This window comes from Bombina bombina, chromosome 1, assembly GCF_027579735.1.
Source record: "Bombina bombina isolate aBomBom1 chromosome 1, aBomBom1.pri, whole genome shotgun sequence".
Taxonomy (NCBI): Eukaryota; Metazoa; Chordata; class Amphibia; order Anura; family Bombinatoridae; genus Bombina; species Bombina bombina.
In genome coordinates, this window is record NC_069499.1 from 1,205,296,154 (window position 1) to 1,205,440,332 (window position 144,179).

The 144,179-nt window shown below is 37.8% G+C and overlaps 1 protein-coding gene across 1 annotated transcript; it reads left to right on the top strand.

The window, feature by feature from the left end:
- Positions 1–4,323: 4,323 nt before the first annotated feature.
- On the top strand, positions 4,324–77,377 carry CYSLTR1 (cysteinyl leukotriene receptor 1). Its single transcript, XM_053700195.1, has 2 exons — positions 4,324–4,462; positions 71,095–77,377. The coding sequence occupies exon 2, from the start codon at positions 71,126–71,128 to the stop codon at positions 72,167–72,169; it is 1,044 nt and encodes a 347-aa protein (XP_053556170.1). The 5' UTR covers positions 4,324–4,462; positions 71,095–71,125; the 3' UTR covers positions 72,170–77,377.
- Positions 77,378–144,179: the final 66,802 nt, after the last annotated feature.

A 144,179-nucleotide genomic window follows, 5' to 3' on the forward strand; every position in this document is an offset into this window, starting at 1 on the left:
TTGCTTTTTAATAGTATTTTTGTGCTGCACTTGGCTTGTTAAAGGGCAATTCCAGTTAAAATTTAAATACACATAGATGAATTACATATTATTTTGAAAAGAAAGATATTTAAAATAGACATGTGTTGGCAAAAATGCTTCTAGTAAAAGTTATCACTGTTTTAGTGTTAGCATTTTTCTCTGCACATGAAGCATAGCTAGATATTTTCAGTGCATCAGCATTTTAAATAATGCAGCTGCTCAGAGTGCCAGTGGGGCCTGTATCCTGTCAGCAATTAACAAATTGTGTCATTGCCAGATGGTACAAGCACCTTAGGCTCTCTAAGAAAAAGTGGTATTTAAAATGCTGGTGCACGGTGCATACTTAAATACACTTTTGAAATAGTTATAGCTTTAATTAGGAGCATTTTTGCTAATACATGTATATTAGAAAAATACTTCTATTCAAAACTGAAATACATCAATGTGGATTTAAATTTTGGCTTGAGTATTCTTTTAACTGCTTCACACCTCTGCACATGTACACATGAGTGAGTGTTCATGTGAGAAACAAACAAGCCCCTCATAAACAGACAGGGTGCAAACCCATTCTCCAGGATGTTTTTTTAAAGCATTATATGCACCCTCGTGCATATGCTGCTGAGTATAAAGTGAAAGGAAAACAGGTTAACATGTCTATATGTGGCTCATTTTGACAGAGTACATGTTTTTAAGACCTATGAGGTCTATACTATACTTTTATTTAAATGTAATACATAAACAATTAGAAGTATGGATATGTGCTTGTGCTCACATGATTCTTTAATAAAATTATAATATATATATATATATATATATACAGATAGATAGATAGATAGATAGATAGATAGATAGATAGATACAAAGGGAGGTTACAGGAGCAGGACAGGATTGATTCAAAGTCTAAATTTGAGGGATAGTAAATACTGTACACAGGACCGTCTTTAACACAGGGCAAAAGGGGCAGTTGCCCTGGGCCCAATCTTTGTTGAGGGGCCCAAGAATCCTAAAAAAAAAAAAAAAAAAAAAAAAAAAAAAAAATTTTTTTTTTTTTTTTTTAGTTCATGCCAGACTGCTGATGTCATGTGACATGGGACACACACATACAGTCAGTCCTAATATTGTCACAGTCAAAAGTTCTCTGCTTATATTTATTTGTGAGAAACTGTGCCAGACCGTGCCAATGTCATGTGACATTCCAAGCTAGTGCCATGTGCTGTTTTAGATGTGCACTGTGCAGCACTGGATGCTAAGCCCTAACTAGGCATCCAGTCAATCCAACTGCATCAGAAAAGGTTCTGCTGGGGTTACCACTGTTACCAGGTAACGGCTCTGGTGGTGGGGATTGTTTCTGGGTAGCGCTCACTATAGGCACATGCAACAGAAAGCTGGAGTGGCAGGCACGTGAGGATTTCAGCATTTGTGTAGCTGCACACACCGCTCTCTTCAGTCTTGAGGCTGTGTGACTCATCTCACACTGTATCCATGCAGCCTTGGGCAGACAGCATCCAGTCTGCTGGTCCCCTTAGCCCTGCTCTTTCTGCTGTGGCTCTAAGATCAACTAACTGAAGTTTGTTAGGAAAACAGTGCTTTGTAGAAAGGTGTCAGTGGGAAGAATAAGTGTGTACACATGCCCCTCCCCCATGCAGCATTGTCTAGTGCAGGATGAGAGGGAACTTGTTCCTAGCAAAGTAGTGACATGTGCTGCTGTGGCTGATGTATAGTGTCATGCTGATACTTCACACATTAAGGTAAGGTTTATTTTTATAGTTTTTATTTCTCTCTGTTTAAGATTTTACAGTTTCCCATAGTAGTTCTACTGTTCTAGTCAGTAAACTTATATTTGTCTGCACCTCTATGTTTCCGCCTCAGTCTTTACCTTGCTTTGCTCCTGTTGGCTGCCCTAAATCTCTTTAACCAGCTAACCTCACACCAGAATCACATTCAAAAGAATATTAAATGAATCCACAGTGGAGGAATTTGTATATTTATTTACTTATTAGTTCTGCTTAGGTCCAGTTTCACATATTGCAATTTTTTTTAATGATTAGCCCAGCAGTGGATGATCCACTGCTGGGCTTATAATTTAAAAAAATATATAAAATAAATTGATTTATCTGTTTTTTGGGATGTTGGGGTAGAGAGCGAAATTGCATGGGGGGGGGGGGCCCTAGAAAATGTTTGCCCAGGGTCCAGTCAGTATTAAAGACGGCCCTGACTGTACATATAAATATATATGCCAATATCAAACTTAGAATTTAATACGTCTGTGAACACATATGTGAACACTTAAAATGTAGTCAATACCAATAACCTATAATAGCATACAATGAAGTAAAGAGGGAATTTTAATTAAAAATCCCTTTAAGTATAGTTCATCAACAGTCCAAGTATAATAACAGTTCTCAAAGGGGAAAATGTAGATGGTGATAAAATCTTCCCTTCAATCACCAAAATAGGAGACAAAGAGACCAATCTAAAGATTCCCAGGTGAAGAAACTTTGTTCCAATATCCAGACCAGTTGGAGTGCCCAAAACCAGTGATAATAGGTAAATTTCCTACTTACAAAAAGAAACATCAATCAAATGAGGTAAGTGCCGCATAAATAGTTAAGTTGTGAGCTGAAGTGATGGCAAAAATGCTAAAAATGCTCTGGTCTTTTGGGGACGTTTTAGTCTCAAATGCCCGGTCCTTAAGGGGTTAATTCACTTTTAAGTTTGTATTTCCTCTATCTTTCCAGTTAATAATGGATGGGTATGGCCTTTATGTTTTCTTCTCTTTAAAAAAAAATCATTTGGAAGATAAAAATTAAAGATCTTACACGTGTGTTTGGCTCGGTTACAAATACCTACATAAAATATTTATCAAGAAGCCATCTCTAAGTGTTATATTTCCTACTGAATAGCTAGAAGTCAGTTTCATATCAGTATTAACAGTGCGCTTGAATATTCACATATTTATGCATATTCTCTTTTTATAATTTATAATGGCAAATCTAGTTTTTCTTCCTACAGCAGCTACTGTCAATTACTTTATACTCTCTCAGCACTTTCTTATGCAAACAATTTTTTGGATACTATATAGGATGATATTTGGTATTTTTTTGTTGAGTGTTTTTTTATTTTTTTTATTATGCTTAGTGAAGTTGTACAAATGTACGAGGCATCATTGCCCAAATGAGTTGTAAAATCTGTGAAATCAGACTTTTGAGTAGTTTTAAAATGCATCCTTTACTCTGAGATATTGTTTTCCTATTTATTTTTGCATCTGTTAGAATATGGTCTAACATATTTCATATGCATATTGCATATTTTTCTAACTGCTATATTAATACTTTATATCAAATAACATTGGTATTGAATCCTACATTTTAATGTTTTTTGGAAGGTGAACTGGTGAAAAATGTGGATCCATAATATGTATATTTGAAAAATGTAGGAAATAATAAATTATTATTCATTCACCATATTTGTATATTTCTGAAAACTAAAGATCTTATCTAAAATTGCTGAAAAATAAGGTTAAACATGTTTGGGTACCTGGCAGAAAATTCTCAGAAACTGAGAATTTGTCTTAAAGTGATGGTAGTTTAATTCATCAGTGGTAATGAAGATGCGCTGTAACTTACTTTTTAATATAGATATACAATTGAAATACCTGCACTCCGCAGCCCACTTCAAAAGTCAATTTTACTGTGAGCTAACGGTCTGAATTGTTCTCCAGTCAGCGCTATAGCTACAATAAAAGTGCCTTAAGGGGACAGTGCTGATTGGAAAACAATTCAATGATTTTATATTAAAAAGTAAGTTATAGCGCATCTTAATTACAACTGATAAATTAAATTCCATCTAGAGTTTCACTAACAATCTGGATCTGTTTTTATAAAAGGAAGAGTTTACCATCACTTTAAATGCGAAAAAAGACTAAAAACTGTTAAAGAGCCGGCCCACAAAACACCTCAGCAGCAAGGAGTTAATTACATTGTGTCAGAGGGGAAAAACGTGGACCATAGCTTCCATTCATGTCTGTAGTGCAGTACAACAGATTTCCAAAGTATCTATCACTTTATTTGAAACAAAAACAAAGTACTGACATCCATTTCCTTGTATTATAGAATACATTTATAACTTTATTTTATTAATGCAAGCAATAGTTACCATTTAGTTCAGCAATTAAATTATATCATTGTGTATGTAATGACAAAATGACTTGGCATGTTGAACTGGGGAGGAGTTGAATTGCTACACAGTTATAAGCTAGTTCTGAAAGTTGGGCGTTGCATTCTCTTGAATGGATGTCTTAGTTTCCACACAAAGAAAAAGTTTAGTTGCTGCTTTGCTTATCAGTCCAGAAGTAACTGCTCAGGAGATTATGCACTATCTGCATCATGGGTAAACTTCAGTGACATTAACCAAACAAAAGGAACGTCACCTGAATTTAAAAGTAAGTAAAAAAAAAAATAATAATATAAACCACATGCATGATGTATTTTTCTCTAGGGGCTTTAAGAGTGTTTTATTTTTCTCCATTCTGCATAACTGCAATTCTATTGAGATTATTTAGCAAAAACAAAAACCTTCACACATTAAAGCATTCAGCTGCACATACTTGGCAGGATCATATGAAGGATATGAGTATTATATGAGTATTGTTGAGATGTTAAAATCTCTAAATTTGGTAGTGAATTGCTTCTGTATTTTTTTTTAGTTTGGGCATATATATATTTCCAGGCAAGTCAGAAACATTCTCTTATGGTAAATATCATGTTTATGTGTTCAAAGATTAAATAGGAAAGGGAGATTAAATAGGAAACTTTTCTCTCATGCATATTAATGAGCAGCAAATGTTAAAATATATTTTTTATTTAAGAAAATTTTTACATTAGAATTTAAACTAGCAGCATCTGCATACTGCAGTATTCATTCTCATCAGCTGACAAGGACTTACTGTACATTTAGCTCAGCAACACTCACATTTTGAAATACTTGAAACTATGTTTATAACTACATTTTACATGTACTTCAGCACATTTATTTTTTGTTTGTAGCAAGTAGATATTGTATTGTGTCTAGAAGCAATATCTGACTTAAAGGAACACTGAACCCAAATTTTTTCTTTCGTGATTCAGATAGAGCATGAAATTTTAAGCAACATTCTAATTTACTCCTATTATCAAATGTTCTTAATTCTCTTAGTATCTTTATTTGAAATGTAAGAATGTAAGTTTAGATGCTGGTCCATTTTTGGTGAACAACCTGGGTTGTCCTTGCTGATTGGTGGATAAATTCATCCATCAATAAAAAAAAATGCTGTCTAGAGGTCTGAACCAAAAAAACTTAGATGCATTCTTTTTCAAATAAAGAGAACAACAGAACAAAGAAAAAATGATGATAGGAGTAAATTAGAAAGTTGCTTAAAATTGCATGCTCTATCTGAATCACAAAAGAAAAAATGTGGGTTCAGTGTCCCTTTAACTAACTGAGCACAAGAGCTAACATTTAGTTATGGGAATGTGGAACTCGTGCTACATGCTAAATATGAGTTTGAAAGTATAACCTTTTATAATGCAAAATAGAACTTTCTAAAGTGCATTATTAAATGTTTGAATACAAATGTCAATATAGAAAGCACTGTATTGGCAGAGTTTGCAAGAAAGGTGTGTTTTATTTGTTTTTAGCATCATCTTAGGTCTAAAGATTAAGGATTTGTCAAAATATAAACTGCACAATCTGTATAGATTAATTTATTTATGTATTTCTACTGGTGGTTATTGTAAACAGTTATATATGTTTAGGTCTCCCAGTTTCTCCCAGTATACAGGCAGAGAAATTAACTTTCATGATTCAGACAGAGGATGTCAGATTGTAAGGTCCCACGGGAACAGGACTCCCAATTCCCCCCTGTATTTGTTTGTTAAATTTTGTCTGGTGTCTCATATTGCACTGTCCTTTTATCTTTGTTACCCATGGACAGCGCTGCGGAATCTGTTGGCGCTTTATAAATAAAGAATAATAATAAAGAATAATAATAAAACGTTTTTAAATTCACTTTTATTCTCAAATTGGCTCTGTTCGCATTGTGTCCTTTGTTGAAAATCATATGTACATATCCTCAGCAGCAGCAATGCACACACTGAGAGCTGGCTGGTGATTGGTGGCTACACATTTTTGTCTTTGGTGATTGGCTCATGTGTCAAAAGTACATTTAGTTGAACAAATAGTCCTGTGGACATTTTCTTTGGACAAACGAATGCCGATAAGGACAAAAAAAAAAAAAAAACCTTAAAATTTGTTAAACTAATGTTATTTCCAATTTACGAATGTTACTTTTGTTTTAAAATGTTCATAATTAGATCAAATATCCACATTCGAAATTTTTAATGTAACATTCAATTTAACAAATACTGGGAGGGAATTTAGTAAACTGATACATAATAGATACTTATATATAATAAATTATATATTTTTCTAATTCAAATAGCGCATAATTTGAATATTACATTTAAAGAGAGCATTAGAAATATTATTGCATTATATGAATGTTAGAATGTTGCACAAACATTTGAAACAAACAAAAAAATGTGTTAAAAAAAAAAAAAAATTGTCAAATGTTGCGAAAAGATTTCCCATCCCTAATCATCAGATGTGTTCAGCCAGTAGTGTACTGTTGCTCTTGAGTTGACTTTAACAATGTGTTTAATCCCTTTGCCGGGGTTAAGCACATAGTTATATGCAAGCAACAGTACAATAATAAAATGCATTTTTATGATCTAGTCCCAGACGAGTGTGGGAGTGCAGAGCAGGGAAGATTGGCTAATGGTACATAGGGGATGACAACGCAACGGTGTAGGGGCCTGTCTGTTTGCTGGGTCTGCTGCGTGGGGAGTGCCGCCATATTGGGAGACTTATATATATCATCCCGCTCCTAAGAGATTCAGCTCTGCTTTTGATTCCCCCCTTAGCTGGCTTATGGAGAGACAAATTATTTTGGAATTGAGCAGCGTAATGCTCTCTCTGGACCATCATCGGCAGGCTCTTATTAAGGAGTTCAGAGCTGATCGAGACCCGCAACAGCATGCACCTCTATCAGGTGAAATTGAGGGGGTAACGGACTTTAATGTACTCGCCTCATCACATTTAGAAGGAGACGCTCCTGAGGCTGGTGTGGTGGGGCGCAAGGCAGAGATCTGGAGCTTCAAGCCTAAGATGGAGGTACAATCGGATATGTATAAACAGCTAAATACCTTGCAGCTTCACAACATCCATATGGGGCTTCCCCAGCATAGCGCAGGGCATGCAGAGGTGGCGCGGTTAAAGGTCACAAGCAAACCTAACGATATACAGTCTACAGCTTTTTTTAATATTGACCCTGCAGAAGCGGATATCACTGGATACCCCCCACTAAGTATGAAGACTACATCAGCGGTGCAGCTCTACCTGCCACTTAATTGCCGGACCAGCACGATTCTAGGAACCCCGGACACCATCCGCTCTGGCATAGGTTAATTCAAGAGGCTGTCTCTGGAAGCCATAGATGGGTCCAGTCGTTCTGAAAGGAACCCTCCTCTTCGTCTTATAATTATAGCAGGACTTTAAAAAAGCACTTTTTATACTCCCAGCATGAAACAGACTGCACCCTCTCATCATATTATGGGACACAATGTTACTGCAGTAATCAGCGCTCTAATGTTTTCAGATAGCGCTGATATGATCTCATTCACACTCCTCTTCTATATTATTCCTTCATGGACATGTTTAAGACATTTAAGCTAATATCGCTTACCCATAACCGCTATAAACGCTTGATGTTTGCATGTAACATTTACTAAGTATGTGCACTGTTATTGTTTTATGTTTTTTGGTTGCTTGATAATCCTAGTACATGGATGCCTATTGAATGTTTGCTTTAAAGTGCAATCCTACTATATGTAAAATAACGCCATTTGCTAATGTTTGCTTCTCTTAATCAAAAGGGCTTTATTACCTATATGTCCCGTATTTGTTGGACAGCAGCCAGGTTTGCACGCATACTCATTTGGACTAGGATTGTCTCCATTCATGTGTACTAAGTGTCTAATGAGGACTGTAAGGGCTGAACCTTTTGGTAAATGCTTAGGTGTGGGGTCTGTAATGTTTTCTCACAGTATATTAATTACCCTCACTCTCACCTTCCAGTAGCCTATTACTTTAGGATAATAGTAATAGATAAGGCTAAATTGATCTTTATAGCTAAATGAGTATCATTGTCAATATCCCTTTAACGTACACTGTTTTATGTCTAATTTCATATTATACACAGTTAATTCATTATCAGCAGTTAGACCAGCAGTTAGATTAGCTTTATAAACTGGTGTTTCGCAGTTAGCTGCTGAGCACCAACGTATACTATTTTATTTAGAGCTCTTTTGCCTATAATAAGCACTGTTACTTATGAAACTCAAGCAGCAGGTGCACCTTTGGCATATAGTATATATAAAGATGTTGTGCAATGAAGATATATAGTATAGTGTCCCATGCTCTTTCTGTTACAGGGGAGGGGAGTCCTGACTAATATTATATATTGGATCGAGCTTTATTTTCTCCTCTTCTGTTTTTGTTAAAGTATGGGCCCTCTCTTTCCCCTAGCCGGCAGGGGTGGGAGAGGTATTGTTGTTGACAGGGGTACTAGACGCTAGCCCTAACGGATTGCCAGTCAGATATGCGACCCTTATTGCTAAGGTGGTCAAGCTAGTTTTAGGCACCACTCCCCTACATGAGTGAGGCATCATACAGGTTTATTTATATTACTGACAGCTGAAAACCTAGAATGGGCCCTTCATAAATTTATTTTTAATTTCTCTTACTCGAGACCACATATATATGCTAATATTGAAGGCAATGGGGTTTAATAGGTTGATAGATATGTATAAAATATTTATACTACGAGGGGGCGTGTCCAAGTAGCGATCCTGGATGGTCGCATCTCCATGAGCTCTAATTGATTCACTAACTATCTGCCGATTTTTGGTGACAAATCTACAGCAAAGACAACTATATTGAACAGGATTAAACGCATCTCCTTTGTGAGAACTTTATTTCACTTGACCGAGCTGTATTAGTGACATTAGAACTTAGGATCGGACATTAAAGACCTGGAGCGGCGGCTCATAACAGGTAGCGCTTTCCCCCTCGGTTTACCGAGGTACTCAGCCTTAACTGGGCACGGCACAGCACAGGGCTGTACAGTCACCGCGTATATAACCTGAGAGCGGTGAGAGCAACAAGGGAAAATTACTATTTACAGCACAGCTAGCCTGCAAGAAAGTCCCGATCGCCATCTTGAAAAAATTGAGTCTGATGCGCTCTCTAATGGACAGGGCCCCATACGATAACTTGGTTCGATTACTTGGCATCTCACCCATAAACATAGCAGCGATCCCTTCAAGGATAACAAGCGATGCCACTCAAACATACACAGATGGGTTATTCACTTTACAGAAGAAACCTATGCATTCAAGCGTTGCACTCGACACCATGCTGCCTACGCAGATCAAGCAAGAAAACTATACCAGACGGTCTAACTTCAACACTGAAGAAAGGCTATTAACCCAAGATAGCTCGGTGATGGATAAGACTGGCCATGTGGACCCGGACAAGATGCAGAATTGACAACACCATATGTTTTCACAGAGCACATCACTCAAGTGGAAAGGTGACACGCAGGAGAATGAGTCTGATGAACCGGATCGGATTGATAGAGGCGATACGGCCGTGGCCAGGGACCTCTCCCATACAACCAGACAGAATGTGGCCCACCTGAACCTGGTCATCCCGATCGGAGCTGAGTGTCTGACCGGGAGCCAGATTGCAACAGAGAGATGGCTCACAGCTTTGACAGACCCAACCTGGAACCCAGAACTGAAATACCTACGCAGTCTCCCAGCCCCAGGGAACAACGGTCCTAAGTTACACTCTTGGATGATTGCTGAGGGATTGTTCTTCACAGACTGTGACATCTTTTCTGATACCGGGGGTAACAGCAGAGTGTGGTGGAACCGCCATGAAAACACTTCATATGTGTATTCTGATGTACCGGGTCCGGACAACACATAAGTTTCTGACTTGCACCACAATGGTACCGGACCTTTTCCCAAAAAAGTTTTATATGTTGTGGTTTGTATTTGTGGTTCACGGTAGTTTGGTTGACTCATGTACTGTGTGGAGTCATATGTATAATATACAGTAGATTAGATTCTACTATTCAAATATGTGAGATTATTTGCCATTTAATATATCCAAATATCTGTAATACATCACTGCCATACCTAGATACCTTAGTAGAAATTCTGAGCAGAGTAAATACTTATGTTGATTAGTGGTGGTAACACCGGGCTTGAGAGTTGGCGGGAGAGAAGAGCCTTGTAATAAGTACCGTGATATGTTTTTTAAAGAAGTTCTATCTTTTATTTCCACTTTCTCTTTGAGGCACTGGGGTCCAGAAACCCCCCCAGAATTTATCTACATTGAATGACAATTGAACATTTACATAAACTCGAATATACAGATATGCAGAAGATACTGTGATATAATGTGAACGCACAGGCATTACTACTACACTAGCTGGGACACTGCTGTCTGCGGCCGAGATGGCAGCTTAGTTTCAGCAAGCTGATAAATACTCTAGAAGATGGTGCTGGTGAGCCTCCCTTAATACAGGAACTTCCCTTATATATTAAACATATAAGAACTCATGTTGTTTAACATCCAGGCTGGGATGTCCCATAATTTACAAACATACATTGTAAACAAACAATCTATCTAACCCCATAGTTAAATATCTCGCATTATTATGATAGCGCCTATAACATCTTGCTTTGACAAGGTTCTCCGAATCTTTTTATGTTCAATTTAGGGGTATACCCCACATTTTATCCACACAGAAATTACATAAATCCACTCTGAAAGCACAACAAGTGGGACTTTAATATATGGGATTGCTGCACACCACATATACTCTGCTCTGTGTATATATATCCGCGCACTGCCTGGCTACCATACCTTTTACAGATCAATCTACTAACTGACCACCAGGTGGGTTTAGGTATATACTGCCAGGTTTAATTACAAGCGCCCAACAACAACAACCCCAGGCAACAAAGGAAACACTCTTATTTTTATTAACAACTCACTTTTTGCTGATACTGCTGTATGGTAGCAACCATATTGATTATACCATTTGTGCTTTACTATAATTTTTGTTAACAGCTGTTTATATTGCCAGACTGTCACCAAAATGTAGTAACATTTTGTTTGCTGTGCTCAGTTGAGGTCTTTGCTCTGTATGTTAGGGAGCAAATTTTGTTATGTTACTTGCATTCAATATTATATTTTACTATAGTAATATAGGTATATGCAAGGCCTATACCGGTAAGTAAAGAGTAAACAGACTGTATTTCATTTCATATATACTTGATGCAAATATTTGATGTAACACTTATGCTCTTATGTTTTCTGTAACATGTATTTGCCATCTCGTCCTCAATAAAAATTTAAATAAAAAAAATAAAAAAAAATATTTATACTCCGTGACACTTATGAGAAACGTTAGTAATTAATCTGCACAGTCTATATTTGTACTTCCTCCCCCCCCCCCCCAGGTCAATGTGAATTCCTGGGGGGTTATAACTTATTAGCTACTGTTCACCCTTATTATAGGTGGACAAACAGGCGTGTTTACCCGCTATTGATATTGTAATGGCATAAGTTGCTCTTATTGTTCTGCTTACACAGCAACTGAGGACGGTTTAAAGTATCCAGCTGCTGACTACTACTTTCCGACTTGCCCTTTAATCTTGGGCATTCCGTAGGAGCTACTTGTTATGACTCCCTATAATATGTAAATTCTCAGATAATAAATACATTTATTTTATAATCAGCTTATCACTCTATAAGATGTATAAGATTTTCGATGAGAAGTGCTGATAGTCCACTGGCAGTCGAAGATTAATTTTTCTCAACTTGCCCTCTAATTATGTGCATTTAGTAGGAGCAACTTGTTATGGTTCCCTATAATTTGTAAATTTTCAGATAATAAATACATCTACTTTATAATTAACAAATCACTCTATAAGAAGTATAAGTTTTTCTGGATGTTCAAATTTTATAACTTTGTTGTGTGTTTATATAGGAAACAAAAGGAAAAAAGAGTTATTGCTTGATTATATGTATTTGATTTTGTATTCGCATACAATGTCCTTTATTTTCATTATGTTTTATATATTTTTATGTTCTTTTATGAGAACACAAACCCACTTCTGATTAACAAGATGAAACTGACATTGAAGACGTTGGCTGACATTTAAAGGAATATGAAACCCAATTTTTTTTTCTTTCATGATTCATTTTAGGTTTGACTAGAATGTCCCTTTAAATGGGAAAACAGTGATAGTACAGCATTACATTATAATGTCAAGGAAATATTACATTTATTATCCAGCAAACCTCAGTTTTATTTAAATCAGCAGTTTCAGGGCTTTTAAATAGAAATCTCCAGCTCAGAGATTTCTTTTTATCCATGTTTTAGTTTGTACAGGATTCAGTTTATGTGATACGTTTCTACACTATTTACAAGTTAGCAGCACTTTTGACACCTTTCACTTGGTGGGCGTGCATTATTCATTGTAATCCCACTATTTATATTTCACTTTCATTTAATATCTTTGTACTGGGTAACAGTTTTATAAATAAATTACAGTTTGAAATGTTAAAAAAAAGAAAAACTGGACCAACCAGCAGTAAATACCTTGATATTCTTTATAGAAAATATTTAGTTATGTATAATAAAACAACTGTGCAACATACTTTCATTATTTATTTTGTCCACTTATAGAGGCTGATTTACAGTGTGTCATGTCCACCGCACATCAATGTGCTGTCGGCATTTATCATTGCACAAGTAGTTCTGGTGAATTGCTTGTGCAATGCCGCCCCCTGCAGATTCGTGGCCAATTGGCTGCTAGCAGGGGTATCAATCAGTCCGATCGTATAGGATCAGGCGGATTGAAGACTGCAGCCTCAGAGGCAGCAGACAAGTTATGGAGCAGCGGTCTTTAGACCGCTGTTTCATAACTACTGTTTCAGGCGAGCCTGAAGGCTCACGCGGAAACAGGGGCATCAAGCTTGATAATTCGGCCCCTTAATGTAATTTAGCTCTGAACTTGGAATGCACACTGCTGACTTCTCAAGGATAACCCTGCTACATGTCTTTCCTTAATTGGCTTCATCAGGTGACAATTGCAAAACATTGCATTTTATTCTAACAATATGACAGTGACTCGCCTTGTTCTCTGCAGACTAAAGCCCAGATTCTTTCATTCAAATAAAGCAAATAGTGGCTTTTGAAAAACAATTGCAGTAAAACGATGTTCATTTGTTAGCTGATATATCATTTTATAGCAACACAACAGAAATGTCTTAATGACAAGGAGTTTACATCCCCTTTACCTTAATATTTATGCATCCAAATGGTAAGATTACCATTTTTATCCTTGATAAAAAAGGTCCTTCTGTCCTACAATGGAACTTTATTAGTGTATATAGGACTAGGTACGTGAACAATTACCACAACCCACTCAGTCCTGGTCACTGGCGAGATTTTATGTTTGAAAAAAGTATTTGCATGGTAAAGATAAAACCCCATACATTGTATACTGGCATCTTTAGGGACATGGAATTTATGATAGAGTTCACCTGTGATTAGAAACCACGCCCATAGGTCATATGTGGCCTGGAGCCCTGGTCTGTAGGTATGCTTACATTGGATGCATAATAAGGTACTCAAATTTACTATTTGGTTAGGTGACAGTTGATAAACAGGAGAAAGGAGACTTGAAAGCCAGTGCAGGTGCTTTGTGGAATAATAGAGTTCATGCAATAAAAATGAGATATTTTTGGATGCTGCACATTGGATTAAATTTATACTTACTATACAGCACATGATATAGGTGACATTTACAAAATGCCATATACCTAGTAAAAGCAGACACAGGATGGCAAATCTAGCCACCTGCAGTATCAGGAATCCTGATTAAATTATACCCTGATGATACTAAACAGGCTGATCATTGCTGTAGCTGTAGTAAGATATATTACACTGTTATAATATGAACGTTTGTGAAAGCTCCACACTTTAATTCTATTATACATTTTCTGAAATGTTTATGTTTCATGAGCTGCTTCTTTTATTCAGTGTTCCAAAACACAGTTGCAGTGCCTGGAATCTGTAAAGCATTGATTTTCCTGGCACACTATAATAATTGACATTAGCATTCTACAAAATATACTTAGCAATCAGGGATGAAACTACAGGGGTTTCAAAGGTTTCAGTTTAGACCAGGCCTGCACCTCTAGGGGGGCATCTGACCCTGCAGTCAGTATTGGTCTCACTACAGGTTGGCGTGGTGGGGTCCGGGCTACACCTGCGTCATGTCTGGCTTCTCTGTGTCCCCAACCGGCAAAACAGGGCTCATAGTATAAGGAAAGAACACTTTTGAACTGCGGGCCCTGTCACAGCCTTTGCTACAAAAAAAAGCGGGCATATCCTTTCGGAATACCTTGGGTTCTCTTCTTTTGCAAATGGTATGCTATGATGGGGGTAATTTTTTTTCCTGGGCTGCCATACTGTCTCTAAGGCAAGATAGGCCTAGAAAATCAATGTACCAAATTTCCATGTAAATAGGCAGGCCCCATATTACGGCCTGTAACAACTCAAAACTTTAGAAAACAGGTACATGTGGGTAATGTTGTACTTGTGGGACATCGCTGAGCACAAATAAGTGTGTTTTATTGTAGTAAAACCTATAAGGATTATCATATTCACAATAAAATTGTTTGGAAAACATAAACTCACACTTGCTTAGATTTTATTCAAATTAAATTATAGTTTATCTATAGATATTTGATGTCAAAAGAAAGCCCTATTTATCCTCTAAAAACTATATATAATATGTGTGGGTACACTTAATGTGAAAGAGGTAAATTATGGCTGAACATACAGCTAGATTTCTAGGTTTTGTTTACATTCAAAACTTGGACAATTGCATCCACCCTGAAGGGGTTAAATGGTCGAAAAATCAGTACAGTGTCCATTTAAAGGGATATTAAACAGTTCTCCTTTTGTAAAAACAAATGTGTTAAATCAAAGTACAGATACAAAGAAACAGATTGTGTACAAAACAGCAAACAGCGTACTTGTTTTCTTGCAAAGTGAGTGTGATGAGAGCAGGATGTGATGTCACTAGTTGGGGGCGGGGCTTAGGTCCGGTAGTCTGTGTCTCAGTTAGTTAGTGAAATCAACCTGACCAGATGTATGTTTCTGTGCTCTGTAATAAAATAGAATTGTACCATCATTGCTGTGTCCTGCATATGTCCTGCATCTCATGACATGGTGTCAGAAGTTCTGGCCTGCGCTTCTGTTCCTGATCGATTGCAATGTCAAAGTTTACCCCACCTGAGCCTTTTGACTTCTCTCAGCCTGCAGCTTGGCCCACATGGCATCAGCGGTTTCAGCGCTTCAGGATTGCTTCCAAACTGAACAAGGAGAGTGGTGATGTACAAGTTAATTCTCTTTTATACTCTATGGGGAAAGATGTGGAGCCAGTGTTCAATGCTTTTACTTTCCAAGAAGGGGAAGAATTTAACTTTGATATAGTTATGGATAAACTCAGTGCCCAATTTGTGCCCAAAAGAAATGTGATTCATGAGAGAGCTTGTTTTCACAAACGTAATCAGCGTGTGGGAGAATCTGTGGAGTCATTTGTGCGCAGCCTGTATGAACTAGCTGAATTCTGTGAGTTTGGTGTTGCTAAAGAAGAGCAAATCAGAGACAGAATAGTTATTGGAATTGCAGATGCTGAAGTCTCACTGAAGCCGCAGTTAGAGCCTGATTTAACATTAGATGGGGCTATTAGGATGGCCCGCCAGAGTGAACTGGTGAAAAAGCAAAGTGCTGATCTGAGGTCTGAGAGTATTGTGGATGAAGTGCAACAGTCTAGGAAAACTGCTAGTGAAAGGCACAGTGTGAGCGGTAGATCTAAAGTACTGGAAAGGCCTAGAAGTGGATGGGCGCAACATGCCCGATGCACACGGTGCTACCAGGCCCATGATCAGAGTGTTATATGCCTGGCCAGAGATAAAAGATGCAGAAAATGTAACAGAATGGGCTATTTTGAAGTGGTGTGTAAAACTGAATACATTAAGGAGATGCAGGTGGACAGTGACCAGGAGGGTCAGGAAGTGTCTTTTGTGGGGTCTGTTGTGGAACGGACAAGCTCAGAGGAAGATTGGAAAGTTACTTTTACTGTAATGGGAGCCAAAGTTGATTTTAAGATTGACACAGGAGCAGATATCACTGTAATGTTTTTTGCTGAATTTATGAAACTGCCTCGACAGCCCCAGCTGGTGAAGGTTACTCCAAATGTCCATAGTCCTGGTGGCTGCATTGATTGTGTGGGGGAAATTTCTTGCCAGCTGTGAGTACAAGCAAAGGAAGTTCACCATGTGGGTGCATGTGATCCAAGGTCAGTGTGTTAAAAATTTATTGAGCAGAAAAGCAGCCTGTGACTTGGGCCTCGTGGCCAGAGTGAATGAGATTTCCAAAGATATGTTTGGCGAGTTGGGTCTACTGAATTGCAAACCAGTCCGTATAGCACTTAAAAGTGACGCAGTTCCATACAATATTTCTATTCCCTGTAGAATTCTGTTCCTGCTCATGCCTCAAGGGGAGAAAGAGCTTATGCGCATGAAGTCCATGGGGGTTATTGAAGAGGTTGTTGAAGCGACTGATTGGTGTGCCCCCATTGTTCCAGTTGCAAAGAAAAACAGAAAGGTGCGCATCTGTGTGGACCTGAAAAGGTTGAATGAGGCAGTGAAGAGAGAGAAATTTGTGCTGCCGACATTAGAAGATATAGCTCCAAAGTTGGCTGGGGCGAAGTTCATTTCCACATTAGACGCTTCTAGCGGCTTTTGGCAGATCCCCCTGGATCCAAAGTGCCGCAAACTGACTACCTTTATCACACCGGTAGGTCGGTTCTGCTTCTGCAGACTCCCCTTTGGGATATCCTCCGCTCCTGAAATCTTTCAATGGGAAATGAGTTCTCTCCTGAGTGACCACGTGGGCACGGCAGTCGTCATGGACGACATTTTAGTGTATGGGTCTACAGTGGAGGAGCATGATCAGCGTTTAAGTTGTGTGCTACAGGCTATCAAAGAGTCTGGGCTGAAGCTGAATAAAGAAAAATGTCATTTTAGGAAAACTGAATTATGTTACTTTGGGCATATCATCAATGGGGATGGCATCAAGCCAGACCCCGAGAAAATTTGTGCTATTGAACAGATGAAAAGTCCTTCTGATGTACATGAGCTGAGACAGATATTGGGCCTTGTAAATTACGTGGGCAAGTTTCTTCCAGATTTATCAACAGTTTTACACCCTATCACAGAGTTGCTTAAGAAAGACGTTGCCTGGGTCTGGGGACCTTCACAAGAAAAAGCTTTTCTGCAGGCCAAGTCCCTGCTGGGGTCTGCCCCAGTGCTTGGGTTCTACGACCCTTCAAAAAAGACTGTGGTTAGTGCCGATGCAAGCAGTTATGGGTTGGGGGCTGCACTCCTGCAGTTAAATGAAAACAAACTACAACCCATCGCCTACTGTTCCCGCACACTGACGGCTGCGGAGTCAAAATACGCTCAAATTGAGAGAGTGCCTGGCTGCAGTTTGGGCCTGTGAGCGCTTTCAACGTTATCTAGTGGGTTTGGAGAAATTTAGTCTGGAAACTGACCATAAACCGCTAGTCCCTCTAATCAACTCTTATGACATTGACAAAACACCCTTGAGATGCTAGAGACTTTTAATGAGACTGCTCAGGTTCAATGTTCAGGCAGTGCATGTACCGGGGAAACAACTGGTTGTGGCGGATACACTATCCAGGCTCCCGCTGGCTGCTGCTGAAGAATCCTCCACAAAATCTGATGTGAAAGTGTATGTTGATTCAGTTCTGGCCTCTAAGTCCATTTCTTCAAGGAAACTGGAGGAAATAAAGAGACAGACTTATTTGGACACAGATAGAGGTTATAAAGTACATAAAAGAAGGCTGGCCCGAGAGCCAGGCAGCCTGGATGTCTTTAAGTGCTTACCAGCCAGAGAGGTCGCAGATCATGGAGCTGGAGGGGTTGGTGCTGTTCCAAGACCGCATTGTAATTCCTATCAGCATGAGTGAGAGGGCTGCTACAGCTGTGTGGTGGCCTGGGATCAGCTCCGACATTGCAAATCACGTGTCTAAATGTGCCTTTTGCTGGGAACGCTGGCCTACTCAGAGAAGGGAGCCCTTGATTTCTACTCCGCTGCCTGCGGGGCCATGGCAGAAAGTAGCTGGTGATTTGTGTGAACTGCATGAAAAAAAGTTCCTTGTTGTGATCGACTACTATTCCAGGTACTTGGAAATTGCACCCCTGAGTGATATCACAAGTCAAGTCGTTATCATTCGCCTGAAGAGCTTGTTCGCCCGGTGGGGCATTCCAATGGAGCTGGTGAGTGATAATGGTATGCAGTTCGCTTCTACAGAGTTCAGTGCTTTCAGCAGGGAATATGACTTTGTACATTCCACGTCAAGTCCACATTATCCGCAGGCCAACGGAATGGCTGAAAGGGCAGTTCAAACAACAAAATTCATTCTAAAGCAATCTGAGCCATACCTGGCCCTCTTGTCATACAGGGCGACGCCCATTCAAGCTACCGAGTTTAGCCTGGCACAGCTGATGCTAGGACGCCAGATTCGCACCACTTTACCCTCAGTGGGTGTCTTCAAGCCGCCTGGCCCTGTTCCTCGGGACGAAGTCCTTAGGAGGGATGAAGAGGCCAAAAAGGGTTATCGTTTCTTCTACGACAGAGAGACATTCTGTCAGGCCCTTACAGGAACTGAATGCGGGGCAAACTGTCAGAATTAAACTGGATGATGAGAAGAAATGGAAGACGCCTGCTACGGTAGTTGGCCGCTCTCCGGAACCAAGGTCTTATACAGTCCTTACTGAGGGAGGGATGGTTGCACGCCGTAACCGAAGACATCTTCAGCCTGTACCTGAGAGTCTGGAACTGGATGCCTCAGTACCACCGCCGGTGGGATCCCCTGTTCTAAGAGAGGTGCCTTCCCCTCAGCAAGATCACAGCGGGGATATATCTTTGCCTCCAGTGGACTCTAATTCACCATCTTCTGTATCAGAGGACAGTTCATGCAAAGTTACATCAAGCGGAAGAGTGGTGAGACTACCGGCCCGATATAGGGACTGACTTTAGCTAGAACAGTGACCGGAAGTATTGGAAGAATAATCCCATGGTCACTGTGGACTAGGGTAGTCTACCCCGATGTCCAAGTCAGGATGTAATTTATGTGTTTATATTTGCTGAACCTATTTGTTTATATATTGTTCAAAAAAATCTTGTTGTATACTCTGTTCATATACCTTGTTATTTGTTATATTCAAATGTATGCTTCGCCTTTGAAAAAGGGGAAGATGTGATGAGAGCAGGATGTGATGTCACTAGTTGGGGGTGGGGCTTATATCCGGTAGTCTGTGTCGCAGTTAGTTAGTGAAATCAACCTGACCAGATGTATGTTTCTGTGCTCTGTAATAAAATAGAGTTGTACCATTATTGCTGTGTCCTTCATATGTCCTGCATCTCATGACAGTTCTCAGTTTAGCTATTGCCCAGGCTCAGTTTTAAGGTTACCTTATGCCTTCTCTGAGCATATGCATATCTGACTCTCTTTATCTAGTCTAACACTTAATAGAAAACCAGCTCATGTTGCTCTAGAAGTCTTATGACATCATGCTAGATAAACCTTCCTGCAGATATCCCATTCTCCTTGTAGGGCTGTAACAGGAAGTAATGGACACTGAACAAATGAAGTTTAAAAAAATAAATAAAACGTAAAATCCATATAAAATGAAGATTAATACATATTGGAATAATTTCTTTTAAGTATAAGCCATTGCGCAGTACTTTTTTATTACAATAATAAAACAGACTGTTTCATATCCCTTTAAAAAGTATTGATCTGCGGCCCCCATGTCTTAGGAAGTTGGCTTTATATTATTCATTATTGTCATACAGCCAGGAAGAGCTTTTCACAAAAGGAATGCTAAATATCAGCACAGCAAAACAGAAGAAAGATTACTATTAAATGAGTATTTACATTTGCACATTTTAAAACCTAATATAACCAACATTTATTACGCAAGGATTCACACTAGGGGCGCGATCCGATATACGGCGTAGTTTGCGGCGCAAGCGAGGGAATCCGTGTCGCCCGCAGTTTCAGCTCGCATCTCGAGCTATCCAATATACGGCGCCGTCAGATGCTAACGTGCCGTAAGTCGGATAAACCAGCGATGTCCAGAAATCTGTGCAAGTACAAATTTCTGGCGTCGCCAGTGACTTGCGCCACGTTAGAAACTGCCGGCGCCTACAAAACCTGACTAAAGTATGAAATCACCCGCACTGTCTAACACGCCTCCCTAACATAGCCCGACACGTCTAACCCTCTATCCACTATCCCCCCTCACTAGCCTAACAATAAAATATGTATTAACCCCTAAACCGCCACTCCCAAACCCCGCCGCAACATAATAAAGTTATTAACCCCTAAACCGCTGCCAGCTATATTAAATCTATAACCCTCTAAAGTGAGCCCCTAACACCGCCGCCATCTACCTTACCTACCCCCTAAAGTGAGCCCCTACCCCGCCGCTATCTATTTTAAAATTATTAACCCCTAATCTAATCCCACTACCCCGCCGCCATCTATATTAAATTATTTAACCCCTAAAATACTAAACTTTCCCTACCACTAAACCTAAGTCTAACCCTACAAATAGCCCTGAAAAGGGCTTTTTGCGTGGCATTGCCCCAAATAATTCAGCTCTTTTGCCAGCCCTTAAAAGGGCTTTTGGCGGGGCTTTGTCACAAAGTAAACTGCTCTTTTGCCTACAATCTACATCCCCCTACACCGCGGCCACCTATAATAAATGTATTAACCCCTAATCTAATCCCCCTACACCGCCGCCAGCTATATTAACTATATTAACCCTAATTATATTAGGGTTAATATAGTTAAGATAGTTATTATATTATATATATTAACTATATTAACCCTAATTATATTAGGGTTAATATAGTTAATATCGTTATTATATTATATATATATATATATATTAAGTATAATAACCCTATCTAACTCTAACATCCTAACTAAACTCTTATTAAAATAAATCTAATATTAATATTATTAATTAAAATATTCCTATTTAAATCTAAATACCTATAAAATAAACCCTAAGATAGCTACAATATAATTAATAATTACATTGTAGCTATGTTAGGGTTTATATTTATTTTACAGGTTAATTGTTAATTATTTTAACTAGGTATAATAGCTATTAAATAGTTATTAACTATTTAATAGCTACCTAGTTAAAATAATTACCCAATTACCTGTAAAATAAATCCTAACCTAAGTTACAAATACACCTACACTATCAATAAATTAAATAAACTACAAATATCTATCTAAAAATACAATTAAATAAACTAAACTAAATTACAAAAAAACAAACACTAAATTACAAAAAATAAAAAAAAGATTACAAGATTTTTAAGCTAATTACACCTATTCTAAGCCCCCTAATAAAATAATAAAGCCCCCCAAAATAAAAAAAATTCCCTACCCTATTCTAAATTAAAAAAGTTCAAAGCTCTTTTACCTTACCAGCCCTTAAAAGGGCCTTTTGTGGGGGCATGTCCCAAAGAAAACTGCTCTTTTGCCTGAAAAAAAAACACACAATACCACCCCCCAACATTACAACCCACCACCCACATACCCCTAATCTAACCCAACCCCCCCTTAAATAAACCTAACACTACCCCCCTGAAGATCTCCCTACCTTGTCTTCACCACACCGGGCCGAACTCCTCATCCGATCCGGGCGATGTCTTTATCCAAGCGGCAGCAAAGTCTTCTTCCATCCGGCAGCATCTTCCATCAAGCGGCATCTTCAATCTTCATTCTTCGCTCCACAGACGCGGAGCATCCATCCCGGCCGACGACTGAACGACGAATGAGGTACCTTTAAATGACGTCATCCAAGATGGCGTCCATCGAATTCCGATTGGCTGATAGGATTCTATCAGCCAATCGGAATTAAGGTAGAAAAATCTGATTGGCTGATTGAATCAGCCAATCAGATTCAAGTTCAATCCGATTGGCTGAACCAATCAGCCAATCAGATTGAGCTTGCATTTTATTGGCTGATCGGAACAGCCAATAGAACGCAAGCAATCAGATTTTTCTACCTTAATTCCGATTGGCTTATAGAATCCTATCAGCCAATCGGAATTCGACGGACGCCATCTTGGATGACATCATTTAAAGGTACCTCATTCGTCGGCCGGGATGGATGCTCCGCGTCGGTGGAGCGACGAAAGAAGATTGAAGATGCCGCTTGATGGAAGATGCTGCCGGATCGAAGAAGACTATGCTGCCGCTTGGATAAAGATATCGCCGGGATGAAGACCTCTTCTTTGCCGCTTGGATAGACATCGCCCGGATCGGATGAGGAGTTCGGCCCGGCGTGGTGAAGATAAGGTAGGGAGATCTTCAGGGGGGTAGTGTTAGGTTTATTTAAGGGGGGTTTGGGTTAGATTAGGGGTATGTGGGTGGTGGGTTGTAATGTTGGGGGGTGGTATTGTGTTTTTTTTTCAGGCAAAAGAGCAGTTTTCTTTGGGGCATGCCCCGCTAATGGCCCTTTTAAGGGCTGGTAAGGTAAAAGAGCTTTGAACTTTTTTTAATTTAGAATAGGGTAGGGAATTTCTTTATTTTGGGGGGCTTTATTATTTTATTAGGGGGCTTAGAATAGGTGTAATTAGCTTAAAAATCTTGTAATCTTTTTTTTATTTTTTGTAATTTAGTGTTTGTTTTTTTTTATAATTTAGTTTAGTTTATTTAATTGTATTTTTAGATAGATATTTGTAGTTTATTTAATTTATTGATAGTGTAGGTGTATTTGTAACTTAGGTTAGGATTTATTTTACAGGTAATTGGGTAATTATTTTAACTAGGTAGCTATTAAATAGTTAATAACTATTTAATAGCTATTATACCTAGTTAAAATAATTAACAATTTACCTGTAAAATAAGTATAAACCCTAACATAGCTACAATGTAATTATTAATTACATTGTAGCTATCTTAGAGTTTATTTTATAGGTAAGTATTTAGATTTAAATAGGAATATTTTAGTTTATAATATGAATTAGATTTATTTAATAAGAATTTAGTTAGGGATGTTAGGGTTAGATAGAGTTAATATAGTTTATATAAATACTATAGTAACTATATTAACTATATTAACCCTAATATAATTAGGGTTAATATAGTTAATATATATAATGTAATAACTATATTAACTATAATATACTTAGGGTTAATATAGATAATATAGCTGGCGGCGGGGTAGGTAGATTAAATTAGGGGTTAATAATTTTAATATAGATGGCAGCGGTGTAAGGGGCTTACATTAGGGGTTAATACTATTAATATAGGTGGCGGCGGTGTAGGGAGGGCAGGTTATGGGGCAAAAGAGCTGTTTACTTTGGGGCAAAGCCCCGCAAAAGGCCCTTTTAAGGGCTGGTAATAGAGATAATTATTTTAGGGGGATTAGATTAGGGGTTAATAATATTAATATAGCTGGCGGCGGTATAGGGGGATTAGATTGGGGGTTAATATTTTTTATATAGGTGGTGGCGGTGTAAGGGGTCAGATTAGGGGATAGATAAGGTAGATGGCGGCGGTGTAAGGGGTTCACATTAGGGGATAGATCAGTTAGATGGTGGCGGTTTTAGGGGCTCACAGTAGGGGGTTAGTTTATGTAGATGGCGGTGGGGTCCGTGAGCGGCGGTTTAGGGGTTAATACTTTATTAGGGATTGCGGCGGGGGATCGCGGTTGACAGGGAGATAGACATTGCGCATGCGTTAGGTGTTAGGTTTTATTTAGCAGCTAGTTTAGAGAGTTACGGGGCTCCAATACTCAGCGTAAGGCTTCTTACGGCTGATTTTTGTGGCGAGGTGAAAATGGAGTAAGATTTCTCCATTTTCGCCACGTACGTCCTTACGCTGTATATTGGATACCAAACTGCGCTGGTTTGGTATACCTGCCTATGGCCCAAAAAACTACGGGCGACGGCAGAAATATACGCGCGTAACTTCTAGGTTACGCCATATATGTGATACCAAACCCGCGCAAATATTGGCGTCGCCGACTTTTGCGGGCGACGATTTTTATCGGATCGACCCCTAGATTTTTGGGGGACTTGGTGGGCTAATTGAATAATTGAGTTAATCTATCTGTCCATCTTCATTGTTTTCAAAAATATAAAACAATTATATATACACACTCTGTATATACACATATTACACAAAAATCAGGACATTCAGCCTATTGATAAATTAACTGACCCCTCCTTAAATTATACAAGGCCCTGACTTTTGTATTTCTGACACACTGACTAACAGCCAATGATTGAGCTCCATGGCTGCCAAAACACACAGCAGTGATCAGTCCTTTGGCGACCATTAACACACATACCAGTGATTCGGCGTGGTAGCACACATATCAGTATTCATCCATCTGGCTGTTTTCCAGTATACACAAGTGCTAGGAAATAAGCAGTATAATGTTTTGCATACTCTTCCCAGTCTCTTGGGCATAGCAAACATGAGCAAATGCACATATGGTCAGTACAAACAATAAAGCAGCCTTTCTGGCTGTTCAAGTGCATAACTTCATAATGCAGTGCACTTGATATATATATATATACATCTGTAAATCCCATTGAATTGATCAGTATTGCTTCAGACTTGATAAAGGAGGGAACTCTTGCGAAAGCTTGTCATCTTATAAATGTATAGTTAGTCCAATAAAAAAAGTATCATTGCTCAATGCAATACTCTTGTTATTTTGATATCTAAATCTCTGGACTAACACGGCTACTCCAATCAACGTATGTGTATATATATATATTTATTTAATTAGGGACCTGACACTGGGTGTAAGTGGAGATAAAATGCTTAGTTGGTACCATCCTGAGTAACTTTTGCCTCTGAGCTTCAAAAGTGAATGTCTTTGTCTGCTACCTTAAGTCGATATAATGAAGACCCTACAATAAAATCAATAGATGCTTTATTTGAGGGAGCACGGAGTGGATCATAGGCTGCTTTTATGTGGTGACAACCGCATGTATGATGACCTCTAAATAATACTGCCACTAGACTTCTGGTCCACAAGAGCGAGCTTCTAGAGAGTAACATAGGGCAAATTTTGCCCTTGCTATTGGCTGCACCACCCACCCGTCAAAATAAGAAAAAAATTGTTTATCATGGAGACAGGCCAGGGGATTAATAATTAAAGCAACGTGTAACCAAAAAAAATTATTTTATGATTCAGATAAAGCATGCAATTTTATACAACTTTCTAATTTACTTCTGTTATAAAATATTATTGTTTCTTTGGTATCTTTTGTTTAAAATCAGGGACTTAAAGCGACACTGAATTTTTTTTCTTTAGTGATTCAGATAGAGCATGCAAGTTTAAGCAACTTTCTAATTTACCCCTATTATCAACTTTTCTTCATTCTCTTGGTATATTTATTTGAAAAGCAAGAATGCAAGTTTAGATGCTGGCCCATTTTTGGTGAACAACCTGGGTTGTTCTTGCCGATTTGTGGATAAATTCACCCACCAATAAACAAGTGCTGTCCAGAGTCTGAACCAAAAATTGTCTGGCTCCTTAGCTTAGATGCCTTCTTTTCAAATAAAGATAGAAAGAGAACAAAGACAAATTGATAATAGGAGTAAATTAGAAAGTTGCCTAAAATCTATCTGAACCACGGAAGAAAATAATTTGGGTTTAGTGTCCCTTTTTCACAAAACACAGCTATAAAATAAAATCTGCATGTCAAATATTTATAGAACAGAACATAAAAAAGTTGGAGAGAATACATCTGCAGTAACTTAATATTCACTATCTGTAATTCACTGGTTTTCTCTGTCTAAGGTCAGAGCAGGCAGCTATGGTTTATATACTGTACAACTAAACAGACAGAAGGTCAGGTCAGGCAGCTATGGTTATAAAGGGTTAAACAGGCAGAAGATCAGGGCAGGCAGCTATGGTTAATAAAGGGTTAAGCAGGCAGAAGGTCAAGGCAGGCAGCTATGGTTTATATACTGTATAATTAAACAGACAGAAGGTCAGGTCAGGCAGCTATGGTTATAAAGGGTTAAACAGGCAGAAGATCAGGGCAGGCAGCTATGGTTTATAAAGGGTTAAGCAGGCAGAAGGTCAAGGCAGGCAGCTATGGTTTATATACTGTATAATTAAACAGACAGAAGGTCAGGTCAGGCAGCTATGGTTATAAAGGGTTAAACAGGCAGAAGATCAGGGCAGGCAGCTATGGTTTATAAAGGGTTAAACAGGCAGAAGGTCAGGGCAGCTATGGTTTACATACAACTAAATGGGCAGAAGGTCAGGGCAGGCAGCTATGGTTTATATACTGTACAATTAAACAGACAGAAGGTCAGGTCAGGCAGCTATGGTTATAAAGGGTTAAACAGGCAGAAGATCAGGGCAGGCAGCTATGGTTTATAAAGGGTTAAACAGGCAGAAGGTCAAGGCAGGCAGCTATGGTTTATAAATGGTTAAACAGGCAGAAGGTCAGGGCAGCTATGGTTTACATACAACTAAATGGGCAGAAGGTCAGGGCAGGCAGCTATGGTTTATAAAGGGTTAAACAGGCAGAAGGTCAGGGCAGGCAGCTATGGTTTATAAAGGGTTAAACAGGCAGAAGGTCAGGGCAGGCAGCTATGGTTTATAAATGGTTAAACAGGCAGAAGGTCAGGGCAGCTATGGTTTACATACAACTAAATGGGCAGAAGGTCAGGGCAGGCAGCTATGGTTTATAAAGGGTTAAACAGGCAGAAGGTCAGGGCAGGCAGCTATGGTTTATAAAGGGTTAAACAGGCAGACAGTCAGAGCGGGCAGCTACAAATAAACAGGCAGAAGGTCAAGGTAGACAGGTAAGGAATACTAGAAATAAACACTATAATTGCTCTTTAGCACTGAGCTTTCTGAGCTGAGGTGCTCTATAGCAGTGTTTTTCAACCAGTCTGCCGTGGCACACTAGTGTGCCATGAGAGATCCTCAGGTGTGCCGCGGCAGACTGACAACAGTGTGACATATTTTTTAAATTTTGCTTGTTTTTTATTCTGGGCTGTTTTTTTATTATGAGTGAGATGATGACTGAGGGTAACAGCGCAGCGCATTATGATTGTTTGTGAATTAATGTCAATATGTCATGTATAGTTTGTAGGAGGCATGGCATGACAACACAGTACAGTGTGTGTGTGTGTGTGTGTATATATATATATATATATATATATATATATATATATATCCTGTATTAGGCTACAATGTGTGCTTTTCTAAAATTTTGGGATAGTGGTGTGCCGCAGGATTTTTTAATGTCAAAAAGTGTGCCACAGCAAAAAAAAAGGTTGAAAATCACTGCTCTATAGGCACCTGCGAAGATTGACAGCTATCATGACATGACTTTCTGTATATAAACACACACCTCCTCTGTAATAGCTTATCCGTGATTGTAAGCAAACCATCCTCCCCAGAAGTCTCCTGCAGAGGACCTGTAGGCAGCCCCTCATCAGGGGCTGCAGGGCATTACATCCATTCACTTGCTATTTCCTATGGGAAGAATCTTTAAGGCATAAGAGAAGCAGTTGAACAGCAGGATACACTAAAATATTTTTGTGTTGCTGCTGGCCTACATAAATAGCAGCTTGTGATATTTAGTCCAGTAGCAGTACGGAAAAAAAATGAGGTCGGGTCTGGCCAAGAACAAAAGTGACACATGCATACTTTTAGCTGAGATAGAAAACAATAATCTTATAAGTAGATTGCTGGATGAATAAAAGGGACCTTCAGTCATGAAGTTTAAAAAAAAAAGTATGAAAAACCTTTATTTTGCTGTGACCTCATTGCTAACTTTTTTGACGTGCTAGGATTTACCATCACTTTAAAGGATCCATAATTGTAGCATTTGCTTAAATAAAGTATGCACAAGTCTTAATTCTAAGTAAGGCTACACCCATGTCTGCATTCTCAAAGGGACATCAAACACAAATGTTTCAGATACAGCATACAATTTTAAACAACTTTCTATTATCATATTTCCTTAGTTTTCTTGTTATCGTTTGTTGAAAAGCAGGAGGGTAGTCTCATGAGTGTGAACGTGTCTTCAGCACTATAAGGCCACAGATTTGCAACAATGTAATACATTAGCAAGAGCACTAGATGGCAGCACTATTTCCTGACATGTAGTGTTCTAGACATGTGCACACTACCTATATAGATATCTCTTCAACAAAGAATAACACGAGAATAGAAGTACATTTATAAACTTTTTTTAAGTTGTATGCTCTGTCTAAATCATATAAGAAAAATGTGTGTGTTTATATATATATATATGTGTTTTTATGTGTGTACATATGTATTTACAGACATATTTACACAAATAAACACGTAAATACATATGTACACATATAGATATACTGTATATAAGTGCATTGGAGCACTTTGCAGCTAAGTAGATGAAAACGTAAAATCATATGTATGCAATATTAATTTTTAATAGTTTTATACTGTATATTTACTGTAAATATTTCACATTCCACTGTTCTGCACATTATATATATATGTTCTTAGTATTTTTAAATAGATATTCCTATATATATCTGTATATATCTATACCATAATATATATATATATATATATATATATACACTGTGTATATAATAAATAAATATAAATAAATATAAATATATATATATATATTATATTATTATTATTTTTTTTAACCAAAATACCTTCAGGTGTGTGTGTGTATAGAACATATTATTCTATGTGAAGGACATTGGAATGTGAAATATTCATATTTTCATGTTGTGTTAGCACATGTGAGAATATGCAATCGGGTTTGCGTGCTATAGCAGGGTATTAGGTATTTTTTCTACTTTTTTTTTTTTTTTTGCTCCGTTGACTTCTATGGGTAAATAAGTTATAGCACGCAATATTCTAAGTTTTTTATGCACGTTGGATTAGCTTGCAAGAAAAAACTGTTTACTTTCAACTCAAAATACAAGAGCAACCCGATGCACGCGAAAAGATTACTTCTAACGCAGTTAACCCTCAAGCGGAAGCATTTCATTGTTTATTGTTTAAAAAGATAGATAATCCCTTTATTACCCATTCTCCAGTTTTGCACAGTCAACCTGGTTATATTAAAGAGACATAAAACAGTATGAACTAACATATTTCTAAATATATAATGCAGCCACAGCTTACCTGCAAAAAACAGTTTCTGCTTTAACCCCCATTAACCCCTTTAATTCAGGCATAGTTTTGTTTGCAGCAAGCTCCCCCCCTGGGCATCTCCATATATGGAAGGTGCTCTACAGGCCATAGCTTCTGCAGAATACACTTGTGCACCTGCACGGTAGGGGCAGAGTCACATGTTGCCTGACTAAAGTGGTGCACAGTATAATGCTGAAGCTTTCACAAAGCATATGACATCATTCCCATGGAAATGAGCAAGTCTCTTGGTTGCATAAGTAATTATCCTCACTTGCACACTTTGGGCTAGATTACGAGTTTTGTGGTAAGAGCGGCTCGGTACTAACTTGCAAGTTATTTCTACCGCTCACCTCCCTATAGCGCTGCTATTACAGGTTTTCATAAACCCGGCGTTAGCAGGCAAAATGTGAGCTTTGAGCAAAATTGAGCTCCATACCGCACTCGAATACCAGCGCTGCTTTGAGCTGGTTTTACGTGCTCGTGCACAATTTCCCCATAGACATTAATGGGGAGAGCCGGCTAAAAAAAAGCCTAACACCTGCAATAAAGGAGCGTAAAGCTCTGTAACGCAGCCCCATTGGTTCCTATGGGAAAAGAAAAGTTATGTTTACACCTAACACCCTAACATAAACCCTGTGTCTAAACACCCCTAATCTGCCGCCCCCCACCTACAATACACTTATTAACCCCTAATCTGTCGCCCAACACCGCCGCCACCTACATTATACTTATTAACCCCTAATCTGCCGTCCCCAATGTCGCCGCCACCCACCTACACTTATTAACCCCTAATCTGCCGCCCGACATCGCCGCCACCTACAGTAAACTTATTAACCCCTAATCTGCCACCCCTAATATCGCCGCCACCTACCTACATTTATTAACCCCTAATATGCCACCTTCAATGTTGTCGCTACCTACGCTTATTAACCCCTAATCTTCCGCCCTCAACGTCGCCACTATACTAAAGTTATTAACCCCTAAACCTAAGTCTAACCCTAACACCCTTAACTTTAATATAATTAAAATAAATCTAATTAAACATTCCTATCATTAACTAAATAATTCCTATTTAAAACTAAATACTTACCTGTAAAATAAACCCTAAGCTAGCTACAATATAATATATGCATCAGCCAATAGGATTTTTTTCAACTTTAATTCCGATTGGCTGATAGAATTGGATGACGTCCCTTAAAGGAACCTTCATTCTTCGAAGGTTAGGGGTTAATAACAGTAATGTAGGTTGCGGCGATGTTAGGGACAGCAGATTAGGGGTTAATAATATTTAACTAGTGTTTGCGATGTGGGAGTACGGCAGTTTAGGGGTTAATATGTTTATTATAGTGGCAGCAATGTCCGGAGCGGCAGATTAGGGGTTAATAATTTTATTATTTGCGATGCCGGAGGGCCTCGGTTTAGGGGTTAATAGGTACTTTATGGGTGTTAGTGTACTTTTTAGCACTTTAGTTATGAGTTTTATGTTACGGCTTTGTAACATAAAAGCCATAACTACTGACTTTCAGTTTACGGTATGGTTCTTGACGGTATAGGCTGTACCCAACAGGCAAACTCGTAATACCGGCGCTATGGAAGTCCCATTGAAAAAAGACAATTTGAAAGCTGCGGTAGTTACGTTGCATTACGGCCAAAAAAGTGTGCGGTAAAGCTATACCTGCAAACCTTGTAATACCAGCGGTAGTGAAAAAGAGACATAACGCTGCTTTTTCACTCATACCGCAAAACTCGTAATCTAGCCATTTCTTACATGATACCAAAAGGGTTGGAGTAGGACAATGATAAGGAAGGGATGGATCAGGCTACACTTGGCAACACTAAAGTGTAAGTAATTTTTGCAGATTTTTTTAAATGTTATTAAAATACTTTTTTTTTTACACTTTTTTTTTCACACACTGTTTTTCCTCAGTTGACCCTTTTATAATATGCACATAACTCAAAATGTTTTATGGCACTTTAATTTACTTACCTCTGTGATTATCTTGCCTCTTCTAATAGCCCCCTTATCACATGGCTATTAATTTATTATCTATTGACTTGCATTTTAGCCAAATAGTGCTGTTGTGCACAACTCCAGGAGTGAGCACAAAGTTATCTATATCGCTCACATGAATTAGCAGTCACTTGTTGTAAAAAGCTAATAAAAAAGCAAGTGATAAGAGGCTGTCTGTAGTGGCTTAAAAATAAGTATATTAATATAACAATGTTGGTTGTGCAAAGCTGGGAAATGGGTAGTAAAGACGTTATCTATATTTTAAACAATAACAGATTTGGTGTAGACTTTCCCTTTTAAATAGCGCTCCACTTGTAATCTGGCCCATGAGTAGTATATAACCACACATAATGAAAACAATATTTTGCTTGATGGTGTGGATTATTTCTTCTCTTTACCCCACAGTATTAACCACTGTCCCCAATGTAAGGGTTCTTGTCAGATTTTTTTCACAGCGATAACCCACTAAATCTAACAGTTGAGCAAACTTCATTAAAGCTCTACAGATATATGGTGACAATGTTTTTATAAGACACTTTGAAAATTAAATTGACATAGGGTCTGTCAGCAAATTTGCTTTTCAGGTGTCCTATCTGCCAGACTCAAATGTATTTTTAAAGGATTAAAGTTTTAGTTTGTGTTAGGATAGGTCATGGGTGTGGTGATGGTTTGGCAATCTACACAGCATGGAGTAATTTTACTTTGTAGTTTCTGAAGCCACAATGTTCTTTCCTAATAAATACAAACCAATTCTATTTTTTTTCTTATAGTCTGTGGTTGTCGTTTGCATCGTTTTACAGATTAACACAATGACCATGCAATAAGTGACTGTCTCTCAGTTTCTCAATTCCTGTTTCTATCTCCGCTTATCAAAAAAGCTATCAGTAAGCATGTATTAGCTTTGCAGAAATCCTGCTGTGTATTGAAGTTACAGCATCCTGTATATGAGGTTTTTTTTTATCTACTCACAATCACATTGTGGGATTTGTATATAAATATACAGAGAATAACCCAACATGTTAGGAGCCAGGGGTAAAATTCTAGGAGCCAGTGGTTCCTGGCTCCTGGGTTTGTCGAGCCTTGCTGTATAAAAAAGAGCAGCAGTTAAACATGATTTTTGTTTGTTGGTTTTTGCATGATAAAGGTTATACAGAAGCTGTTTAAATTTTTTGTGAAATAAACAAGAAGTGCAGTATTGTGTTTAATTGCTCATTGGCTGAGAGAGACAACCCAACAGTTTTATTCAGGAAAGGAACATCAGATAAGTTAAAAGGAACATAAAACCCAATTCTTTTCTTCCATGAACCACATAGAGCATAGAATTTTTAACCACTTTTAAATTTACTTCTATTATTGTAAAATGTTCTTTGTTTTCTTGTTTTTCTTTGTTGAAAAGCAGGAATGTAAGCTCAAGAATGTGCAGATGTCTGCAGCACTATATAGCAGCAGTTTTGCAAGAATGTTATACACTAGAAAGAGCGTTAGAGGGCAGCACTATTTCCTGCCATGCAGTGCTCCAGACGTGTTCAAGCTGCCTATCTAGATATCTCTTTAACAAAGAATAACATGAGAATGAGGCAAAGTTGATCATAGAGTAAATTGGAAACGTTTTTTTTTTTTTAAATTGTATGCTCTGTCTAAATCATGAACGTAAAATTTGAGATTTATTTCCATTCAAAGCACATAATAATTACTAACCTGAGCTACGTTTGTATATAAATATAAATATATATATATATATATATATATATATATATATATATATATAAAAGTGCATTGGATATTACTCTAATATTTGGTGCTTGGTTACTTCTCAAGAGCATACAATTTTCCAGCTTCAAAAATAGTGTTTATATGGTTCAGTAGTTGTGCAGGTCATTTATACATTTAGAGCCATCACAATAATTGAGTGACACTTCCTCTAACGACCTAACCCAATATTTGTGTAGTGGGTGCTTCTGTTATGAAACTTAAAGTAAACAAACTTCTGCAAAAACACTTCATCTATTTTTAGTGGAAATGTTTGTTGAAATTTGTTTGCAGTATTTTATAAACACACTAAACTAAGTTAAAGAGACACATTATTTTATAAATGATAATATCCACAGGGTCATTCCATATGTAATCAAATGCCTGACCATTTTTGATTTTTCTGAAAATTGGGTAGTCTTTTCATCACATTTTCGAGCAAAGCCCCACATTTTTAGATGTTTTAAAAATGATCTCCTGATATATAGATAATTACTTGTTGCAGAGGTAGCATAAAATCGCCTTTTCAGGGCATTTTTTGGATTGCCGATAAAAAAAATGTTTCTGTAAGAACGATACAGCTCCATGTAGTATCTATGGAAAGCTCATTACCTGTTCTTTTTAACTATATATTTATTTCATAAGGTGGTGAGAGTCCATGAGCCCTTACTTGAAATTAGAGTTAAAGCAATGGCACCACTATAAAATTCTTTAAACCTTGGTATATGGGATTTATCTAATATAATATTAGGATTTAAGAGAGAGGTGCTTCACACAACATTTACTAATCCAAAAAAGGCATGAGAATAAAGAAAGAATTATGCGATTATAGCACTCACTGCCCTGGCTACTAGGCAGAAAAAAGCAACCAACTAAATTAAAACATAACTTTTAATAATATGTTATAAAATGGGTGTGGAATTTAAAACCATGGCTGGAGTAGTTAAATACTAGTTACCCTTATTATTAGTAATTCAATGGGCCTTTGAGGTAAAATAGCCTCTCATTCTATAAGGGTTAAATGAAAAGTAATGGTTGGTTTGTAAGCACTAGATTCAGTGCCTGTTGAATATATTACAGAAAATCCAAGAGTGTTGCAGCACAACACATTTTATTTGGAACACACAAGGAAAAACAGCAGAGCAACGTTTCGGGAGTGTTTCCCTTTGTCAAGCTCATTTTACACTGAACATAGTGAGAATTTATACACAGCCCCCACTAGAGGGCTCTAGTGAGTATACATAAAAATTAACTCTATAGTATCCAGGTAACAAACAATCACTGTGATGGACCAATGTACAAAATTTGCCAAAAACAGTATTTACTTATTTATATATACAAAGTTACCAAAAGCACAACAGAGTGTAATGATACATTTCCTACAAAAATTACAAAATAATAAATAATAATGATAATACAATTCCTACACATGTTAAAAACATTTTTTCAATGTAACTTTATCTCCTAGTAAGCAATATTTTCTCCTTAGAGAGGGTAATTTAAAGATTTTATAAAAACAGATTTTATAAAAAGGTTTTATAAATAGATGTTATAAAAAAAAAACATTCAATAATTTGAAACCTAAGATGGTTTATAGCATGACCCATCTTAAGAAAATGGTGGGCAACAGGGGCAGTGACTTTCTTTGTACGTATATCTGTTTTATCTATCCCTAGAGAGTCTTTGATACACCCAAAAATTGGGACACTGAAAGGGAATACTAAAGATAAAAAGAATGATGGTAGAATGGATTTTGTATCAGAATATAATGCTCAAAGTCATATCATCCAAAAAATAATTAGGAAACATTGGGACATGTTGGGTAAATGTAATCCTAAGATTGTAGAGTTTAAACATACCCCTTTTGTCGTCGTATAAGAGAAGCCCAAATTTACAACAATATTTGGTAGGAGCAGATATTGGTGGCAAAAAGGTTAAAAAATACTCAAAGCTATATTACCAACAAAAATAATGATTATTTTCCCTGTTTAAACTGCTCTTGTTGTGGCAATCTTATAAAAGGTTCAGTATTTTATCATCCTACCACTGGCAATAAGTATAATATTAAGGGATACCATACATGTCACTCGAGTTTTATAATTTATTTAATTAAATGCCCTTGTGGGCTGAGCTACGTGGGTGAGACCACCCATAGCATCCGTGACAGAGTTATTGAACACGAGCAATATACGTACAAAGAAAGTCACTGCCCCTGTTGCCCACCATTTTCCTAAGATGGGTCATGCTATAAACCAACTTAGGTTTCAAATTATTGAATGGGTTCAGAAGCCACGTCATGCTGGTGATAGAGAATGTTTATTGAAACAACGTGAAGCATTTTGGATCTACAAGCTTGGTAAATTAGAAACCTCTGGGCTCAAAAGAGAGTTAGATTTATCAGTGTTTTTTTATAACATCTATTTATAAATCCTTCTGTTTTTATAATTATTATCATTATTATTTTGTATTTTTTGTAGGAAATGTATCATTACACTCTGTTGTGCTTTTGGTAACTTTGTATATATAAATAAGTAAATACTGTTTTCAACAAATTTTGTACATTGGTCCATCACAGTGATTGTTTGTTACCTGGATACTATAAAGTTAATTTTTATGTATACTCACTAGAGCCCTCTAGTGGGGGCTGTGTATAAATTCTCACTATGTTCAGTGTAAAATGAGCTTGACAAAGGGAAACACTCCCGAAACGTTGCTCTGCTGTTTTTCCTTGTGTGTTCCAAATAAAATTTGTTGTGCTGCCACACTCTTGGATTTTTTGCATATTTGAAGGGGTTTCTGGTGCCCCTGTGGCCTGCATATGGTACCCTCAGTGCTGGACTTTTGTTGGATTCTGGAATATATTACAGATCCAGACCACTTTCCACCGTGACCACTACCAAGCCGGTCCTTCACTGAAAGCATTCATATATCAGTGTTAATAACATATACTTCTGTTTGATTTGTAATTTATTATATTCACAAAAGAAGAGTATGATGAATTAAATAATTAAACGTTACAACTAGTCCCATTAGTATTAATATTCAAGTATCAATATGGACACTTATAAAATTGGTCAAAATTTGGGCATAGTCACATCAGATTATATTGGGTTACTCAGATACACAATTACTCTAGTATATAAATTCCAATTATAAATCTTAAGTTAATGCAAAAATATATTCTATTCCACATCTGCAACTTTATATATAACGCTACAACATGGGATCAGCATGAATGTACTGGTAGCATGACCCTCTATTATGATATCTTCTATCTAACAGTTAGACAGAGAATTAATTTGGGCTTTTATAGTCCCTGCTCATGTGCTTAAATGCAGTTACAGCTCCAGTTACCAAGCGTATAGCTCTGTAATAGTAGGGAGATTCTTAACAGGCACTGAATCTAGTGCTTACATACCAACCTTTACTTTTCATTTAACCCTTATAGAATGAGAGGCTATTTACCTCAAAGGCCCATTGAATTACTAATAATAAGGATCACTATTATTTAACTACTTAATTCATTGTTTTAAATTCCACACCCATTTTATAACATATTATTAAAAGTTATGTTTTAATTTAGTTGGTTGCTATTTTCTGCCTAGTAGTCAGGGCAGTGAGTGCTATAATCACATTCTTTAGTGATCATCCATGAGCTCTTACCCCTGGGATTCAACTCCTGGCCACTAGTTAAAGGGAAAAGATTCCCAAAACTCCAAGAGTATATAATCCTCCCCACCTCCATGGTAGGCTAGTCTTGTCTTTGCCTCCCAGGATGAAGGTGAAGAATTGAGGTGCTCAAGATTCTTCATTGCAAGGTGTCCTCAGACTGATTTGAGACCTATCTACCACCTCAGAGAGCTATTACTTAGAGAAAGATGGTAGACTGGAGTATTCAGTAGTGACAGAATTACTACCAATGAAGGGGTTAGTCACAAGCCTGCCACAGGTGTCGTGGGGACCAGTACCTTAGTCTACGTCTGTTGGGTATTCAATATACTCCACAAATTTATCCTCTGCTGTAATGTGCTCACCAGTGGATAGGCTTTATACTGGAAGCAGTCATTTCTGAGGCTGGTAAGCTAAGCACAGTGGAGTGGGTGCATCTGAGGTAAGTGTGCACACAGGCTATTAAGAGGTCTAGAAAACCTGCCCATATTCACATAATTTCCATAAAAAACAATTCTGGTTACAGTTCTAGTTTGCATTTCATTTTCCATCCTCTTTTCCTTTCCTACTTTTCTACTTCTCCTTGCTTGGCTATATGTCAGACTAGTATACCATAGAGACAGTAATGATTAAGTACTCTTGGAGTTTTGGGAATCTTTGCCTCCTCCTAGTGGGCAGGAGTTAAATCCCAGGAGTAATGGCTCATGGACTCCCGCCAACATGAAAGAAATACATTTTTCAGGTAAGCATACATTTTGTATTTAGTTCTGTGATTTTATGATCCTTCTTCTTAACTCTTTAGCTGTCTAAATATTAATTAACAAACTACCATTTTCAAATATTTAGGATTTCAAAATTCAGTGAAGGACAGCTAGTAACAACTTGTTTTTTTCCTGGAGTATTCTCCCATGGGTAATATGTGTGAAAGAAAAATCACCTTGCTACTCATTACTTCAGTGCTAAAAAAAAATCCAGAAAATCATAAAATCTGCTTTTCCTGGTCCAAGTATGCCAATGTGAGACCAATTTTAAAAATCCAAAATTTATTGAATTGGGTATCTCTTTATATTCCCTTTTAAGGAAAAAAAACAAAGTCCCACATGTTTGAAAGATTAGGTGATTAATTTTTAAATAATGGGTCTTGGGGGGGGGTCTGAACAGTTACCCATCCAGCTCCCTTAAGCCCCCTGCAGTAACCTGGCACTTTCAATGCCAGGCCACTAGACCACCAGGGATGCTGGGGTATGTGTAGTAGGGGCCACAATGAGCTCTGAAAGCACCCTTCCCCCATGGATGACAACACGTGGTTATGACCACATGCTTTCATGCGCGGCAAAGGGGATAGTTTTATATCAGCAAGTACTACATACCAATGAAATGCATTAAAACCAATTTAAACTTCCACTTTATTAATAATTTAAAAAAAATACAGTAAAACTCTGAAAAGTATATTTAGCATTGGGTTGTGACCAATTAGGGTTAGCTTTAAATGAGACTCTTCACTGTGTGTTCTATATCTGGTTAGGCCATTTTGAATTTTACAGAGTTTGCTTTTTGGACCTTCTGTGGAGCAAGAGACAAGCACAGCTTTTACACAGAAGCAATGTATTGTGCAGCAAAATAAATAACACATTGTGAAAGTGCAACACACTAAGGTCTGGATTTGCACAGAAATTAGCTTATTGAACGTTCACAAGAGTAAAAACAGCTCCAGAAAGGGCTGAATGCCACAAGCGGCTGACTTTTTCCACATCCTAATGAAGCACCTGAGTACACATCCCTACAAATTATATTGGTAAGTTTTTACTAAGCATAATATAAATATTTTATTAAAATCTGAAAAAAAACCATATGGTAATGCAAAAATCAACTCTATAATTAATTGAAACATTTTATTGTTACTCAAATATTCCTTTGCATAGGCTAGACACCTAGTTAAAGGGACATGAAACACAAAACATTTCTTTCATGATTCAGAACATACAATTTACTTTGTTCTTTTGGTAGCCTTTGTTAAAAAGCATGCCTCTGTAGGCTTGGGAGCAGCAAAGCGCTACTGGGAGCTAGCTGCTGATTAGCGATTGCACATATATGCCTCTTGTTTTTGGCTCACCCGATGTGTTCAGCTGGCTGCCAGTAGTATATTGCTGCTTTTTTAGCAAACGATATCAGGAGAATGAAACAAATTTGATAATACAGGTAAATCTGTAAGTTGTTTAAAATTGTATGCACTTTCTGAATTATGAAAAAGAAAATGTGTGTTGCACGCCCCTTTAACAATGCAAAGCATTGCACTCATGAGTAGTATGCAGCTGGTCAGCCAATCAAGAGGAGCTATGCACGGCCGTACACACTTATCAAGGGTCATTTATGAAATAAAACATTTGAATGAATTTGATCATTTTATTTTTGCAGTGGTATATATCCTTTTAATATTCTGTTCCTAAAACACATACTCACAACACCTCTAAGCTGTGACTTATCCTATATAATAAAAGGCCAGGTATGTTTGTCAGATGCAGTCATGTGCAGTAGAGTCTGTGCGAAGACAAACATACCTGGCCTTGAGCAGCAGAGAAAGTGTTTTTCAGAAGCTGCCATGGAGGGGGCGTAGCCAGGCGTGTTGAGAGTTAAAATGTTTAACTTTCCAATTTACTTCTGTTATTGAATTTGCTTTGTTCACTTGGCATCCATTGTTAAAAAGCATACCTAGGTAGGCTTGAAATCAGCAATGCTCCACTGTGATATAGCTGCTAATTGGTCGCTGTGCACATATGCCTAATATCATTGGCTCACCAGATGTGTTCAGTAGTGCATAAAGCATATCAAGAGAATTAAACTAATTTGATTATAAAAGTAAATTGTAAGGTAGTTAAAAATTGTACATTCTATCTAAATCATAAAAGAAAAAAAATGTGTTTCCTGTCCCTTTAAGTGTATTTAATTATTAGCATTATAAAATGAGTGGCTTGAGAGGCTATGCAACTCTCGATACCAGAGTTGCTTACGGACGCGGCCGGCCTCAAAAACGTGCTCGTGCACGATTCCCCCATAGGAAACAATGGGGCTGTTTGAGCTGAAAAAAAACCTAACACCTGCAAAAAAGCCGCGTTCAGCTCCTAACGCAGCCCCATTGTTTGCTATGGGGAAACACTTCCTACGTCTGCACCTAACACTCTAACATGTACCCCGAGTCTAAACACCCCTAGCCTTACACTTATTAACCCCTAATCTGCTGCCCCCGCTATCGCTGACCCCTGCATATTATTATTAACCCCTAATCTGCCGCTCCGTAAACCGCCGCCACCTACGTTATCCCTATGTACCCCTAATCTGCTACCCCTAACACCGCCGACCCCTATATTATATTTATTAACCCCTAACCTGCCCCCCACAACGTCGCCGACACCTGCCTACACTTATTAACCCCTAATCTGCCGAGCGGACCTGAGCGCTACTATAATAAAGTTATTAACCCCTAATCCGCCTCACTAACCCTATCATAAATAGTATTAACCCCTAATCTGCCCTCCCTAACATCGCCGACACCTAACTTCAATTATTAACCCCTAATCTTCCGATCGGAGCTCACCGCTATTCTAATAAATGGATTAACCCCTAAAGCTAAGTCTAACCCTAACACTAACACCCCCCTAAGTTAAATATAATATTTATCTAACGAAATAATTTAACTCTTATTAAATAACTTATTCCTATTTAAAGCTAAATACTTACCTGTAAAATAAATCCTAATATAGCTACAATATAAATTATAATTATATTATAGCTATTTTAGGATTAATATTTATTTTACAGGCAACTTTGTAATTATTTTAACCAGGTACAATAGCTATTAAATAGTTAAGAACTATTTAATAGTTACCTAGTTAAAATAATAACAAATTTACCTGTAAAATAAATCCTAACCTAAGTTATAATTAAACCTAACACTACCCTATCAATAAAATAATTAAATAAACTACCTACAATTACCTACAATTAACCTAACACTACACTATCAATAAATTAATTAAACACAATTCCTACAAATAAATACAATTAAATAAACTAGCTAAAGTACAAAAAATAAAAAAGAACTAAGTTACAGAAAATAAAAAAATATTTACAAACATAAGAAAAATATTACAACAATTTTAAACTAATTACACCTACTCTAAGCCCCCTAATAAAATAACAAAGCCCCCCAAAATAAAAAATTCCCTACCCTATTCTAAATTAAAAAAGTTACAAGCTCTTTTACCTTACCAGCCCTGAACAGGGCCCTTTGCGGGGCATGCCCCAAGAATTTCAGCTCTTTTGCCTGTAAAAAAAAACATACAATACCCCCCCCCCCAACATTACAACCCACCACCCACATACCCCTAATCTAACCCAAACCCCCCTTAAATAAACCTAACACTAAGCCCCTGAAGATCTTCCTACCTTGTCTTCACCATCCAGGTATCACCGATCCATCCTGGCTCCAAGATCTTCATCCAACCCAAGCGGGGGTTGGCGATCCATAATCCGGTCCAGAAGAGGCTCCAAAGTCTTCCTCCTATCCGGCAAGAAGAGGACATCCGGACCGGCAAACATCTTCTCCAAGCGGCATCTTCGATCTTCTTCCATCCGGAGCGAAGCGGCAGGATCCTGAAGACCTCCAGCGCGGAACATCCATCCGGACCGACGACTGAACGACGAATGACTGTTCCTTTAAGGGACGTCATCCAAGATGGCGTCCCTCGAATTCCGATTGGCTGATAGGATTCTATCAGCCAATCGGAATTAAGGTAGGAATTTTCTGATTGGCTGATGGAATCAGCCAATCAGAATCAAGTTCAATCCGATTGGCTGATCCAATCAGCCAATCAGATTGAGCTCGCATTCTATTGGCTGTTCCGATCAGCCAAAAGACTTTGGAGCCTCTTCTGGACCGGATTATGGATCGCCAACCCCCGCTTGGGTTGGATGAAGATCTTGGAGCCAGGACGGATCGGTGATACCTGGATGGTGAAGACAAGGTAGGAAGATCTTCAGGGGCTTAGTGTTAGGTTTATTTAAGGGGGGTTTGGGTTAGATTAGGGGTATGTGGGTGGTGGGTTGTAATGTTGGGGGGGTATTGTATGTTTTTTTTTACAGGCAAAAGAGCTGAAATTCTTGGGGCATGCCCCGCAAAGGGCCCTGTTCAGGGCTGGTAAGGTAAAAGAGCTTGTAACTTTTTTAATTTAGAATAGGGTAGGGAATTTTTTATTTTGGGGGGCTTTGTTATTTTATTAGGGGGCTTAGAGTAGGTGTAATTAGTTTAAAATTGTTGTAATATTTTTCTTATGTTTGTAAATATTTTTTTATTTTCTGTAACTTAGTTCTTTTTTATTTTTTGTACTTTAGCTAGTTTATTTAATTGTATTTATTTGTAGGAATTGTGTTTAATTAATTTATTGATAGTGTAGTGTTAGGTTAATTGTAGGTAATTGTAGGTAGTTTATTTAATTATTTTATTGATAGGGTAATGTTAGGTTTAATTATAACTTAGGTTAGGATTTATTTTACAGGTAAATTTGTTATTATTTTAACTAGGTAACTATTAAATAGTTCTTAACTATTTAATAGCTATTTTACCTGGTTAAAATAATAACAAAGTTGCCTGTAAAATAAATATTAATCCTAAAATAGCTATAATATAATTATAATTTATATTGTAGCTATATTATGATTTATTTTACAGGTAAGTATTTAGCTTTAAATAGGAATAATTTATTTAATAAGAGTTAATTTATTTCGTTAGATAAAAATTATATTTAACTTAGGGGGGTGTTAGTGTTAGGGTTAGACTTAGCTTTAGGGGTTAATACATTTATTAGAATAGCGGTGAGCTCCGGTCGGCAGATTAGGGGTTAATAATTGAAGTTAGGTGTCGGCGATGTTAGGGAGGGCAGATTAGGGGTTAATACTATTTATGATAGGGTTAGTGAGGCGGATTAGGGGTTAATACATTTATTATAGTAGCGCTCAGGTCCGCTCGGCAGATTAGGGGTTAATAAGTGTAGGCAGGTGTCGGCGACGTTGAGGGGGGCAGATTAGGGGTTAATAAATATAATATAGGGGTCGGCGATGTTAGGGCAGCAGATTAGGGGTACATAGGGATAACGTAGGTGGCGGCGATTTGCGGTCGGAAGATTAGGGGTTAATTATTTTAAGTAGCTGGCGGCGACGTTGTGGGGGGCAAGTTAGGGGTTAATAAATGTAATACAGGGGTCGGCGGGGTTAGGGGCAGCAGATTAGGGGTACATAAGTATAACGTAGGTGGCGGTCGGCAGATTAGGGGTTAAAAATTTTAATCGAGTGGCGGCGGTGTGGGGGGACCTCGGTTTAGGGGTACATAGGTAGTTTATGGGTGTTAGTGTACTTTAGGGTACAGTAGTTAAGAGCTTTATAAACCGGCGTTAGCCAGAAAGCTCTTAACTCCTGCTATTTTCAGGCGGCTGGAATCTTGTCGTTAGAGCTCTAACGCTCACTTCAGAAACGACTCTAAATACCAGCGTTAGAAAGATCCCATTGAAAATATAGGCTACGCAAATGGCGTAGGGGGATCTGCGGTATGGAAAAGTCGCGGCTGAAAAGTGAGCGTTAGACCCTTTAATCACTGACTCCAAATACCAGCGGGCGGCCAAAACCAGCGTTAGGAGCCTCTAACGCTGGTTTTGACGGCTACCGCCGAACTCCAAATCTAGGCCTAGGTTTTTTTAAATTAAAAATATTTACAAAATGCTTTTAGTATAATGCAGTTTGGATGTGCATGGTATGTACTTTATAATTGGACATTATAGAACTTTAAGATTGTTTTAAGTAGAGGCACTTTTGCTAATACAAGTGTGATACAGAAATGTTTATATTCAAACTTCAAATGCATTAATGAACATTTCAGTTTTGATCGAATGTCCCTTTAAATATGGTCCAGTTTTGCAGAAATAATTACTGACAGATGTAAATAACTCATATGCTTATTTATTTACTAACAAAAAGTGCACAGACCTTTTGTAAGCATTTTAAAATGGGCCCTGTATAAGTGAATGCTAGTCCTGCAATGTGGAAATAGGGCTCAAAATCATTAGGCTGGTGGACACGGTTAACTGTCATGAAAATGATCCTCCCAGCCTCATGGTGAGTGGGCAGCAGTTCACTGCCCGCATTTAATGCCGCCCTCTGCTTGCACGCAGCCAATCTGGCTGTCAATAGGGTTTTCACATTTGTTTTGGTAGTAGTAATTATACAAGCGCACCTCAGAGATATTGCGGGTTTGGTTCCAGTCCACCGCAATAAAGCAAATATAGCAATAAAGTGAGTTACACTTTTTGTTTCCCAGTGCATAAAAGTTATATTTACACAATACTGTAGTTTATTAAGTGTGCAATAGCACAGTGTCTAAAAAAACAACAATTCATATACCCTAATAAAAATACTTTATTGCTAAAAAAAAACGCTTGCTCTTACGTACAGGAATCACTAGGGAGATTCCTACTAGGAAAGGCTTGCCCCAGCTTCATACACCCTTAGCGCTTCCTTTGTTGGAACAATGTCACCAATAGACTTGCTCGACACAGGGTTGACTGTCACAGTCGTGCCTGGATTTGAACCTGGGACTTCCTGCGCCACCAAAGGTATTTGTTTACGTTTGCAGCCTTTTGGAGACTTGTTGCCTGCTTTGGATTGCTCTCTGGCTCCACCTGCTTGTCAGCTGCATGTAGTTTGTAATCAGCTCTGCTATAAAGGGCTGCTTCCTTTGTTTGTACCTCTGTTCTGCTTCCTGAATTCCTGTCTTGTTGGTGGATTCCTGGCTTCTGAACCTGGCTTGCTGATTGACCATTGTTCTGGATTATCCTTTTGCTTTATGAAAGATTGAACTGCTTTCCTTATTACAGACCCTTGGCTTGTATTATGACAAATCTCCTGTATCCTGTGTCTTCAGCCTGTTACAGCAATTCCTCTTCTGTGAGTACATGTATGCTTCCTGGCTGCTGAGTCTAGCACCTCTGCTGTGAGAACGGTATGTTTATCTGGCTGCTGAGTCTAAGCAAGTCTATTGTGACTCTATTGCGTATCCTGAAGCCAAGCGTCTCTGCTGTGAGACTAAACACCTCTTCTGTGAGTACCTGTATACTTACTTGGCTACTGATACTAAACACCACTGCTGTAAGAACTTTATGTTTATCTGACTGCTGAGTCTAAGCAAATCTACTGTGACTTTTGCGTATCCTGAAACCAAGCATCTTTGCTGTGAGACTAAACACTTCTGTGAGTAACTGTATACTTACTGGCGTATGCTCAGCCTGTTCCTGAAAACAAGTTCCCTTGCTGTGATACTGGCGTATGCTCAACTTGTTCCTGAAACCATGTTCCCTTGCTTTGATACTGGTGTATGCTCAGCTTGTTCCTGAAACCATGTTCCCTTGATATGATACTGGTGTATGATCAGCTTGTTCCGGAAACCATGTTCCCTTGCTATGATACTGGTGTATGATCAGCTTGTTCCGTAAACCATGTTCCCTTGCTATGATACTGGGGTATGCTCAGCTTGTTCCTGAAACCATGTTCCCTTGCTGTGATAAAGGCGTATGCTCAGTTTATTCCTGAAACCACGTACCCTTGATGTGATACCTGAGTATGCTCAACTTGATTCTGGAAACCAATTCCCTTGCTATGATTCTAGTGTATGCTCTCCTTTGATTCCAAAGGACTTTCACCAACAGTGTCCTCAGGGGTAGTCTGTGTTTGTTGAAGGACTTCTGCTCAAAGTTTTTTTTTTTTCAAAAGACTTTTGTTTGTCTATCATCAGGTTGGATAATAACCTTGTATTGTTTTGGCTCTTGTTTCCTTGCATTATTTTCAGTAAAGTTTGTTCTAGAAAATACTTTCTTTACTCTGTGTTTCTATTCTGGTATACTGAATTCCACTCATCACCTTGATAATGCTCTATTCCCCTAAACCTGTTCAGCCGAGCGTGATAGTTGCTACTCACCTTCAATTTGTAAAAAGAGCAATATCTGCGAAGCATAATATAGACCTAGATTATGAGTGGAGCGCAAAATTGCGTTTACACGAGCACGATATTTGCCCTCCACTTAGTAATACCAGAATATTAGAGTAAGCCTGAAATGCAGGGGTTCCAAAGCTGCTATCACAACTTGATAAATAGAACCCATAATATGTATTATGTGCAGGTGGATAGCAGAAAAGTAACTGTGTAACTGTGCGTGTGTCATGAAAACCACAAGGTATAAAACTAGGCTAGAGAGATGGATAAGAATCTTGAATTTGCCTGTGGGCATAGTTCTCATCCGCCCTCTCTAGAGTTGCCATCCAATTCAAAGTTGAAAATAAAGAGTAAATATAGAAATAAAAACATTTTCATTTCCAAACTTCTTCTAATTGTATTGGAACCTAATTATAAATATTCATTTAAAATCAGTACTAGCTGTTTTAGTTCATTATTTATGCTGTATGCTAATGAGTGACAACCGAAGCCCTCTCAGAAAAGGCTTTAGCAATACTCTACTTACTATTTATGGCTTAATTCTCAGCAAATGAAAAAAATTGCAGCGAGAGTTTGCCGCTCATGGTTTCCATAGGTCTCAACTTGACTCCACCCCTGTCCATCTAGCTTGCTCCCCCCACACACAACAACTTGATCCCCCTACATTTGCTTTGTATTCCCTTTGCATTTTGCTGCTTGTGGTGAGTGTTTTAATAGGGGTGAATATGTGTTTTGTGCAAAGCAGAAGCTAGCAATAAAGTTTACCTAACTACTCGGCTTGGGAAATAGGAAGAACAGAAGTACAGGCTGCAACACGTGGTTAACAGAGCCAAAAGCTGACTGAGGAAGTGGAAAAAAGCTTTCTACTGAAGCAAGGTAGCTTAACTTTTGTTATAGGTTATTTAATTTGTGGTATTGCTCAGTCACTTTTATACTATGGATATTAATAGTCAGGTATTTATTTGTGTACTATGAATATGGCTATTTTATACATTTATTTATATAACTATCTTATTATAGTAATCTAAAATGCATCGGTCTAAAACACTGCTAAGGGCCTTATTCAGAATCAAGGAAACCTGCCATTTTGCATCAAAACTTGTCTCAAAATCAGGAGGCAGTATTAAAAATCCTGCAGTCCAGCTGATAAACACAACTCTACGGCCAATGTGTGAAATTTTGCAGAAAAAATATTAACAGAAACAGTATTTCATGCTTCAGGCAGCCATTATGACTTGGAATGCTATTGAAAAAGCTACAGAATACAGACACACTTGTATTCTCGCTGCGTATCCTCATAATCTACTTGCTGGTGAACAGCATTATAAGCAGTGGAGAAAATAGAGATGGATATCAGTGCAGTAAAAACTTAGTTGTATATGAATAAAACAATTTTATTTTGGTCCAATTAAAGATTTCACCTATTTTATGTCTCTAGGCGCAGGCGCATAAAGGACCCCTTTAAGGGACATGAAACCCAATTTTTGTTTTTTTATGATTCAGATTTTCTTTGCTCTCTTGGTATCTTTTGTGGAAAAGCAGGGTCATAAGCTCAGGAGCGTACAAGTCTGGAGCACTGGCAGCAGTTCTTCAAGAATGTTATCCATTTGCCTGAGCACTAGATGGTAGCACTATTCCCTTTCATGTAGTGCTCTAGACCAGCGGTCGCCAACCAGTGGTCCATGGACCACTGGTGGTCTACGAGAAGATGTTGGTGGTCCTTGACACCATCAAGCAGGAATTAATCTCCTCTGATGGTGTCACCCCCATCGCACTGCAACTCCCTACAGTGCCTGGCTGGACATCAGTGAAAACCGACGGAGGAGGAGTTAAATTACAATCTCAATTTTTAGCTCCTCCCATCTGGCATATTGCTCAGAGGAAGATGGTTCCTTTCTAAAGCCAGAAGAGGTTGGTATAGTCTTGGTTTGAAATAATGGAATTAAAGTATATAAAACAAAAAGAAAATCTTATATTTAATTTTTCTTCTGTTTACCTGTCTCTTTGTGGTAGTTTTCCTTCAGATGGACTTATATGACTGTTTGTCTTCCTCCCCTCCATCTTCTTTTTTTATTATTAAATATTAATTATTTTTCATTCTAATAATTTTCCCGAGCACAAAGCCACCTGAATTCCAGTAATTGCCATCCAGCAGATCATCCATATCCCACCAGTATTATAGTAATTGCCAGTAACATAAATCGTGATTAGCTCACATCCATATTGAGAGCTTTCTGATATAAACTTAATTTATGACTCTAATGTCTGTCCATGATCATAATTAGTTTTGAATAATTCCTAACTGGGAGGTAACTTGAAAGTCTTGTGGTCATTTTAAACATAATTCTTTTTTTCCCACTTTCTGCCTCTCTGTTTCCAGCTCAAAAGTTGGCACTCACCCTTCATCTGTCATTTGGAAGTATTCTCTCAGTTCTGTCATTCAGTTAGTTAATTCTAAATCATAATTCTTAAAAATGTGTAAATATATGCATAATGTAAACTTAGCTATGGTTAAACTAGTTATGTACATATATACATACAGACACACATTATAGAGGTTTGTACGTTTAAAAAAAAATCATGTTAGTGGTCCACGGGATTAAAAAATTTGAGTTTAGTGGTCCCTGAGGTCCGAAAGGTTGGCGACCCCTGCTCTAGATATCTATATCTGTTTAACAACTAATATCATGAAAATGAAGCAAATCTGATAATAGAAGTAAAACCAAAACATTTATTTCATGATAAGGCACACAAGGGATCACTTAAATGGTCATGAAACCCATTTGTTTTTTTTTTCATATACGATTCAGATAGAGCAAAGCATATTTTTTTGTATCCTTTGTTGAAAAGTAGGAAGGTAAGCCTAGGAGCATGCAAGTGTCTGCAGCACTATATGACAGCAGTTTTGTAAGAAAGTTATACATTAGCAAGAACACTATATGGCAGAAAATGTTGGGTTTCATGTCCCTTCAAAATTGTTTGCTCTGTCTGAACCACACAAGGAAATGTATGGGTTTCTTATCTCTTTTAAAGTGATGGTAAATCCGAGCGTAAAAAAAAAAAAGCAAGGATTTATCATTACTAAAAATAAAGTGGACTTTCAGTGAGAAGTTTCTAAAAAATAAAAATAAATAAAGTGCTAAACTCACCTTTTCATCGCTAGAGACAGTGGCTCCAACCACCCACGGCACAGCGCTCTTTACCAATGAGGTGAGGCTTCCACCTTTAAGCCAATACAGAACACTGTCAGATGACTAGCACGGCTATTGGTTTCCAGGTGGAACCGTCACCTCATTGAGAGAAGAGCGCTGTGCCGTGGTCGGCTGGAGCCTCTGGCTTTAGCGAGGAGCCATGGCATAGAAAGGGTTAGTTTAGCACCTTTTTTTAGAAACTCATCACTGAAACTCCTTTTTATTTTAAGCGATGGTATATCTTAGCTTTTTTTAAACATTTGGATTTAACATTACTTTAAGTTAAAGGGTAAAAACCTGTATATGAAAGCCTCCCACAAAATAAAAACACCCAATTTCACTTTGTTTTTTCAAACATTTTAAAACTTGCTGTTTTGTGTGAATATAGTCAGTGTATTTTATATTCATTTCTTTTTTGAATATATAATAAAATATGAAACTGATTGATAATATGTCTCCTGCATTTACACATATATTACAGTTTGCTCTATGAGGTACCCACACATGTGCTATATCAATTCATGTTCCTAAAAAAAAAAAATGTTTGCAGTATTTTATTTTATTTAATAAATAAGTACTAATTAAAAATAACAATAAAATATTTATTTTTGTCATCGTGCACCACCTTATGATTTATGCAAAAAAATAAGTGGGAATAATTAAAACAAAAATAAATAATACACAGAACTACAGAAAATTCTAATTTTGTTGAGGGATGACAATTTATTTAAGGTAGGCTCCTCCTCCCCCTATCCAAATCCAATTAGCTTAGTAAATAATACAGAAAACCCCCCAACAAGAATAACATACTTGTAACAAAAATCATACTATATCAAGTTTTATAAATTGTCATTCATTTCTACACTCATCCAATCTCCCATTTAGGACTAGATTATGAGTGGCACAATAATTGTTGCCCGCAAGAGAGAAAAGGGGGTTTAGTAGCTGAAAACATGAAAAATCATATTTATGCAATATTCATATTTAACAAAGTGTTATAGTGTGACTGTGTATGTACTGTAAATATTTCACATTCTAATGTTTTTTTTTTACATATGGGAATATGTTCTAAGTATTTTTAAACAGATATTCCTTATTTTTTTATATATATATATATATATATATATATATATCTGTCTAGCAGAGTTAGCACATGAATGGGAGCGATAAATAGCGCTTCACTCGTAATCTAGCCCTTATTTGGATTCCTTCAATTTTTTAATCAACACCAAGAAACAAGAGTTGAAAAGAAGTTATTGTTACCATGAAGAACACTTGATAGTTAAAGGGAGACAAAACCCCTTATTTGATGCACGACATTCCTCTTTTAAATGAAGGGTGTTGTGACGTATTTCCATGGTATCTAGCGTGAAACGTGTCAGAATGAAGGAGCCCTTCCATGTCCGTTTGATTTTAAATGTTGATAATAAAAGACTTTTATGTATTTGATCCTTGCGGAGCAAAAAACCTGCTTCTTTAAAAATGCCAGATCTCCTTAAATAGGACCAACACTGTGTGGTATTTATCATTATTACAGCAATTATTTGGCAGCTGGATAGATACAGGAGAATTTATTTTAGACAGAAGGGCTAATGTTTCAATTAAGAAATGTCAAGTCCCTATTGTAGCTAGAGATAGGCTAAATGTCTATCTATCTGTCTATCTATTTGTCTATCTGTCTGTCTATACTCATAATCATTATACAGAGCAGCATGTATATTATTACTATTGCTTGCTAATGAGTTACCTTTGGGGGGGGGGTGTAAATATAATTTTACACCTATGCCCTCTTTTGAGTGGGTCTGCTACTGATGGGGACTAAAGCTAAGGGGGCCTGTGAGCAGTGTCCCACCAGTCTTTTGTGGACAACAGGAGGGGAGGCCATGGGGTAAGTGCAGATCAAGGGCGGAGCATCTGGTTTTGCTCTGAAAGCTAAATAGAATATTTGCCCTTAGATCCTATTGGTGCAATCTTTAATAGCATTAATGTAATATACACACTACACCGTATACATCACATTTTAATTAGAACTCTTTCAATCTCTGTAAGATTTATAGACAACTTTGCTAAAATAGAGAAGTAATGATCTAGTAATGCACTGGACTAATTGATATCAAACCCCTCCTAAAAACACAACTCCCTCTTACCTTAAAGAGTAAATTCTGTACTTATAGCTTTTTCAAAGTCTATCTGTGCAAATTATGAAACCACCCAAAATAAAAAAACACCTAAATTGGAGTTTTTTCGATTATAAAACACATATCCCTGGCAATACCACCTTTAAAATGGGTAATCAAAAATGGACCAATGAAAGATATGCCTAGATCTATTAAACACTTCATACACCTGACTGACACTTATCTTGATAAATCCCATAATAGGGTGAAACGCATTGATGGTTAAGGCACTGTGAATGGTGAGGTGGACCCTATTAAAGGGACACTCAATCAAAATTTAACTTTCATTATTCAGATAGATCATGCAATTGTAAACAACTTTCTAATTTACTTCCATTAACAAAATGTGCACAGTCTTTTTATATTTAAACGTTTTGAGTTACCAACTCCTACTAAGCATGTGCAAGAATAAGTGTATATGCATTTGTGAATGGCTGATTGCTGTCACATGGTACGTGTATGCATTTGTTATTGGCTGATGGCTGTCACATGGTATAGGGGGAGTGGAAAAAGACAACTTTTAAAATTGTCAGAAAAAAAATCTACTACTCATTTGAAGTTCAGACTAAGTGCTATTGCATTGTCTTGTTATCTTGCATTTGTTGATTATGCAAATCTACTGTGCTGACTGGTCCTTTAAGATATCCACTATTATACCTCTGAATTATATTCATGAACTGTATTTAACTTTTTAACCCAGGTTATTGTTTTAACTCACTCAGTCTACTTAAAGTGAAGGTAAAGTATACCGAATTGCTATGAATTGCTATACAAGTTTTCTAAAAGTACTGTATTAAGATAATGCTCAAAAAACAGCAGTAATTAAAAAAACTTTCTTTTTTTCTGAGGTAGTATGCTACAAATACTGGTATTCCAGGAAGATATAGAGCTGCTCATTTGCACAGATATGAAGTGATTAAACTGATTTTACACAATATATAGGTGTTAAATACACTGAGTTTTATTATTTATTTTATATAAGCCAAGTATACTTGAGTCAAACTGTATTTTCAATTATTTAAGGGAGACGTCCCAGTTTTTATATTTTTCATACTATGGGGCCGATTTATCATTGGTCTGTCTGACATGATCCTCTCAGTGGATCATGCCCAACAGACATTGATGAATGCCGACAGCATACGCTGTTGGCATTTAACATTGCACAAGCAGTTCTTGTGAATGCCGCCCCCTGCAGATTTCCGGGCGCTAGCAGCGAGTGTCAATCAGACAGATCGTATGAGAATGGGTTCTAATATTGTTGTATATCTATAAATAAAGTATATATTAACTATTTTTTCTTTTTTGTTTATTAATCTGTGTTTCTTTGTAAGTGTGTATCTGAGTCTTTCTATGTGAGTGTCTGTTAGTATTTTTGTGTCTGAATGTGTGTGTGTGTGTGTGTGTCTGAGTGTGTGTGAGTATTTCTGATTGTCTGTTAGTGAGTACATATTTTTGTGTGTGTCTGTTATCTGAGTATTTCTGTGTGTGTGTGCTTTTGAATGCTTCTGTTTGTGTGTGTGTGTGTCTGAGTCTTTCTGCAGACTTTTAAGTATACAACAATTAAACCTCTATCCGGTTCATATGTGTGTTTATCTGGCTCTGATACTAGCCAACCAGTGCCTCACCAGCCACTGACCTCACCGTACGTCACTGCACACTGTAATAACATTTTTTTAATAGCATGCCTGCATTTTAATATGTTTCTACTAAAAAATTGTTTCCCTGAAACAGGGATAGTGAGCTTATTGAACAAGTGATGTGGAGGCACTCAAAACAAAGTTGCTGGTATTTCTCCTCTGGGCTACCACTATATTACTTGGTTTTGCTGGCAGCAGTTGAAGTACTTAATAAATTATAATACTGGAAGTCTAAGAAGAATTAACTGTAATGTTTCTTTAATGCCCCTTTATATTAAAAAAATATACCATGGACATTAGAGAGAATTTTTTAAAGAAATTTATTGTGTTATGTTAGAAATTACATTTTCAATAGCTGTCCTAAAGATGAAGTGTAATTGTCCTTTAGTTTTCTAATTAATGTTTCACACTTAGCTACGTAAAGGCCACATGGGTAAATGCTTAAATGGCGTAATCTAGAGCTTGACAACCACAGGAGGGAAAAGTGTCGGTTCTTAGCATTTTAATTATGGTTCTTAATTTTTAATGGAATATAAATCAGTCTATTTCATTGTTGTAATAAAAAGCACTAAACAGTTGGTTATTCTTAATATAAATAATCACAGTGTGTATTATTCATAAGTTTAGGATTTTACCTTTAATTTCTTTTTTTCTATCTTTATTTGTACCAATGGATATTTAATTTTTGACCTTTCTGTCCCTTTAAAGGGACATAAAACAGTTGCAGCAATCATTTTGGTCAAATATATTTAATTGCTCTGACATCAGCTACACCAGGGTTCTTCAAACCTTGGGTCGGGACCCATTACTGGGTCGCAACACCATGTTGTAGGAGCGTGTGTGTTATTGGCGTGTGTATTGTAGGAGAGTGTCTGTTTGTTATTACTTTTTACAACACTATAAGTATGACTACAATCATGTATAAAGTTTGCACACATTTTACTCACTTTGCAAAAAATTGCAGCTATCTTGTTGTATAGTACTTTAGAAATGATCAGACCAAGGGGTCAATTTATTAATGTGCGAGCGGACATGATACAATGTAGCCTATCATGTCCACTGCACATCGATAAATGCCAACAGCATACGCTGTCTGCATTTATCATTGCACCAGCAGTTCTTGTGAACTGCTGGTGCAATACTGCCCCCTACAGATTCATGGCGCTTGATAAATTGACCACCAAGCATAAAAATAGGGTCTCAAAGGTATGTGGTATATTTGCACTGGATCTTGGGAAAAAAAGTTTGAAGAACCCTGAGCTACACAACATGATAAAACACACATTACATCAAAATATGTGCAAATTATTTTTTTTTTCCTATTTATTCTTCTTTGGTTAAAGTTTTGACAACATTTGAAAAATAAAAAGGATTTTAACACCTTAATTTGTTTGTTTCAAAATTTTTAGTGTTTGTACAATATTCTAACATTTGTTTCATGTAATAGTATTTCTAATGGTATATTCAAATATAATATTCAATTCAAAGTTTTCTAATTTGAATATTGAATAGTTAAAGTCAAATTATGCAACATCCAAATAAAAAAAAACATGAATCAATATATTTGTAGTAGTATTTCTAATGATCTCTTTAAATGTAATATTTTGATTATGCACTATTCGAAAATTAAAAAATATGAATCAATATATTTTGTATCTTTTTTGTATCAATTTACTAAATTGCCTACAACATGAACTATTGAACCTCTGAATTGTATTTGTTCAATCAAATGTTACATTTGAAATTTCAAATGTTGATATTTAATCTAATTATTAACATTCAAATAGGAAAGTAATATTTGAAAACTGTAAATAACATTTGATTACAGAATTTTAAATAATTTTTTTTCTTATCAACTTTTGATTGTCCAAAACGAAAGCCTACGGGACTATTCTATCTACCAAGTGAATTGCCCTTTCACCACATTCGCCTATTCCTATGCCATAGCTTATGGTAATAGCCCCGCAAAGCCCCTGTATAGGAAGTGGGCTAAAAATGTTATCTAATTTAAAAAGTGCTTTAATTTAAAAAAAAGGAAGTATAAATTAAATAAATATTGTTTATCAGCTTGATACTACATTTACATTTTCTTATATGTACACACACACACACACACACACATATATATATGTATTTATGTGTGTATGTATAGATCTATATACCGTATAATAGTCATTGCTAGTTTATGTGACATTTAAGATATAAATCTTAAATAACACTCACCTCATTGTATCCTCTTTTATATGAAGTGACTGTGTGGTTAAAGATTTATATATCTGATGATGTGGATAAACGTCACATAAGAATAAAATGATTGGAAAAAGACACAGAGAGTGCTTCTAATTAAGGAATATTGTGTGTTGATAAGAAGGGATGAGCTGTGAACCTAAAGTGCTAAAAAGACTATATATATATATATATATATATATATATATATATATATATATATATATATATATACATACAGGGCTCAAAATGTTCACTCATGATGGAGATAAATGCTGTCTATACACTGGTGAAAAAAATTACCAGCAGATGTATATATTTGTAATAATTGGATTAAAAGGACCTTTTTTTTATATGGTTTAAGATAAAAAAATGTATGGAAAATTACTGCACAAAAAGGTATTTCACAATTGCTGATCAAATGCAAAGAGGGGGTCATTAGTGGGCAGTGGGCAGGTGATGGATAAGATTAGAAATGTTAAGTGATATTTTGGCCTGGCTAGTAACTTAGGACTTAAAATTTTGAGCCTTGCATATATGTCCAGAAGTTGGATTGGCTTGATGGCCACTTCTATCATACCATACGGTCCAGCTGCTCCCACAACAGCTCAATAGCATTAAGATCTGGTGACTGTGCTGGCCATTCCATTAAAGACAGAATACCAGCCGACTGCTTTTTCCCTAAATCATTCTTGCATAGCTGTCTTTTGTGTCATTGTCCTGTTGTAGGAGGAAATTGGCTCCAATCAAGCGCCATCCACAAGGTATGGCATGGCGCTGCAAAATGGAGTTATATCCTTCCTTCTTCAAGGTCCCCTTTACCCTGTATAAATTTCCCACTTTACCACCACCAAAGCACTTCCAGGCAATCACATAGCCTCTAGAAACAAAGAGGAATAGTAGGCGCTAAGGATCCCTAAATGCCAATCAGAAACCCCTAGTGGAACAAAGTAGATAGAAAAGGAAAAATACTGGGGCTGGGGAGCTAGGGTTAGTCTATAAAGAGGACATTTATCAGGAAAGAATTAGGTAACAATTACTGTATGAGATATGCAATAAGAATAAATAAGCAACTATGAGGTAGGAAGCACTAAGGACTAGCTTGTACAAAGCAGATTACAATAGTGTCTGGCTAAGTAATAGTACTTATCTGACCAATGCCAATAAATAACTACATATAAGGGAGACTGGTAAAACTATCTATGTAGTACACTATTACAAGATGCAGCATAGGTGTGATGAAATATAAGTGTTTATTTATAACAACAATAAAAAATATAATAGTCTGGACGTCCAGTATAGCCTCTACCATGCCTGACAGATGGTGTCAAGCACTCCTCTCCTCTTTTCATTTGGTCTGCAATTCACGAATGTTCTTCTTTGTGAACCGAACACCTTTAAATTTAGATTTGTCTGTCCATAATACTTTTTTCCAATCTTCCTCTGTCCAGTACCTGTTATTTTCCCATCTTAATATTTTCTTTTTATTGGCCAATCTGGGATATGGCTTTTTCTTTGCAACTCTGCCTTGAAGGCCAGCATTCCGAAATCGCCTCTTCACTGTTGACATGGACTAGTGTTTTGCGGGTAGTATTTAATAATAGCTGGATTTTCAAGTGGTTTAATGCACAAAAAAGCCAGCAAATTCACACAATTTGAGCAGTGTAATCCCACCCCCCTCACCCTACAATAAATATATATTGCAAGTACCCTGCAGGAAATCATTGTTTTAAACATGCTCAGTAGAGGACTTTTCTGAGAAGGTCACTTGACATGATGCACAAAGAAAACCTAGGCTCTAACACAGCATTTCCATTTCCATCCTGCAGCAAAGTGCTTGTTTACAGTGAAAACATGTAATTTTTTTCATATCCATATACTCTATTTAGTTTATTCTTTGTTCTCATATACATTTTTTTAAGGGATTTTCAAGCCAAATTTGAATAGAAGCATATTTCTAATATAAATGTATTATCAAAAATGGTTCTAATAAAAGCAATAGCTGTTTCAAGAGTGTATTTAGGTTTGCACCGTGCCCCAGCATTTTAAACACTTGCCCAGAGAGCCTAAGGTGCTTGTTCCATCTGGGAATGACTCGATTTGTTAATTGCTGACATGTCATAAGCCTCACTTGCGCTCTGAGCAGCTTCAATATTTAAAATGCTGGTGCACTGCACATGTAGAGTTAAAAATGTTAACACTAACAGAGTGATGACTTTTACTAGAAGTGTTTTTGCCAATACATGTATATTGCAAATGTGTTTCTAACCAAAGAAGTAATTCATCAATTTGCATTTAAATGTGTCCCTTTAATTCAAGCACTGTTTAATATCCCTTTAAGATTATTCCTCATATATTTGTATTTTTGCATACAACTGTGTTTAACCATTCTAAATGGCTTAACATATAGTTAAAGGGACACTGCACTGTCATTTTTATTTCTCCTTAATGTGTTTTAGTGACTTGCTATATCAGATACAAAGTATACAGTGTAAGGTCTATTTTTATATGTGAAATAGATGGCTGTGCTCATTGAAACTACTACCCATTGAAATGGGTTAACCTTGCAGAAAGATCAGATTTCGTTATCTTATCACTCTTTATACACACAAAGACCTTTTTATCTCTGTCTGTATCTACAAAATTCTATACTAGGCCAGATTATCTAAAGCCGTCTGGTCTGGCGAGATTATCTAAGAAGTCTCATCAGTAATTTAACAACCTGTTATCTAGCTATACAGAATTCTGAATGTGAAGGAGAGACACATAAATTATAATATAATGCTCAAAAAAGCCCAAAAAGATTTTTCTTGACTTCTCTCCATGCCGGTGAGCTTTTCATCATCAGGCTCTTAGAGAGAAGAATTGACAAATTAACATTGTAGTACTATCTCTCCCACTCCCACTGAGGGATTGTTTGCCTCTGCTGTTTTTTGTTTACATAGCCTTTCTATAACCAATACTGCAGTATTTAATTTTTCAGTATAGGTAGCAGTTTCAGCAGGTAATAACTATATGTAACAAAGATAGTTAAAATGGCTTTATGTAAGCAATTTAATATAGTCCAGCAGGTTAAAGGGATTATAGGGAACACATGAAAGGGGAGACAAATTTAGAGCTAGCTGAACATCTGGTGAACCAATGACAAGAGCCCTTAAAGGGTTATTAAACCGACATTTTTTCTTTCATGATTCATATAGAGCATGCAATTTTAAGGAACTTTCTAATTTATTCCTATTATCATTTTTTCTTTGTTCCCTTGGTTTCTTTTACTTGAAAAGCAGGAATGTAAGTTTAGGAGCTAGACCATTTTTCGTTCAGTACCCTGGGTTGTGCTTGCTGATTGGTAGCTACATTTCTGCTTCTAAACCTATAAGTCAACTCTTAGCTGGCGGTTTCTAATACCCAATAGAAAGACAGTATATAAATGTAATTTGTAAAATTATTCTGATATCTGTTTTGTTATGTTAAAGGGACAGTCTAGGCCAAAATAAACTTTCATGATTCAGATAGAGCATGTAATTTTAAACAATTTTCCAATTTACTTTTATCACCAATTTTGCTTTGTTCTCTTGGTATTCTTAGTTGAAAGCTTAACCTAGGAGGTTCATATGCTAATTTCTTAGCCCTTGAAGCCCACCTCTTTCAGATTGCATTTTAACAGTTTTTCACCACTAGAGGGTGTTAGTTCACGTATTTCATATAGATAACACTGTGCTCGTGCATGAGAAGTTATCTGGGAGCAGTTACTGATTGGCTAGACTGCAAGTCTGTCAAAAGAACTGAAAAAAGGGCAGTTTGCAGAGGCTTAGATACAAGATAATCACAGAGGTCAAAAGTATTTTATTATAACTGTGTTAGTTATGCAAAACTAAGAAATGGGTAATAAAGGGATTATCTATCTTTTAAAACAATAAAAATTCTGGTTTTGACTGTCCCTTTAATGTAGTCTTGCTGAAAAGAATGAAAGGTGTCTCCAGGGATTGGTCGTGGGTATTCTGGACACTGTAGTCAGGATGTTTCACCTATCTATTGGCCCTACATGCAGAATTAATAAAGACTATATTGCCCTGGTAAATCATCTCAACTTGAGGTTGTGTGTCACTATTTTAGAAAGCTTCGTGTGCAGAATGCATACCTGAGTATGCTACAGTAATTGTTTGAGATTAATGCAGGAGCTCATTTACATCTGGTATCTGTCTGTCCACTAATAACAAAAATAGAAACAGCACCACCTTTACTTAGTAATAGAAAAGAATGTTTTATTTCAGGACATGTAACATTTTGGACCTGTAACATCCTTTCTCATGCTCTTAAATGGAGAAGACCATACAATAAAACTATACTTCAACATTTCGCAAATGATCAGTTTAATTAAAAAAATATAATAGACAAATATATTTCCAGGGCGCCACATAGTGCAGATCAATGAGTATAAAAATTGAAGAAGAGATGTATACGTAGCAGGTATCTCACTCACTTGGTAGTAAGCACTGATGTGCAATACAAGCAGGACGAGTCCAAAGAGTCGCTCGGCAGACTCACCAGGCACCTGGAGAAGATGGTCTTTGTTGTCCCGGCAACAAGAGAATCAGGAGCAGTGCAGTTTCCAAAGGCCTTCTTTGCTGTTACACAGCTATTGTTAGGTGGATAGCAGTCTCTGCTAGTTTAGCAGCAGCAGCACTTAGGTCACAAGTGCATATGGACATCAAACACAGTGTAAAAAAAGCTTCAGAAATGATCAGGAGTACAGCAGCAATGAAACAGATTCAAAAGGGTTTAATACAGCATAAAAGCATATAAAAACAAGCAACACGTTTCTCCGTGTCCCAGCACGGTTTCATCAGGCTATAAACTTAGTTAACAATGCTGCCATACTTATAACAAATACTGACCAATCCAGCTCTAGTGAATTTACACACCCACATTATACACAGCTGTAGAGCATAATGATACAAAAAACCAATAAGATGGCTATTTAACTAGCAAGTTTCAGAGAGAATCATTTTAACATTCCCACAGGACAATAGAAACCAATTCAGCAGTGAAAGTGTAGTGTTATATATCGGTCGTGATATAAAATGTGAACATGATGTCTCCATAGCGACCAGTACACCTAACTAAAACGGGGCTAACAGCAAAAAAATGGGGGTGGAATTTGTTTGCTGATGGAAATCCTATGAGTGTCCAGCAAAAATCTGAGGGGTGTGGTGATGAGTCTAATCATATGGCAAGGTAAACAAAAGTCTCAGCAAACTGTCAAGCTGAGTGATGTGCAATCTCTATTTCATAGAGCAAAGATATGTTCCACATATGATCGAAACCAGCCCATTTATATATACTCTATCCCGTGTATGATCATACAGCAAACACTCTCATAACACACCATACATATGCCAATAAGAAAATAAGGGGAGTAGTACCAAAGCGATCTCTCTATAGCACTAAACAAGATTGATCCACAAAAACAGTACAGTTGAACCGCGTTCGTATATATTGCATCACAACATTCTTAGGGGGCAATCAAGTATCACAACAAACATACTAGAGGGAAATTGCACAGTCAATATCGGACCAATCAGGCAAAACAGGAGGGCGGGACCTGGTAAACAGTCTCAACACAACATACATACTCAAAGGAAATGTCACAGTCAGTATCCGACCACTCAAACAAGAACTCATGACATATCACCATACAAAACTAGTTCCAAGAGCGATCACATCAAACTACATTCATATGCATAACGATCCAACATTCATTATAAAGCAACCAGATGTATCACAGCACTCATATGAGAGGCAGATAAAGCTGCCAATATCGGACCAAACAAACATGAAGGGAGATACATATATCAACAATACAAAAACACATCCCAACCTACTTTGCCAATAAGAATATGGCTAATAAAAAGGACAATCTTATCTATAAAATATATTAGCGTAAAAATGAGTGTAAGACCCAATGACCCTATAATGAACAGGATAAGTAATGAACTTGAGAGTGACTGTCTATTTAAAGTCATCTCTTATATCAGAGTTATATGTGGTTCATGAAAACCTAACACAATATCGTCAGTGTGATAAAATACAATAAAAGTAATAGCATAGGCGGGCGTGCACTATGTGAAACAGACAGAGTCCCAGCCCATAGCTCCTAAATGTGAACCATTTAATATATATATAAAATATACAAAAATCTACATTAATATAACAATTAATTGTGAAGTGGTTCCTAAAGTGTATGTAATCTAATAGAAAAGACATAATCCATCGTTAGAAGGACAAAATGACTAACCCAGGGTGAAAATAATAATTCAACAGCAATACATTGTGATCCCTCTGTGCCAACAGCCCAGCATGAATATTAATAGAGCAATATCAATAAAGAAATTGAAGAAATTGTGTGTGCTCATTATATAAAAACTAAACTCCATGTTGATAATAGACATTATAATAATAACATAGTTGTATTGAAGCCCATCATCAAAACATGAGTTTAATGGTGGGATAAGAAATATACGGCTAGATTTAGAGTTTTGTCGGTAACGACCCGCGTAGCTAACGCTGGCTTTTTTCTGGCCGCACCTTTAAAATAACTCTGGTATTGAGAGTCCACAGAATGGCTGCGTTAGGCTCCAAAAAAGGAGCGTAGAGCATATTTAACGCAACTTCAACTCTCGATACCAGAGTTGCTTACGGACACGTCCAGCCCCAAAAATGTGCTCGTGCATGATTCCCCCATAGAAAACAATGGGGCTGTTTGAGCTGAAAAAAAAACCTAACACCTGCAAAAAAGCCGCGTTCAGCTCCTAACGCAGCCCCATTGTTTTCTATGGGGAAACACTTCCTACGTCTGCACCTAACACTCTAACATGTACCCCGAGTCTAAACACCCCTAACCTTACACTTATTAACCCCTAATCTGCCGCCCCCGCTATCGCTGACCCCTGCATATTATTTTTAACCCCTAATCTGCCGCTCCATACACCGCCGCAACCTACATTATAGCTATGAACCCCTAATCTGCTGTCCCTAACACCACCGACCCCTATATTAAATTTATTAACCCCTAATCTGCCCCCCACAACGTCGCCGCTACCTACCTACACTTATTAACCCCTAATCTGCCGAGCGGACCGCACCGCTATTATAATAAAGTTATTAACCCCTAATCCGCCTCACTAACCCTATAATAAATAGTATTAACCCCTAATCTGCCCTCCCTAACATCGCCGACACCTAACTTCAAGTATTAACCCCTAATCTGCCGATCGGAGCTCACCGCTACTCTAATAAATTTTTTAACCCCTAAAGCTAATTCTAACCCTAACACCCCCCTAAGTTAAATATAATTTTATTCTAACAAAATAAATTAACTCTTATTAAATAACTTATTCCTATTTAAAGCTAAATACTTACCTGTAAAATAAACCCTAATATAGCTACAATATAACGAATAATTACATTGTAGCTATTTTAGGATTAATATTTATTTTACAGGCAACTTTGTAATTATTTTAACCAGGTACAATAGCTATTAAATAGTTAAGAACTATTTAATAGTTACCTAGTTAAAATAATTACAAAATTACCTGTAAAATAAATCCTAACCTAAGTTACAATTAAACCTAACACTACACTATCAATAAATTAATTAAATAAAATACCTACAATTATCTACAATTAAACCTAACACTACACTATCAATACATTCATTAAATACAATATCTACAAATAAATATAATTAAATAAACTAACTAAAGTACAAAAAATAAAAAAGAACTAAGTTACAAAAAATAAAAAAATATTTACAAACATTAGAAAAAATTACAACAATTTTAAACTAATTACACCTACTCTAAGCCCCCTAATAAAATAACAAAGACCCCCAAAATAAAAAAATGCCCTACCCTATTCTAAATTACTAAAGTTCAAAGCTCTTTTACCTTACCAGCCCTGAACAGGGCCCTTTGCGGGGCATGCCCCAAGAAATTCAGCTCTTTTGCCTGTAAAAAAACACATACAATACCCCCTCCAACATTACAACCCACCACCCACATACCCCTAATCTAACCCAAACCCCCCTTAAATAAACCTAACACTAAGCCCCTGAAGATCTTCCTACCTTGTCTTCACCTCGCCGGGTTCACCGATCGGTCCAGAAGAGGGTCCGAAGTCTTGATCCAAGCCCAAGCGGGGGGCTGAAGAGTGACGTCCATCCTCGGGCTGAAGTCTGGATCCAAGCGGCGGCTGAAGAAATCCATCATCGGGCTGAAGTCGGAAGTCCATCATCGGGATGAAGTCTTCTATCAAGCCGCATCTTCAATCTTTTTTCTTCTGGAGCGGAGCGGAGCCATCTTCTTCCAAGCCGACGTGGAACATCCTCTACAACCGACGACTAGACGACGAATGACGGATCCTTTAAGGGACGTCATCCAAGATGGCGTCCCTCGAATTCCGATTGGCTGATAGGATTCTATCAGCCAATCGGAATTAAGGTAGGAATATTCTGATTGGCTGATGGAATCAGCCAATCAGAATCAAGTTCAATCCGATTGGCTGATCCGATCAGCCAATCAGATTGAGCTCGCATTCTATTGGCTGATGGGATCGGAATCAGAATTTTCCTACCTTAATTCCGATTGGCTGATAGGATTCTATCAGCCAATCGGAATTCGAGGGACGCCATCTTGGATGATGTCCCTTAAAGGGAAGTCGTCGTCCGAAGAAGATGGGTCCACGGTGGAGGTCTTCAAGATGGAGCCGGTCCTCATCGGATGAAGATAGAAGATGCCGCTTGGAAGAAGATGGTTGCCGGTCCGGATCTACTCTTCTTCCCAGATAGGATGAAGACTTTGGAGCCTCTTCTGGACTTCTTCAGCCGTCGGATGATGGATGTCTAGCCCCCGCTTGGGCTTGGATGAAGATTTTGGAGCCAGGACGGATCGGTGAACCTGGTATGGTGAAGAAAAGGTAGGATGATCTTCAGGGGCTTAGTGTTAGGTTTATTTAAGGGGGGTTTGGGTTAGATTAGGGGTATGTGGGTGGTGGGTTGTAATGTTGGGGGGGGGTATTGTATGTTTTTTTTTACAGGCAAAAGAGCTGAATTCTTTGGGGCATGCCCCGCAAAGGGCCCTGTTCAGGGCTGGTAAGGTAAAAGAGCTTTGAACTTTAGTAATTTAGAATAGGGTAGGGCATTTTTTATTTTGGGGGGCTTTGTTATTTTATTAGGGGGCTTAGAGTAGGTGTAATTAGTTTAAAATTGTTGTAATATTTTTCTTATGTTTGTAAATATTTTTTTATTTTTTGTAACTTAGTTCTTTTTTATTTTTTGTACTTTAGTTAGTTTATTTAATTGTAGTTATTTGTAGGTATTGTATTTAATTAATTTATTGATAGTGTAGTGTTAGGTTTAATTGTAGGTAATTGTAGGTATTGTATTTAATTAATTTATTGATAGTGTAGTGTTAGGTTTAATTGTAACTTAGGTTAGGATTTATTTTACAGGTAATTTTGTAATTATTTTAACTAGGTAACTATTAAATAGTTCTTAACTATTTAATAGCTATTGTACCTGGTTAAAATAATTACAAAGTTACCTGTAAAATAAATATTAATCCTAAAATAGCTATAATATAATTATAATTTATATTGTAGCTATATTAGGATTTATTTTACAGGTAAGTATTTAGCTTTAAATAGGAATAAGTTATTTAATAAGAGATAATTTATTTTGTTAGAATAAAATTATATTTAACTTAGGGGGGTGTTAGGGTTAGGGTTAGAATTAGCTTTATGGGTTAATAAATTTAATAGAGTAGCGGTGTGGTCCGCTCGGCAGATTAGGGGTTAATAAGTGTAGGCAGGTGGAGGCGACGTTGTGGGGGGCAGATTTGGGGTTAATAAATATAATATAGGGGTCGGCGGTGTTAGGGGCAGCAGATTAGGGGTACATAAGGATAACTTAAGTAGCGGCGCTTTGCGGTCGGCAGATTAGGGGTTAATTATTGTAGGTAGCTGGCGGCGACGTTGTGGGGGGCAGATTAGAGGTTAATAAATATAATATAGTGGTCGGCAGTGTTAGGGGCAGCAGATTAGGGGTACATAAGTATAACGTAGGTGGCGGTCGGCAGATTAGGGGTTAAAAAAATTTAATCGAGTGGCGGCGATGTGGGGGAGGCCTCGGTTTAGGGGTACATAGGTAGTTTATGGGTGTTAGTGTACTTTAGAGCACAGTAGTTAAGAGCTTTATGAACCGGCATTAGCCCAGAAAGCTCTTAACTACTGACTTTTTTCTGCGGCTGGAGTTTTGTCGTTAGATTTCACTCACTTCAGCCACGACTCTAAATACCGGAGTTAGAAAGATCCCATTGAAAAGATAGCATACGCAATTGACATAAGGGGATCTGCGGTATGGAAAAGTCGCGGCTGAAAAGTGAGCGTTAGACCCTTTTTTGACTGACTCCAAATACCGGCGGTAGCCTAAAACCAGCGTTAGGAGCCTCTAACGCTGGTTTTCACGGCTACCGCCAAACTCCAAATCTAGGCCTTAGTGCAAACCTTAAATGAAAACTAAAGGATACCTTAAAAGCATATGAATTGATATGTGTATAGTGAATAGTTAATGGTAAAGCCAGTCATAGTGTAGCTAGGGGCCAAACTAGTGAAAACTAGTTTAGTGCAGTAACCTTAAATAGAAACTAAGTGAACTTAAAATCATATAAAGTGATATGTGTATAGTAAATAGTTGATGATGAAGTCAATCAGAATATAGCTAGGGGCCAAACTAAAAATCACATTTCTATGTGTATATATATATATATATATATATATATATATATATATATATATATATATATATATATTCATGAGGAGGTCATATGGTTAACCATATGACCTCCTCATGTATATATATACACATAGACCCATGATTGGTTTCCAGAAATGTGATTTTTAAATGTGATAACTAGTTATCTAGTTTGGCCCCTAGCTATATTCTGATTGACTTCATCATCAACTATTTACTATACACATATCACTTTATAAGCTTTTAAGTTCACTTAGTTTCTATTTCTAATACATGTATTCCTAACTTTGTGTGGACTCTGCCTCTCATTTGCAATTTCCATTTATCTGTTATGTGTGGCTTATGCTCTGATTTAATTTGATTTTTGACTAATTATTGCGGGGACATTGCCACATATCCGTAACACTCATTTGTGTTTGCCTTACTTTGTGTGGACTCTGCCACCCATTTTACAATTGCCATCTATCTGTTATTTGTGGTTTATGCTCTGATTTAATTTGATTTTTTATTGTGGGGACACTGCCACATATCCGTAACACTCATTTTTTAATTTTTTATTTAATTTTTTTTTTTTTATTTCACTTGTTTTGAATTGATATTCACTTTAGAGATCTGAACCATTTTTCTCTTTATATTTTCACAGCATACTTTTATAGCACTTTTTTTTTTATTAACCTTTTTTTATTAACTAGTGTTGCTATATTTTTACATTACTATCACCATCACTAATTTAATTTATTTTTTAGAATTCTTGGCGCCTCTTGTAGGTTATCTGTCTACACTTCTGTTGCAGATAGTATATCCGTTTAATAATTAAAAAAATAGTACACATCTAATTTTGAGCATAATTTTGATATAAACAAACAGCTGCTAAATTATAAATTATTCAACAATAATGAATAAAATATTTTTGAATAATTACATGTATGTATATGGCCACTACATATTTGTTTTCTGTGGTTACTGTCAGTGAATTGAAGTTGATAAATATATTTTTCTTTATTGTTGTTTTTCGATTTCTTCTTTAACATTTTGTTCTGTTTTTTTTCATTTAGAATAGGATCAAGAGAGATATCTGTATAACTAATTTATTTACAAGAAAGCTTCAGTTCAGTCTAGTTTTATTAATTACTAGGCGATAAGCCTGTCCAGTGGCAGTCTACTTAAAAAAAAACCTGCAAACTCCAAAGCTAAAATTACACAAAATAAAAAATGTAAAATTACAGAAAAAAATAAACAAAGCTATCCAAAATAAAAAAATTAACCTAAACTAATAACCCCTATAAAAAATCCCCCAAAAAATAAAAACAGCCCTAATCTAATACTAAACTACCAATAGCCCTTAAAAGGGCTTTTGTAGGGCATTTCCCTAAGTTAAACAGCTCTTTCAGCTAAACAAATTACCAATTACCCCCTAACAGTAAAACCCCCCACCCACCAAACCCCCCAAAATAATAAAAAACTAACACTAAAAAAACTAAACTACTCATTGCCCCTAAAGGGGCATTTGTATGGCCATTGCCCTTAAAAGGGCAGTTAGCTCTTTTACTGCCCTTAAAAGGGCAATCAGCTCTTTTCAGCCCAAAAAACCCTAATCTAAAAAAAAAATCTACCCCAAAAAATTAAAAAATGACCAAGCCCCAAATAGGTACTCACCTTTCCTGAAGTCTGGCGGAGAAATTCTTCTTCCAGATGGCTCCATCATCTTCTATCTTCATCCGGAACAAAGGCGGCACAGAGCGGAGGTGCGGAGCTGTCTTCCTTGATAGTGGATCCTCAGTGGCATTCCTCGGCAGCGTCATTCCTCGTCGCCGTGGAGGCAGCGTCATTCCTCGTCGCTCCTCTTTATCTGATGTTCCTTGTACACTGAAGATTGGATGCAAGGTACCACATTCAATTTTGGGTACCTTGCATTCCTATTGGCTGAAATTTTGAAATTAGCCAATAGGATTAAAGCTACTGAAATCCTATTGGCTGTTAAAATAAATATGGGGTATCTTGCATTCAATCGTCAGTGTGCAACAGATGATTGCATGAAGAGAAGGCTCCACAACACTTAGGACCACTGCTGAAGACCGTCACTGAGGACCACCGCTGAGGACCGCCGTTGAGGATCCATGCATCGGGGAAGCCAGCTCCGCACCTCCGCTCCACTCCGGATGAAGATAGAAGATGATGGAGCCTCCTGGAAGAAAACCTTCTCCGCCGGACTTCAGGAACGGTGAGTATCTATTTGGGAGTCTTAGGAATTTTTTTTAGCAGCACTTGGGTATGCTGTCACCAAAATGATTGTACTTTTGTCTCAATAAAGAATATGGAATAACAAAAAAACATTTTCAGGCATCGACTCTGCTTCTACCATTATTGCTAGAATAAAATGTTGGTTTAAGGATCTCTGATCTTCCCCAAGTATGACAGGAATTTAGAAAATTATTGGCAGCAATCAGCGGCAAGATTGTTATCTAAGTTTATGTGTAGTCTGTGCAGTGATATACACATATAAAATGAAATGTCCCATTACAAATGATGCAAAGATTTCTGCTGAAGCAGGAAATTGGCAAGGTGATGGGAAAGGTAGGGAATTACTAATTTACTAAAAGGGTGGTTGATTAATGGAGATTAAAGGCTAAAAGTGTAAGCAAATCTTAATGGCAACGGCCAGCAAAGAGGGTCTGAAACTAGATACAAGATTTTTATGATCCGAATATTTTAATTGTCTAATTACCTTGTTTGTGGGGTTTTTTTTTTGCTTGCAATGAAAGTGTTTGGTGAAGTATATTATAGCTGCTAACCACAATGTGTAACACAGCTTTTTTCTTCTAAGACCTTTTCCTCTTCTACATTACTGATAATTTTGTGGTAAAGTGTTTCTTATATTCCTCACTTCCTTTTTTATTTATTGATTCATAAAGCACTAAACCTGTAATTAAAAATAAAAATAAAAGTTTTACAGAGAGAATATCATCTGTTCACATAATACATAATATTAAAGCCTATGTCACACAATGAGATATTCACAGCACTATTTCACTATGATTTCAATATAACATACAATCACAAGTTTAAGATTTTCCTACCCAGAATAATATTACAATAATATTGATTATAAGTATTTCATTATATGGCATGGTTGCAAAATTTTACTCTTTTGTAAATACTGATTACAGATTCTATTTGATTAAGTTTGATATTTTTTCTCTCTGTTACCGTTTGCTTGTATTCTATTAGATTCTATTAGCTATGGTAACTGTGTTAAATGGATAGAAAAGTCAAAATCGAAATGTGCATGGATACATTTCAATGTTAAATAGAAGCATTTTTGCAATATACTTTCATTAGCAAAAATACTTCTAGTAATAGTTATTACTGTTTTTAAGCAGCATATGCACATATGCTGTGATACTTGTGCACCAGCATTTAATTGCCACACCTCTTCAGAGAATCAGCAGTGGCTTGTATGACAAAAATTAAGGGGCCAATTTATCAATGTCTGGCGAACATGATTCGCTGTAGAGGATCATGTCCGCCAGACATCGCTGAATGGCTCTCTTCCCTCCCCCACCACACAATTGTCCCTGCCATCTTAAGTACTGGCAGAAAGTCTGCCAGTAATAAAATAAAAGTTTTTTTATTTTTTTATTTATTTTTTATTTTAAAAACATATTCTGCTGTGTAGGATCCCCCCCCCCCCAAAAAAACAGCTCTCTAACCCTCCCCCTCTAACTTTTTGTGCACCATCCTGGGTACTGGCATCTTGGGTACTTTATTGTACAACAATTGTGCCATAGTGTAGCGTTCCCACCCACTCCCGCCCCCATGCGTGCTCCCGGTGCCCCCGAACATGATCCCGCCCTGCTCTGTCACACAACCGATGGCCACCCACCCACCACCCTGCAACGGCTCCCACCCACCAACGACCGTGACCATCGATGGCCAATGCAGAGAGGGCCACAGAGTGACTCTCTCTGCATTGGATGGCTAACAAATGTTATTGCAGGATGTCTTAAAATCGAGCATCACTGTAATAACATGAAAGTGGCTGGAAGCGTACCCTGTACGTCGTTGGTCCTTAACGGGTTAAAAAAGGTGCACATGCCCTCACAGCATATGTGCATATGCTGCTGAAAACAATAATCACTTTTACTAGAAGTGGAAGTAAATTTCAAAATGTTCCTATTTAAAAATGAAATGGAGTTTTATTTAAACAGGACCATGAAACAAAAAGAGCCTCAGTAGACATGGTGAGTGATCATTCAGGGCAACTCTGCAATGGCGATAGAGGATTTCCTTTTTGGGGCTGTATGAGAAGTTGCAGTGGATGTGATGGGACAGTCTGTGAAGAATGTTTGTAATGTTAGATTTCTAAATAATTTAAAACTGTGAAAGATGGTAAAATGGAAGAAGAGGAGTGAGATTTAAGTTATTTTATGTTTTGTATTTGTACTGTTCTGGAGATCATATTTTTGGAAGGATAAAAAAAAGGGAATAAAATGGTTCATGGTCTAAAAAAATAAATAAAAGATAACCTTTACATTTACAGCCTAGATGTGAAAAGGGAGAGTGGTTACATGACATATATTTTAATGTATATTAAAATAATTTAAGAAGTATTTTTCACACAAAAAAAAACAGTAGCAGAGCAAGGTTATGATCTTATGTTGGTTCAGGAGTAATTTGCAGAAGCACTTCCATACAGAAAGGGTGGTTGATTCATGGAATAGACTTCCAAATAGAAATGCTATGGGCAAAGACTGTAAAGGAATTAAAGAAGGATTGTGGTATTTATAAGGCTATCCTGAGAGTTAAGCTCACACTTTAGAAATAAACATGACTCGATAGTGTTTCTGGTTCTCATCTGCCATCAAAATATATATGTATTTTGAGTACTAAATAGTAGGTAACTAACCAAGCAGGTCTTAGTAAGTAGATATGTTATGGTGCATTAATGGCATGTGAAGACAAGAGAGATAGAAAGTAATCATGATTCCTACTTTTGAATTTGTTTTTATACCAGTTACCAACAGTGGTTATTACTAGTTTAATGTATTATTTGTCTTTTTGTTTTGTGTTTAGATTTTGAATTTATACTCAGAAGATAGAAGCCATGTTAAATACTTCAGCCATGATGTATCAGGTGAATAGTGCAAACTGTTCCACCATTGATGAGTTCCGGAACAAAGTCTACTCTACAGCATATTCCATGTTTACCCTGTTTGGCCTTATCGGGAATGGTTTTGCTTTGTTTATTCTTCTAAAAGCCTACAATCAGAAAACAGCTTTCCACATCTACATGGTAAATCTGGCTATATCTGACTTACTCTTCATTTGCACTCTTCCTTTCCGGATTGCATATTATGTCAACAAAGGACAATGGTACTTTGGGGATATCATCTGTCGGATTAGTTCCTATGTCTTCTATGTAAATTTGTATTGTAGCATATTCATCCTTACAGCCATGAGCTTCAGTAGGTTTTTAGCTATTGTTTATCCCGTTAAGAACCTAAAACTGGTCTCGGTTAAAAAGGCTAAATGGGTTTGTATTTTAATATGGATTTTTGTCACCACAACAACTTCTCCATTTCTGCTAACAGGTTCTCAAAAGATCGATAACAAGACAAAATGCTTTGAACCTCCATCCTCTCAAAAGACAAAAACATTGTTTGCCCTCAACTATTTTTCGCTTATTGTTGGTTTTATTATCCCATTTACTATTATTTTGGTTTGTTACACAATGATCATTCGGACATTACTGAAAAACTCAATGCAGAAACAGCAGGCTTCCCGCAAGAAAGCAGTCAGAATGATCATCATTGTTATGGCTGTGTTTTTTCTCAGCTTTATGCCATATCATATCCAGCGCACTGTGCATCTTCATTTCCTCAAACAAAACAAAATGTGTGAGCAGCAGATTTCAATGCAGAAAACAGTTGTAATTACCCTTGCATTAGCAGCCTCCAATTGCTGCTTCGATCCAATGCTTTATTTCTTTTCAGGAGAGAATTTTAGAAGAAGACTCTCTACCTTCAGAAAGCAATCTCTTTCAAGTGTTGCTCCAGATGGCAAAAGGAAAAAGTCAGATAGTTTACAGGTAAAGGCAGAATTATTTAATGAAAAACAGGTCAGCAGTGAAAGTGAAATGGCTCATTGAAAAATTGTGGAGTAGTCACTAAGAAATGAGTTTATTGTAGCAATTACTTAACTTATTTTGTTTACTTGCACACTTTGGAATAATGAACCATGTTGCTGTTATTCTAAAGTAAGTTAAATTAACTGAGTGACTATATAACCAAGGAAAACCAGTTTGGCAAGTCACAAATTGCAAAAATATATGTAACCAATAAACAAACCTTCAAACCCTGCATGTGTGCCAACAGCAACAAAACCATGTGTATTCAATATGCAAATAACTAAACTCTGCATGTGTGCTAACGGGCAAAAAAATCAACAACAAAAAAAACATATGTATTCAATAGACAAATTACCAAACCCTGCATGTGTGCCAATGAGCAACAAAACTATGTGTATTCAATAGACAACCAAACTGCATGTGTCATCATGAGCAAAAAAACCTTATATATTCATTAGATACATAACCAAATCCTGCATGTGTGCCAGCAAGCAACATAACCAGATGTATTCAATAGAAAAATAACGAAATCCTATATGTGAACAAGCAACAAAATAATATGTATTCAACAGACAGATAACCAAACCCTGCAAGGAAACAAGCAAGGAAACCCCCAACAAGCAAGGAAACCCTGTATTCAATAAGCATGCCACCAACACCTGCATGTGTGCCAACAAGCAAGAAAACCCTGTGTTCAATAAGCATGCCACTAACACCTGCATGTGTGTCAACCAGCAAGGAAACTACTTGTTCAATAAGCATGCCACCAACACCTGCATGTGTGCCAACAAGCAAGGAAACTACTTGTTCAATAAGCATGCCACTAACACCTGCATGTGTGCCAATAAGCAAGGAAACCCTGTGTTCAATAAGCATGCCACCAACACCTGCATGTGTGTCATCAAGCAAGGAAACCCTGTGTTCAATAAGCATGCCACTAACACCTGCATGTATGCCAACAAGCAAGGGAACCCTGTGTTTAATAAGCATGCCACCAACACCTGCATGTGTGTCATTAAGCAAGGAAACCCTGTGTTCAATAAGCATGCCACTAACACCTGCATGTGTGCCAATAAGCAAGGAAACCCTGTGTTTAATAAGCATGCCACTAACACCTGCATGTGTGCCATCAAGCAAGGAAACCCTGTGTTCAATAAGCATGCCACCAACACCTGCATGTGTGCCAACAAGCAAGGGAATCCTGTATCCAGAAAGCATGCAATAACACCTGCATGTGTGCCAACAAGCAAGAGAACCCTGTGTTCAATAAGCATGCCACTAACACCTGCATGTGTGCCAACAAGCAAGGAAACTACTTGTTCAATAAGAATGCCACCAACACCTGCATGTGTGCCATCAAGCAAGGAAACCCTGTGTTCAATAAGCATGCCACTAACACCTGCATGTGTGCCAACAAGCAAGGGAATTCTGTGTTTAATAAGCATGCCACTAACACCTGCATGTGTGCCAACAAGCAAGAAAACTACTTATTCAATAAGCATGCCACCAACACCTGCATGTGTGCCAACAAGCAAGAGAACCCTGTGTTCAATAAGCATGCCACTAACACCTGCATGTGTGCCAACAAGCAAGGAAACTACTTGTTCAATAAGAATGCCACCAACACCTGAATGTGTGCCAACAAGCAAGGAAACCCTGTGTTTAATAAGCATGCCACCAACACCTGCATGTGTGCCATCAAGCAAGGAAACCCTGTGTTCAATAAGCATGCCACTAACACCTGCATGTGTGCCAACAAGCAAGGGAATTCTGTGTTTAATAAGCATGCCACTAACACCTGCATGTGTTCCAACAAGCAAGAAAACCCAGAGTTCAATAAGCATGCCACTAACATCTGCATGTGTGCCGACAAGCAAGGAAACTACTTATTCAATAAGCATGCCACTAACACCTGCATGTGTGCCATCAAGCAAGGAAACCCTGTGTTCAATAAGCATGCCATCAACACCTGCATGTGTGCCAACAAGCAAGGAAACCCTGTGTTGAATAAGCATGCCGCCTACATCGGCATGTGTGCCAACAAGCAAGGAAACCCTCTGTTCAATAATCATGCCAGCAAACCCTACATGTGTGCCAGTAGGCAAGAAACCCCTGTGTTCAATAAGCATGCCAGAAAACCCTGCATTTGTGCAAACAAGCAAGGAACACGTGTTCAATAAGCAAGCCACTTATCCCTGCATGTGTGCCAATAGGCAAGAAAACCCTGTGCTTTATAAGCATGCCACCAAACCCTGTATGTGTGCCAACAGGCAAAAAAAAATGTGTTTGACAAACAGCCAACAAATCCTTGAATTAATGCAAGAAATATATATGTTTGATCAACATTTTGTATGAAAGCTGTCACTGAATCTTATATATGTGATGCATAAAACTCAGTACTTAATACATACAGTATATATTAGTATTACCAAAATATAGTTCTTTTTTTTGCTTAACTGGCGCCTGACATGTAATCGTTTGCATGTTGTGATACCTTTAAGTGAAGTTAAACATTTGTAGACTTTGCATTAATCTTTTTATACAATCCGACATGATGATCTATATGTTACTAAAAAGAATCTTACCTTACTAATAATATTACATTATGTTTTATGTGTCTAAGGAGTTTGTAATTAGCCTGACACTAGTTTCTACAAATACAAATTGAAAAAGTGTGGTACTGAATACAAAGTATTGTATAAGAATGAATACTGTAAAAATAGGCTCACAATCGTAATAATCTGGTTACATAAAAATACAATTTGGTGCATATGATTTATGAACTTAAAGTCATGGAACTGTCATGGGATTCATATAGACTGTATGCAGGTGCAATATCAGAAGAATGATCGTTGAAGGATGCAATGGACATTTTACTAAATAATTTATGAAGGACGTCAATCACAAACACATTCTGCTTATTATAAGCGCTGCAGTTACACATCTTTTCAAGGATATGAAAAACTGATTACTGTCATAGAAATGATTATATTATAATATTGTAAATAGATTAAACAGAAGCAAATTGCACTGTTGAATACAAGATTGATAGAAAGTTAAAACAATGAGACATGTCAAATGTAGATGTTCTCTCATACATAGTTGCTAATGAATGAATGTATATATGTATATCAGATCAGGGATTTTCAACTCAAGTATCAATAATGAGTCAATACAGGGGAAATAATCCCAAGAGGAGAAATTCTTCAAATCTGATTTGTTCTGGTTCCTTGAGGACTGGGACTGAAAAAAACTGCAATTAAATAAAAAATCTTGGTTACCTGGTGAGCACTGAATAAGCTATTTTTATGGTAAAGCTTGCACTTGTCATCAAGGTATCTTGTAGTGTAATACCTTTTAGAGAAACAACTTAAAGGGACATAAAGCTGTAGTAAGAAAATGCAATAATACATTACACCATTTTTGTATTGTAGTTGCCTAAATCTGAGTCAAAAGAAATAAACACATAGATCAAGTCAGCCCTGGACTGCTATCTGCTAATGCATTACTCGTTGGGACATGGCTGATCAGGGTCATATGTGTCTGTAGCTACCAATTACTGAATTTCAGGATCAGCAGTTTATTGTCATTCCGGGGCTGACTTTATGATTTTAAACACAGGCAAAGCCAAGCAGTAGTGCAATAAGAAAATCATCTGCATCACTCATTAGAGCATTTTATTACAACTTTATGTCCATTTGAAAGTATTTGATAGTCGTATGAAATAAGCTCTGTACTTCCTGTATTTATATTTTTCTATCTGCCCCTAAAAATGTTTTATATTCTTTTCAAGTACCAATAGCTCACTTTGCACTATTCATTTTTTTATTTTATTTACTTGTTTTTTATTATTATCATTGTTTGTAGAAATTCTGCAGTCCTAGACAGGAGGTACAATACGTACAGACAAGACAAGGATAAGTAGACACAACAATGATATGGACTATTGCTCTGTACAGAGTTTACAATCTACAGCAGTTGCCAAAACATTGTGTGTGAGTAGATTGCAGTTAGTGCTAGTTGTGGGTCTGGTCTTTCAGTATTGGTCATGGATTTGCATTCAATTTGATGAGGTTTGGTAGTAGACTTCTTTGAACAGGTACATTGAGGGATGATTTTAAAGGGGAGTTCCTCAGTGAAAGGATTGGTACAGAAGAGCAGCAAAGAAAAGAAATAGCGGTAGCATTTAGAATCCATTGGGTTGGGAAACATTTTTTTAGAGATAGAAAAAATAGACAGATGTTGCAATAGTCTAGTATTTAAATTAATGGGTTAGAATATTTTATGTGTCTTGAATGTGAAATTGACATATTTTAATTATTTTTAGACTAATTTAAAGTGAGTGGTATGGGCTGTGGACTAAGTTCCTTAAAGGGACAGTCAAGTCCAAAAAAAAACTTTCATGTTTCAAATAGGGCATGTAATTTTAAACAACTTTCCAATTTACTTTTATCACCAATTTTGCTTTGTTCTCTTGGTATTCTTAGTTGAAAGCTAAACCTAGGAGGTTCATATGCTAATTTCTTAGACCTTGAAGGCCGCCTCTAATCTATATGCATTTTGATAGTTTTTCACCACTAGAGGGCATTAGTTCACATGTTTCATATAGATAACATTGAGCTCATGCACGTGAATTTACCATGGATACAGCTCTGATTGGCTAAAATGCAAGTCTGTCAAAAGAACTGAAATAAGGGGGCAGTCTGCTGAGGCTTAGATACAAGGTAATCACAGAGGTAAAATGTGTATAATTATAACTGTGTTGGTTATGCAAAACTGGGGAGTTGGTAATTAAGGGATTATCTAATCTAAATTCTGGTGTTGACTGTCCCTTTAAAAAAATGGCTCCCTTTGTGATATAAATATTGAAAAAAATATAAATATGATAAATTCTGTCATTTGTAAATAAAACTCACTGAATAGCACTGATTGTGTATTTTTAAGTTCTAGTGTTAATTTTGATATAAATATTTCTGGTAAACACCATGTTGTATTAAGAATGCTGTTATCTGTGTCCATATATTGGCTGCTGTTCTGTGACAAACATTTAATATGATAATCTGTATTTCCTCACCCAATGTGTAAAGTGCTCCTCTACTGTTTGTACTGAACAAGATCTAGATTGCAATGTATTTTTCTTTAGGTTCTTGCAATGCTAAAATGAGAGGATGATATATATCCTCCACCAGTAAAATTAAAGGCTTGGAAAAGAGTTTTTGTATATTGATATATGTAGTTGTCGCTGTGATTTCATTTACGTACTAGGTGAGTGTGTTTTTATACTTTTTTGTTTTTTTGCTGCATTTGTTTTTGTATAAGCTCCCTCACTATTTGCCTATATTGGATGTGTCAATCCAGACTAGACGCAGATAACAACTGACATTAATGCAAAGTTGTTTTACTACACATAATTAATATTTTATATTACAGCTTCAGTAATTAGTGTCCCTTAAAGCTACACAAAAGTGAAAATTAAACTTTTATGATGCCAACAGACACTTTTTGAGGTACCAGCTTCTCTCTCTTTAACCAGAGAGGTTAAACGCATAACAAAACATTTTCTTTCCCCCACAAAAATTAATGTTTCTTGACATTTCAAAAATGCATTTAGAATAACTTAAAAGGGACATGAAACACATTTTTTTCTTTCAAGATTTAGAAAGAGCATGCAATCATAAACTACTTTTCAATTTATTTCTGTTATCTAATTTGCTTAATTCTCTTGATATCCTTTATTGAAAAGCATTTTTAAATAGACTCAATAGCTGCTAATTGGTTGCTGCACATAGATGCCTTCTGCATTGATATTTCTTCAACAAAGGATATCTAAGAATGAAGCAAGTTAGATAATAGAAGTAAAGTGGAATGTTGTTTACAAGTGTGTGTATATGGCAATTTGTAAAGAAAGTGACACATCTGCTTGGACTTTACTGTCGCTCTTGCATCTATTCGCAGTATTTACAGTTAGAAGATGACCACATTATTGGTACATACACCGACTGGGTGAACACAACAGTCATTGGCATTGCAGAAAGAAAGAAAAAAGGCACTCTGAGATAATGTTTGACTCCTGTTTACAAGGCTATAAAATGATACCACTTCAATACCCCAACTGTAGAGGATGCAGTAAATTATCTTGACAACATATTCAGCATTTTGGATTAAAAGGATGGTTATTGTAAGGGCAAATTAGACAAGTAGTCACTGGAATTGTTCATGTTCCAACACCTATGGGACACATCAGATTTTGCTGATGCAGTTTGGGATCAAGTAAACCATTTTTAACTTTTACCTATGTTGTGCCCTATACTTTTCTAATTTTCTGAATATCTGCTGCCTTAGATCCCATCTGTCCTAGTGGAATGAGTTATTCTAATTTCCACTAGGACAGTTGGGATCTAAGGCTGCAAGGCAGCAGAAATTCAGAAAATTATAGGGCACAACATAGGTAAAAGTTAAAAAAACATATCACCACGTAAAGTAGTAAAAAGTCTAACATATTCGATCACACAATTTATTTATTATATATATAATAATATTAAATAATACCCAACAGAATATTATTCTAACCCTAGTTAATACACCCACTGACCCAAAGGTACCAGGAAACAAAGTGTCAGGAAACCAGCGAGGACCAACAAAAAAAAAAAAAACAGCTAACATATACAAGCACTTTGCTGAAAAATTAAATTAAGTACCTATTTCCATTTGATAAAAATTACTAGGGTTATTTAATGATATGGAGCCAAAATCTATTCCTAATAACTGTTACAATGAAATAAGCACAGTGATTGTACAAAAATGAAATGATTCACAAGTTTGCCTAAATAGAAAGTCTAAATGTCAAGGTGAATAATATGGGAGCTCAAATAAAATGTTCATAGTGGCCTTAAAATGTTTAGTTTAGGTTTATAAAATGAAAATGAGCATTGTACTTACTATACACTGTTTTATTGCTTGACAGTTACACCATCGTGAACTGGTGATTTAGCTCTGCCATACATAGGCAGTAATGACCATGTACTTGTAGATACAGCGCTATCAATACATTTGTACATAGTCATACCTGTACACTTCAGTCAGGATGTATCCATCAGTGAGCGCAGGCACACCACAATCATGCACACAATTGCACATAAATGGTGGACACACTGACCTGATTGAGACGACTCTTGAAGAAAGTAGACACCGACTTTACTGGCTCCTTGGCCACTATTCTCTGACAATCAGTCTCCGTCACGGTCACAGGAGTGGATGGCAGTTCTCACACTTGAGCCTCACATGAAGTTCGAAGTACTGACTGAGTCTGACTGAGTTGTGTGTTGTCCTCTTCACCCCAGCACATGACAGTGCGTCTCACTCCGCGCCTCGCATCGGCTCTCAATATCCCCCCTAGACCAGTCCCAGTCAGACTGTGTGCCGCTGATTGGCTGAGAGGGCAGAGCTCCCAAGGCTGCTAGAGAGCAGCCTCTATTGGGAGCAGTATGGGCCACGAAGAGAAGAGCATTAAGCTTATTCGCTACTGGGTGGCAGTCTCTAGCGGCCCATACAAAATTATGCATTCATATTGCGCAACAGAAGGGGAGCTGAATGGCTCACTGCCTGTTATGTTAGGTGCAAGTATTTGATATCCTAACTGCAGGACCACTCAGTCTCACACCAAACCTTTAGGTTCATTAGATGTAATCAAGAACCTAGTTTTTGCTCATAGATCTGAGGGTCACTGCTGCATGGATGCAGAGTGAAAGAAATGAGATTTAAGATATGTTATCCCGATTGCAATAGCAGTTTGCAATATGCAGATAATTATAGAGAGAGGAGAAAATGAGATTTAAAGGTATATTATCCCGATTGCAATAGCAGGTTGCAATATGCAGATAATTATAGAGATAGTAGATAAAAGATAGGTAAATATAGATTAGTGTTAGTATGTGAATGTCAGCCTCAAATAACACAGGTTGCAACCAGGAGGTGTTTCTATGTAAATTAAGCAGGAGAGCTCTATAACGGTTATATTGATTTTAGTTAGCAGGCAATCCTTAGTTAGTCTATAACGTTGTTAGTATTCATGTAAACAGCAGGCAGTCCTTCACAATCAACAGTATGGTATTTGATAATGCACATAGAATATTAAAGCACAGTTCGTCAAGCTGAAGCGATAGAATTACAAGCAATCAGATTGTTAAAGGTAGCTGAATTTGCATAAGCGTCACACTGTATAACATGCAGGAAAGTCCTTTAAAGTAGTAAGTGAATTAAGGTATATACGTTACCACCTTCAGAGAGTAAGAAATAGTAACGGTTACCGCAGCTTCAAGGTGAGTTACTATTAAGCACAGGAGTTGGTTGTTTGCAGCCAGAGTGAGAGAGAGCTCCTGAGACTTACGGTGACGTCAGACGCCGATACACGGCTTCAATGTATAAGCCGGGAGAAACAGATTTAACAAGTATAAGATACTTTGAGGATTCCGGTCAAAATAAGGAAACCTGAAATATGACGATCCAAAGTTGAAAAGCACACAGCAATTGAAGTTACTAATAGTAAATTCCTTGGTTAGGAATATCAGCAAGGTGTCTTCGTTGTTGCTCAGCTTATAGCTAAGTGAATACAAATTACCAAGCATAGGTAGACTGGAGGAGGGGCCTTATATAGGAATGTGAATACCTGAACATCCTGACTTAAAGGAACAGGAACATAACAGGACGCCCCCCTAAAAAGAGCCGCTCCGCGGATCAAGGCTTGGGTCGGTCGGGATGTCTTCGATGGAAAATTGAAAGAAGACGGGGTGCCGACAAATTAGAGTATGGTTCCCAGGAGTCCTCATCAGCCCCAAAACCTTTCCATCGTACCAGGTACTGGAGTTGATTGCGGTATAAACGAGAGTCCAAAATAGAATCCACTTCATACTCAACATCATCCACAACTGGAGGGTTAGTCAATGACGGATGAGGGGAATCCCTTGTCGGAGAGAAAGGTTTCAGGAGGGACACATGGAATGTAGGATGTATCCTGAGAGAGGGAGGTAGCTGAAGAGTCACAGCATTTGGATTAACAACCTTAACTATGTCATAGGGACCTATAAAGAGACTTCCAAGCTTTTTACTTGGAATACAGAGTTTCAAGTGTTTGGTACTTAACCAAACCTTATCCCCAGGTTTATAAGGAGGGGGTTTCGAGCGTCTCAAATCATAATGATGTTTCTGTGAAGCTTGAGCTTCTTGTAAGGTTGTTTTGAGAACAGAAAAACCCTCAGCAATAGTATTAACTGTCTGATCAACCGTAGGTAGCAAGGAATCGGTTCTGTGGAAAAGATGGTATGAAGGGTGAAAACCATAATTAATATAGAATGGCGAAGTTTTTGTGGATGCGTTGGTCATGTTATTATGTGCAAATTCTGCAGTAGGTAGCAGAGCGAACCAATTATCCTGTTGGTTGGTACAATAGCATCTCAGATACTGTTCAAGAGACTGGTTAGTCCTTTCGCACTGACCATTAGTCTGGGGATGATAAGCAGTACTTAATCTCCTAGTAATCTTGAGTATAGAACATAACTGAGTCCAGAACTTAGAGGTGAATTGAGATCCTCTATCAGACGTGATGGAGTCAGGTAGTCCATGTAACTTTACAACATGATTCAAGAACAGTATGGCTGTTTCGGATGCGGTTGGTAAACCCATATGTGGGATAAAGTGTGCCATTTTAGAAAACAAATCAACTATGACTAGAATTGTGTTATGGTTAGAGGATGGAGGTAACTCCACTATATAGTCCATTGCTATGTCCTTCCAGGGTCTTTCAGGAACTGGTAATGAAAGTAGAAGTCCATAAGGACGAGTTCTAGTATGTTTGCAAGTAGCGCAGACAGAACAGGATCGAATGTAGGAAGAGACAGAACTTTTCATATTGGGCCACCAATAGTCTCTTTGTAGTATGCGTAGTGTTTTATGAAGTCCAGGATGTCCTGAAAGGAGAGAATCATGTGCAGAATGCATCAATTCATTTCGTAGAGGTTCTGGAATGTATATCTGGTTTCCATGGTAATACAGATTACTACTGTGTTTTTGTAGATCTGCTAATGGGAGTTTTGGATCTGCTCTCTGATACTCTTTTATAGAGGTTTCAGTGATTGAAGTCAATCCAATGAACTTATTTTGTGGAATGATAGAATCTGGAGGTATATAATGTTGAGGTTTTGGATCCTTCCTTGAAAGCGCATCTGCTTTTGTATTTTTAGAACCTGGGCGGTAAGTGATGGTGAAATCAAATCTTGAAAAGAAGAGGCTCCATCTAACTTGTCTAGATGTTAATGTTTTGCTGGTTTTTAAATATTCAAGGTTTCTATGATCCGTAAATATAAGAATAGTATGTTTAGTACCCTCAAGGAGGTGTCTCCAAAACTCTAGTGCTGATTTTATAGCGAGAAGCTCTTTTTCACCAATAGCATAATTTAGCTCGGCTGAGCTCATTACCCTAGAGTAATATGATATTGGATGTAGTGCTTCCTTGGGTGAAACTCTTTGTGAGAGTACAGCTCCAAGAGCGTACTCAGAAGCATCAACCTCAAGCGTGTACTGTAAACTGGGATCTGGGAATTTGAGTATCGGTGCTGTTACAAACCTCTCCTTTAATACTTTAAATGCGTTCTCAGCATGTATATTCCAAGAGAAACCAGGTGTTTTCTGAGTTAATTTAGTCAAGGGTCTAGCAATCTCAGAAAAGCCCTTGATAAACTTCCTATAGAAGTTTGCAAACCCAAGAAATCTCTGAACATCTTTTTTTGTACGGGGGGTGCTCCAGTTAGTAATAGCTTCCACTTTGTTTGCTTCCATAGCGATACCAGAAGGGGAAACCTGGTATCCTAAGAAGGAGATAGTAGTGGTATTAAAAATGCATTTCTCTAGCTTGGCATAGAGATGGTGTGTACGAAGTCTGGACAAAACAAGCTTGACATGGGTGTGATGGTTTGTTATATTGTCAGAATAGATTAAAATGTCATCTAAATAAATGACCATACAGACATCAAGTAAGTCATGGAATACGTCATTTATAAAACACTGGAACGTTGCAGGAGCGTTGCACAGCCCAAAAGGCATTACTGTATATTCATACAGTCCATAACGTGTGCGGAAAGCTGTTAGCCACTCATCGCCTTTCCTCATTCTTATCAAATTATAAGCTCCTCTAAGATCTAATTTTGTGTAAATTTTAGCTCCTTGCAACCGTTCTATAAGTTCAGGGATAAGTGGGAGTGGGTACCTGTTTTTCTTGGTACACTTATTTAGTTGTCGGTAGTCAATAATAGGACGAAGTGATCCGTCCTTATTTTTAACAAAAAACATTGCAGCACCTGCTGGAGAGGTGGAAGGTCTTATAAAACCTTTCTTAAGGTTATCCTCTAAGTACTGTTTCAAATGAACCAATTCAGGTTCTGACATAGGGTATATATGACCAAAGGGAATGGAACTGCCCGGTAGTAAATCTATAGGACAGTCATATGACCTGTGGGGGGGTAAGTTCTGAGCTTCTACTTTGTCAAACACATCAGAATATTCTTTATAACATTCAGGTAAAACATGATCAGTCATACAACACACAGAAGCTTTGGGAAAACAGACTTCCTTACAGTAAGTGGAATTGAAATTCACAACACCTTGCTTCCAAGAAATATCAGGATCATGTTTTATCAACCAATTGATACCAAAAATTAATGGGTATAAACTAGAGGGCAAAATGTCAAATGTACATGTCTCAGTATGGCCCTTCTGTGTGATAACTTGTAAGGGTGTGGTATGATGGGTAATAGGCCCTGTATTCATAAGAAAACCATCAACCAATCTTATGGCTTGTGCACTATCTTTTTTTATTGTGGGTATTTTATGTTTTGTTACAAATGCTTGGTCAATGAAATTCCCAGATGCACCAGAGTCAATAACGGCCTGGGTTTTTGTCTTCTGTAGACGCCACTGCAAAAGAACAGAAATTGGTAAATGAGTGGTAAGCGCAGACAATTTATTAAGACAATTTTGGTGTTGAAGATTCTTACCCCTCTTCTGTCTGATAAGCACAGGACAGTCTCTAACAGCATGGTCCTTTGCTGCGCAATATAAACACAAGTTATGTAGCTTCCTTCTGGCTTTTTCCTCTGGTTTTAGAGGACCCCTCATGACAGCAACTTCCATAGGTTCATCGTTTGATTTAGATGGTGCAGTGACCACAGGATGGTATGCTGGGATTTTCTTGACAACAGGATCAGATAGTGCCCTTTCAGATCTACGTTCTCTTATCCTTCTATCAACAGTGATACATAAAGTCATGAGATTCTCTAAATCCACAGGAACTGCACCACGGGCTAATTCATCTTTTAATGTTTCAGAAAGACCTGTTCTGAACTGATTTCTCAGAGCAGGTTCATTCCATTGGGTGTCTGGTGCCCATCTTTTAAAGTCCGTGATATATTCTTCTACTGCTCTTTTACCTTGTCGTAGGTTCCTAAGAGCTGTCTCAGCAGTATTCTGCTTATGATGGTCTTCATATAATAGGGACATGGCAGAGAAAAAGGCATCTAAGGAGTCCAATATGGGGTCATTATTCTCATAGAAGGCGTTAGCCCATGATTTAGCCTCTCCTCTGAGATATGAGATGACCGTTAGAACTTTGACTCGATCAGATGCATAGGTTCGGGGTTTTAAAGAGAAATACAAAGTACAGGAGTTTTTAAATTCTCTAAACTGAGTCCTGTCACCAAAGAATTTTTCAGGTGGAGATACAATTGGTTCAGGTGTTAAATCAATAGGAGCAGGTTTATCAGATAAATGCACATTAATAAACTTCCTAATGTGATCATTTTCAATTTTAATTTCTCTGAGGCCTTGTAGCATATGGTCCATGCTTTGTGCAAGGGAACCAACACGGTTTGTAAGTTCACTGATATCCATGCTGTAGGATATATGTTAGGCTTGGTAATATGTTATGTTAGGTGCAAGTATTTGATATCCTAACTGCAGGACCACTCAGTCTCACACCAAACCTTTAGGTTCATTAGATGTAATCAAGAACCTAGTTTTTGCTCATAGATCTGAGGGTCACTGCTGCATGGATGCAGAGTGAAATAAATGAGATTTAAGATATGTTATCCCGATTGCAATAGCAGTTTGCAATATGCAGATAATTATAGAGAGAGGAGAAAATGAGATTTAAAGGTATATTATCCCGATTGCAATAGCAGGTTGCAATATGCAGATAATTATAGAGATAGTAGATAAAAGATAGGTAAATATAGATTAGTGTTAGTATGTGAATGTCAGCCTCAAATAACACAGGTTGCAACCAGGAGGTGTTTCTATGTAAATTAAGCAGGAGAGCTCTATAACGGTTATATTGATTTTAGTTAGCAGGCAATCCTTAGTTAGTCTATAACGTTGTTAGTATTCATGTAAACAGCAGGCAGTCCTTCACAATCAACAGTATGGTATTTGATAATGCACATAGAATATTAAAGCACAGTTCGTCAAGCTGAAGCGATAGAATTACAAGCAATCAGATTGTTAAAGGTAGCTGAATTTGCATGAGCGTCACACTGTATAACATGCAGGAAAGTCCTTTAAAGTAGTAAGTGAATTAAGGTATATACGTTACCACCTTCAGAGAGTAAGAAATAGTAACGGTTACCGCAGCTTCAAGGTGAGTTACTATTAAGCACAGGAGTTGGTTGTTTGCAGCCAGAGTGAGAGAGAGCTCCTGAGACTTACGGTGACGTCAGACGCCGATACACGGCTTCAATGTATAAGCCGGGAGAAACAGATTTAACAAGTATAAGATACTTTGAGGATTCCGGTCAAAATAAGGAAACATGAAATATGACGATCCAAAGTTGAAAAGCACACAGCAATTGAAGTTACTAATAGTAAATTCCTTGGTTAGGAATATCAGCAAGGTGTCTTCGTTGTTGCTCAGCTTATAGCTAAGTGAATACAAATTACCAAGCATAGGTAGACTGGAGGAGGGGCCTTATATAGGAATGTGAATACCTGAACATCCTGACTTAAAGGAACAGGAACATAACACTGCCTCTACTTCCTTGCGCAATATGTCAGGATGATGTCATGTATTTTGAGAATTTTGGGCACGGCAGCCTTCTTATTATTATATGGTAGCAGTAGCTGAGTTGGTGGTAGGGGTACCTTTGAGTACTAAATTAAAATGTGTAATTACACACATAGGACATGTGAGCAGCCTCTATTGGGAGCAGTATGGGCTGCGAAGATAAGAGCTTTAAGCTTATTCGCCACTGGGTAGCAGTCTCTAGCGGCCCATATGAAATTATGCATTCATATTGCGCAACGGAAGGGGAGCTGAATGTCTAACAGCCTCTACTTACTTGCGCAATATGTCAGGATGATGTCATGTATTTTGAGAATTTTGGGCACGGCAGCCTTCTTATTATATGGTAGCAGTAGCTGAGTCGGTGGCACCTTTGAGTATTAAAAAATTTGTTTTATAAAAACATTTTTTTTTATAAACATTATTAAAATATGTAATTACACACATAGGACAGGTGAGGCGCCGCCTCACCTGACTCCTATGACAGCACATCACTGGCATGTACAAATGTTCACAGTAAATACGTATATGAGTATGCGATTGGCTAATGACTGTTAAATTATGCAGGAGACAGGGAAATTAATGGAATCTTTGAAATTTATTAGAAAACAAAAATCTACTTCTCATTTGAAAGTGTTATTGCATTGTCTTTTTTATTGTGCATTTGTTGATTATGCAATTCTACCGTATTTAATGTGTTTTTTTAAACATGCTAATATCATTTGTCTGGCCCACTCATGGCAATTAATGCAGACAAAATCAGAAGTAATCTGCCCTGAGCTGTTAATGCATCAAGTAGTGATTTAGTAGTGAATTGAGCAAGGTAAAAGTAAAATGTGCCCAGAAAAAAAGAGAGTAATGGTGGTAGCCCAGTCTAACTGTTAACACATTAACCACTTAGTTGCCAGAGTGGCTTGTTTATATATGTTTAAAGGGGCATTACAGTTCTATCATGCATGTGAATAAATATTTAAGCACTTAAACTACTTTTGCATAGAAAAAAAGGTGAAAGGGACATGAAACTCGAGTGTTTTTTTTTTAATTATGCATATAAATGGCACCTGTTTTAATATGTTAAATTATCTTTTAAAAAAAGATTAACAAAAAACTATATTTAATCAGTAAAGAGACACCCATTTTTAAAAATAAATAAATAAATACCTGTAATAAACTTTAAAATGCCATATTTTACATGCAGCAACAACAACAAAAAACTTTAATGCCCCTTTAAAATATGTGATTGATTATGTAATCAATAAATATGCAATTAATGTATATTTGAATGTTTACAAATATTAGTAATTACATAATGGTAATTATGCATGTTACTGCCAAACAATGAAAGAACAATTATGTAAGCAAAATATTTTAAACATAACTCATTTGTTTTCAGCAGAGAAATTTCTAAAAATATTACATGGCTTTTTTTTTTTTTAAATGCCTTATTACTTTATGTAAATATTTCTGGTGTTTTATTTAAAATCTCAAACATTTATAAATGGCATTTGTTAAACTTCAGTTAAAATAAAGTTTTAAAAAAAAGAGTTGTCCTGTGGCTGTCTTATGAAATGTATTATACAATGTTTTATTGAGCCATTAAGTATTCTGTTTATTTAGTGGATTTAGATAACAGGTTTGAGGTGAAATTTAATGAAAAAATACTTAAAAAATATATATTTTAAAAGAACAAAGAGAACACAAGAAAAACAGGGCATTTACAATTTTATTGCAGAATACTCAAGTATAAAAAGTAAAAACTTATGAAACACACTGTTTAAACCATTTGAGTGCTAAGCAATTTCCCATCTGGGTGCTAAGCTGTTTTAAGTTTTATTTTTGAAATTATTTTTTTTCTAAATTTCTTCGCCCCAGATCCCTAATACTTACACTGTTGGAAAGGTTAGGTGATTACCTTTCCAACGGTGGGTCTTGGGGGTCTGTAGCTGCTTATTTGCCTGAGATACAGGCTTCTAAGCAGCATGCCCCCTGATCCTATACTTAACATTGTGAGATTTAAATAAAGTTGCGCGATGACGTCATCACGTCATTGTGTGTGACGTCACCACACATAATGTGAAGCCCCAGAGATGCCTTTCACTATGCAGACCCAATCGCCGCGGTAGGAGCGGGTGGGAGTCCCAAGATCTCCCTCAAGGTTGGAGAGTGCTAGCGACGCAGGAAACTCTGTGATGGCTCAGAGTCATCATTAGCATTCAAGGGGTTAAGTCCCTTAACTGCCAGAGAGGGTTGCACATCTGCTACAACACTCTCAAGCAGTGAGTGGGTTAAACAGTTTGTTTTATTAGACTAGACAAAGTGACTTTTAGCTCTCTTCTGTCAGTGTGTAGGCTGGCACAGATTGTAGTTTTCTTCTGTTAACCCCATGTGGAAGACTGCTAGAAAGCATGGTGTTTTCTGTTCTCCACTTGCCCTGGATCAAAGGGAAGTTAATGCTGTTTAGGGGACTATTTAAAAGCAGAGTCCTTAAAAAGTGGACATTTAAATGTTCGTTTTTTTCTCTACAATTTTAAAAGGGAAGCTGGCTGTAAAACTGGAGTGTCCAGTCAAATACTGGACACCCAGCAACCCTGTGTTTAAAATATATCAGAAAAAAAACTGAAAAAATCAGCACTAGTGTCAGAAATGTGCTTGCTGCAGGGTCCACACTCCAGACCCATAAAACATATAGAAAGTGCAGAAAGCAGCCGCACAATTCAATATTGTTTATTATTTAGTACAAAAGCATAATAAAAGTGCAAAGTTTCTGACCTCTCAGGTCCTTAATCATGCATATAAATGTGCCTACAAAGCTTACTCTTATATCCTTATTCACAACTCCAGCCCTATAAAAATATAGAGATCCCAAACTTTATTCATTCCTTGAGGCATCCTGGTCTCTAAATGATAGATTCAGAATGCCTCTCTCTGCTTCAGTTTTTTAACCCTGTCACCCCCTCGTCTGTCAATTGGTACATGTTCAATAATCTGGTGTCTAAGTTGACTCACTGTGTGTCCAGCCTCCTTAAAATGACATGCAACAAGAGATGTTTCATAAGCAGTTCTAATATTTGACGTATGTTCCGTGATCCTGTTACGGACTCGCCTGGTCGTTTTACCTACATAAAATCTGGCACATGGATATTTTAAAATATAAACTGAATAATCTGTGTTACATGTGTAAAATCCATTAATCATGAATTTCTTGCCTGTCCAAGGATGACAAAAGTTAGACCCTTGCATCCAAGACAGGGGAAGCAGCAATTTCTATTGGGGTCTATGTATGTTTGTCTGCTTCTTTTCTTTGAACCCAAATCTGATCTAATTAGTTGGTCTCTAATGTTCCTAGGCTTCTTAAATGCTGTCATAGGGGGAGTTACTATATTTTAAAATATTCCAATGCTTTTGAATAATATGTGTAATCTTTCAACTCTGTCTATTGTTTTGAGTTACAAAAACCACCGTGTCTTTATTAGCTTTTTTCTTCACATTAGTTAAGTTATCCCCTGACAATTGTAATATTAATTCCTTCTCTTTTTCAATCAAATCATTAGCGTATCCTCTCTTTCTAAATAAATAATTTAGACATCTCCTCCAATCTATTATTGACCAGCTCCTTGTCGGTCACAATTCTTTTAACTCTGAGTAGTTGGCTCCTGGACAGTGAGTTTTTTTTAGTGTACTTGGATGAGCACTATCATAATGCAGAAGGTTGTTATGGTCAATTGTTTTCCTGTACAAATCTGTTTGTAAATTTCCATTTTCCTTGTACACCGCAGTGTCTAAAAAATGTAATACTTTCCTCACTATATTCAATAGTAAACTTAATCTGTTTGGTAGCACTATTAAGGGAGGAAACAAAGTCTAATGGGGTCCCACATTGCCCAACCATATGCCAAAAACATCATCAATATAGCGCCCCCATGTGGCTCCATATTGAATAAATAATATATTTCCATAAACTTAGTATTCTTCGAAGATATTCATGAACATATTGGCATAGGTTAGAGCGACATTGGAACCCATAGCACTACCCTGTAACTGTAGAAAGTATTGATCTTGAAACAGAAAACAATTGCAATATAAAACAATCTCTAGGAATTCTAGAATAAAATCAATTTCTTGTTGGCAATATATCTCAGATTGAGCCGATGTATATTCTACAGCTCCTATCCCACCAGGGGGGGAGAGGGTTTGGGAAACTTTGCCCCCTCCTGGTAGGAATGTATAACTTATAAGTCACTAGCTCATGGACTCTTGCCACTTACATAAATTCTCTCCAAAATGTAAAAAACACACCTAGACTCTGTCTTTTTCAGAAACGCAGTACAGATGCTAGTGTGAAAGAAAGTGAGTGAAGTATGGTCAAGTGTAATAGCTGTGTGTCAGTGGAGAACCTAATAAATAGAATGCCCTGATACAAGAATTTCCCTCCCCCCATGCAACTTAGCAAGTGGGTAAAAAATATATGCTTCATAGAACAATGTTTAGTATATTATAGAAAATATTACAACACCAATCTAGTATTCTCTCTTTTGTTGGAAAAAAATGGCAACAACTGGGCATCTCACATATACTTCCAAATTAAAGGGATATGAAAGCCATATCATGATTTGGATACAGCATACAATTTTTAACAACTTTCCAATTTACTTCTATTATAAAAAAATAGCTTTGTTCTTTTAGTATCCTTTGTTGAAGGAGCAGCAATGCATGACTGGGGGGCTAACAGAACAAATGACAAGAGGCTTATATGTCTGAGCAACTTCAATTGAAAGCCATGTGGATTTACCATCAACTGCTTCTGCTTCCCCACTACAGACAGCCGCAAATAATTACCTAACTTTCTCCTGTCAGTGTCAGAATGACTTCATTGAACTGTCCCACCCCTTAATGGTGCATGCAGGGCAGAGCTAATTTGTGGATGGATGATTCCGCTCTTCTGATTGGAGGGGGGTAAAGTGCAGTGGCTGTGGTATCCATTCTTAGCTGCTTATTTCTCCATCATTTGTTATAAGTTACACAGAAACTTTCAAATCATAATCAGACATGTTTTTTCTTTATTTATAAATCATCAAGTGAAATTACAAAATGGATACAATACATAATACACTATTGATGTAAGTACATTGCAGCAGAAAAACAAAGTTACTGATGTCATTATCAAAACAAATAATTATGTAGTTCGTTCTTGAGATTTTTTTTATATTTAATAGCCAAAAACTACTTTAAAGGAAAGAAAAAAGTAACAACTAAGAAATCAGCTAAGGCCGCTCAACAACCATAACCTTTTCCAAGACATACTTACTAGTTAATTCCAATTAATCAGCATTTGGAGGAAGCACAAGGCCTGCACAAGAACATTAATCACCCAGTAATCATCAGAAAGTAGAGATGTGCAGGCCAGAGAATTTAGTTTCGGACAAAATGTTCATTTCGGATATTAGAGGAAATTCATGTCATGCACTGCTATATTCTACTATATTGTATTGTGCTTATCTCTTCTTCACATCTAGAAATGCAAGGAAACCACTTAGATACAGCAGAATTTGCCTAGAATCTTATGAGGCATATTCCACTACTGGATAATCTCAACTGTGCAGTTTGCTTTTGATAATCAGGCCTCCGGGCCTATCCAAATTCTACCCTCTTAATAGCAAAGGTAATGCCCTATATGCCTGATTCTGTGTTTTATTTTGACAATTAATGGTTTTCAAAGTGTTTGGAATAAGAAATTTAAAAATAATGATTAAAGGCCTGGTCTTTCTTCAACTGGCGGTACTGTGCTGTCAGGTAACCAGGAACCAGACAGAGATGTAAAATGCTAAATTAATCACAACCTTTATTAAAAAATAACAAAAAATTATAACGAATCCAGAAGCCAAATGAAAAGCCAGACAGGAATCAAAGCCAGAGAAGATAGTCAGACGAGCCGGGTCAGGAACCAAAGTGAGTAGTCAGACAAGCCAGAGGCAGGAATACGAAGATCAGCAAAGTCAGGAACTAGCCAGGGATCCGGAAACCAGAAGGGACGTCAAACAAACCAGATTATACAGAGTCAGGAACACAGAAACTCACAGAGAGATCAGAGGCAACGCAAAGGGCAATGGCAAACAGAACTGAGGCAGTTAAATAGGTAGTGATGACATCATCATTCTGGGTCTGCAACTTGTCTTGCTCTGATGATGTTCTCCAGTTTGGCCAGAAGAGAGAGCCTGAGAGTAGTGAGCAGCGTTTCACACTCTGCTACAGGCAAGGAGAAAAGACAGGTGAGTCAAAAATGTCAGCCAAGATAAAAAGCAGCAAATAACATTAAAGTTAGGGTTAACCCCTGACATGTGCACAATCTATGATGTCTGGCTGATTTCTATGTATTTCTCATCTCATGATTATATTGATTTATTGTGTACTTGGTTAAAAAATTGTTAATAAAAAAATAAATAAAAAAAAGACATCTAAAATTTCAAAAGATAAAGCCTAAAATACTGATGGATGTGACACCATAAAACACATTTGATAAAATGGCAAGATTGAATCTAGTCCATGGTATGAAAAGAGTGAGACCATGAGTAAATGTATATGCTCTTCAAAATATATTTAAGGAGTTAAAACAACAAAGAAATGTTTAATAAAAATAGATCTGGTAAGATTCTGCAAACAAAACATTACTTTGCTTTTATTTTCATAACTGTATAACTGTGCTGCTAGATTGTGGCCAAAGAATCAACAAAATGTAGAAATGGTCATTGAGAAACTAGATAACATATTTTGTTGACAAAAAAATACCAGCCAATTTGACTTTTCTCACTGCATTAATTAAAACTGTATGTTTTATTAGTGTGTAGGATGGACCTTTGAAATGATAGAAATACCTTTCATACTTGCCTGAGAACATACAACTAAAACAGTTTAAGGCTGAAAAACAGTTAATATGGTTGTGGATACACATTGGTATCTGGAAAATGGATATATGAGGATCCTTTAATCCTATATAGCTCTCTCTACCAAGGCTATGAGACTTTGAGGCAGCATGTCTGGAACCTGTTGTGGAGATGCCAGAAGATTTTTAAAACAAAATGAACACACTTGCATGTACATAAAAAAGTTTTAATACAAGAATAAAATTGGAATATGTTCTCTGTCATATTTATTATATATGCCGTAAATAGGAACATTTTATGTTAAATAACTGAAATCAGTTGGGTTTTGTGTGATTACAGGAACTCTTACTAAACTTAAATATGTTCTGCATAGATAATAAGCCCTTTATTTAAAATATTTAAAACTTCTTATTTAAAATGGCACCCAATACTATAGCAAAGACGCATTTAGATCCCTGCATCACTTTCTTGTCTCTTCATTTTACTACAAAATGTTCTTATATCTATTTGCTCCCAAAAGGCTCTGGAAGTGCCTCCCCTGCATGAGGACATGTGGACGTCATTGGAGTTAAATACATTAACAATTTGCTCCCAAAAATACTTTTGGCTTTCCAGACTAATTGGTCGTTGAGTTTCTCGAGTGATCACAATACTATATTGTTTCATTTGTTTAAAGCCCTTAGCCACATACAAGTTTTAAACAGAAATGCTTATCTGACACTGATTCAACAGCCTATTTTTTTTAATTAAAAAACTGTATATATGAGTGTAATATTTTATTTTTATGTGTTTTTTTATGTGTTTTGAGACATTTTTGCTTTATCCTTTACACTTTAATATTCTAGCACAGTTTCTGCTTGTACTCAAGTGCAACCTATAACTTGTAAAATAAGTGCTATTTGGCACAGTCAAGATATCCATTGAAAATATAGATTGCGCTAGAATGATGTTGGCTGCGCTAAACCTTCTCTGGTAAATAGTATTTACCATGAACTTGTAATATCAAGTTGGGGGTTAGTGTTAAAGTGGTTCAACGATACTGCACTTTCATTAGTATGCCACTTGTTATCTGGCTTATATTCTGTTAATAAAGGCCTGTGTTCTAGGCTTATTGATTAAATGGAGCTGTAAAATAAAACATTGTCAAGCATTAGCAACTTGACATAACTTTTTAGATACAATGTGTTATATGCGTGTGACTAAATAATAGCAGGTCTTTACATATGCCAAGTAAACCTATTCATAATCTATCAATCAATATTTGTGTAGTGCGTTTGCACCCCTCTAGTTCTCAGAATATTTGTGTAGTGCGTTTGCACCCCTCTAGTTCCCAGAATATTTGTACAGTGCGGTTGCACCCCTCTAGTTCTCATACTTATGCATAAGCACTCCAGCCAATAAATACAGTCTACCGAAGGTAGGCATTTTACTAGCATCCCCCAAATATTTGTGTAGTGCGGTTGCACCCCTCTAGCTCTCAGACTTATGCATAAGCACTCCAGCCAATAAATACAGTCTACCGAAGGTAGGCATTTTACTAGCATCCCCCAAATATTTGTGTAGTGCGGTTGCACCCCTCTAGCTCTCAGACTTATGCATAAGCACTCCAGCCAATAAATACAGTCTACCGAAGGTAGGCATTTTACTAGCATCCCCCAAATATTTGTGTAGTGCGTTTGCACCCCTCTAGTTCTCAGAATATTTGTGTAGTGCGTTTGCACCCCTCTAGTTCTCAGAATATTTGTACAGTGCGGTTGCACCCCTCTAGTTCTCATACTTATGCATAAGCACTCCAGCCAATAAATACAGTCTACCGAAGGTAGGCATTTTACTAGCATCCCCCAAATATTTGTGTAGTGCGGTTGCACCCCTCTAGTTCTCAGACTTATGCATAAGCACTCCAGCCAATAAATACAGTCTACCGAAGGTAGGCATTTTACTAGCATCCCCCAAATATTTGTGTAGTGCGGTTGCACCCCTCTAGTTCTCAGACTATTCATAATCTAGCCCCACTGCAGTTTACACAGCTCATGACCCCACAGTAATTAACTGCAACTACTTCTAATTACAATGAACTTTTGTGGGCCCAGAGACACAGGTTACAATAATAAAATCACAATAATAAAGTGTGACCAAACAGATTCAATAGTAGTGGTACTGCTTATTGGTATATACCTAAACCCAGAGCAGTTACATACTAAGGAAATTATGTGGTAATGCGAAATCTAAGTTTAAACAAAATGTTTACTAAGCAGTAATGTAATATATACTTTAAGGACTCAGACATTTACACCCCTGTGCTGAGCTGTTTTGCAGTTTTTAGATGCTGCTCATATTTAGGACCTACTGTAAGTCTTTTTTCATTGAGAAACCCACACATATAATATTTTTTTTCAGGAGACCCAGCATATTCAAACCATACCATTATTTAATGTATATATCATGATGTGTAAGAAACCTGCAACAAAAAGTGTGAAAAAATTGATTTACCAGGATTGTTCCGTATATAGGCTGCACCTGTTTATAGGGTACACTCTTAAAATTTGGTGCCATTTTAAAGAAATTTAATTCACAAGCCTGTGCACAGCATCACTTTCTTACAGTCTGTAACTAAGGAAGAAAAAAAAGAGTTGTTTCAAAATGTAGTTTTGGAACAATGAGCGTTAAAATGATGGTAAATTCTTACTATTTAACACACTGTTTTTGAAACAAGAATAGTATGCCAATGTAATTCACAATTACATTTTTACATTAAAATTATTTTTAGATGTGTGTCCATTATGTACCTTCTATACACCCCCTTAGATGTTCTCTTCTTCAATTCAGTGATGTGCATGACAGTCCAAACTGCTCTACATGTCACTGAAGACTAGAAAATCCAAGGAGGTGGAGAGGTTACATGACGAACGCAATCTAAGAATACAGTTTATTCGATGCCCATATTTTGTTCTATTGTTTTAATAATTTATATATCACCTGTACACTGTGTATTCACATTGTGGGGTACATTTATTAATGTGTGAGCAGACATGATACAATGTAGTGTATCATATCCGCCACACATCGATAAATGCAGACAGTAAGTAAAAAGAAGGGGTTATCCACATATAAAAATACATGTGAATAAAATAAGGATATACTTGTAAATAGTCTGGAAAAAAGTTATTCCAATCTTCAGTGTGATCAAAGTGACGTGTCAAAGAAGCAAATGTCCAACTCAGGATTCCTACCGTGATCCCGTTGAATCTTAAAAACAATCTGATATAGTATAATACCTTAAAGGGATGGTAAACTCTTCAATATAACTTTAAAAAATGTAAAGTTCATGCCATATTTTTTATAAAAACCTCTTCTTTTTTTTATTACTTCTTTTAAATACATTTTTTTTATTCATCTAATATCTTATAGATAATGCTCCCCTGCCAGCCTCCCTCCTCTGTTTTTTTTTTCTTCCCTTTTTTCTACCCAATCAAAAGCTTAGCCACCTGGACTATTGAACATATGGATTTCATTACAAGCATAGTAACCACAGTCTGTCAGTGCTTCTTACTTTTCTGCATGAGTGGCACAAAATAGAGGATTTATAATTTACCTCAACTTATTGATGTTCAACAAAATTTTTAATTTTTGTAAATGCTCTTTTTTTTTTGTTTTACTTAAAAAATTTTATTACTGATGATTCTAGAAATGTGTACAGCAGTCCCGCCTGCTATACACATCACTAGGATCAGAGCCGCTTTCAGTATTTTTAATTTTTCCTTTCCCTCTTGACATTTTTGTACCTCAAATAGTAAAGTGATGTGTACAGCAGTCCTGTCTGCTATACACATCACTATTATCATACCTGCACTTTCTTTACACAGGAACGCTCCCTCCATTCTTCTTTCTTGTTTACCTTGAGTAGATTGACGTGTACAGCAGTCCCGCCCGCTGTACACGTCAATGTTCTTGAAAAAGCAAAACGATTGGAGGGGAGGTGGACAAAAGTAACCAAAATTTGAAAAGCCCATTTACTGTGAAAGGTTTCTTCCTAGTGACTTGTACAGCGGACAGGACAGCTGTACACGTCAATCTGCTGATAGTAATAAAAATAATAGAAAGGAAGAAGCGTTCCTGTGTTCTGAACGTGCGGTTCTGATCCTAGTGACTTGTGCAGCGGGCAGGACTGCTGTTCACGTCAATCTACTCACAGTAACAAGGTAGAAGAACGGAGGAAGCGTTCTTGTGTAAAGAAAGCGCAGGTATGATGATAGTGATGTGTATAGCAGGCAGGACTGCTGTACACATCACTTTACTATTGAGGCACAAAAGTTTCAAGAGGAATAGAGGTAATACAATTATTGGAATAGCTCTACTAGTGATGTGCACAGCAGGTGGGACTGATGTACATGTTTATAAAGTGCTGAGAAGCTACATTGATGGGCGGAGCCAATGAAGTGATTGACAGGAATTCTAGAATAGAAAAATAATGAATATATAATAATGTAAAAAAAAAAAAAAAAAAAAAAAAAAAAGCAAATTGTTTATAAAACATGAAATTAAACATTTGGCAAATTTCATTAATAATAAAATTGACCATCCCTTTAAAAATGAATATGAGTGCAATATAGTAAAGACACGTATTCATACTTTAAAGAGCTTCTAAAAGCTTGTTTATAAGGCGGTCCTGATTCACAACGCTGTCCGGATCAGCGATCTCAGCAGCTGGAAGTCCAGTGTACTTCTAAACATATGAACTCAGAAAGAGAAAAGGAAATAGTGTGATACCGCAAAACACAACTGTTAATTTTGGAGCAAAGATACTCACATTTTAAGTAGCTAATACACAGCTCTAATTAAACCACAATCTCGGTATCATCCACCGAGTCAGCTATATACAGGAACACTTGGTAAAAATACAAGTATTTATTAAAAACACATAAAAATATATAAAATATGTATACCAGTGTAAAATCACTAAGGGGTAAAGTCTATACAAACGTATCCCAACAAAGTATCAAGTTCCTAGAGGCAGGATGGCTCCGGATAGAAACTTTCGGCAATCAGTATATTGAAATGGTGAGACTGATACAACGTTACTCCTCACTGTGACGTCACTGACAACAAAATCCGACATACGTTTCTCCACACCCACGTAGCTTTTTTAAGAGTGTGATCCAAATGTTCCTATACAGTCCTTTTTATACCATTTGATTTAGAATACAATATTTAACCCCTTAACGACCAAGGACGTACGCCACACGTCCTCCAAAAAAATACAGTTAATGACCGAGGACGTGTGGTGTACGTCCTTGGTTTGGAAAGCAGCTGGAAGCGATATCGAGGCATCCTGCAATAACCCCCCTTGGCCATCCGATGCAGAGAGAGCCACTCTGTGGCCCTCTCTGCACCGGACATCGGTGGCCGGTATCGTTGGTGGGAGCAAATCTGGGAGGCGGGTGGGCGGCCATCGATGTGCCGAGTGGAGGGGGCGGGATCGGGGGCGGGACAGACGGGAGCGCGCACGGGAGCGCGCGTGTGCACGAGGGGACACGGGCGCGTGCACGGGGCGGGAGCGGGAGGGAACCGCTACACTGCAGAAAAAAAGTTAATAAAAGTAAAAAACAACAACATATATTTAAAAAATTCAATGATCATCTAAGGGTTCTGGAAGGGGTGGGGGGTTGGTCTTGGGGGGGGGAAGCTACACTACAGAAAAGGGCAATAAAAAAACCAAAACATACTTTTTTTTACTAAACTGATGGCGCCCATTAAGGCAGAGGGGGAGGGTTAGTATGCTGTTTGGTGGGGGATCTGTGAGGTTGGGGGCTAATGGGGATCCTACACAGCAGCATATGTAAATATGCTAATAATTTTTTTTTAAAAAAAAGCCCAAATATAGCTTTTATTTTAGTACTGGCAGAGTTTCAGCCAGTACTTAAGATGGCGGGGACAATTGTGGGGTAGGGGAGGGAAGAGAGCTGTTTGGGAGGGATCAGGGGGTCTGATGTTTTAGGTGGGAGGCTGAGCTCTACACTAAAGCTAAAATTAACCCTGCAAGCTCCCTACAAGCTACATAATTAACCCCATCACTGCTAGCCATAATACACGCGTGATGCGCAGCGGCATTTGGAGGCCTTCTAATTACCAAAAAGCAATGCCAAAGCCATATATGTCTGCTATTTCTGAACAAAGGGGATCCCAGAGAAGCATTTACAACCATTTGTGCCATAATTGCACAAGCTGTTTGTAAATGATTCAGTGAGAAACCTAAAATTGTGAAAAATGTAAAGTTTTTTTTTAATTTGATCGCATTTGGCGGTGAAATGGTGGCATGAAATATACAAAAATTGGCCTAGCTCAATACTTGGGGTTGTCTACTACACTACACTAAAGCTAAAATTACCCATAAAAGCTCCCTACATGCTCCCTAATTAACCCCTTCACTGCTGTTCATAATACACGTGTAGTGCGCAGTGGCATTTAGCAGCCTTCTAATTACCAAAAAGCAATGCCAAAGTCATATATGTCTGCTATTTCTGAACAAAGGGGATCCAGGAGAAGAATTTACAATAATTTAAGCCATAATTGCACACGCTGTTTGTAAATAATTTCAGTGAGAAACCAAAAGTATTTAATCGCATTTGGCGGTGAAATGGTGGCATGAAATATACCAAAATGGGCCTAGATCAGTACTTTGGGATGTCTACTAAAAAAAAATATATACATGTCAATGGATATTCAGAGATTCCTGAAAGATATTAGTGTTCTAATGTAACTAGCGCTAATTTTGAAAAATAATGGTTTGGAAATAGCAAAGTGCTACTTGTATTTATGGCCCTATAACTTACAAAAAAAGCAAAGAACATGTAAACATTGAGTATTTCTAAACTCAGGACAAAATTTAGAAACTATTTAGCATGGGTGTTTTTTGGTGGTTGTAGATGTGTAACAGATTTTGGGGGTTAAAGTTAGAAAAAGTGTGGGTTTTTTCCATTTTTTCCTCATATTTTATAATTTTTTTTATAGTAAATTATAAGATATGATGAAAATAATGGTATTTTTAGAAAGTCCATTTAATGGCGAGAAAAACTGTATATAATGTATGGGTACAGTAAATGAGTAAGAGGAAAATTACAGCTAAACACAAACACCGCAGAAATGTAAAAATAGCCTTGGTCCCAAACGGACAGAAAATGGAAAAGTGCTGTGGTCATTAAGGGGTTAAGGTGGTATTCCGCCAACTGACAATAAAGTATTGCATATCTGATCAGGGCCGGACTGGGGCCAAAAATAGGCCCGGGCATTTTAAGGCAAAGCAGCCCACTACAACCTCCCCCACCACCACAACCGTTTCTTATATACCAAATATGACAAGTATAATGTATATTTTGTGAATTAATATAAAAAAAAGTAAAATATAAAAAACACAACAAAAACAATATATTTTGGATGAAGTCACATTTACACTAATAAGCCAAAAGGAACAGCCTTACGGTAATGGCTGGTTATTTAACATTATATTTTATGGAAGAACATTTATAAATGTTTAAAATAAATTCTAAATACTGTTATTACTAATTAACTAATACATAGCAATTCTTATTTTTATGCCAGGGATAATACAGCACAATTTGCAGTTTATTTTACTTAAAGGGACAGTCAACCCAAATTTTCAAATAGGTAATTCCTATAAAGTTGCTAACGTTTATTAGTTTGCACTGTAGCCTAATTTATTAGCCTAAATCGTTTATAAGCATTACTACTTACTAGTTTCTTACTTGCTGTTTAAAATGCCCACCTACCCCCTTCCATATTTCGTCATCATGATCCTCAGGTTGTTCAGTGTCCAGCTCTAAACTCGGCTATTTCTCGTTATTCCACGCTCCTGTGTTTTTGCGCATGCGCACTGCGCCGCTAACACTAGGGGGAAGGAACTCAAAATCCTTTCTCAAGTTCCTAGACGTCTGACGTCTGGGTTGACTGTCCCTTTAACTGGAAATTAATTTGCTTTTACTGTAAGAGTCCGAAGGAATGTCATTCCCTCTCATCTCATTTGCATATGGGCTGTTCCCAGCTACTGTGTGGCTGTGGGAGTCAATGGGAGTAGTGGGCTGCGGGGCAAGCAGGAGAAGTGCGGCACCAGGCGGGCGGGCTGCCTGCTGGTGCATCAGCTCTCTGTAGTGATCCTGGCTATCGTGCACTGTCCTTATGGGAAATCAGGGGCTGTGTCCTCATGTACCGCTGTGCTTCTAGGTTATATGACCCCACGCGTGTGCTCACTGATGTGTTTATATAGCTGCAGGCTCGGGTCAGACAGGGGACTCCTGTGTCTGCCTCTGGCTACCTTGTGCCGCGATCGGACACAATCATTGCCCACACGTGTAGCTCTAGCATCCAGCACTGTTGTAATAGGGCTGCTGACAGGGATATCTGTGTATCTTATTTTATACTGCCCCTGGGTACCCCCTGTACCACTGTGCTATGCTATGATATTAAGCTGTTTGATATGTGCCAGTGTCGGAATTTGCCACGTTGGTGGGCAAGATATGTGCCAGTGTCTGACTCTGAAATGTGGCATCTGATCTGCTGTCCCTAACGCACGCATCGCTCCTCAAACTGCTGCTTCAGCAGCTATAAATCTTGTCCCTGTCCCAGCGAGTAGAAACAGCCGGGTGATGGTGAAACAGCTCAATAGACATCCATAAGTCTGCATAAGTCCCATTGCAACCTGATGGAAACTAAACTCAGCTTCAACCGCTGCAGATACCCAAATATCATGAAAAAGCTTTTCTGTTGCACATCTGCCCTGTGAAGTAACTGCTCCCAGTGCCCTGCTGCACATAACTGTATATAAAGACACCAGCCTTTGTGTACCAGCTGAATCTCACTGCTAGGGAGTGTTGTGGTTACTGAGCTCTATCTGCAGACGTGTGTTATAGCCTGTCAGTAAGCTCTACACCTAGAAGTATGTTCTATCCTGTCAATAGCCTTTATCTCCAACACAGTATTTATACCCTTTAAGTAAGCTCTGTCCCCAGGATCATGTAGTATCCTTGTCAGAATGCTTCAACCGCTGCCTTCAAATAATTTCCCTGTTATAGTCTGACCTCTGTCTTTTCTTTCAGTCAACCATTCCCTCCCGTGTTTGGCTCTATTGCTGTAAGCAATGTGCTCCAAAGTGCTCTCTATCGCCTGGTGCCGCACTTCTCCTGCTTGCCCCGCAGCCCACTACTCCCATTGACTCCCACAGCCACACAGTAGCTGGGAACAGCCCATATGCAAATGAGATGAGAGGGAATGACATTCCTTCGGACTCTTACAGTAAAAGCAAATTAATTTCCAGTTAAAGGGACAGTCAACCCAGACGTCAGACGTCTAGGAACTTGAGAAAGGATTTTGCGTTCCTTCCCCCTAGTGTTAGCGGCGCAATGCGCATGCTCAAAAACACAGGAGCGTGGAATAACGAGAAATAGCTGAGTTTAGAGCTGGACACTGAACAACCTGAGGATCATGATGACGAAATATGGGAGGGGGCAGGCGGGCATTTTAAACAGCAAGTAAGAAACTAGTAAGTAGTAATGCTTATAAATGATTTAGGCTAATAAATTAGGCTACAGTGCAAACTAATAAACGTTAGCAACTTTATAGGAATTACCTATTTGAAAATTTGGGTTGACTGTCCCTTTAAGTACAACTTAAGACTAAACACTACCTCACCCCTATCTCCCAAGCAAACTCTAAAATGTGGAACTCATTCCCAGTTAATGATATATACTATATGTAATAGCAGAAAAATATGTACACAAACCCACACATCACATACACTCAGAGACCTTCAGATACATTCAATACACATTTGCAGGACAGATGCACCATATAAATATATAGAGACACATATTTTATAATATGGAGATGAAAACAAACATATAAAACATATACACATACATATGTTTGTCACATCATATGTTTTTACCCCCATGATAATCCCATATCATGTAAATTTTTATAAACACACCTTTAACATTACCATAAGAAAAATAAACAACATAAACAAACCATGTATTTATGTAAATTCATGCATCATTTCAGGAATTTACAAGAAACGTGCACTAACATTCAGGGGTAAAAAAGAATGCTACACAAGAAAATAAAAAGGGGGGGGGGGTAATAGAAATACCTTGATCAGTTCCTTGAAGATGGGCAGATTTATGGTCTACTCCTGCCTTTGACAGAGCAATTTTTTACAAAGTTAAATAAAACAGGAACAACAACAAAAAAGACTATATACACAGCACAAGCACATACAGCTACTCAGACACGTGTATAAATGTCTGTGTATGTTGCTGTTGTATTTAACTTTGCTGAAAATTGCTCTGTCAAAAGGCAGAAACATGCCATAAATTATATATATATATATTATACATACACAATTTGTTTTAAAAAATTCCCAGGAGGGAGCACATTAATCTGATTTTTTTAGCTTTTTTTATAAACTTTGTGCAGCAAGTTCCATTTAAAGTTACCACTACTATAGGTCCCTCTACTGAAGTCCCACTTCTCCCCTGACCCCTTTCCCCACTCTTTGATAACAATCAATGACTGTAATAGCAGGGAGAAGCTTGTTTGACACAGCATAACCTGTAACTGGTATGTGTTATCTAATCACCATGCAGTGAGCAGAGGGACTGAGAAGGGAAGGAACTTCTAGGCATTGTAGGCAATAAAACCAGCAGTAAAAAAAAAAGAGAATTTCTTAAAAGTAATAAATTTACTTCCCTTTTCAGCTGTCTTCAGTCTCCTCCGACCATGCTGAAAGCCCTTATTCAAATCCGAATGAATACATCCAAATGTATCGGAATTCGAATCAATCCAAAAAATAAATTCAATTTTTTTTTGATCAGTCCGAAACGAACCGAAACAAATTTTTCCGCCTTGCACAAGTCTATCAACAACCAATTGTGAACAGAACAAAAGCCTTTCTAAAAGACACAATTAGCGTAATAAATATGATAAATAATTTAAAATGGGAAGATGATTATTGGCTAGTTACTGGAGATGTGACATCATGATATACAATTATCAATAAGGATAGAGGTTTAGAAGCAGTTAATTCTTTGTTATCATCAAAGAGTTAGGATATTCTCACATCTAATTCATTTAAACAGGTATTGAATTGATTTTAGACACTAGTTTTTCTGGTTTGAAAATGATTTTTATTTACATACTGAAGGTACGGCGATGGGCATTCGTTTTGCCCCCAGGTATGCCAACCTTTTTATGGCAGCCAGGGAAGATCTATGAGTGTTTAGTGGGCATAGATGGGGGCAAAATTTGATTGCCTATTGTTGCTACATCGACAATATTATCCTGATTTGGAAGGGTTCAAAGATAGAATTGGACATATTTTTATGCCATCTCCAAAATAACAATTTGAATATTAAATTCTCCTGGGAGTGCAGCCAACAAAAAATAAACTTCTTAGATTTAGAAATTATATATTGAAGAGAGAGAGTATTATCAAGACTAAAAACTTCTTTTAAAAAGTTGATTGGACTAGATAGTTGCAGAATGAGAAGAAACTGTACAGATGTAAATGTTTTCAGGGAACAAGCCACTATATTAAATAAAAGATTCTTGGAGAAAGACTTTAAAAGAGAATAGTTAGATACGTTAGATACTACTATTGATGACACTGCACTTCTAGATAGAAATTATATGTTGCAGTATAAAAAGAGAGAAGCCCCCTAGTAAATAGAAACCTATACTTCATTTTTAATTATAATAACCAAAGCAAGGATCTAAGAGCAATAAACAGAGACAGTACTGTACAATCATTAATTGGAGATAAAACCAAATTAATCTTCAAGAGAGCCAACAAATCTGAAAGACCATCTCACCAAAAGCCATATTAGAGATAAAAAATCTGTTAACTGGTTAAGGGAAAATAGAGGTTTTAAATACTGTAGAAACTGCTATGGATGCAAATACCTTAGAAATACCACAAAAGGGATAAATTAATTATATTCCCAGAATTGGAAGAAAAACGCTATGAGATAGATCAACTGATAACTTGCAATAGTAACAATGTAATATATCTATTAAGATGTGACTGTAATTTGTTTTATATGGGAAAACGACCAGATGTTTTAAAAAAATAATTTAGGAGCACTTATATAATATTAAAAATGGTAATAAAAAACATCCAGTTTCGTTCCATTTTAAGAATTACCACAATCAAGACCCCAGTTGTTTAACGTTCATAGGAATTAGAAAAATTATACTGAATTGAAGAGGATCTAATATTGATGGTGAATTATCTAAGCTAGAAATTAAATGGTACCACCAGGTCTTAACTTAGATTTCAAGTTGGTACACTTTTTAAAAAATGATTATTACTGTACATTGTATAATATAAGTATGTATTTCCGTAGTTTTCTTATAATATTATTTTATGTATTCGTTCTTTTACTTGATATATATCCTTATCAGATAAGCAATACTTTATTGTCAATTTGGCGGAATACCATCTTAAATATTGTATTCTAAATCAAATAGTATAAAAAGGATTGTATAGGAACACTTGGCTCACACCCTTGAAAAAGACACATGGGTGTGGTGAAAAACGTACATCAGGTTTTATTGTCAGTGACGTCACAGTGAGGGGAAGTAACATTGTATCAGTCTGACCATTTCAATATACTCATTATATACTCAATATACTGCCTCTAGGAACTTGATACTTTGGATAAGTTTGTATAGACTTTACGCTGAGTGAGTTTACACTGGTATACATATTTTATATATTTTGATGTGTTTTTTATTAAATATTTGTATATTTACCAAGTGTTCCTGTATCCATTGTATAGCTGACTCTGTGGTTAATACCGAGATTGTGGTTCAATTAGAGCAGTATATACTCCCTAAAGTGTGAGTATACACCTTTGCTACAAAATCAATAGTTGTGTTTTTTGGTATCACACTATTTCCTTTTCTCTTTCTGAGTTCATATGTTTAGAAGTACACTGGACTTCCAGCCACTGAGGTCGCTGATCCTGACAGCATTGTGAATCAGGACCAGCTAATACACAAGCTTTTAAAAGCTCTTTAAAGTGTGAGTATGTGTCTTTCCTATATTGCACTCATATGACCTTTTAAGGTATTACACTATATCAAATTGTTTTTAAGATTTAACAGGATCACGTCAGCAATCCTGAGTTGGACATTTGCTTTTTTGACACGTCACTTTGATCACACTGAAGAGTGGAATAACCTTTTTTCCAGAATATTTACATACATATCCTTTATTTTATTCACATTTATTTTTATCACTTTTTTGTACGTGATTATCGTTGTGCTTTTATTTGTGTTATCCACATAAATAAGTGGTTTCTGTATAGTTATGTAACTTTGGTCTGCACGTAGAGGCTCCTATGTGCCTCTAAGCAAATAAATGCATATTTATTCATGCCACATGTTCACTTTAAACACAGTGATCACCTGAATATTACAACTTATATAGGGGCAGAGTCAGCCAATGGTGTCAGAGGACGTGTAGCATTGCACCATCAGTGTTTGAGGAGCTGATTTACTGTGTTCTGACTGCTCACTGTTCCTCTAGCACTGCAGTGGGTCACCGTTGGCTCCACAAAGGCTCCTGGAAGACACTGGAGACTGAAAGGACCACTGACGACAACAGCTTACAGCGGGGAGCTCTGGAAGATTGCTTAAGGCTGTAGGTGGGGTTATGGTTCAGGCTACAATTTTGGAAGGTGTGGTCGGGAGACAGAGGCCTTCCTCACAATCTGTGTAGAAAAGCCTGCATGCTGGATACAGTGTGCAAAACTGCAGTGGGCAACAAAGTCCTTCAAATCCATTGGACCAAACTGTGTACTGACCTACAGATTTTGGACATAGGGGAAAGTGTGAGAAACTACAATTTTTTCTCTTATGTTCCCTCCATGGTTAAGTTTGACTGTGGCTTTAAGCACAAAGAACTTTGTACACTTTATATTTTGCAGTTTATTTTTGTGCCATATATCTTTTAGGCTGCGACTCTCTAGAGAACTTTGGCTTGCACAACTATCAAACCAGCAGAAACACGGGTTGAGAGCTGCTGTGCCTCTTTAAATTTTTCAGCCCTATTAATCTGTGCTTGCAATATAATACCTGTGTCAGGTGGGAGAAGCTAAACCTATCACTTATTCTTCCACTGTAACATTTACTATACTGATGTCTTTTTAAAGTGAAGAGTCCCACACATATTTGTTGCTTTTACTGGACCTGGAATGATAGACTTTAAGCATTATTAGTTTTTTTTATTCATCTTATGTGAATCTGGATACCATGGTACAATCCCATTAGAAGAGATCTAGGGCAGCGGCACCCATTAAAAGTATTATTAGTTGATCATTTTAGCAATATGATCAACTAATCATACTTTTAATGGGTGCCACATCATGAGGGGACCTCATTTCCATCAAGTCTTGAGCCACCATTATTCTCAGCCAAATCTTTGAAAGATTTGCAAACTATGGATCACACAGCGGTATCCCCTACATTTATACTGAACTCTCTTAAGTTTTTATTGGATGCACATCATTCCTCCTTTTCTTAAAAACTTACCTTGTCAATTACTGAGCTGAGAAAAGACATTGCATCAACTAATGAGAGATTAGACACTGTTGATCAAGCTAACCTTTTGAATCACACTCATGCTATGGTGGACCAAATTTTGGCACTAGAAGACAAAATGGCATACTTAATAGATAGGTCTTGCTGCAATAATCTGCGCCTGAGGGGGGTACCATAAGCTGTCTCATCTATGGAGCTGAAATCATACATAATGGAGCTATTTAGCTTTTTAGCTCCCCCATAGATGGATACTGATCACCTCACCAATAGAGCTCACAGATCAGTTAGACCTACAGATCTTCCACCTGAGCAGCCATGAGCTGTTAGGTATACTTATAAAGTGCGACTGCGAAAAGCAATTCTTCTTAACCCTACCATGCCAAGAAAATATGCAGATATAAATATTTTTGCAGAATTATAGTCTGCAACGGCAACGTACCTTTGTGGAAATCACCAAAGCTTTGCTGAACTACAACATTTACTATAAGTGGAGTTTTTCCACCAAATTGCTGGAGACAAATGATAATCAAGTACACACTATCACAAATAGTCTGCAGGGATCCCATTTGTTGAAATTTTGGCATATTCTTTTGAAAACCCTGCATGCAGCTGAACTTGACCATTCATGTGGCATCTCTTTATGCAATGGCTCCAAACTAGGAACCTATGCCTCAGAGAAAGAGGCAAGGGTTTGAGCCTTAATGAATGAAGGACAGTTTCCGCTCAAGGGACAGGCACCATTTATTTTGTTTTATAGAGGTTTTTTTTTATATAGTTAAAGGGACACTCAATCAAAATGACATTTTTATTATTCAGATAGAGCATGCCATTTTAAACAACTTTACAATTTATTATTATTAACAAAATGTGCACAGTCTTTTTATATTTAAACTTTTTAAATCACCAGCTCCTACTGAGCATGTGCAAGAATAAGTGTGTATGCATTTGTTATTGGCTGATGGCTGTCACATGGTACAGGGGGAGTGGAAAAATACATAACTTTTAAAATTGTCAGATAAAAAAAATCTACTACTCATTTGAAGTTCAGACAGAGGCCTCTATTTATCAAGCTGTCAACCGCAAATACGCTGGAATTCCGCAGCGTATTTGTGGCGAGCCTGATTCGCCTTAGAGACCGGCAAAAGTAGAATTCAGTGACGTAACATACGATCCGCCGGACTCAGTCCGACACAGATCGATGGTTACGTCACTCCAGATGTTCCGAACGCAAGTTCGGCACAATCTGACTACTTTTGCTAGTTATCAAGATCGTACCAGGTACGCTCAACACTATGGGAGTCTGAAAGTTCATGTTCGCTGCTGCCCGATATCGCATTGATTCCGATGGGAACGTCTACACCTAACACCCTAACATGTACCCGAGTCTAAACACCCCTAATCTGCCCCCCCTACACCAACGCCACCTACATTATACTTATTAACCCTTAAACGGCCACTCACGAACCCCGCCGCAACTTAATAAAATGCTTAACCCCTAAACCGCCGCTCCCGGACCCCGCTGCAACTAAATAAAATGCTTAACCCCTAAACCGCAGCTCCCGGACCCCGCCGCATCTAAATAAAATGCTTAAACCCTAAACCACCGCTCCCGGACCCCGTCGCCACCTACATTATATTTATTAACCCCTAATCTGCCCCCCCCTACACCGCCGCCACCTACATTACATTTATTAACCCCTAAACCTAAGTCTGACCCTAACCCTAACACCCCCCCTAACTTAAATATTATTTAAATACATCTAAATACAATTACTATTATTAACTAAATTATTCCTATTTAAAACTAAATACTTACCTATAAAATAAATCCTAAGATAGCTACAATATAACTAATAATTACATTGTAGCTAGCTTAGGGTTTATTTTTATTTTACAGGCAAGTTTGTATTTATTTTATCTAGGTAGAATAGTTATTAAATAGTTATTAACTATTTAATAACTACCTAGCTAAAATACATACAAAAGTACCTGTAAAATAAACCCTAACCTAAGTTACACTAACACCTAACAGTACATTATCATTAAATTAATTCCCTAAGCTACCTACAATTACTTACAATTAAATTAATAAACTAAATTACAAAAACAACAAACACTAAATTACAGAAAATTAAAAAATACAAGAAGTTTAAACTAATTACACCTAATCTAAGCCCCCTAATAAAATAAAAAAGCCCCCCAAAATAATAAAAATCCCTACCCTACACTAAATTACAAATAGCCCTTAAAAGGGCCTTTTGCGGGGCATTGCCCCAAAGTAATCAGCTCTTTTACCTGTAAAAAAAAGTACAATACCCCCCCAACATTAAAACCCACCACCCACACACCCAACCCTACTCTAAAACCCACCCAATCCCCCCTTAATAAAACATAACACTAACCCCTTGAAGATCACCCTACCTTGAGAAGTCTTCACCCAACCGGGCCTCAACGAAGCCGGGCAAAGTGGTCCTCCAGATAAGCAGAAGTCTTCATCCAAGCCAAGAAGAAGAGGTCCTCCGGATGGGCAGAAGTCTTCATCCAGACAGCATTTTCTATCTTCATCCATCCGGCGTGGAGCGGGTCCATCTTCAAGACATCCGACGCGGAGCATCCTCTTCTTTTGACGTCTTCTTACTAAATGATGGTTCCTTTAAGTGACGTCATCCAAGATAGCGTCCCTTCAATTCCTATTGGCTGATAGAATTCTATCAGCCAATCGGAATTAAGGTAGAAAAAATCCTATTGGCTGATGCAATCAGCCAATAGGATTGAGCTTGCATTCTATTGGCTGATTGGAACAGCCAATAGAATGCCAGCTCAATCCTATTGGCTGATTGGATCAGCCAATAGGATTGAACTTCAATCCTATTGGATGATTGCATCAGCCAATAGGATTTTTTCTACCATAATTCCGATTGGCTGATAGAATTCTATCAGCCAATAGGAATTGAAGGGACGCTATCTTGGATGACGTCACTTAAAGGAACCGTCATTTAGTAGGAAGACGTTGAAAGTAGAGGATGCTCCACGTCGGATGTCTTGAAGATGGACCCGCTCCGTGCCGGATGGATGAAGATAGAAGATGCCGTCTGGATGAAGACTTCTGCCCATCTGGAGGACCTCTTCTTCCCGGCTTGGATGAAGACTACTGCCCGTCTGGAGGACCACTTCGCCCGGCTTCATTGAGGACTTCGGCCCGGTTGGGTGAAGACTTCTCATGGTAGGGTGATCTTCAAGGGGTTAGTGTTATGTTTTATTAAGGGGGGATTGGGTGGGTTTTAGAGTAGGGTTGGGTGTGTGGGTGGTGGGTTTTACTGTTGGGGGGTTGTTTGTTTGTTTTTTTACAGGTAAAAGAGCTGATTACTTTGGGGCAATGCCCTGCAAAATGCCCTTTTAAGGGCTATTTGTAATTTAGTATAGGGTAGGGCTTTTTATTATTTTGGGGGGCTTTTTTATTTTATTAGGGGGGTTAGATCATGTGTAATTAGTTTAAAAAACTTGTAATTATTTATTATTTTCTGTAATTTAGTGGGGGGGTTTTCATACTTTAGATAATTGTATTTAATTGTAGTTAATTTAGGGAATTAATTTAATTATAGTGTAGTGTTAGGTGTAATTGTAACTTAGGTTAGGTTTTATTTTACAGGTAAATTTTATTTTATTTTAACTAGGTAGCTATTAAATAGTTAATAGCTATTTAATAACTATTCTACCTAGTTAAAATAAATACAAAATTGCCTGTAAAATAAAAATAAATCCTAAGCTAGCTACAATGTAACTATTAGTTATATTGTAGCTAGCTTAGGGTTTATTTTATAGGTAAGTATTTAGTTTTAAATAGGAATAATGTAGTTAATTGTATTTATTTTATTTAGATTTATTTAAATTATATTTAAGTTAGGGGGTGTTAGGGTTAGACTTAGATTTAGGAATTAATACATTTAATATAGTTGCGGCGACGTTGGGGGCGGCAGATTAGGGGTTAATAAATGCAGGTAGGTGTCGGCGATGTTAGGGACGGCAGATTAGGGGTTAATAAAATGTAACTAGTGTTTGTGATGCAGGAGTGCGGCAGTTTAGGGGTTAATATATTTTTTATAGTGGCGGCGATGTTGGGTTCGGCAGATTAGGGGTTAAAAATTTTATTTTAGTGTTTGCAATGTGGGGGGTCTCGGTTTAGAGGTTAATAGGTAGTTTATGGGTGTTAGTGTACTTTTTAGCACTTTAGTTAATTGTTTTATACTACGGCATTAGCCCATAAAACTCTTAACTACTGACTTTAAAATGCGGTACCAGGCTTGACAGGAGAGGGTCTACCACTCACTTTTTGGAAGACTCGTAATACTGGCGTTAGGCAAATCCCATTGAAAAAATAGGATACGCAATTGACGTAAGTGGATTTGCGGTATTTTCGAGTCTTGCCAAAAAAAGGAGCAGTGAGCCTGTCATTTCAAGACTCGTAATACCAGCGGGCATTAAAAAGCAGCGTTGGGACCTCTCAACTCTGCTTTTTAAGGCTAACGCAAGACTCGTAATCTAGGCGTCTGTTAGGTAGGCTCTGGAGAAGCAATGCATTACTGGGATCGTGTGACCTTTTGGACCAACAATTAAAAGATAGAAGCTTCTCAAGCGAGTAAAAAAAAGATTGAAAATATGCAGTATTGAGAATGGAAAGAGATGATTTAATAAAGATAATATACAAACAGTAAGGCAATTAAGTGCAAAGAAACAACCAAATACTAACAAGTCTATTACTTTTGTTACACAATACTCCATGCAATATAGAAAAGTATGTAAAGTGATTTGAAAACATTTACCTATTCTGGCAACAAAAGAAAGTTTGCAAGAGGTAAAGGTGTAGAAATTGGCTGCTGTTTTTCATATTATAAGGGGAAAACTATTGGCAATATGATTTATCACACCTATGAATGTGGTTTTCCAGATTGCAAGGCATGTACATTTGTAAATACAGATAGTAAATTTGTATCGGCAGTGCATAGGAAACATTTACGATTAAAACGTATCAACTGTAGAACTACACAGGTTATTTACTTAATAGAATGCCAACAGTGCCCCCTACAGTATGTGGGTAAAATGTCACATGAGGTTAGGAGCAGGCTAAAAGAGCACTTATGTAATATAACATCTGATTTCACTGAGAATAGAAAAAGAGTAGAAAGAATATCTCCTCGGGATAGGCATTTTATTAAATGCCACAAGAGGAAGACAGATTTTTTTCTCTTGGAACATCATAGATAAAATCAGAATTAATCAAAGAGGGGTAGACATAGACAAGGGTCTGAGTAAAAGTGAAATATTCTGGATATTTTGTCTGCAGACTAGAATACCTAAAGGATTAAATTCTACATATGACTTCATAAATATTTGGCAATAAATATAAGAAACATGAGCACTTTATAAGAGAAAATATATATGTGAGACATATGTGAAAGAAAGGGAGAAACATAAAAGATTTCCTAATCACTGTCTATGAATTATGTAAAAAAGTATAGGAAATATGTGATATTTTTTATCAGTTTCATGTATATTTTGTGAAGGCTGCATGCCATATTGTAAATGAATTCAGAATCTCACATGAGAAAACATTGACATAGAAATGGTTAAAGGGACAGTCTACACCAGAATTTTTATTGTTTTAAAAGAGAGATAATCCCTTTATTACCCATTTCCCAGTTTTGCATAACTAACACATTTATAATAATATACTTTTAACCTCTGTGATTATCTTGTATCTAAGCCTCTGCAAACTGCCCTTTTTTTCAGTTCTTTTGACAGACTTGTAGTCTAGCCAATCAGTGCCTGCTCCCAGATAACTTCTCATAAACGAGCACAGTGTTATCTATATGAAATACGTGAACTAACACCCTCTAGTGGTGAAAAACTGTTGAAATGCAATCTGAAAGAGGTGGGCTTCAAGGTCTAAGAAATTAGCATATGAACCTCCTATGTTAAGCTTTCAACTAAGAATACCAAGAGAACAAAGCAAAATTGGTGATAAATGTAAATTGGAAAATTGTTTAAAATTACATGCTCTATCTAAATCATGAAAGTTTATTTTGGCCTAGACTGTCCCTTTAATTATAGGGTATGTTCGCTAGGCACACGCTCCATATTTAAAGGGAAAGAGCACCCAATAATCAATGAATTAAAAACAGCAAAACAACATGTTTAAAACATATACAAAATATATCTTAAATGTATTTGCTATGTATACAAGTAGAGAATGTACACAATAAGGAACATGAACATTATTTACAACATATTAGAATAAACTGGATATATTCATAATAGTGAGTATATAAAGTAAAGAACTGCAACTCCCAACAACTATAAATGTGTCTGTTTGTGCACAAAAAACTATTGGTATGTTGAATATTCTTAAAGGAGTAATTAATTACAATATCCTAGTTTGTTAACCCTTAAGGCTACATGACAAAAGAATGAGACAGTCTGTGTGATACATATACAGATAAATGAATAAGGAAATCGTTTGTTATTATTCAATAAAATAACTCATGTCCCATTCACCGTTCAAACCTTGGGGGGTTACAGTCCTCAATTTATATATCCAAAATAATTCCTATTTAAGCAGTAGCTTATTCCTGTCACCCCCTCTGGGTGGAAAAATTACTTGATCAATGACCTGAACTTTCATAGTAAAATTATTGTTTATGGTTTAGATAAAGAGGCATATTTATAAATGTGCGAGCGGACATGATACGAAGTAGCGTATCATGTCCGCCGCACATCGATAAATGCCGACAACATATGCTGTCGGCATTTATCATTGCACCAGCAGTTCTTGTGAACTGCTGGTGCAATGCCGCCCCCTGCAGATTTGCGGCTTATCGGCCGCTAGCAGGGGGTGTCAATCAACCTGATTGTATTAGATCAACATGATTTCTGTCCGCGGCCTCAGAGCAGGTGGAAAAGTTATGGAGCAGCGGTCTTTAGAGCTTGATATACGGAGCTTGATAAATTTGCCCCTAAGAGGTAACACATATGTTTTTAATTTATTGACTGAAATGGAAATATCAGAGGGGAGAGTGAGGCAGATACTATGTCTACAATTTATGTGTATGGCTGGGAGCAGCTGAAACGCGTCAGATGTCTTCTGCCGTTACCTCTATATTTGTTCTTATGGATTGCAGCTGTTTTTATTGTGAACAAATAAAGCTGTTTTTATTGGATCTTCGGCTGGGATTTTCTCTTTCTGTTTGGCATTCGCATACATGCCTTGTGTCACCTGATGTGTTAATCTAGCTTCCGGTAGTGCATTGCTGCTTCTTTAACAAAGGATACCAAGAGTAAGATGCAAATTGATTATAGAAAGTAAATTGGAAAATTGCTAAGAATTGCACACTCTGGGGCCGATTTATCATGTGTCGGGCAGACACGATCCACTGTAGCGGATCATTTCTGCCTGACATTGATAAATGCAGACAGCATACGCTTTTTGGGTTTTATGACCATTGGTTGGTAACCTTGGACCCTGAGTAAATTTTTTTAATAATGTTATTACTCTTATTTGACATGCTATCAATCAACAATGCCAAAGTGACCAATAACTACAATGTTGGCTTTTACATCCTTTACATACTATTGCATGTACAGCAGTCTGCATTCATACTATACTATAAATCATAGGTTTCTTCTGTCATGAACCATGACTGTGGAGAGCAGCAATACCATCAAAAAGGTTCACTCATACTTAAGGCTAGAAATCCACTTAAAACTGGATTGTGTGCACCACAATCCAGTTTTAAGTGGTGTGTGGGAGAGCTTGAAAATAAATAATGGAAGACAGACTACTGAGAGAGTACCCTCTTTAATAAAAAAAACTACTTTACTGCAGTGAGTGAGTGCCTTTTTGCCTCTTTTACATATACATATAGATAGATACATAGAAAGATAGATAGATAGATATTGTAAATAGATAGATAGATTTTGATTATGCTTTTACAATTCCTGTGTAAATTTAACAAATTCGGATCATACTTTGTATATTTATGTGTATCTTTTACAAATTATATTGCACTTTGTATTTCTTCTATTTAATATAAAACTTACAGCTTTGGTTTCCCAGAGAGCTTTATTACTTTCTATTGAAGGGTGCAATAAGCAAAGATTCCCTAGTTTGGAGAGAAATTATAGCACAGACTTCACAGAGGCTAAACTCACTAAATTCTATAAGAAAAAGGGTGGAACCTGGAAGTCCCAGAGAGATGAGAAATGCCTTTCCGTAGAAAGTAATGAAGCTCTCTGGGATACAGAATTTCACAGGGATAAAAGAATATAACTGGAGAACACTTGGGCTAATATAAAGATTCGGTTCTCAACAATTAAAATTTGAGCTGAAATGTTTTCTTGCTTTTGCCTATAGTTTAGCATATATTATCTTTCTGTCAGTTAAATAAGTGTATTGTGAATTTTGAGGAGAGTCACTTTTGTAGTTTGTCCTGTACTTTTATTGGATAGCTCAGGGAGAGCTTTTAGCATGCATATTACGCTCGTATTACAAGAAGTGATATATCACACTTAAGCGCAACTAGAATACGACTGTAAAATGTAGTGCTTTTAAAGAAGTGAAGTAAATCATTATTATTATTTTCATTATTTATAATAATAATATTATAGCCAAGAACTCTATGAAGAACTCCGGTTTAGAACTCAATTGATATTCATCATGAATTTTACTATGTGCCCCCATAGAAGTCTATCATGAATTAACTCTGTTCTTGCAATATGAGAGAAACACTAGAAGTTTAATTTTTTGAACTTAAGCAATGTTAATGCACAATGGGCCAGATTACGAGTGGAGCACTAACAATTACGCACAAGCAAAAACGGGTTAATTGCAGGTGTTTGCTTGCATCGGGTGTCGCTCGTATTAAAAGTTGAAAATAAACAAGATTGTGCGTCCTCAGAACTGTTGTTAACTGTTTTGCAAGACAAAAAAGTCTCACAAAACACATCAAAAACACATTTAAAAGTACAGTTACACTCATAACACAGTGTAATAAAAATTATTTAAAGATATTGCACAAAAAAGTTATGTCATCCAATCTGGGAACAGCACTATTCCATCATTCAACAGACTCTTGAAATATAAGGTGCACATGGAACGGGATACTGCTTCCCCTCAATAACATAGGCAAAACAAAAGATCCCACAGCAACACAGGTAATTTCAAAGACAGTTCCTTAATTTATTCTTTCATATAAGATATCATGCAAAGTTTCGGCCCCACCGGCCTTAATCATGCATATGTTACATACTTACTTCTGCCTCTAATTTATAGGCTAAACAATTAGGTTAAATTACATACAGATGGTCAAAGTAGCATGGATACCAACTTATATCACCATCTAGTGGCCATTTCTTACATTGTTCAATTTCACAATTAATGGATTACAAAGAATGTGGAAGTTCCATATCACTACTTACAAGAACCTTCCCAAACCTATATATACAGTATACATAGAATTCATAATTATACTTGTGCGCAATCGAAAAATTTGTTTCGCTTTGTTTCATTTCGGGCCGTAAAAAAAAATTCTATTTGAGACATTTGTAATAATTTGACATAATTCGGTATGTGTTGGTAATTCGGTTTCGGAATTCATTTGTGTCGTTCCGAATTTTGAAATTTGCATTCAAAACCGTTACCCAATTATTATTAATGTCAGACTGAATCTTTATTACGGACCGAATCGATATTTCTAGCTAATGTTCCGGCGATTGCCGAAACAAAATTATGTTAAACCGCCGCCGCCACCCATGCCGCCACTAAATAAAGTTATTAACCCCTAAATCGCTGTCCCCCGCATCACTGACACTACCTAAACCCATTAACCAATAAACCACACCCCCACACACATCGCCAACACTAACTAAACCTATTAACCTCTAAACCACTGTTCCAAAACATCGCCGGCACAAACTAAACCTATTAACCCCTAAACTGCACCCCCCACAATGCCAACACTAACTAAACCTATTAACCCCTAAACCCCCGTTCCGAAACATCGCCAACATGTACTAAACCTATTAACCCCTAAACCGCACCCCCCACATCTCCGACACAATCTAAACCTATTAACTCCTAAACCGCACCCCCCCCACATCGCCAACACAAACTAAACCTATTAACCCCTAAACCGTACCCCCCCACATCGCCAACACTAACTAAACCTAACACCCCCTAACCCAAACCCTAACCCTAAACCTAACACCCCCTAACTTTAACCTAAATAAAATATAACTAAATTAAAGTTAACCAATAATACCTATTTAAATCTAAATACAAAGTAACTTACCTATATTAACCCCTAAAGCTAACACCCCATAACTTTAAACCTAACCCTGCACCTAACACCCCCTAACTTTAACACAATTAAAATATAACTAAATTAAATTTACAATTATTAACTAAATAATAACTGTTTAAATCTAAATACATACTTACCTGTGAAATAAAACCTAACATTATCTAAACCGTATCCCCCGACATCGCCAACACTAACTAAACCTAACACCCCCTAACCCAAACCCTAACCCTAAACCTAACACACCCTAACTTTAACCTAATTAAAATATAACTAAATTTAAGTTACAATTATTAACCAATAATACCTATTTAAATCTAAATACAAAGTAACTTACCTATATTAACCCCTAAACCTAACACCCCCTAACTTTAAACCTAACCCTAAACCTAACACCCCCTAACTTTAACATAATTAAAATATAACTAAATTAAATTTACAATTATTAACTAAATAATAACTATTTAAATCTAAATACATACTTACCTGTGAAATAAAACCTAAGCTAGCTACAATATACAGTAACTAATAATTATATTGTAGCTAGCTTAGGTTTTATTTTTATTTCACAGGTAAGTTTGTATTTATTTTAACTAGCTAGACTAGTTAGTAAAAAAAAAAATTGTTATTAACTATTTACTAACTACCTAGTTAAAATAAATGCAAACCTACCTGTGAAATAAAACCTAAGCTACCCTACATTAAAACCTAACATTACAAAAATAAAAACCTAACATTACAAAAAATAAAAAACACTAAAATTACAAAAAATAAAAAAAAATACCATTACAAAAAATAGCAAATGAAATTATCCAAAACAATAAAAATTATTCCTATTCTTATACCCCAAAATAAAAAAGCACTAATCTATAATAAACTACCAAGGGCCCTTAAAATAGACTTTGGGGGGCCCTTAAAAGGGCCTTTTGTAGGGCAAAACAAACACCCCTAACAGTAGACAAATCCCCCACCCCACAAACCCACAAAAAGTAAAACCTAATCTACCCATTGCCCTGAAAAGGACATTTGTATGGGCATTTAGCTATTTTGCTGTCCAAGCCCTAATCTAAAAATAAAAACCTACCCCAAAATGAAAAAAATACATTACACAAAATAACAAACAAATTATCAAAAATAATAACAATTATTCCTATTCTAATACCCATTTAAAAAAATCAACCCCAAAATAAAAAACCTAATCTAGAATAAACTACCAATGACCCTTAAAAAGGACCTTTGGAAGAGCATTGCCCTAAAGATATCAGCTCTTTTTCTGAAAAAAAAAAAAAAAATACACAAACCCACTAACATTACAAACCCCCCCAACCCACAAAATAAAAAAAACTATCTAAAAAAACTAATCTACCCATTGCCCTGAAAAGGGCATTTGTATTGGCATTTCCCTTAAAAGGGCATTTAGCTCTTTTGCTGCCCAAACCCTAATCTAAAAAAAAAGCTCACCCAAAAAACCCTTAAAAAAACCTCTTTAACCCCGGACAATCCACTTACAGTTTTTGAGTCCCGCTTGAACGATCTTCATCCAGGCAGCGAGAAGTCTTCATCCAGACACGGCCTCTTCTATCTTCATCCAGGTGGCATCTTCTAGCTTCATCCCAGCGGTGCGGAGTGGGTCCATCCTGAAGACTAAATGAATCATCCAATAGAATGAGAGCTGCTTAAATCCTATTGGCTGATTTGAACAGCCAATAGGATTTTAGCAGCCCTAATTCCTATTGGCTGATTCCAATTTTTCAGCCAATAAGAATGCAATGGTACCCCTAGTATAAAAGGGGTACCTTGCATTTCAATTCTCAGTGTGCGGCAGACGATCGCATGAAGAGAACCTCCACGTTGGATCGATGGACCTCCGCCTGAACCTGCGCCTTGGACCTTCGCCTGGACCTCTGCCTTGGACCTTCACCTGGATATCCGTCTCTGCCCATCGCTGCTCCGCCTCCGCAGGGATGAAGAAGATGCCAGTCCTGTGATGGATGAAGATGGAGCCGCCAGGATGAAGAGCGTTCAAGTGGGACTTCAACAACTGTGAGTACCTAAAGAGGGGTTAGTGTTAGGTTTTTTTAAGGTTTTTTGAGGTGTTTTTTTTTTTTAGTTTAGGGTGGGCACTCTTAAAAGAGCTGAATGCCCTACAAAATCTTTAGGGCAATGCCCTACAAAAGGCCCTTTTAAGGACCATTGGTAGTTTATTCTAGATTATTTTTTTTATTTTGGGGTGTTTTTTTTAAAATGGGTATTAGAATAGGAATAATTTTTATTATTTTTGATAATTTGTTTGTAATTTTGTGTAATGTACTTTTTTCGTTTAGGGATGGGTTTTTATTTTTTAGATTAGGGCTTGGACAGCAAAAGAGCTAAATGCCCTTTTAAAGGCAATGCCCATACAAATGCCATTTTCAGGGCAATGGGTAGATTAGGTTTTACTTTATTTTTATTTTGTGGGTTTGGGGGGGGTGGGGGTTTGTATACTGTTAGAGGGTGTTTGCTTTGTTTTGTGGCAAAAGAGCTGTTAACTTTAGGGCAATGCCCTACAAAAGGCCCTTTTAAGGGCCCCCAAAAGGCCCTTGGTAGTTTATTATAGATTAGGTTTTTTTTTATTTTGGGGTGTTCTTTTTTTTTTTTTTTTTTTTAAAGGGTATTATAATAGGAATAATTTGTATTGTTTTGAATAATTTTGTTTCTTATTTTTTGGAATGGTAGGTTGTTGTTTTTTGTTGTAATTTTAGTGTTTTTTATTTTTTGTAATGTTAGGTTTTAGTGTAAGGCAGCTTAGGTTTTATTTTTATTTCACAGGTAAGTTTGTATTTATTTTAACTGTATTTAATAACTATTTACTAACTAGTCTACCTAGTTAAAATTCTGAATTCATCCGAAACAAAACGCACATGTCTATTCATAATATACAAACAATAATATCCCATAGAAAGTTATTTTTCTATTTATTTTTTATACAAAAAAGATGATATATGATATTTGTAAATTAATGTGTATTTATATTTCTAGAAATCATGATATGCCTATCTCATGTTTTTTTATTTTTTAAAAATGATTATTAATGCTAGAATTTGTACATATATCTTTGCACATACTTTTATATATATCTATATATGTTGTGTCAGAAATCTTTTGCAAACATATTTACATGTCCCTGAATTCTTTTTTTTTTGTTCTAAACAATGTTGTCTTTCTTATCTCTGTGTTTATTTATACCACTATATGTATATGCAAACATACGGCTAGATTTGGAGTTTGGCGGTAAAAGGGCTGTTAACGCTCCGCGGGTTTTTTTCTGGCCGCACCATAAATTTAACTCTGGTATCGAGAGTTCAAACAAATGCTGCGTTAGGCTCCAAAAAAGGAGCGTAGAGCATTTTTACCGCAAATACAACTCTCGATACCAGAGTTGCTTACGGACGCGGCCGGCCTCAAAAACGTGCTCGTGCACGATTCTCCCATAGGAAACAATGGGGCTGTTTGAGCTGAAAAAAAACCTAACACCTGCAAAAAAGCAGCGTTCAGCTCCTAACGCAGCCCCATTGTTTCCTATGGGGAAACACTTCCTACGTCTGCACCTAACACTCTAACATGTACCCCGAGTCTAAACACCCCTAGCCTTACACTTATTAACCCCTAATCTGCCGCCCCCGCTATCGCTGACCCCTGCATTACACTTTTAACCCCTAATCTGCCGCTCCGTAAACCGCCGCCACCTACGTTATCCCTATGTACCCCTAATCTGCTGCCCTAACATCGCCGACCCCTATGTTATATTTATTAACCCCTAATCTGCCCCCCACAACGTCGCCGACACCTACCTACACTTATTAACCCCTAATCTGCCGAGCGGACCTGAGCGCTACTATAATAAAGTTATTAACCCCTAATCCGCCTCACTAACCCTATCATAAATAGTATTAACCCCTAATCTGCCCTCCCTAACATCGCCGACACCTACCTTCAATTATTAACCCCTAATCTGCAGACCGGAGCTCACCGCTATTCTAATAAATGTATTAACCCCTAAAGCTAAGTCTAACCCTAACACTAACACCCCCCTAAGTTAAATATAATTTTTATCTAACGAAATAAATGAACTCTTATTAAATAAATGATTCCTATTTAAAGCTAAATACTTACCTGTAAAATAAATCCTAATATAGCTACAATATAAATTACATTTATATTATAGCTATTTTAGGATTAATATTTATTTTACAGGTAACTTTGTATTTATTTTAACCAGGTACAATAGCTATTAAATAGTTAAGAACTATTTAATAGTTACCTAGTTAAAATAATTACAAATTTACCTGTAAAATAAATCCTAACCTAAGATATAATTAAACCTAACACTACCCTATCAATAAAATAATTAAATAAACTACCTACAATTACCTACAATTAACCTAACACTACACTATCAATAAATTAATTAAACACAATTGCTACAAATAAATACAATTAAATAAACTATCTAAAGTACAAAAAATAAAAAAGAACTAAGTTACAGAAAATAAAAAAATATTTACAAACATAAGAAAAATATTACAACAATTTTAAACTAATTACACCTACTCTAAGCCCCCTAATAAAATAACAAAGACCCCCAAAATAAAAAATTCCCTACCCTATTCTAAAATACAAAAATTACAAGCTCTTTTACCTTACCAGCCCTGAACAGGGCCCTTTGCGGGGCATGCCCCAAGAATTTCAGCTCTTTTGCCTGTAAAAAAAAACATACAATACCCCCCCCCCAACATTACAACCCACCACCCACATACCCCTAATCTAACCCAAACCCCCTTAAATAAACCTAACACTAATCCCCTAAAGATCTTCCTACCTTGTCTTCACCATCCAGGTATCACCGATCCGTCCTGGCTCCAAGATCTTCATCCAACCCAAGCGGGGGTTGGCGATCCATAATCCGGTGCTCCAAAGTCTTCCTCCTATCCGGCAAGAAGAGGACATCCGGACCGGCAAACATCTTCTCCAAGCGGCATCTTCTATGTTCTTCCATCCGATGACGACCGGCTCCATCTTGAAGACCTCCAGCGCGGATCCATCCTCTTCTTCCGACGACTAGACGACGAATGACGGTTCCTTTAAGGGACGTCATCCAAGATGGCGTCCCTCGAATTCCGATTGGCTGATAGGATTCTATCAGCCAATCGGAATTAAGGTAGGAATATTCTGATTGGCTGATGGAATCAGCCAATCAGAATCAAGTTCAATCCGATTGGCTGATCCAATCAGCCAATCAGATTGAGCTCGCATTCTATTGGCTGATCGGAACAGCCAATAGAATGCGAGCTCAATCTGATTGGCTGATTGGATCAGCCAATCGGATTGAACTTGATTCTGATTGGCTGATTCCATCAGCCAATCAGAAAATTCCTACCTTAATTCCGATTGGCTGATAGAATCCTATCAGCCAATCGGAATTCGAGGGACGCCATCTTGGATGACGTCCCTTAAAGGAACCGTCATTCGTCGTCTAGTCGTCGGAAGAAGAGGATGGATCCGCGCTGGAGGTCTTCAAGATGGAGCCGGTCGTCATCGGATGGAAGAACATAGAAGATGCCGCTTGGAGAAGATGTTTGCCGGTCCGGATGTCCTCTTCTTGCCGGATAGGAGGAAGACTTTGGAGCACCGGATTATGGATCGCCAACCCCCGCTTGGGTTGGATGAAGATCTTGGAGCCAGGACGGATCGGTGATACCTGGATGGTGAAGACAAGGTAGGAAGATCTTTAGGGGATTAGTGTTAGGTTTATTTAAGGGGGTTTGGGTTAGATTAGGGGTATGTGGGTGGTGGGTTGTAATGTTGGGGGGGGGTATTGTATGTTTTTTTTTACAGGCAAAAGAGCTGAAATTCTTGGGGCATGCCCCGCAAAGGGCCCTGTTCAGGGCTGGTAAGGTAAAAGAGCTTGTAATTTTTGTATTTTAGAATAGGGTAGGGAATTTTTTATTTTGGGGGTCTTTGTTATTTTATTAGGGGGCTTAGAGTAGGTGTAATTAGTTTAAAATTGTTGTAATATTTTTCTTATGTTTGTAAATATTTTTTTATTTTCTGTAACTTAGTTCTTTTTTATTTTTTGTACTTTAGCTAGTTTATTTAATTGTATTTATTTGTAGCAATTGTGTTTAATTAATTTATTGATAGTGTAGTGTTAGGTTAATTGTAGGTAATTGTAGGTAGTTTATTTAATTATTTTATTGATAGGGTAGTGTTAGGTTTAATTATATCTTAGGTTAGGATTTATTTTACAGGTAAATTTGTAATTATTTTAACTAGGTAACTATTAAATAGTTCTTAACTATTTAATAGCTATTGTACCTGGTTAAAATAAATACAAAGTTACCTGTAAAATAAATATTAATCCTAAAATAGCTATAATATAAATGTAATTTATATTGTAGCTATATTAGGATTTATTTTACAGGTAAGTATTTAGCTTTAAATAGGAATCATTTATTTAATAATTCCCAAAAATGTTGCAGCGCAAAAATTAAACTGATATAGGGTACACTCTACCTATTAGATACCAAAATAAAATCTAACTATCCCCTGAATATTAATAAATCATACAAATGGTAAAGTGCTAGTGCTATTACTACTACTATTTTTCCTTAAAAAATATATTTCTTATCTACCTTGGTGTTGTAATGGACTCAGAAATTAGTTGTGCATATAAACCACATATAAAAATCAATTACATATAAAACTCAACTACATATAAAACACTGTTTCATAAAATATAAATATAAATACCGCAGTTCAAACTCTGGAATAGGAACAAGTACTGAAAGGGGTTAAACAATCCAAATGAATATGGCTAGAATGTTCTTTTAGCAATTGGTTTCCAGCTGATATCTGTGATCTTTCCGTTGCTGCTTGTCTCAGGAACCTGTTTGTGTCCAGATCCTCCTTTCACACGAACTACAACAACAAAAACACAAGCGCATCCGAGATTCACTGTATCTTTCTTTATTATTGTTACAATAAAGCCATAAAAATATACACTTACAAGATAAGTGCAAGTTATATGCACATAAGATTTAAAGTTGCTTAGCGATCACAATCCAATCCAAGCCTCGGTATCCGGTCTTAGTGGTGGGGGCTGTATGTCCGTTCTCCTCTTTTTGTTCCTCCGGTTTGGAAATACAGCACGTCCGGTATTATTTCACCGGTAAGGCACAGTTGTCCTGTCAATGAATGAAGTTTGTTCAACTCTTTCTTCCGAACGCGTTTCATTCACTCTCGGGTGAACTTTCTCAACGGGCTTTGCATGTTGAACAGCTGTTGTTGTGAGCTTTAAATTTGCCGGGTTTTGCTCTCATTGGTTGGTGTCATATTACTCACAAATACAATGTATCCGTATTAGCTGCGGTGGGTCTGACATTGATTCAGTATAAGTGCTCTGCATATGGGAAACTAAAGCCTATCCTAAAACATATATTACTAGGATGAGACATTGATAAGAAATTAAAAGACTGTTCATGAGACTCAATCTGTGATATATAACATAAGATCTATACCATATTAACACTCTTAATTCCTACAAATAACTTACTCTAATGAATACTTAAAATCCCTTTACAAAATAATACAATTATAAATCAATTCATAGATATAATAATTTAACAAACACATATTCAAAAACGCAATTTGGTTAATATTAATCAAACTACATTAAAATTCTCTAAAATGACAAACCATTCTAAAAGTTAAAATACGATTGTGATAAATTCATTCCTATTTCCTATTATTTAAAATTTCTTTAAAATGTTAAAAAATATATTAAAGGACTAGTAATTGCTATAAAATCAGCACTATACTGCTCTTTACCTATTTTGTGGGACAGACATATACTATATTATACCATAAAAGCTTGAAGATCAATTTCTATATTTAATCCTCTAGGGCTTAAACTTCCTAATTGGTGAATCCACTTGGTTTCAGCTTTTCTAAGTTTTAATAGGCGATTACCCTGATGCTCACTAGTAATATGTTCTAACACTTTAAATGTAATACCTACACTACTACACTGATGTTTTAATTTGCAATGATGGGAAACACTATGGCCTTCCAAACCATTTTTTATATTGTTCAAATGTTCATATACTCTCCTTTTTATTTTGCGTTTAGTACGCCCTATATAAATTAATCCACAAATGCATGTAATTTGATATACTACATATGTTGAATGACATGTAGTTCTATCTTTAATTTTAAATTCATTAGTTCTATCCCAATTCCAAGTACTCTCTGATGTTTCATCTATAATAGGGCATAAACAGCAGTCTATTTTCCTACATCTATATGTTCCTGGTTTGAGTGCTAGCCAATTAGACAGGGTTCCCTCATTTTTAGGTCTGGTAGCTTTCAGTTTAGATGGAGCAATTAGACTCTTAATGTCCCTATTCTTCCTGTACACTACATTGGGTTTCTCTTCTAATTCTCCTGCTAATATTGGATCCGCTAATAAGATTTTCCAATGTTTATTTAAAATAGATCTAACACCTTGCACTCCTTCACTGTATGTTGTTATAAAAGTAGTATTGTTTTTCCTCTTTCCTACACTTAATATTTTATTTCCTTTATCTTCTAGCAGTATACTTCTATCATATTCTAACCCTCTTTGTTTGGCTTCTTCTATTCTTGATTTTTCATAACCTTTTTGTATGAATTTATTGCTCATTATCTCAGCCTCCTGTATGTAATTATTGATGTCTGTACAATTCCGCCGTATGCGCCTAAATTGCCCACTTGGGATATTTTCCTTCCAACGGGGTAAGTGCCCACTATTGGCGTGAAGGAAACCATTTTTATCGGTGGCTTTCCTAAAATTCCTCACTGATATTTTATTAGAATCATCAATATACAAAACCAGATCTAAAAATTCTATTTCAATAGATGAAATTTTACTAGTAAACTCAAGGTTATATTGGTTGTTGTTAATATATTTAATGAAATCATCTGCTTCATCCCTTGACCCTTTCCAAATCATAATAATATCATCTATAAATCTGTAGTATTTGTATATATTAGAATTGAACCTATGTTTCCCCCAGATCATAGTATTTTCAAAATGCCCCATATATATATTAGCGTACGATGGGGCCATATTGGTCCCCATCGCTGTCCCTTGGATTTGATTGTAATATTTTCCTTCGAATAAAAAGTAATTGTGGGTTAAAATATAAGAAATACTATCACCTATGAATTGCACATGTATATCTGGGATATTCCACATTGTACTAGTTTCTTTAAAAGCTTCTATGCCTAATTTGTGGGGGATTTTTGTGTATAACGAGGATACATCACACGATATCCACAAAAAGTCTTCTTGCCAACCTATACCTTCAAAAATATTTATAGTATGAGTTGTGTCTTTAAGGTACGATCTAACCTTTTTAGCCATTGGTTGAAGATACCAATCTACATAGATACTTAAATTACTACTCAGTGAATCGACACCCGACACAATAGGTCTTCCTGGGGGGTTGGTACTATTTTTGTGGACTTTTGGGATATGATAAAATATAGGTATATTTGGACTTGCTTTATATATAAATTTAAATTCCTCATCATCAATAATATTATTATCCTTCGCTTTCGTCAATAACAAATATAATTCACTTTTATATTGTTCAGTGGGATTTCTATCTAAAATGGCATATACTTGTCTATCCCCTAATAGTACTTGTGCTTCTTTCGGGTAGTCACATTTATTTTGTATGACAGTTCCTCCTCCTTTATCTGATTGGCGAATTACTATTGAACTGTCATTAGTTAAGTTCTTAAGTGCTTGTCTTTCACTCATATTGAGGTTGTCATTATACTTATTAACAAATTTCCCTTTGTTTTTCTCAAAATATAGTTTTAAATCTTCAGTAACTAATTTGTTATAGGTATATATATATTCTCCCTGTGTTTGGTGTGGATAAAAGGTAGAACGAGATTTCAGGCCACTATGTCTCACTTCTTGCTTATCTTCATATACACTACAATTGAGTATTTCATCAAGATTTATATCTACATGACTGCTAGATGTGTCCAAAGATGCTTGCATACAGCTATCTTGTTCTAAATTTTTAAGGCAATTCACTGTTTTTATATCCTCTAAAGTGAAGTTTGCTACACTACTATGCTGTACAGTATTATTATACTCTTTAATATAATATCTTTTGAGGGTTAGTTTTCTAATGAATTTTTGCAGGTCAATGTATGTGTCAAATTTATTAGGGGCTTTCTTGGGGGCAAATTTTAAGCCCTTACTCAATAGACTAATTTCTTCATCTTTCAGGACTCTATCTGAGAGGTTAAAAATCTCTTTCTTAGCATCCTCTAATTCCATCTTCTTTGTTTGTTTCTGCTGTAATCTAACACCTCCTCTACATCCCCTCTTTGTTCCCACCCTCTTTTGGCTACTCTCTGGTTCTGATTTTGTTGCCCCCATTGTCTCTGTTCTAGTGGTCTCCAATATGTGTTTTGTTGATATGGGGGTGGCCTTTGTTGATTGTTTCTTTCGTATAAAAAATGATTCTCATTATGTTGTGTATTATACGAACCTCTATGATTCCCATTATACTCAGGGTTATGCATTGGTCTAAAATTCTCTCTAGGACGGTGCTGAATCATCTCTTTAGGTTTATTCGAAGGAAAATATTACAATCAAATCCAAGGGACAGCGATGGGGACCAATATGGCCCCATCGTACGCTAATATATATATGGGGCATTTTGAAAATACTATGATCTGGGGGAAACATAGGTTCAATTCTAATATATACAAATACTACAGATTTATAGATGATATTATTATGATTTGGAAAGGGTCAAGGGATGAAGCAGATGATTTCATTAAATATATTAACAACAACCAATATAACCTTGAGTTTACTAGTAAAATTTCATCTATTGAAATAGAATTTTTAGATCTGGTTTTGTATATTGATGATTCTAATAAAATATCAGTGAGGAATTTTAGGAAAGCCACCGATAAAAATGGTTTCCTTCACGCCAATAGTGGGCACTTACCCCGTTGGAAGGAAAATATCCCAAGTGGGCAATTTAGGCGCATACGGCGGAATTGTACAGACATCAATAATTACATACAGGAGGCTGAGATAATGAGCAATAAATTCATACAAAAAGGTTATGAAAAATCAAGAATAGAAGAAGCCAAACAAAGAGGGTTAGAATATGATAGAAGTATACTGCTAGAAGATAAAGGAAATAAAATATTAAGTGTAGGAAAGAGGAAAAACAATACTACTTTTATAACAACATACAGTGAAGGAGTGCAAGGTGTTAGATCTATTTTAAATAAACATTGGAAAATCTTATTAGCGGATCCAATATTAGCAGGAGAATTAGAAGAGAAACCCAATGTAGTGTACAGGAAGAATAGGGACATTAAGAGTCTAATTGCTCCATCTAAACTGAAAGCTACCAGACCTAAAAATGAGGGAACCCTGTCTAATTGGCTAGCACTCAAACCAGGAACATATAGATGTAGGAAAATAGACTGCTGTTTATGCCCTATTATAGATGAAACATCAGAGAGTACTTGGAATTGGGATAGAACTAATGAATTTAAAATTAAAGATAGAACTACATGTCATTCAACATATGTAGTATATCAAATGACATGCATTTGTGGATTAATTTATATAGGGCGTACTAAACGCAAAATAAAAAGGAGAGTATATGAACATTTGAACAATATAAAAAATGGTTTGGAAGGCCATAGTGTTTCCCATCATTGCAAATTAAAACATCAGTGTAGTAGTGTAGGTATTACATTTAAAGTGTTAGAACATATTACTAGTGAGCATCAGGGTAATCGCCTATTAAAACTTAGAAAAGCTGAAACCAAGTGGATTCACCAATTAGGAAGTTTAAGCCCTAGAGGATTAAATATAGAAATTGATCTTCAAGCTTTTATGGTATAATATAGTATATGTCTGTCCCACAAAATAGGTAAAGAGCAGTATAGTGCTGATTTTATAGCAATTACTAGTCCTTTAATATATTTTTTAACATTTTAAAGAAATTTTAAATAATAGGAAATAGGAATGAATTTATCACAATCGTATTTTAACTTTTAGAATGGTTTGTCATTTTAGAGAATTTTAATGTAGTTTGATTAATATTAACCAAATTGCGTTTTTGAATATGTGTTTGTTAAATTATTATATCTATGAATTGATTTATAATTGTATTATTTTGTAAAGGGATTTTAAGTATTCATTAGAGTAAGTTATTTGTAGGAATTAAGAGTGTTAATATGGTATAGATCTTATGTTATATATCACAGATTGAGTCTCATGAACAGTCTTTTAATTTCTTATCAATGTCTCATCCTAGTAATATATGTTTTAGGATAGGCTTTAGTTTCCCATATGCAGAGCACTTATACTGAATCAATGTCAGACCCACCGCAGCTAATACGGATACATTGTATTTGTGAGTAATATGACACCAACCAATGAGAGCAAAACCCGGCAAATTTAAAGCTCACAACAACAGCTGTTCAACATGCAAAGCCCGTTGAGAAAGTTCACCCGAGAGTGAATGAAACGCGTTCGGAAGAAAGAGTTGAACAAACTTCATTCATTGACAGGACAACTGTGCCTTACCGGTGAAATAATACCGGACGTGCTGTATTTCCAAACCGGAGGAACAAAAAGAGGAGAACGGACATACAGCCCCCACCACTAAGACCGGATACCGAGGCTTGGATTGGATTGTGATCGCTAAGCAACTTTAAATCTTATGTGCATATAACTTGCACTTATCTTGTAAGTGTATATTTTTATGGCTTTATTGTAACAATAATAAAGAAAGATACAGTGAATCTCGGATGCGCTTGTGTTTTTGTTGTTGTAGTTCATTTATTTAATAAGAGTTAATTTATTTCGTTAGATAAAAATTATATTTAACTTAGGGGGGTGTTAGTGTTAGGGTTAGACTTAGCTTTAGGGGTTAATACATTTATTAGAATAGCGGTGAGCTCCGGTCGGCAGATTAGGGGTTAATAATTGAAGGTAGGTGTCGGCGATGTTAGGGAGGGCAGATTAGGGGTTAATACTATTTATGATAGGGTTAGTGAGGCGGATTAGGGGTTAATAACTTTATTATAGTAGCGCTCAGGTCCGCTCGGCAGATTAGGGGTTAATAAGTGTAGGTAGGTGTCGGCGACGTTGTGGGGGGCAGATTAGGGGTTAATAAATATAACATAGGGGTCGGCGATGTTAGGGGCAGAAGATTAGGGGTACATAGGGATAACGTAGGTGGCGGCGATTTGCGGTCGGAAGATTAGGGGTTAATTATTTTAAGTAGCTTGCGGCGACGTTGTGGGGGGCAAGTTAGGGGTTAATAAATATAATATAGGGGTCGGCGGGGTTAGGGGCAGCAGATTAGGGGTACATAAGTATAACGTAGGTGGCGGTCGGCAGATTAGGGGTTAAAAATTTTAATCGAGTGGCGGCGATGTGGGGGGACCTCGGTTTAGGGGTACATAGGTAGTTTATGGGTGTTAGTGTACTTTAGGGCACAGTAGTTAAGAGCTTTATAAACCGGCGTTAGCCAGAAAGCTCTTAACTCCTGCTATTTTCAGGCGGCTGGAATCTTGTCGTTAGAGCTCTAACGCTCACTGCAGAAACGACTCTAAATACCAGCGTTAGAAAGATCCCATTGAAAAGATAGGCTACGCAAATGGCGTAGGGGGATCTGCGGTATGGAAAAGTCGCGGCTGTAAAGTGAGCGTTAGACCCTTTAATCACTGACTCCAAATACCAGCGGGCGGCCAAAACCAGCGTTAGGAGCCTCTAACGCTGGTTTTGACGGCTACCGCCGAACTCTAAATCTAGGCCATATTGTTTTAAATGCTCTTAAGAAAGACCGTTGAAACACATTGAGCAAAATAAAATTGCTTTTTAAACACAAAAAGCTAGAGGATATTCTTCTTATTTCACCTGGAGCTGTTTATTCCTATTATACTCTGTGAGTATCTACACTTAATCATTATGGTGTTTGGATGCACTACGCCAATGTGATTTTTATCAACAATAGGAACCACTATACCCCCTAAGATCGAGAATTCTTGCAGAGATCGAGGAATACAGCAGCAAAATCTTTGATACCCCCTGTGAACCAGCGCCTCTTCCTGCGAATAGGAATTCATATGCTAATTTATTGGCCCTTGAAGGCCGCCTCTTATCTGTAGTCATTTTTAAAAAAATACAACTAGAGGGCGTTAGTTCATGTGTGCCATATAGATAACAGTGTGCCCACGCCTAGTTACCTAGGAGTCTGATTGGCTAAAAAGCTAGCCTGTTAAATTACAAAGTAATCACAGAGGTAAAAAGTATATTAATATAACTGTTTTGGTTATGCAAAACTGGGGAATGGGTAATAAAGGGATTATCTTTTTAAACAATAAAATTCTGGTGTAGATTGTCCCTTTAATGTTGTTATTATTGACAGTTGTGTGTTATTTAATCTGCAGTAAGGAGCATTCTAAGGCCTAGATTTGGAGTTCGGCGGTAGCCGTCAAAACCAGCGTTAGAGGCTCCTAACGCTGGTTTTGGCCGCCCGCTGGTATTTGGAGTCAGTGATTAAAGGGTCTAACGCTCACTTTTCAGCCGCGACTTTTCCATACCGCAGATCCCCCTACGCCATTTGCGTATCCTATCTTTTCAATGGGATCTTTCTAACGCTGGTATTTAGAGTCGTTTCTGAAGTGAGCGTTAGAGCTCTAACGACAAAATTCCAGCCGCCTGAAAATAGCAGGAGTTAAGAGCTTTCTGGCTAACGCCAGTTCATAAAGCTCTTAACTACTGTACCCTAAAGTACACTAACACCCATAAACTACCTATGTACCCCTAAACCGAGCTCCCCCCACATCGCCGCCACTCCATTAAAATTTTTAACCCCTAATCTGCCGACCGCCACCTACGTTATACTTATGTACCCCTAATCTGCTGCCCCTAACCCCGCCGACCCCTGTATTACATTTATTAACCCCTAACCTGCCCCCCACAACGTCGCCGCCAGCTACTTAAAATAATTAACCCCTAATCTTCCGACCGCAAAGCGCCGCCACCTACGTTATCCCTATGTACCCCTAATCTGCTACCCTTAACACCGCCGACCCCTATATTATATTTATTAACCCCTAATCTGCCCCCCTCAACGTCGCCGACACCTGCCTACACTTATTAACCCCTAATCTGCCGAGCGGACCTGAGCGCTACTATAATAAAGTTATTAACCCCTAACCCGCCTCACTAACCCTATCATAAATAGTATTAACCCCTAATCTGCCCTCCCTAACATCGCCGACACCTACCTTCAATTATTAACCCCTAATCTGACGACCGGAGCTCACCGCTATTCTAATAAATGGATTAACCCCTAAAGCTAAGTATAACCCTAACCCTAACACCCCCCTAACTTAAATATAATTTACATCTAACGAAATTAATTAACTCTTATTAAATAAATGATTCCTATTTAAAGCTAAATACTTACCTGTAAAATAAATCCTAATATAGCTACAATATAAATTATAATTATATTATAGCTATTTTAGGATTAATATTTATTTTACAGGCAACTTTTTAATTATTTTAACCAGGTACAATAGCTATTAAATAGTTAAGAACTATTTAATAGTTACCTAGTTAAAATAATAACAAATTTACCTGTAAAATAAATCCTAACCTAAGATATAATTAAACCTAACACTACCCTATCAATAAATTAATTAAATAAACTACCTACAATTACCTACAATTAACCTAACACTACACTATCAATAAATTAATTAAACACAATTCCTACAAATAAATACAATTAAATAAACTAGCTAAAGTACAAAAAATAAAAAAGAACTAAGTTACAAAAAATAATAAAATATTTACAAACATAAGAAAAATATTACAACAATTTTAAACTAATTACACCTACTCTAAGCCCCCTAATAAAATAACAAAGCCCCCCAAAATAAAAAATTCCCTACCCTATTCTAAATTAAAAAAGTTACAAGCTCTTTTACCTTACCAGCCCTGAACAGGGCCCTTTGCGGGGCATGCCCCAAGGATTTCAGCTCTTTTGCCTGTAAAAAAAAACATACCATACCCCCCCCCCAACATTACAACCCACCACCCACATACCCCTAATCTAACCCAAACCCCCCTTAAAGAAACCTAACACTAAGCCCCTGAAGATCTTCCTACCTTGTCTTCACCATACCAGGTTCACCGATCCGTCCTGGCTCCAACATCTTCATCCAACCCAAGCGGGGGTTGGCGATCCATCATCCGGTGCTGAAGAGGTCCAGAAGAGGCTCCAAAGTCTTCCTCCTATCCGGCAAGAAGAGGACATCCGGACCGGCAAACATCTTCTCCAAGCGGCATCTTCAATCTTCTTCCATCCGGTGCGGAGCGGGTCCATCTTGAAGCAGGCGACGCGGATCCATCCTCTTCTTCCGTTGTCTCCCGACGAATGACGGTTCCTTTAAGGGACGTCATCCAAGATGGCGTCCCTCGAATTCCGATTGGCTGATAGGATTCTATCAGCCAATCGGAATTAAGGTAGGAATTTTCTGATTGGCTGATGGAATCAGCCAATCAGAATCAAGTTCAATCCGATTGGCTGATCCAATCAGCCAATCAGATTGAGCTCGCATTCTATTGGCTGTTCCGATCAGCCAATAGAATGCGAGCTCAATCTGATTGGCTGATTGGATCAGCCAATCGGATTGAACTTGATTCTGATTGGCTGATTCCATCAGCCAATCAGAAAATTCCTACCTTAATTCCGATTGGCTGATAGAATCCTATCAGCCAATCGGAATTCGAGGGACGCCATCTTGGATGACGTCCCTTAAAGGAACCGTCATTCGTCGGGAGACAACGGAAGAAGAGGATGGATCCGCGTCGCCTGCTTCAAGATGGACCCGCTCCGCACCGGATGGAAGAAGATTGAAGATGCCGCTTGGAGAAGATGTTTGCCGGTCCGGATGTCCTCTTCTTGCCGGATAGGAGGAAGACTTTGGAGCCTCTTCTGGACCTCTTCAGCACCGGATGATGGATCGCCAACCCCCGCTTGGGTTGGATGAAGATGTTGGAGCCAGGACGGATCGGTGAACCTGGTATGGTGAAGACAAGGTAGGAAGATCTTCAGGGGCTTAGTGTTAGGTTTCTTTAAGGGGGGTTTGGGTTAGATTAGGGGTATGTGGGTGGTGGGTTGTAATGTTGGGGGGGGGTATGGTATGTTTTTTTTTACAGGCAAAAGAGCTGAAATCCTTGGGGCATGCCCCGCAAAGGGCCCTGTTCAGGGCTGGTAAGGTAAAAGAGCTTGTAACTTTTTTAATTTAGAATAGGGTAGGGAATTTTTTATTTTGGGGGGCTTTGTTATTTTATTAGGGGGCTTAGAGTAGGTGTAATTAGTTTAAAATTGTTGTAATATTTTTCTTATGTTTGTAAATATTTTATTATTTTTTGTAACTTAGTTCTTTTTTATTTTTTGTACTTTAGCTAGTTTATTTAATTGTATTTATTTGTAGGAATTGTGTTTAATTAATTTATTGATAGTGTAGTGTTAGGTTAATTGTAGGTAATTGTAGGTAGTTTATTTAATTAATTTATTGATAGGGTAGTGTTAGGTTTAATTATATCTTAGGTTAGGATTTATTTTACAGGTAAATTTGTTATTATTTTAACTAGGTAACTATTAAATAGTTCTTAACTATTTAATAGCTATTGTACCTGGTTAAAATAATTAAAAAGTTGCCTGTAAAATAAATATTAATCCTAAAATAGCTATAATATAATTATAATTTATATTGTAGCTATATTAGGATTTATTTTACAGGTAAGTATTTAGCTTTAAATAGGAAACATTTATTTAATAAGAGTTAATTAATTTCGTTAGATGTAAATTATATTTAACTTAGGGGGGTGTTAGTATTAGGGTTAGACTTAGCTTTAGGGGTTAATACATTTATTATAGTAGCGGTGAGGTCCGCTCGGCAGATTAGGGGTTAATAATTGAAGGTAGGTGTCGGCGATGTTAGGGAGGGCAGATTAGGGGTTAATACTATTTATGATAGGGTTAGTGAGGCGGATTAGGGGTTAATAACTTTATTATAGTAGCGCTCAGGTCCGCTCGGCAGATTAGGGGTTAATTATTGTAGGTAGGTGGAGGCGACGTTGGGGGCGGCAGATTAGGGGTTAATAAATATAATATAGGGGTCGGCGGTGTTAGGGGCAGCAGATTAGGGGTACATAGGGATAACGTAGGTTGCGGCGGTGTACGGAGCGGCAGATTAGGGGTTAATAATAATATGCAGGGGTCAGCGATAGCGGGGGCGGCAGATTAGGGGTTGATAAGTGTAAGGTTAGGGGTGTTTAGACTCGGGGTACATGTTAGAGTGTTAGGTGCAGACGTAGGAAGTGTTTCCCCATAGGAAACAATGGGGCTGCGTTAGGAGCTGAACGCTGCTTTTTTGCAGGTGTTAGGTTTTTTTTCAGCTCAAACAGCCCCATTGTTTCCTATGGGAGAATCGTGCACGAGCACGTTTTTGAGGCCGGCCGCGTCCGTAAGCAACTCTGGTATCGAGAGTTGCATTTGCGGTAAAAATGCTCTACGCTCCTTTTTTGGAGCCTAACGCAGCATTTGATTAAACTCTCGATACCAGAGTTAAATTTATGGTGCGGCCAGAAAAAAGCCCGCGGAGCGTTAACAGCCCTTTTACCGCCAAACTCCAAATCTAGGCCTAACTGAGCTTGTTCCTCCGCTGCTCATTGCTTGGATTTACTTGTCGGCCTTACCTGTCTTTTTATTAATGAGAAAACACCGTAAGTAGCATACATGGTAGTCAAGGAAACCGGTTGGTCTTTTACTAACAGACGACTTTTCTTCACTAGGTTACTAATGTCCTGTGTACCTAGCTGGCAGAGAGATGTGTAAACTTACTGTATAATTATTGTCTTTTGTTTACATTCATTTCTGTCAGAACATTACGTTACCTCATGTTCTATTGTGTCAGGCTGCACTGTCGCTAATGGTAAGCTGAGTTGCGCTCCCTTCCCTTGCACTCATTAAATGTTTAAAACTACAGCCATTTGGAAATTAACACCCATATTATATTATAGATTATATACATTAAAGAGGAATAAAACATTTTTTTTTTACATTTGAAAATGACTTGCCTTATACATTCATGCAGGATATCAAGTACTGATGGCTGCAGTATTAACACCCATAATTTACCTATGAAAACCCCTTTTGCATGGCTCCTCTGGCTGTTCCTACAGCTTTGTTTTTTGTTTTTTTAGTGGATGTTTCAGCCAATTGTATGGCTACCAAACACTCTACTATCTTCTTTCATGGTGTCTCATCATATATTCCCTCTCTCTTCCTCCTATCACTCTGCACATACCTTCTAACTCCTCTCTTCTCTTCCTTTTAATTATTTTCTTCTTCCCACACACCCTGTGTGTCCCCTTCTCCATGTTCTCTGCCCCTACTCCTCACTCTTCCCACATTCTTCTCACTCTTTCTTTTCTCACTTCTTTATCCCTTCCTGCTCTCTAGCCCTAATATCCTCCCATCCCTCTGCCAACATTTCTTCTCTATCTTCCTTAGACCACATCCTCACTTTTCTCCCTCCATTTTCTCTCAACCTCCTTCCTTTATCTTTGTCCAGCCGTTCATTCATTCTCTCCCCCTTCTGTTTTATCCCTCTTTTGTCATCTAGTCCATTCCTTCATCCTATTTACCCTACTTCTTATTTTCTTGCTCCCTTTTCTTCCACACTTGTCTCTCACTCCCCTATTACTCTCCTTTATAGCTTCAAATATCCCTTAAGGGATTAAATGCTTACCGGATCCTTCTTCACAGAGGAGAGGATTTAACATAACTTAATTAAATAACTATGTACATGAGAATGTAGTGCGAAATAACGACAGACAAACTTTTTATGGGAAAATTTTGTGACCGTCACAGGCCATAAAATTTTATTAACCTAACAAACTAGATAGAACTGATAGAACTGAAAATATATGGCGGCATAGAGATCAGCTAACCCAGAACAGCAAGGAGATCACTGGCCCAACGGGAACAGCAGCAGAGGGGTCTCTGCCCTAAGGAGATGACGCTGAGGGGTTGCAGAGATCACATGACCATCCCTCAAAAGGGAGGAAGGAGGGTTACCGTCACGTGCACGTGAGGGCCTACCCTCCTCCCCGGAAGTCTGGTCATCACTCACCCCTAGCGACCTTCCCCTGCGCAACCGGACCGAGGATCTCCCGCCACAAGGAAGCATTTTAATGGTACCCTTGCCGCCAACCCACAACCCGATTTACAGGAGGGGTAACAGAGCTCTCTGAATGTCCCCTATGAATAAATCCAGCCCCACATCTGAAAGGTGAACTTTATCCCTTCTATACAGCTCGGTTCTATCAGCCGAAATGGCTTCGTGCCGTACCACAAAGCCACCTGACCCAGTGACGGTTTTCGCTAAAGACGCATTGATCTTCTTCCTAACCCGGTATGCCGCCGTATGGGCCGACATATGCCTCCAGTGGAGATGGGGTATTATATGGGACCACCCTATCATGACCCCCGGGATGCGTACTCTTAGCCACCCAATGTCTGCCTGCATAACCTTGATCAACTGTAAAACTGGTATGGCCCCCACATCGTTACCCCCTAGGTGAAGAATAAGAATGTGAGGCTTCCCCCAGCGCACCAGGGCCTCAGATATGGTTCCTGCTAATTGGGGCCAGCACATCCCCCTATCACCCAACCACCTAACGGATGCCTTGTTGGGAGGGAAGCCTAGGGATTGGCCAATTGGGAGGGACGCACAGCGTAGGGAGGCCCAGTGGACAAAGGAGTGGCCCACAATCCAGATTCGCTTCACTCCGGGGGTAGTGCCTGTGGAGACAAACATTTTAGTATCCTGAATTAACATCTAAACATTAAACAATTGGACGGACATAGGTTCTGAAACAATTGGACCGCCAACGCCCAATACGTTGTATGTCCTCACTCGAGGAGCCCGCTTGCGCTGCGTTAGTCGCGGCCCCTATGCGAAAAGAGTGCGGGGCCAGTCTGCTAGCGTCCAGCCCCGCCTGGACTGCCGCCAATTTTAGGACCCTACCGAACTGAAATTTGGAAAGGGATCTGCCGTCCGCGTGGACCAGAAATTGTCCCGGGCCAGGCGGCCTTTGAGCCAGGTAAAGGTTAACGCAGTTAACCGGGCAGCATGCGCTGTTCACCTGAGGGTGAACGGGGATCCAGGTTCCCTTTCCCTCCTGATCTGTCTGTGATCGCGGAAGGAAAAGAAGTAAGGAATCAGGGGCAGCTCTAATATGCTGCAGTTGTATACCTGCCCCTGACGCCTGCTTGGAGGGTGCTACTACCTCACTAACTCTAAGAGCGGCGGCAAAGGCCAGATTAAACGCAGTTTTGAAGAGTAGAGCTTCAAAATCTGATCTACAGACCACGTCGAGCGCCAAGAGCAATCGCTCCAGGCGCTCGCGGGTGATGGGTTCGCGCGTGTCTATTTTTCGCTGCTGCGATCTGCCCCAACCCTTGATCACCTGTCTAATAAAAAAGGAATTGGTTGGGTCAGGAATGGCTAATGCCCTATAGAAAAATGAGAGGGCGGCCAATTTGGATTGTATTGCCCCCTGACGGACCCCAGAGGCATGCAAACTCACCAGCCAATCATGTAAGGTGTCCCTAGACCCCTGAGCAGCATTGGCTCCCCTGGACGCACAGAAATTGTCCCATTCAGACCACATGCGGGCATAGGCGTGCCAAGTGGATGGTGCTAAGGAGGAGCGGACCAACGGAAGCAAGGCTATCCAGGAAGGACGAGCTGCCAAAGGAAATCAGGACAGCGTAAACCCACGGCTGCAGCTTTGGGGGCTAACTGGCGAAATGTCACCCATTCGAATCGTGACAGGGCGTCAGCTACAAGATTGTTAACGCCCGGGACATGACGGGCCTGGAACTGGATGTTAAGGTCCAGACAGCGCAACACCAGGTGGCGCAGCAAGGTAATGACCTTTGCTGAGGTGGCTGACAAGTTATTGATCGCAAAAACCACACTGATGTTGTCTGTCCAGAACACAACAGTCCCGTTCGCCAACTTCTCACCCCACAGCTCGACCGCCAAGACCACGGGGAATAGCTCCAGGAGAGTTAGGTTGTGAGTAAGGCCCGCTGGGGCCCAGGACTCTGGCCAGGGCTCCGCGCTCCACTCTCCCTGGAAATAGACCCCGTAACCGTGCGATCCAGCTGCTTCAGTGAAAAGGTGCAGTAACTGGCTAGACATGGGAGGGGTACGCCAGACCCGAATCCCGTTAAATCGCGTGAGAAATTGTTCCCAGACTACTAGGTCAGCTAGCAATTCACTCCCTAGGGTTATCTTTGACTTCGGGTTCGACCTACCACTAAGCTGTCTTTCCAGTCTACGGTTAAAAACCCGACCCATGGGGATAACTCTGCATGCGAAATTAAGCAAACCTAACAGAGATTGTAACTGTTTCAGGGAAATAACTGCATTAGAGACTGCCGCTCTGACCGCCTCAAGCATGCTCTGAACTTTATCAGGTGGCAACCTACAGAGCCTAGCCTGGGTATCGATTTCGATTCCCAGGAAAACTAAACAGGACGCGGGGCCTTGCGTTTTGTCCTCTGCCAGGGGCACCCCAAAATGCCTCATGACGCTGCGCATGATGTTCATTGTGGATAAACAATCATCGGAGCCTGCTCTCCCCACAATGAGAAAATCGTCCAGGTAGTGTGCTATGGGATCGCTGCCCACTTCTGAAGCTACGACCCAATGAAGGAAACTGCTGAACGCTTCAAACAAAGCGCATGACAAAGAGCAGCCCATGGGCAGGCAGCGATCCACGTAGTACACACCTGCAAACTTACAACCCATTAGATGGAAAACTGAAGGGTGGAGTGGAAGAAGCCTAAATGCCGACTCAATGTCTAGTTTCGCCAATAGAGCACCATGACCCGCCCTCCTGACCAGGTCTAGTGCGCTATCAAAGGATTGATAGCGCACTGAGCTGAGTTGGGGGTCAATGGCATCATTGACTGAGCTACCTTTTGGGTACGACAGGTGCTGAATGAGGCGAAACTTCCCCGGATCTTTCTTGGGAACCACCCCCAACGGGGAAATGACCAAATCAGGTAAAGGTGGGGCAGCAAAGGGGCCAGCCATTCGCCCTAAAGCCACTTCTTTATTAATTTTATCCCTCACTACTTCGGGGTGTTGGTATGCTGAAATAAGGTTCCTATTAAATTTCTTACCCCTGATTTGCCTAACTGTGGGGATATGAAAACCAAATGAAAAACCCTCCCATAACATACGTGCCGCAGCCTGGTCTGGGTAAGCCCACAACCAGGGTGCCATCGCATGTACCTTAACTGGCGTTTCCGCCTTTCTGGCCCAAGCTTGCTGAAGGGGGCTTATTGGTATGGTCCCTACGTTTGATGCAGTCACTGCCAGGGTGTGGACCGGAGCAGTACCTGCAGACGTGTCTGAAGGTGCAGGCGCTACCCTTGTCACATTTTTTATCCTGGAAGGGCCAGCAAGTTCCCCCCCGTTTCCTGCTTCTAGTGTTGCGAAAGGACTGCTGCGCTGATTGCTGAGTTGAAGTTACAGCAGCGGGTGCGCCCCCTTTTGGGTCCATCCGCTGCCACAACTGGTTGTCAGTAGAGTCAAAAGTCAGGGAAGGATTTCCTGCCATTTTCCTCCTGAACTCAGCATCATATTCCCTCCACACACCTTCACTGTGATTACGCTGAATCCAGTGAATAGTGTCCATGTATTTTAGGATAGGCAAACTCTGGGAGGGGTACTTTTCGATATAACAGGAGGAAAAAACTCTGAAGCACTGGAGCCACTCATCAAAAGTGTCTGGGCGTTAAAAAATTTTAGGCCCTGTTCCCTCAGCGCTCCTCTCTCTCTGCCTATACGCCTCCACCGAAAGGTCAAATATATTAACATATTTTCCACGGTGAATCCTACTGACCACCTTTTTTGCGCAGGTGTCTATGCAATGAGTATATTTTTCCTGGGCTTGCGTCCCCATAAAGGGCTGCTCGCCTTTCAGAGATGGCCCTGGTAGGGAGAGGTTCAGCTGGCACCTCTGTAGAGGTAGATGGGTTTTGCGGGGCGGTGTTACTAGCGCTGTCCTGCTTATTATCTGGCGCGACCCCCCTCTTTAAAATTTTCTTAATCATTCTAAACATTTTCTTCTGACCTGACCCCTGTAAACCCAAGGAAGAGTCAGTCTCAGACCCTGAGTCAGAGGAGGATGAGTCAGAGGAAGAATGGTCATTGTGTGTAAATAAAGCATTCTCACCGTGACTAATGGCAGGAGGTCCCTGACCCATGCTGGTAACGGGCTGGCCTGCTTGCTGGTTTTGGAGGGCGACTCCTGAAGACCCTTGCTGTGCAGTGGAAGTGGTGGCTGCTGCTCCTGCTGTAATGCTGCCTGCTACTCCTGCATCTGCCCCACTCATGACTGTGGCAGTGGTGGTCCGTGTTTTTGCTGCACTTTGTGATCCAATTGCTCCCTGCAAAAGAGATAGAATTTTGCGAGCACTTTGCCCAATGGATGTGTCTGGATTATCAGTAGCAAGGGGTGGATGAGCTATATGAAGCGTGTTTGCAACCTGAGTATTATTTGCAGACATCACCATAGGTGTATGAAATCCCTGACTCGCTGACTGTCCATTCGCAGATGTCTGTGCATTCACACCCTGCTGGTCTACAATAGGGTTATGGCTAGCCTGGCTTATTGATTGTGCATGGCTTAATGAGTGTGCATGAGCGCCCTGCGTGGCTGCAATGGGGGAGTGGAGACCCTGAGCAAGGGCTTGTACTCCATGTATGCCTGTCATAATGGGATGTTGTACCTGGCCTAAAGATTGCACACTTGCATTATGCATGCCAACCAGGGGTGTATTATGTCCCTGAGTTGCTGCTTGTACATTCACACCATGCAAAACCGCATTCACACCAATGGGGGATGGTAAATGATGAGACGGTAAATGATACTCAATGCTCTGATTCACATGCATACTGCGATCATTGCCTTGAGTCACATGCAGACTATTATCAGACATTTGTGTATTAATGACAATATCCTGCGGCTGAGCGGCCGCTTGAACTAAACCACTATCAGCCCTGTGTGGGTTAACAATATCGGGAGCGGCCTGCTGAACGGCATTTGCGTTATCTCCCATTTGTAAAAACTGTAATGGCCTCATTGCCCTGGAAGGGTTAACACTGCGTGCCCCCCTACCCCTATTACTGGCTATCTGCCTGGTACTACCTCTTATGATGGAGCGACCCCTTTGATGCCCCTGAGGATTAACGTTCAAATGTGCTGGTCGCTTGCGCTGTTTGCTTGCGCTGCTAAGGCCCCTCCGACCCCCCACTGATAACCCGCCAACGGCCAAGGACGGCTCTCGGTGCTCACCTGCAAGTGGCGTTGCCCCGGGAGCCGATGTCCTTGCGACCGCGCGGGAGTCTGCCAAGCCGGAAGTGCCGATGGCCGCTTCCGGTGACGTCACTAACATGGTGTTGACACCGGAAGTCGGCCCCAGACCACGCGGCTGGCGAAGGAGATCGCTAGGCCCTGGGGAGTCCAGCATAGGCCCTGGGGTAGCATGGGCCTCGGGTATGGTGCGCCTGTGGGCAAGTGGACCGGGTGTTGCGGGTTGAGGGGCAGTTACAGAGGCCATGTCCCGGCCGGGCTGGGGACCGCGTGTTGCCACGTGTGGTGCCTCAATGAGAGGTGTGAAAGGGCGATGCCTGCTGGGGGTAGATAAAGCAGGATCCTGATCCTGACTAGAAGGATCAGGAGGGAGAACAACTGGTGTCACGCTGGGCCCTGGGGAGGCTGCAGCCATTGCGGATATTATGTTTTTTAACAGGTCAGAAACTGCTGACATAGCAGCAGGGGGTACTGCACTAAGAAATGAGGCCTGTACACTATCAAGGGGTAAATTAAC

Bases quoted from the DNA above. Each gene is read 5' to 3' on its own strand.
- CYSLTR1 (XM_053700195.1), top strand. From the start codon at position 71,126: ATGTTAAATACTTCAGCCATGATGTATCAGGTGAATAGTGCAAACTGT.